This window comes from Rhinolophus sinicus, linkage group LG04, assembly GCF_036562045.2.
Source record: "Rhinolophus sinicus isolate RSC01 linkage group LG04, ASM3656204v1, whole genome shotgun sequence".
Lineage (NCBI taxonomy): Eukaryota > Metazoa > Chordata > Mammalia > Chiroptera > Rhinolophidae > Rhinolophus > Rhinolophus sinicus.
In genome coordinates, this window is record NC_133754.1 from 98654783 (window position 1) to 98771783 (window position 117001).

Sequence of the window (117001 nt, forward strand, 5' to 3'; positions counted from 1 at the left end):
ATCTGAAATGTGGGCCAGTGACCCCAAGCACAGAGGGTTATTGTGGTTTCACTGAAACACTGCACGTGAGCATGTTCAGTAAATATTTGCTGCTGTGCCCTGTAATTATCACTATCAATTATGAAGTCTACTCCCGAGGACTTCCTTTTTCTTTTTTAGAAACAAAAAGGCACGTAAAATCTTTTCCTGTTGCCATTCCCTAGGCCTGGCGGGTCAGGTGGCACCCATTCTTCTCCATAGCCACACCCTTTCCTGCAGGCATTTCTCTTCCCAAAGAGAACACTGAATCTCACATCGGGACTGCTTCGGGCAGGTTTATTAGTTCAGTGGAGAGCCGAGCAGAGCGGAAGGCTTTCACGTTGAAGTGTACTCACATGGTCTATCTCATGGCTTTCAGGCAACACAAGGCAGACATCAGCAAGGGGGGCGGTGGGGTCATAGTCCTGCTTTGGCTTTGGTGCCCACTGTGACACCCGCACACACACGGAAGCTGTGACATGCTGGGCTGTGCCAGCTCCATTCCAGCCCTGCAATTCAGTCCAAGTGCCAGAGTCCACTGCTGCCACTCTGGTCTACCTAGGAGCCTTGGCTGAAGGGCTCACAGTAACCTGTCGTGCCCCCCCGCCCCAAGTCCCACACAGGAATGCCAGCCCATGCTCAGCTCCAGAGCACACACAGCCAGTGACAGCTCTGTCACTCCACTGTCATAAATGCCTTCTCATTTTCAAATATCGTCTTCTAAAAATACTGTCAATAACCACATAATGGCATGGAAACAAGACAGTAGCCTTAGAAACTGAATCTCAGAGCTTGGAACGTCCCCTAAATCATATTTTGGCAAAACAGCTACGAAGTGCAGACACATTCTTGACCTTCTAGGAAAGTGGCCGTGTGGACAGGTCTCTGTTTTGACCCCATTGACTAAAAAGGAACATCCTCCCTCCTTCCTGTATGTCTTCAAACAATCGTTAAGATTCCACCCTGGGAGCTAGTTCCTCCTGGGAGCTTTGCACACACCTCTTCAATGTCCTTCTTTGCCCCGAGGTCCAGAGTGCTTTATAAAGTGGCCCCGACCCAGCAGTGTTTCAGGATGTTCTCCTCGTTATATGTTCTAGAAGGAGGGGCAGGCGTGTCTGGGAAATATTCCTGTTGGTCAGCGTGAGTTCTGGGTCACGTCCCGAGAAGGCAGAAGGGGACCATTTTTCATGGCAGATTATTTCTGGAAAGCTCCACTCTAGAGAGGGTGGCCATACCTCTCGGGGTGCCCCAGGCCGGCTTGCTTTAGGGCTATTGTTCCTACTTGTGTATTAGCAGCACCCCCTTCATGCTAAAAAGCGGCCACAGTCCTCTTCGGCCCATATGATGGAGGCCACACCTTTTGGCTTCTAGATCTTCCCTGGTGATTGTCTGCTGGGGGCATCCGGGTGTGGGGGGAGCCTACTGAAGATATTTGTCAGTTTGGGGAGAAAGAATATGGGACACTTGACAGCACACTCCTCATGCATGTCACCCTTGAACTGGAGACCCCGGCCAGTTTCAAGGGCACTTCCCTGTCCCCAGCCTTTCGGTTCTCAGGACCAGAGAACTGCTCCAGAGTGGGAAATGTGCCTATAAGAGGTTTCTGACTGATGAGGTCAGGAGTCAAGGGACAGGACAGCCAAAGCCTTCCGGGCGGTCACAGGACCCCCAGAGAGTGGCTCAGGCCTTTCAAGGACTGTGCCCATAAAACAGTGACCAGGAAGCTCAGAGAGAAGAGGCTGAATGGGCCCAGTGCCTACACATGGTGGGTGCTCACTGAGTATTTGTTGACTGAGCTCAGTGTTTGTTGACTGAGCTCAGTGTTTGTTGATGGACTAAACACATATGCAAAGAACGGAAGGACAAAGGAACAAATACCCGGAGCTCTACTCCGAGCTGAGAGAAAATGCAGCATCCTCACATAGCACCTGAGAACATTAACCCTGCCCTCCCACTCTCCAGACAGCAATGCAGGACAGGGGGTCACCGGCTGCCGTCCCCCTGCAGCCAGGGGTGAGCACGTGGAGAAGACACGCGTGCACACAGCTGAGTCTCCCACGCCTGAGCCCAGATCCAGCAGGTGTCCTGAGAGGAAGCGGCTGCCCCTCAGGCTCTGCTCCACCTCCCCTACCTCATCCCAGGCCCCCAGGGGGTGTGAACGGAAACCCCTCTACTTCCTTGAGTGCAGACAGGCCAGCTTCTCCCTTTCCCACCCTCTTTGGCCCACTCTTAGCAACTTCACTCTCTCTTGGGCTCTTTCCCCAGGGATCCTGGAGGAAACAAGGTCAGAAATACAAAATAGACTAAAGCAAAAAGCATGAGCAGAAGTAATGAAGGGTCACTTCACAGTGATAAAATGATAACATTTGGACAGTTTCTCACTTGGGGCTGCTGTTCGGCGGTGTCGGCAGTGCATCCTGCTCTCATAAACAGTTTTGAATATGAGTCAAAATTGTTTTGGATATGATCAATTCCCCAATAAGATATAATAATTTTATATATTTTATAACATAGCCTCAGATATATAAAGAAAAAAAATGACAGAACTGAAATCCACAAACATAACAGGAGATTTTGACATACTTCTGTCTGTAATTAACAAAGAGATGAAAACCAGCAAGGATATAGATTTGGACACCACAGTTCATATCCTTGGAAAACAGTTTGGCATAACCTGTAAAATGATAGCTGTGCAAACCCAGAACCTCCAATTCTGGGCACAGACAGCAAAGATGCTTCAGCACGTGTGCGCCGTGACTCAGATTCAAAACCATGTATCACAGCGCTGCCGTTGCCAACGGCACTGAACAACGGCCAATTTCCCAGCTACAGTGAGAGGAGTGAGTGACTGTGGTACATTCATAGGAGAGAATCCCGCAGCGCAGTGAAAGTCAGAGAGTGAAGTCTGCACGTAACGTAACAGCGTGGGGACTCAAGTCTTGAGGGAAAGGAGCGACATAAAACACATGCACTGTGATTCCACTCCTATAGTTTAAAAACAATCGAAGCTGAAGTTGATTGTTGAAGACACATGTATAAGTGATCACACTCTAAAGGAAAGAGATCGTTATCACAAAAGTGAGCTTGGTGGTCCCCGGGGTGGGGGTCACCAGGGAGGCACACACAGGTAAGGAAGGATCTATTCTACTTTCTGTCTAAACAGTGATGACGCAGGTATTCCCTGTATCGTGTTTTACTTAAAACTGTACATATAGTTTTATGCAAGTTTATGTATATTGGTTGTATTTACCAATGAAACGAATTATTTTCAAAAACGTAATAAAGGCTGGCCTAGCGCCCCCCAGGAGCTGTCCTGCCCAGAGAAGCTCTGTCTTCCCTCTTGGCTCCCTCCACACCTGTCTTCCTCCCACCTCTCCACCCGCCCCCACCCCTACCCCCAGCTGGCCTACAGGCTACAGGTCCTGGGGTGAAGGCCCCTGGCTCTGGCCTCCCCCTAGTGCAGTGTCAGGCGCCTCCTACACAGGAAGGCCTGTTTCCTCAAGGGGAAGATCCCGGTTGGGTTCGGAGGACAGATGCACTCGGCCTGCTTGGGTTCTGGGCCCCGGGCCTGCCCCCAGACCTGCAGGAAGGAGGGCCTCTCCACAGGGCCCTCACTAGTTTGTTAGGATCGCATGGGGCTTTGTTGTCGTGAAAAGCATACGTTCGCCTCCTTCACCTTCCTGTCTTGGGCACATCCAAGAGGCGGGAGCACTGCGTTGGGACAGAATTCAAAGATTTAGGGTCTTCTACCCTTTGGCATTGTCTGTTCCCAAAGGTCACTAGTGAGGGATGGAGGAGGAAATCGTGGAAACTTAAAGCTGGACCTTTGCGGTAGAATCTCTGAATAATGCTCCTTCCATTCCTCAGCCAGAAATACCTCATGCCCCCAAGTGACCCGATGCCAGGACACGTCCTATCCACGCTAGGGTCCCAGCCAGGTCCCTAGGCTTCCAGGAACCAGTTTTTTCTCTGGTTAGATGGCTAACACCTATATATAAAATAGATTCCCATAAACAGACATTTTTCAAAAGCTTTTAACCACAAAGAGTCGACCTGAAGCCTGAGACATTTAAGCCTTGAGCTCAGTTTTCCTCCAATGTGGGAACCCTGCCAACAGCATTTCCCCACAGCAACTGCCCCCAAACAGGCAGGAACCGCCCCAACGGGCACCGGGCCACCTCCCCTGACACTCTGCAGGCCAGGCCCCACCACAGCCGCCAGGGCCCCCCAGGAGGTCTGCTGCAAAGACAAACAAAACGCAGGCTTTCTATCCTCTCCTTGCTCTTTCCTCCTCGCTGGAAGGAAAGAAAGCAGGAGAGCAGAAGACAATATGGATAGCTCCCAAGTTGGGAGCCTCCACTGGCCAAGGAAATCAAGTTCTGCCTGTTCTCTCATACACAAGGCCACCTCCTCTCTAAGCCACAGGAAACTCCACATCCCTGCAAAAGGCACGGTGGGCCATGGGGCGCCTTTGTCTCTCCTGCCCATTCCATTCCAGCTATTTGAAAGGGGGGCAGACCCGTCTCTGCTTCCCCTGCTCCCATGTTCTCCCACCCTGTTCCTCTGAGGTATCGTCCCAGGGGCCTGGCCAGTCCTCCAAGGTACCTTCGTCCCTCCATGGCACTGGATGCTTTTCTTGCTTGGCTTTCTGGGAGCTCCTCTCGCTGGTCCACCTCAGACATCTCTGCCTGTTCCCTGCCTGTCCCATTTGTGACTTTTTGCTTCCACTCTTGCCCCCTTATAGTCACTTCTCCACACAGCAGCCAGAGAAACAGAAATCAGACCTGGCCAGTGTCCTCCTCAAAACCCCCCAGTGGCCACCCCTCGCTTAGAGGGTAAGATGCAAAGTCCGTCGCAGGGTCGCCATGTCCTTGATGAGCTGGCCCTGTGTCTCCCCTCACCCCTGAGCTCTGGCCTTCCAACTCGCTCCTCTGGCTGACCAGCCTTCTCCCTCCTTACGCACCTCCAGCTCAGGCCCTGCGTGGGGACTTGCCTCGGTCCCCCTGCCCCAGATCCTGCTCCCGCAGGTCTTCACGTGGCTGCCCACTCCCCACGTGATTTCCGTGTCTGTTCTAGCCTTTCCCACCTCTGCCTCTCCACCCGTCACTCCATCTGCTCACCCCACAGAGTTCACATATGAGCATGACGTATAATTACACGCTTGTTTACTGTGGTCTCCTTCACTATGTCCATTCCAAGCGCAGGGACTTTGTTGTCTTATCATATCTACATTCCCCAAATCAAGCAGACTGACACACCGTAGGCATTCAGTAAAGAAGTGCGAATGGACGAACCAATGATCAAAAATTATATAAATACTTTAGACACTCTAGCTTAACTTAAAACATATACATGGTCACTCATTTGCCAAGATGTTGACAAAGGGCCAAAGCCTTTTCTTTATCAATATGGTGCCCTCATTGGGGATCCTTGCTGTCTTTTTCTTCTCTCTCTCTCTCTCTCTCTCTCTCTCTCTCCTTTCTTTCTTTCTTGCATAAATCACATCTATATTATCCACAATTTCAAATTTCAATTTCTTTAAAGCAGCATGAGATCTTAAAAACGCTTGAAAAGCAGTTTCACTACAGAATCCTTCCATAATTTTATTATTTTCCCCATCTCCCCTACACTTAATTTAAAGCAAATCTTTAAGTCACCTTGCCAGTTTTGAGTCTTTCCAAATCATTCAACTTCGTTTTCAAAGAAGTAACTCTTCCTTTTTACATTCATTATTAGTTTACATAATATTTCATTGGTCTACACAGTATGCAATAAAATTACTTATGTACAATGGCAGGTACTGTGGGTATAAACTGGTTTAGGAACCAACACCAACCAACTCAAGGGTGTGAAGGTGACTGGAGAGCCACCCACATTCACTGCCCCTTGCCAGCAAGTTTGCTCTGGTCAGTCAGCTTAGAGGAAGGCAGAAAATAGAGCTTCTGCAGTACAGTAATTCCCCTTATCTGAGAGGGATATGGGCTAACATCTCCAGTGGATATTACCGAATGCTCTATATACTATGTTTTTTCCTATGCACACATACCTCCTTACTTATACGAAGCACTTTATGGCTTCTCTTGTCACATCCGAATTGCCAGCATCTCTACTTTTGTCCCTGGGGCCATCATTAAGTAAAATAAGGGTGACCTGAACACAAGCACTGCAATACCCAACAGCTGCTCTGACAAGCCGGGGGGCTACCAAGTGACGAACGGGCAGAGAGCGGCTGCAGTGTGGAGACGTTGGACAAAGGGAGGTTTCACATTCCAGGCAGGATGAAGCGGCCTGCACAAAATTTCATCAGGCTACTCAGAATGGTGCACAAATTAAAACTTAGGAATGTTTATTTCTGGAATTTTCCATTTAGTATTTTCAAACTGTGTCGACTGCCAGTAACTGACACTGTGGAAAGTGCGCCCATAGATAAGCAGGGACCACTATGATATACACATCCCTGACACAAACACACGCCCCTTCTGGTGGCAACCATACAGACCCCACAGCAGATAACAGAAAAGGCCCAATTAGGTCAGCTAAATGCAACAAGGATCCAAACAGAATCTAGGCCAAAAATGTGCTTCTGCTCCTCCTGGCCAAGGAAATATCCTCCATAAGAAGGGACTGAAGTTAGTATAAGAGCCATAATAAATGTTTGGTTTCGGTAAACAGAATTATCCTGTCGTTAGTTAGTAAACTGGACTTAGTTCTCATTCTCTAGTAAGAATGACTGAACAGTCATTCTCAATTCTTTCGTGGTCCTTTACATCCTAAGTAAATTAATTCCTTCAGATATTTTTAAAGACAGATATCTGAACCCGGAGCGAAACTTTTAACTCTTGCATTCCTCACTTGGTAACATTTGATACCACCCAGATGTCTCAACCACCCTTGTCTTCTGTTCATTTGTCATCTGTGTGCTGATGGAGGGAGACGTTTGGCCTCGGCTATGGGTCTTGTCCCAACAATGCTCTCCATCCTGTCACTTGCTGAAACCCTCTTCCGAATGGCCCCACTGCTGGGTCCTGGCATGTGGGGTGACTCACACACTCTGGTCACGGTATATTATCATCCTCCCTCCTTCTCAGGCGTACGGGCTTCAGAAGCCCAGCCACTTCTCTCTGCTGAGCTCTGGTCTGCCATGCTGCACCTCAGTCTGGACAGGCTAGGCAACTGAGGGATGGGTGATGAGCTCTAAAAGCAAAATTAAATGCTTATGGTCTTGCAGGGAAGTATTCATGGCCTTACAACTTCAAGGCAGCTTTCAAATCCTCCTTTAGAATGAGAAGGATGAAGGTCAAGACCGAGATCCTTTCCTTCTGGGCATCCACAAGAATGTTTGTAACACTTGCTTTCATCCAACCAGAGCTAAGGTTCAGACCCTCCCTGTCCTATGCACTGGCAAGTCATTTTGTTAGATGCAGATGTGAGCTAGTTCTACTGTTTTGACTCACATTATGGAGTCCATTTCTGAATTATCTGATCATGGTGACATGCAAGGGAAACCCTGATACACACGGGAAGGGTTGCTCTAGTGAGAACCCTAAACGTGCCATGGAGACTCTGTTCACAGGTGACCAGGGACTCAGGTAGGAGGATGGGTGCATCCCAGCTGCCTGAGGGCCCATGTCCTTCATGAGCTCAGACCAGATTTCAAGCGACATTCAAACCATGTAACCATGTCCTCTGTTCTGAGCCGTCGCTCATTATTTGGCTTCCTTTGGACTTTGCTTAACAGGAGACTGTGCCATTCAGGCCAATGCCCATACTCGGTTGATTCATCAGGTACGTTTTTCATTATAAATTAATGAGATGACACTCAGGCCTCTCCATTCCTCTCTCAGCATGTGACCATCTCTCTGAGATCATTCATGTCGAGGTTTCTGACGAGATAGTTTTTGAACTTGTGAGGCTAAAGGCCAGATTCCAGAGTAAACAGTCTGCAAGGCTTCCCGACATCTGTTCTCCCGTCGCAGCTGGGGACACAGAGCAGCGGTTCCCAGCCTGAGCACTGCATGGCATCTGTGTCCAAAAGAACATGGACACCAGCTGAAGCCCAGGTCAGTTAAAAGCAGAACCTTTGGAAGCGAGGCTGGGACGGTGGTTGTTCTAAAAAGTTTGCCAGGAGATTCTAATGAGCCACTGGGGCTGAGAACCACTGGCGTTGTGTATCTCTCTTTCCAAGATGAAGACGCAGCCCTCGGATTCTGGAACCCATGTGAATAGTCTTCTGATTTGTACTGAACTCAGCATTTGTAACAGTACTGGTTACCATATACTGAGGGCCAAATATGCGTCAAGCACTAGATTATATAATTTTACATAGAGTCTGAAAACCTAAAAACAACCCCTGTAACGTAGATATTGCTATTCCCATTTTAAAATGTTTTATTTCATAGCTAAGAAAAAGACTCAGAAAGCTTCAGTAACTAGACCCAAACCCACAGAACTGGTTACGTAAAGAAGCCACATCTCGCTCCACATCTATCTGGTTCCAAAGTGCAAGCTTTCCCCATGGCGCCGCGTTGTCTCTGAGCCATAAATGAATGTAGGAACTAGGATTCGAATGTTCGAGTTAATAACGCTTTTTTCCAAATTTCCATCCATAGAAAATCCGGGCTGGGAAGACTGCTCCTTCAGACGCTGCTGAAACGAGGGTAACTGTCTGTGTTCAGGAGGCTCAACTCATTTATTACCATAATCTAATTTTGCAAAACAACAAACTAGAGGGTTATTTTGAGCTAAACTACATTTGTGTGCTTAATCAAGAGGCCAACATTATTGATTATGTAATAACCGTCTTCTGTTTATTTTAATTCTTGAGAAAACAATCACTTCCCCCATTAAACTCACTCCGACCCTGATTCTGGAGACTGACTGCAGTACCTGAATCTGACAAGATTCATGCGTGGCATGGTGGAATTAGGTGCATAAAATATCCAAGTGGACATTTCCTCTAATTGTAGAAGTCAGTCCTGGAGTATAAAGACCCCATGGCATTACCCTAAAAGCGCACACCCCAGACGGATGACCCTCTTACTGAGTCATCAGAGGGTCGGCCCACCATCCCCCAGCTCCATGACAGCTGCTGGGAAACCACAGAGCTGGGCTGAGTTATGCAGACACCACCTTACATGGGCCTCTGATGAACTCACATGCGGCCTGTGAAGGTAATGCCGTTTTATAAACTGGAGCATGAAGGTCAACACTGAACCTGCGCTGGGGGATGATATCCGGTGTGGGTGCAGGGAGGATCCTCGTACATCACAGACATTTCATTCAGCTCGACACGTTTGTGACAACCTCTCCATCTTGGTGCTCTTGGGGTACTCCCAGCCTGAACCCTGAAATACCATTCCATAGAAACCACTGATACAATGTTTAGCACAGTGCCTCAAGTTTCGTGGGAGGTTCTAACTATTTGCTGAGTAAATGAGGGAGGTGGGAACAGGGGTGGCATGTCCTCAGGACTTTTTATATATTTATTGCATTATAGCAATCTCACAACAGTTCCCAAGGGAAGACACTGAGCTCCAGAGAGCATACAGCTAACAAGTGGTGGAACCAATTTTCATGCCCGTTCTATTTGTTCTGAAGCCTCATACTCTGTACCACTTACTAAGGGTCGCTCAAAAGAGGTCCCCCTGTCTGCCCAGAATGGGGGCTGTTGTCTTTGCCTGACTGTTCTCCCCGCATAAGGTCTTGGGTTTGGCCCCTAGAGAGTCAGCTCAATACATTCAATAAATACCCCCGCTGTCTGCAGGGCACAGGCCCTGTGGGGGCAGAGCCCCAGAAAGTAGTTTTCAGGCTCTCGGCCTCACATAGACAGGTGCTGGCTCAGGTAGTAAATGGCCATCAACTGTGATTGCATGGCTGTCAGCTGTGGCTAGTTGGCCGTCAGCTATAACCAGTGAGCCATTGGCAACTAATATAACTGCTGTGGCTAGGCTAGCAGAAAAATGGGGGCTGAGCCAAGAGAGATGGTTGCTGGGCTGGCAAGCGCGGATTGCAGTTACGATGGCGGGTTGCGGACAGTGTGGATCCAGCCTCCAGTGAGAATATACTAGTATGACTCCCCTATCTATGGCTCTGCGGGTGTTCCTTTTTGGCCTCACCATATCCTGCGTTCTCTTGTGGGGAGCAGGAGCAGAGACCCCGCCGGACTCCCTGCACGACAAATGGCACTGTGAGCAGGATCTCCCGCACTATAGGCCCTGAGCTGCCAGGGAGGTGCCAGCTGTGGCCCCGGCCCTGAGGGAGGTTGAAATCTGGTAGCCTGGCTAGGTCAAGTGCACAGCTACCAAGCACGGAAGGCCGGGGGAGATGAAAGCAAGCGACAGTACACCAACTGAGCAATCTGTAGGACTTCCTGCATTTCAGATGGCCGGCGTTTCAGATGGCCGGCGTTTCAGGTGGGCCTTGAAGGAGGCTCGAGAAATGAGGGCAGAGGAAAGGCAGAAAATCTCAACACCCAGGGTGTGGTCTGCTGTGCCAGCTATGACCTTCCAGCCCAGCTTCTCCAGGGTCCAAATTCCAGGCTCGCCACATTGTTAGCAGTGCAACTTTGCCAGCGAGTGAGTTAACTAACCCTCCCCCTCTCCATTTCCTCCCCTATAAAGTGAGATGCGATCTGTCCAACTTCAAGCTTCCTGCACTTTCTCCCACAGCACTGAGGAACAAGCTAGAGTTCCCATAGGAGGAACTGCCCAGTGACAGGAGGGTAGAATGAGACCATGCGTGCTAAGTGCTAAGCCTGGCTACTGCACAAAGAAGTGCTCCATAAATATTAGCTGTGCTTTTATTATCTGGGACATGTCAAGCAATCCAATTTGAGTGGAGGAGAGGATTATGGGCAGAAGTATCTTCTCCTCCTCGGCACAGAGCACGTCACTTGGTACATTTTAGATACTCATTATAACAGTCCCTGAACCTCTCGGACCCAGGAAAACAGAGATCATAATACCTACTCCAAGAGTAGAGGTAAGGATTGATGAGATGATGTATCTAAAAGCATGGGCACACTGCCTGGCACATGGTACGTGCTCAGTAAACGAGATGTGGGTCTCAGTTCCTCCAGGGTCAACAGACCTTCTAGTGCTGCTCGAAGCAACATGGTACAAGTTTACTATTTCTCAAGCTGAAATCTTGGGGCCGCGAGGGTTCCACAGGATGCTAATACTGTTCTGAGAGGGAAAAATCAATGCCTATACACTCCTTTCTGACGTGCATTATAACAGTCAGACAAGAAAAACTGTAAACACTCCTATATGGTTGTATTATTTTTCACTTAAGGTGAGGCTACTGCATGGGCCACAGTGATTAAAACGATACGGTCCTGGGCAGGCCGATCAATGAAACCAGAGGTCCCCCAAGAGCGACAAGTTCATGTGGGGGATCAGCACATGGGAGAGACGGCACCTTGAGCTCAACAAGTTCAAAATCAAACATTATCACTCCCCCAAATTAATTCCTCCTCCGTCTTCTAAGTGGGGGTGCCATTAGCCACCTAACTAGCCACCCAAGCCATTCAGGAAGGCCATTCATCCACTTAGTCACTCATTCGCTATTCATTAGGCACCTGTGAAAAAGATGGGACACATCTCCCAGGCGAGGAGGGTGGTGGCGTGCGGGGGGGGGCCGTCGGCTGGTAGACAGGTAAACAAGCAGTTACCTTCTAGTGTGGACATGTTGTAATGCAGGAAGTTCCGGGGGCTATGGAAACACGGGAGGGGAAGGAAACCTGACTTTGGAAGGGCAGGAACGACTTCCTTGAGGTGGTGACGTAAATTGAGACCTGACGGACGGTTATGAGTTTTCAAGATAAAGTTGGGGAGCGGGGTGGGAGTCTTACAGGCAGGAGAAACAGCATGTGCAAATGTTTGGAGTAGAAAGGGACTCAAATGGTATGTTCTAGGGAGTAATTTAGATGGGAGGAGCCTAAATTGTGGAGGGGTGTGTGTGTGTGTGTGTGTGTGTGTGTGTGTGTGTGTGTGTGGATGGAAGGTGGTGGCAAGAATAAGATAAAGGTGTGGTAAGAGCCAAATTATCAGAGACCTTGTTAAAAACACGATTTTATCCTGAGGAACACGGACTCATTGAAGTGTTTTAAGCAGGTGAGTTCTTTGGCATTTATTCAATAAATGTGTGCACTTTAGAAAGAGTCCTCAGATTTCATTGTGGAGAATGGACTTCCGCAGGCTAAGACTGGAGGCCGAAAGGCTGACAGGAAGTACCAGGTGATGGCAGCTGACCAGGGCCATGGACTAGATATCAAAAAGGAGACAGGCTCAGGAGAACGTTAGAAGTGAGTCCTAGGACCTGGCGTCTGAACGCAGGTGCAGGATGAGGATAAAGGAATGGAGCACCACTGGCAGCTTCCCACTGTGCACAGGGGTCAAGGATGGCGTCATGACGGAGTCAGGGAGCCCTGCAGGAAGGGTGGGCAGGTGTGGGAGCAGGAAAGGGGTCAGCAATTTGGTTTGAGGTGTCTGTGTAACCTCTGGGTGGAGCTGCGCAGGAGACACACTGGCTATAAGGGACAGGCACTCGAGGCCTCTGGGCTAGAGGTAAAGCCCTGGCAGTCACTGGCATTGGAAGACTGAAGCTGTGGGTGTGGACGTGGTGGTCCCCTAAGAGTGGAGAGGAGAGTGCACGTGGCCTGGAAGACAACCCTGAAGAACACCAACATCTGGGGGCAGAGTGGAGTCCTTCCTCCTGCTGACTTCGGTAGCTAATTCTTACATCAAGTCCCGTAGAATCAACCTCAGCATCTTGTATCCCAATCCCTCCTCCCTCCATCACCTTGTCTGGGCTCTTACACCTTCTCCACTGGATTACTACAATCTTCTCATTGGTCTTCCTCTTCCAGGCAGGAGGAATATACTTCCATACTGCTACCAAGCATCATTCTGAGAAATTAGTCATCTGCTTAAAACCCATCAAAAATTCCCTATGTTCATTCCAGGAAAATCCAAGCTCCTTAGTTTGATCAATTAGGCCTCTTGGAATTAGCACCTTACCTACCTTTCTTGCCTCATGTTGCAAATGTACTCTTTGCTCTAGCCATAAACCTGTACACTTCCAAATTTGTAATGCTCTTCTGTGTCACTGTGCCTTCTCACATACCCCTTTTATACCTGGAACCCCCATCTCATCCCTTTCCTTGATCTAAGCAACCCTAACCTCTCCTTGAAAGCTCTGCTCAAATGGTATTTCCTCTGAGGGGCCTTCCCCACACAGCAACGATTTAGATGCTCTTCCTCTGTTCCCACATTATCCTATTTGTTCCCGTCATGGCTCTCAACATTCTGTATCATTGCAACTGAGTATTGATTTGTCTGCTTCCTTCACTGAACTGCACATATGAGGTCTTATTCATTCTTGTGTTCTTGGTAACTAGTGCACAGGTGGCACTCATTCCCTATGAACTCAATATACAATGGCTAACATTACCTGGGATGGGAAGGTGGTCTGCCTCTAGAGCCTGCACTCCTAACATGGGCTCCTCCAAGAACTCCTTCCGAACCCAAAGAACATTATTCATACTTTGCCTTGTTTTTTTTGGTTTTTTTTTAAATGAGCATTTCTACATTGTAAGCTCCATGAGAACAGCAATCTTCTTAGTCATCTTTACATCCCCTGCAACAACTGCTATGATGCTTTTCACTATAATGGAATGCTATCCAATAGGTATCAAATAATACCTATCCAATGAATATCTGAGAAATTAGCGTTGGGTTTAAGCCTGTTTCTGGACACTATTTGAGGAACTGTTGCCATCAACTGACTGTACTAGGCGTATCTTACATGCACCTCAATTCAGCTTCACAACATTCCTACAAGATGGTGCCACTTTTGCCATTTTATAAATGAGGAACGTGGGCTTACAGGGACTTACGGGGGCCACGCAACTTGCTCAAGGTCCCAAGGCTGTGAAGGGCCGGCTCACTGTCTACTTAAAGTGTGTATGATTAGCTTGACAAAGGAGAAAGCAATAAGCATTATGGTCACCAAGTGATCCCGTCCTGATCTAGAACAGTGCTGGGAGAGCCGCCTAAAGACCTCTATCAGAAATGTGACATTGCCGAAGAGATCTCCGACAAGGCAACCCCGCTGGAGAGTAACTGATACCCATGAGCCATCACCCACCCGCTGGGACTGAAAGGCTGCACTGGAGTGATCGTACCTCCTCTGTGACTGTAACTTCTGCATCTAACAGAAGAGCAGCCTCCAGATTTGGGAATTTTCATCAGATTTCGTCCAACTGGGCTTTAATCTCTCTAGCAATAAATTTACTTCACAAAACTTCTCTCCAAAAACTTTCAAGTTGCCAGTCAACTGCAATTTTTTTTAAATCCTAAAGCCTCCCCAGGGTCCTTAAAAGTCATCACCTTTCCATAGATGAAAGGACATTTTACTTCAAAGCAAATGATGCTGATACAATTCATTTCCAGTAGAAACTTCCAAAAGGTACCCAACATTCTTCAACATAAGGCTGCTGATTTTATCAGTTTGTCCTCAGCTATTAAATGCCTCCAAGCCACTGCAGACTTCTTAACACATCTGTGAGTTTGCCACAGTAATTCTCTCAGAAGCACAATAGCCATTTCAACTCTACACAAGCACAAGTACTAATGTCAAAGTTTTGCACTTGGGGCATGTGGGGGAGGCTGATGGCTATACCCCAAGCATGTGAATTCCAATTATTCACGTGCCGTCATGGCTAGACCGCCCCAAAAGGCCAGGCAATGTCTGTTTAAATGCAAACACTTGTAAACCATCTCTGGTACATCAAACCATGGAAGACTATGATCAAACCCCCAAACCTGAATCTCTTCCTGGGTTCTCAGCAAAAGGCTTCTCTGCCCCTAACTGTGCAAGCCAGAGAAACCCAGGGACCCTCCTGCACAGCCCTTCCCTCGTCCCACGCAGACAGTCCACTACCAAGTCTTGTGATCCTGAGGTCTCATCACACCCACTCTGGCCCCTCTAAAACCCACTCCACACCACAGCCCAGGATTAGCTTCTAAAAGTACAAATCTCCACAGCCCTGCCTGCTTCGGCACAGGATCATAAAGCTTATTTCAGTTTGTAACTATATTCAGTAGGATAAATTCATGTAATTCCAAACCAGTTGTAATCAATAGTTTAATATACAGTAAAAAATAGACTATATATCATGTGCAGAAATCCTGACACTACATTGACTTTGTGTCCACGAGAAATTTTTAAAATGCATCTGCTGAACAGAGAGCAACAATTGATATGACTTTTGGAATGACAAATATATGTACTACTGGAGAGATGGGTAAAATGCTTACCTGTAGTTGTATTTTCCAAAGCTTCCATTATTACATCTAATAATCCAATCCACTGACATGCAATTTTCTACGTCCACCTTCCTCATCATTCTATCACTTTTTTTCCCCTTAAAATAAGTGCAAAATTCTGGCAGGTTATGAAAAACTAGCCAGTAAGTACAACCAAGAAAACACTCGTTTTTGTAGCCTAAAATGTGTAAAATGGTTTCTACCTGAAGGTACTAGCAAACAAGTTTCAACAAATAGATTAGTTTTGAAAACAAAACGAATCACTGCCTTTATCATCCCCAAAATGACAGACCGTATGGCACAACTGTCTTGCTCTGGGCCTTGCAGGGAATGGACAGGCTTCGTAATGACATGGCATGGCTGAGCACCGTAAAATCAGAATTGTTTTAATCTTCGCAATCTTACTCATAAATGACCCAACATGCACTTCCCAGGACCCACTGGGAGCGTTACAAACAGCACAAACATGCCAGGTTAAGTGGGTTATCTCCTACTTACTTTTTAATGTTTCCTGTTAAGTTGGCCACAGTTCAGAGATTCCTAAGTTGAAAGAACCTGAATGTTCTTCAAAGCAAAGTGTTTCTGAACAATGGTGGAAAGTGCTTTATTTACATAGGGTATATTCACCCAAGGCCATCTCGCCTACTCAAACTCAAGGCAATAGAAACTCAATTTCTGCCACTTTTGGGATCTTGAGACTGGTGTGTTTTGTTCAACTCACCTCCAAAGTCAGGGACTGGTGATGACCTCATGACAATTTCAAACCTTCGCATAGTAAACGACAACACTTTATGCTCAACTATTTTAAAGGACGAAGGGCAGTGGGATGTAGAAGTATGGGTCCTGGAATAGAAAATATGGGTCCTGGAATAGAAAATATGGCTTGACAGATACCAGTTTTGCCGTCTACAGTCTTCACTGCCTCATCTGGGAAAAAGCTTAGGCTTGTCTAGCACACCCTCCTAGCTGGTCTATGAACTCCACCTACAAATGGTCAAATGGCATCGGCTTGACAGTTCATCCTTAGCATGTCAGCCTCTCTCACTGCTGAACAACCAGAAGGCTTTTCCTTGCACTTACCATGGCCGCTGTGCCCTTTCCCCATCTCCATCCCAATTCAACCCTAGAAGCAAAACATGCTCCAGATGGCAACCCTTCCAATGCTCTATGTAAAGACAAGTTTTCTATCCCCCACTCCCCGCCCTAAGTTTCCCAGGACCATTCCTTAAATAACTTGGTTTTGGGACCACGCTCACATCAGGTCAACGCCACATTAGCAGGGACCTTATAGAAAAACAATACTATAGAACTTCAGGTAAACTTTAACCCAGGAAGTCTGTAACCTGGACGATTAGCATCCCCTGGGAGCTACTGAAAGCTCGATTTCTCATCTCCAGTGAATCAAAATCTTTGGGGATGAATCTCAGGAATCTGAACATTTGTAGAATTTCCCCTGTGATACTGCTAATCATCCAGATTGGGGAATGACTCAGCCAATTATTACAGTGGGACTATATGTCTTGATCGTAAGAGTTTTGCTTCTTTGAAAACAATTAAGAGGTATGAAGTTTTAATTGTTACATCAGACTTTAATTATAGGGCAACGTATTGGCAACAGGTGAGGACATTTAAGAAAGGAACCAATTATTAAGGTGAATTATAAGTCGTATCTGATGCAGAACGGAGTGAGCTCATTTCCTCAGGAATCAGGGGTTCACAGTGGCTGCTTCAGTGAGAATTCCTGAAAGTAATATAGAGCCTTTCCTTAGGGACACAAGGGGGAAAAATAAATACTTTGAAGCCAATTTAGAAATTCTATTATCAAACACTATCGTAAGTGAATGTTCTTAAATTCCTATTCTCCTTAGCATTCCCAGTCCCTTTGACTGTTTTTGACTTCTTTGGGCCTAGTAATCTGACTGCATATCTGTGGACGTCAACAACACGTTTCTCTACCTAATCTGTAGAGTTATGAGTATGTATGTGTTTAAGTATACAGCTGCTTTTCCTAGCACCCTGTTTCCTGTAACTCCTCTTAGAAGATAAATCCCTCCAGAACAAAGACTATGCCTTCAACTTCCTTAATAATGACTTACAGTGAGCATGTAAGTATTGATTATTTGTAAAAATCTTTTGATAATCTCAAACTCCTCCAAAAAGTTGCAAAGGAGGGAACACCTCCTAACTCATTCTATAAGGCCAAAGACACTACAAGAAAACTACAAATCAGTATCTCTTATTAATATTCATGTAAAAATCAACAAAATACTAACAAATCAAATTCAGCAGCATATTAAAAGGATTATACACCATAACCAAATGGGATTGCCAAAATGCAAGGATGGTTCAATATATGAAAAGCAATCATAATATACCTCATTAATAAAATGAAGCAAAAAACTGATTATTTCAAATATACGGAAAAAACATTTGACAAAATCTAGCACCTTTTCTTGACAAAAACACTCTAACTAGAGGGAAACTTCTACAACATAATAAAGGTCAAACACAAAAACCCCAGAGCTCCCTGGTGAAAAATTGAAAGCTTTCCCTCTCAGATAAGAAACAAGGCAAGGATACCTGATTTCACCACTTTTATTCAGTGCGGTATTGGAAGTTCTAGCCAGAGCAATGAAGCACGAAAAAGAAATAAAAATCATCCAAATTTGGAAAAGGTAGTAGTAAAATTAGCTCTCTTTGTAAATGACATACTCTTATGTGTACAAAAATCCTAAGGATTCCACCAAAAACTGCTAGAATAAACAACTTCGGCAAAGATGCGGGATGCAAAATCAATATACAAAAATCAGTTCTGCTTCTATACACTAACAAAGAACAAGCCAAAAAAGAAAATGAAGAAAACAATCCCATTTACAATAGCATTAAAAAAATAAAATATTTAGGAATAAACCAAGAAGGAGAAAGATTTGTGTACTGAAAAGTATTAGAACATTGCTGAAAGAAATGAAAGATAATACAAACATATGAAAAGACATCCTGTGGTTATGGATCGGAAGACTTAATATTGTTAAAATGATAATATAACCCAAAGTCATCTACAGATTCAATGCAAACCCTATCATAATTCCAACAGTAACTTTTGCATAAACTAAAAAACCAATTCTAAAATTCGTATGAAATCTCAAGGGACCATCAATAGCCAAAATAATCTTGAAATAGAACAAAAATTTGGAGGCTTCACACTTCCTGATTTCAAAATTTATTACAAAGATACAGTAATAAAAGCACTGTGGTACTAGCATAAGGACAGACATATAAACCAATGGAACAGAATACAGCCCAGAAATAAACCCTCGTACATACGGCCAATTGATTTTTGATAAGGATGCCAAGAATATTGAATGAGGAAAGAACAGTCTTACAAACGATGCTGGGAAAACTGGATACCCACATACAAAATAATGATGTTGGACTCCTACCTACACCACAGACAAAAATTAACTCAAAATGGATCAAAGACCTAAATGTAAGAGCTAAAACTATAAAATTTAGAACATAGAAGGAAAGCTTCATGATATTGGATTTGATGATTTCTTGGATATGACACCAAAAGCATAGACAACAAAATGAAAAATAGGTAAACTGGACTGTACCAAAATTAAAAACTTTTGTGCATCAAAGGATAATATCCATAAAACAGTAAAAAGACAACTCCCAGAACGGGAGAAAGTATTTGCAAATCATTTACCTTTCGAAACGGGATGTATAAAGAACCCCCATAATTCAACAACAAATAACCCAATTTTTAAAAATGGACGAAGGACTTAAGACAGTTCTTCAAAGAATATATACAAATGGCCAATAAGCACATGAAAGGATGCTCGACAAACTAATCATCAGGAAATGCAAACCAGAACCACAGTGAAATACCCTCTTACCAGTTAGGATAGCCACTACCCCCTCCCCCTGCCCACCACCAAAAATCCCCCACCAACAACAAAAAACCCGCAGAAAATAACAAGTGTTGACAAGGACACGCAGAAACTGGAACCCTGGTGCATGGCTGGTGCAAATGTAAAATGGTGCAGCTTTAGTGGAAAACAGTATGGCAGTTCCTCAAAGAGTTAAACAGAATTACCATATGATCTAGCAATTCCTAGTATATACCTAAAAGAATTGAAATCAGGGACTCAAACCCATACTTGCACACCCAAGTTCACCGCAGCATTACTCACAATAGCCAAAAGGTGGAAGCAACCCAAGTGTCCATCAAGAGAGGAATGGACAAAATGTGGTCTATACACACAATGGGACATTATCTGTCTTAAAAAGGAAATTCTAACACAGGCTATAACATAGATCCACCTTGAAAACATTAAGTGAAAAGCCAGACACAAGAGGACACATATTGTATAATTCCGTGTATATGAGGTCAAATTCATAAAGATAGCAAGTAGAGGGGCCAACCTGGTGGCTCAGGTGGTTAGAGCTCCGTGCTCCTAACTCCGAAGGCTGCCGGTTCGATTTCCACATTGGCCAGTGGGCTCTCAACCATAAGGTTGCAGGTTTGACTCCTTGACTCCCGCAAGGGATGGTGGGCTGCACCCCTTGTAACTAAGAATGGCAACTGGACCTGGAGCTGAGCTGCGCCCTCCACAACTAAGATTGAAAGGACAACAACTAGACTTGGAAAAAGACCTGGAACTACACACTGTTCCCCAATAAAGTCCTGTTCCCCTTCCCCCCACACAAAATAAAAGATAGCAAGTAGAAAGGGGGGAACTAAAGGCTGGGGGAGGGGGAACAGGGAGGAATGGGATTTATTGTTTAATGGGTATAGTTTGGGAAGATAATTCAGCATCACTGAATTATACGTTTAAAAATGGTTAAAATGGTACATTTTATGTTGTTATTTTTCACAATAAAAAGAATCTTTTGATAACGACAGCCATGGTTAGGAACTTGGCAATGAGGTCATACCTATTTTGAAACCTGATCTGCTACTTTCCAGCTGAGTGACTTTGGGGAAATTACTTAACCTCTGAAGAGCTTTAGTTTCCTCGTTTGTAAAATGAGGGTATCACTACCTCATAGAGGTTGCTGTCAAAATTAACATTTTTTAAAAAAGTGAAATGCTAAGTATAGGGCCTATTGCACTGTCAACTCAAGAATGATGGGTTGTTATTTTAGCAGCTCTGAGATAAAGGTAGTAGGTTACCTTAAAAACAAACAAACATAAATGACGAGCGGTGGAAACATTTTAAAATACATACACAGGTATCAGATAACAAGGGAACTTGAAAAAACAAGAGGCCAGCTTTTCAACAGTTCATGAAAAACTCTCTTGAACATATAAAATTCCGTTCATAAAAGTTCAGTATGAAGTGCGTAATACAGATGCTTAGAAAAGAAAATGCAATCTTACGTCCCCACTGACGAGTCCAGTTCACCTGCTATTATGTTGATTCTAAGAACACTCTTACAAACATGGATAACCGAGTGCTTCCAGAAGAGGTTCCCAAGAGATGAAGGATGGATTACATATAATGGTGACACAGATAACCATTCAAGTTCCTCGATAATGGGACAGGCGACAAGTACTCAAGCACAGGTTGAAATAATCATGTTACAGATTTTATAGGAGCAATTACTACACTGGAAAGAAGGGGTGCCAGGAATAGTGACTTTTAAGGTATCTTCTACTTCTATGATTCTAAATTTAAATGTTTAAACTTGGGATTTTTGGACAGACGAGTCTACTCCATAAAAACAAATGCCAGGCATGTCCTGATTAAATACAAGTACATATAAGTGCTGTCTTACAGTCATGGAATGCTGTTCTGGGGAGATCTCTCTGGATAACAAAAGTAGTGACTTTGGAGCAAAAGCAGTTAGACAATTTCCAAAGTGTGTACTCCTAATTGGCAAATACATTTTAGGCAAAACAGAAAAAAACACACTTAAAACCCACAGGCACAAATAAACCAACTTTAATAGATATTATTTTGTATTTAGATAGCGCCTTCTTCAAGAATCTTAGATGCTTTACAGACATTATATCTAATTAATCCCCACAACAACCCTGTGAGGTAGGTATTACTCCCATTTTACAAGATAGGGAGACTGAAGCACAGAGAGGTTAAGTGACTTGCCCAAGGTCACACAGTTAAATTCACTGAAGAGCCAGGACCTGAGCGCCTTAGCCTCCCAGCTCCCAGTTAAATACCTCATGAAAGAATCTTTAATGAAAAGTATCTCTAAAGAAAGTATCAAGAGTAGTATGTTATGAAAATGAGGTCTTTCTACTGCCATCAAGGAAAGAAAAAACCCTATACTGATGGTTAGAGGCAACAAGACCCATATATTACACATGTCCTTTTTTCCCTTTTCTTGAAGTCACACGGCTCCTGTCTTAAGAATTCTTCTAAAGGTAAAGTTTCTAAGACAGAAGTCATATGACTCAGAAGTGAGACTTAATTTAGAATATTTACTTTTAGTTAATGATAATTTATAGAAATTTTTATTCCAATATACAAAATATGGGACAGCCATCCCAACAAACATGTACATAGATAGCAATCAGCCACCATTTACAACTTAAACCCGCCCCTCATTTCAATCCCAGCCAAACAACAGACAGCCTCACAATGCTTTCTGCATGGGTCCCTCTTCATACTATGTCCACATTCTCCTGCCAACCCTAACCCAGCATGTTTTTAAAGTAGACTGAGTTGCTGATAAGCTTCCAAACATTTTACTTAGATGCAGCTGCACTCAGTACATATAAATTGAGAACTATCACCCCAGAGTCCCTCCCCTGACCAACCGTACTACTAAATATGGTGTAGATGTGAACAGTGTGTGACTACCATGGAACTCAATAAAAATGCTATAGCTTGTTCTACTATGAAATGTATCCTTGGCTTTTACTGTGGTTTTAAAATGCACAATGTAATAACAAACACAACATAGTATTCCAACGCTGTACCTTTATGCAAATGACTTCATCTATCTTTCTTATACATGCTGTGGCCTGACTCATGTAAAAACTGACTCAGCTTCACTTTCCTCTCCTCTGTACTGAAAGCTACAGAAATACAGCTTTAAATTCCAAGACAATTTGGTTTAAGCCCTCAAAATAAAAAATGTATCCAGGTCCACTGCTATGACCTTCCCACATTCTTGGTTGTGATTCTCTGTGCAATGTTGGTAGATCAGGCAGGCCATGTAATTTGTACACAACAATTCCAACCAGGTTACCCTGATTTTAGAAACTATACCTCAAAAAGCAATTTGTCAAAATACATCATGATTTCCTTCCAGCACATCTGTTAAACACCCCAATTAGCTAAATGACCCTGTTAAAGATATGGTCATGGAACGAATAGGTGAAGTCATTTCCTGAGCTAAAAGATACAAATAATAAATGTTAAGAATAGCAGCAGACAAAAACATTCTTTTTTGTTGTTTTTCATCTTCAACAGTATTAGTAAAATAAGTTTAGAAAATTACAGCAATTAAAAAAAAGACTACTGCCTGAAAAGACTTTGATAAAGAATATCCACAGCCTGATTGCTATTATTCTGAATATATATTCAATTATTTTCTGCAAGTGACTTTCGGCCACTGTCAGAGAACTTACTGATACATGGAAAAGTGTCAACTGTGATAATTTACACACATTACATGACATATATTACTTCTTAAAACTCCCAACAGGAGTCTTAACAAACAAAGTTTAATTTCCAAACACTCTTCCAGCAAGATTTGTAAAGGTGGGGGAGGGAGGGAAAAGGACCTGCTTGTACATTCCTGGTCTGCTTCATTAAAATTTGATCTTCAAAGGGCTTGTTAGCGAGCTACCCAGGCTGCTGGGGTTACGATGAACGATGACTTCTTTCCAAGGTAAAGAATGACACTTGAAAATAACATAATCGCTATGACATAAATTTTCCAAATATGGCCTCAACTTGAAATATTAGAGTACTTAAGAATTCTAAAGACTGGTATACCAGCACCACACCAGAATTTCTTTGATCATTCCAACAACCATAGGGAATTTTTAATAGTTTATTTTACTGAAATTAAAGCTGAATGAAATAACTGATTTATGAGCTATAACAAAAGGACAAATATTTAGCCAGAGATATCAGTTCCTCCTGAAAAAGAATATTTACCTCCTCTCATTGCAATTTTTCTTAAGGTATCTTACTGATTTAAAATAGTTTAAAATTCACCTTAAAAATAGAAACAAACAAAAGGACTAGTTAAACTGACAAAAAGTAGTAAAAATATGCTCCAATTTACTGACAGAATCATGGGCACTTCATACAATACTTAGACTCGAAAAGTTTTAAGTAAAATAAATAAGGAAAAAAATTATAATTACAAAGCCAGTCTTTCCCCTCGGGGAAACAAAAAGCCACCTTTGACCAATTGTTCCCTACATATACATATACTGTATATTATTATAAGCTTCTTCAGAGAAGCAAAACATATTTGTCTTCCTGGCACTGGATTCTAGCATCTGTTAGTTTTTATTCATCAGGAAGGCAACTGCAAGTGTTGGGCCCAAAAGTATTTCTGGTTTATGCTTGAAAAGACCACCAAACATTCTTTCTATACATAATTCAACCCAGGCAAATTGACGCAGTGTGTTCACTATCATCTCCTTAAATTATCAATACCACCCAGCACAGATTCCTCTTCTTTCTGCTGCACCCCCAGGAGTTCAAATCATTATTGGTGCCATTAATAAAGAGCAAATGCATGTCAATTACTGGAAGGCTGTTTTACAAGAGGAGCTGCTATCTCTGATTTCACTTCCTTGTTGTATGGAACTGCACAGACAGCATGATACCTGAGCAAATAAATCAACTACCATGATAGGAAGAGCTTGTTAATCCACAGTCTTTGCTTTATTGTGTGCAAAGTGTGCTACTGCCCCCTGAGCTTCCTGCATTTCTCTTTTCTTGCAAAATCAGTGCTTGATCCTTTCCAAAATAACCAGAGAAGAAATGAGGCAGAAATCTCTTCATCACGGTTCCCCTCAGTCCCGAGACTGATAGAAAAGGATGTAACCAGACTCAGAGTTCTTTGAGATGTCTGATGTCAACCCGTAGAATTCTTCGATAGCTTGTGCATCTATTTTCTGTGAGGCAAAATGTAAACATTAGTACATAAATGAGTTCCTTGAACTGCTTAAATCCAGTAAAATCTTCAACATTTCTTAGAAACATGCCCTTCATTTTCTCATTTATAAAACAGCTCTGGCACAACCAGAATGATTTAAATTAAAAAACTGATAGTACCAAGTGCTGCTGAGAATATGGAGCTCTCATACGTAGCTGGGAGAATGTAAAAGGGTACAGACACGTTGGGAAAACGTTTAGCATTATCTTCTAAAGCTGAGCATACAACTACCCTTTGATCCAGCAATTCTATTCCTAGGTATCGGCTGAAATGTATGAAACCACTAATTGGCAACTACTTGGGATCTACGGTGTTTCCCCAAAAATAAGACCTAGCCAGACAATCAGCTCTAATGCGTCTTTTGGAGCAAAAATTAATATAAGACGCGGTCTTGTATTATATTATAGTAAAATAAGACCGGGTCTTATGTTAATTTTTGCTCCAAAAGATGCATTACAGCTGCGTCTAATGATTATCCGGCTAGGTCTTATTTTCAGGGAAATCCAGTATGAAAATGGCAACTTCATATAGTCCAACCTAATATACACCCAAGAAATTGAGTGCGTATGTCCAGCAAGACTTGTACAAGGATTATCAAGACAGCTTTATTCATAATAGTCAACAAGAGACAAAGAAAGAGCCAAGTTTCTAACTTGATATATTCATGCAATGGAAAATTACACCACAAGAAAAAACTACTACTACTACAGGCCACAGGAACGAATCTCACAGATACAGTGATGAGTGAAAAAGGCAGACACAAAAGAAGTCATACTTGATGAGTCCATTTATACTCAAACATAGGCAATATTAATCATAAGGATAAATAAAAGTCAACAGAGTGGGGTCCAGGGGATGGTGGGCAGAGGGGAGCAAAGCTGTGGGTCCTGACCAAGGAGCGGAATAAGGAGCTTGCCAGGGTGCTGAAAATGTACTGTATCTGGATCTGAGTGTGGGTGCGCGTGCGTGCCTGTGCGCGTGCGTGCCTGTGCGCGTGCCCATGTAAAGTTCGAATGCCTGCTTAAGATTCGTGTAATTTACTATAGGCATGTTGTAGCTTGACAAATTACTTCTTCATTAATGAAATATTACTTAAAAACTAGCTGTCATTGGAAGCGTTCTCGTTTTATTCTATACATTGTAAATGTTAGTTGACAATTCAAGCATTGGGGCTGGATGTTAGGGAGTATGAAGTGGGAATTAGATTCCAATCTGAAGACCTAGACATTTGTGTAATATTCATCGCCTGTCATCTATGAATGAGAAGCTGGGAGGAAAAAGTGAAGAGTAAAACACACACACACAACTTTGAAGAAAAATAAGAAATGAAGAAACTACTTACTTCTACAATATCGTCATCAAACAACAACCAAAAATCATGACTCTTAACTATTGCAATATAATGGCCTCGATTGGGACCACTGAAACAAAAAGAAAGAAAAGTTAATTTTATAAACTGTTTATTGGTATTACTCTTCTATGCCCTAAATTTCATGTGCTATAAAGTAGAAAAACCAAAACAGATAAAAATACTCCTTATTCTTTATCCCCCAAAATCAAGCTGCATTGATTTCAACTGGCATTCAATTTTAAAATCAAACAATTAGTACTCTACTTTGAGATACAACCAGTATTCTATTTATATATAAAGGTAAGCTATTAAAATTGTCTTTGTAATAATTTTTAATTATTATTTTAAAAAATAATTTTCAAATTTGCTTCTATGAAAGATTTAAATAAAAATTTCTAGCATTTTTGGTAGGGGGAGGGACCACGTATTTTGAAATAAACGGACTTAAGCACTGGATTCCACCCTCTGAGATCTACATTAGATTGCGCAGGAACACTCATCACTAACCCGACTCTCACTACCAGGCCCCCGGCCCCCGGCAGCCAGTACCTTCCACAGTGAACCACGACAGCAACAAGGTCGTACATTCTATCAGGATTGGTTGCATCGCCTGAAGTGTTAAAGAGACGAAGTTCTAAAGGAAAGACTACCCGGTAAGAAAGTTTTGTGTATCGATGAAGTTGATCCATATATTTAAATCTCTTCAGATGTAGAGCTAGAATCATGGGCAGTTTTTTAACTTTCATCCTATTAAAACAAACATGAAAACAAAATTTCATAAAAGACATTCACCGAGTCTTTAAAAAAATGATCAAACTTTATGATTCAATTACCAAGTGGTTAATGGTCAGTTTTAATAGCCCAGCACTACCCACTTTTGCATATTTCTACCAATTATTTTTATACTGGCAAAGCAATATTCTGAATGTCTTAAGACTACCCCAGCCCACCCATCATTACCAAACCACATAATTTGACTCAGCATTTGACACGGCTCCAAGACTAACGGAATGGCATTAGTCTTGGTTAAGAAATCTTTATTTTTGAAATATGATAAGGCTAAATGTCTGTGATGCCTATGACTGGTGGAGGAAAAACCAGTTCCTTAAAGATGCCAGTTCCTTTGGATGTGAGTGGAGACTGAAATCATTGGTTCTATCAATCTATGTAATTAATAACAGATTGAGAACAGGAGACAATGAGAAGAGCATAGAAGACCATTCTTCTACTAATGGTGTTTGCCAGAGAAGAAATCACTCCATATGAATAACTACATGTATCCTAGAAGGCGAACAAAATAATTGGGAAATTTAGGAGTTAAGTTTTTAATAATGAAACACAGGCTACGCTTAACATTCTAAATAATGTTTATTATGCCCTTACATGCTATTTCTCCCTGAGGTTACCTCTGCTCTCCTACTTCACGTAACAACTGTCTACTCTGTTAAAGGCTCAGCTCAAATGTTACACCCACTGGTACAAATAACTGCTCTCTTCAATTCTCCATCAGCGCTCTACAGATTCCCCTTATACATGTACAGTTTATTACACTGTAAAGTATTCAGATAATTATGGGTCTTTCTCTTCTTCTAGGATCTGAACTCTTGGCAGGTCGTAATCATTTTTTCCATTTTGTGATATTTCTCCTCTAGCTAGCAAAATGCTTGGCACACGATAGATATTTGACAAATGTTGCAGAACTGAACTCTGTGTGTGCAGTGAAGCAAAACACTTTTCATAATTAAAAAATGAAATTTATTATGCCACTGCCTCTAATGAAGTTAAGAAAATCATTTTATAGCATTATACTAAATCTGCATTTTACAGATCTTAAATGTGGTGTGAATATTCTGGAAATATTTACTATTCTACTAACCTGGCCTTTGGAAAACATTTGTGAAAATAAATATAAACAATCATTCCTGGAAAGCAATCTAGCAATATGAATTAAGAGCCTTTATGGACTTTACCTCAGTAATCTCATTTCTAGAAATTAAATATATCTCAAATACAAGACTTACGAGAAAAATTTCCTTCTCAAGTTATTTTATATCGTGAAAAATTGGGAAAATCCCCACTATTCAACAATAGGAAATGCTGAAATAAATTACAGTGCAAATGTAACAGTATATTAAACAACTTCAAACAATGGTGATGGTGAAAGTTTCTAAATGGCATGGGAAAATACTTGTGGAAAGTAAAAAAGTAAAGATATAAAATTATATAACCAATAATCCAATTTTATATACACCAGATAGTTGATTAAACCCAGGTAGTTTCCAAAACAAATTCTTTCAAAATAACAAAAACAAAGTATCCTTTGAAAATTTTCAGTGGAGTATAGATCCAAAAGAATACTCTCAGCATTAAATGAGTATTAGTGAAATAGATGGCCGTCAGTTCAGATTAGGAAGAGGAGATAGACATGGCCTGGTGGTTAGGAAAAATGTGCTTTTAGAAATGAAGCAAGAGCAGAGGGGAAAAAAGTCCAAATGGAGAAAAAACATCTAAAGGCTAGCTTATAAAATATGTTCGATCAGACAACACATGAAAAATCAGTCCTACTGGCAGAGTTTAATCCCAGAGGAATGTCAGCTACCACAAAGAAACCAAATGCTTGTGGGGAAAAACATGACAAAGTCAAACAAAAACATTGTGGAGCCGTATTTTAAAGATGATGATGAGACTACCTTACAAAATTTTCCTCATATTAAAATGGTTCAGGAAGAAGAAAATTGCTTGGACACCCATGTAAGGAGTAAGAAACTCATTGTGTAGATTTTACAGCAGCAGCAAAAAAAAAAAAAAAAGTTGATTTCCTACTCAAAACACCAATTCCATCAATATACCAAAGAATGTGTAGGATTCTGATTTTCCTTCCATTCAAAATTGTGTGGAGAGGTTACATTAGGGAGCTCTTGATGTCTGTCGTGTTTTTTTTAAAGTTGTCTTAAGATGTAATGTTTTTACAAAAACAAATTATGTTGGAAAAAAAAAGAGTAGAGAATATTTTTTCCTTATAAAGTTTGATCTAAACACTGATTTTATCTTCTGTAATCTAACTTATAAATCAATTTTCTATTAAAATTTTTAAATGGCACTACACAGTGATCAAAATCTGGATGAATTTGTTATACATACATTTTCTTGCTTTTACATCTTTAAAACAATAAGGTGTGTTCATTTTGCACTCTAACTTAAGAAGTGTTTAGCTTTCTTGATAATATCTATTGTAATTTAAAGCTATTTTAAAAAGTAGGAGGATGGAAATAGACAAACAGTAAGTCAGCTGGCTTTGGCTGATACTAATTTCAGATGAAACAGATTTCAAGATAAGGAATGTTACTAGAGATAAAGAGGGATAGTTAACACGTTGTGGCGGGGCTTAAATCCCTCATGAAGATTCTCATGATCCGTATGCAACGTGTTAATCAAGAGGACATAATCTTAAAAGTATATGCTCCAAATATCAAAGCTTCAAAATTTGACAGAATTAAATAAACAGATGAATGTATAATCAGAGTTGCAGTCTTCTCTCACTAACAAGAAATGAGTAAGCATAAGGAGGATATGAACAACCAAATTATGGATCTAAATGACATTTATGGAACACTCCATCTCAAACTACAGAATATATATACATTCTTTTCAAGTACAACTGGGACATTCACCAACGTACTAGACAATGGAAGAAGTGTCAATAAATTCCAAAAGACTGAAATCATAAAATATGCTCTCTGACAAAAAGAAAAATACCTAGAAAATTCCCAGAGTATGCAAACTAAGCAACAAACTTCTAAATATCCATGGGACAAAGAGAAAATTATAAGGGAAATTAGAATAGATTTTTGAAATGGATGACAATGCAAATACAACATGTCAAAATTTGTGAGAATACAGCCGAAGCAGCATTTAGAGGGAAATTTATAGCTTTAAATATTTACATTAGAAAAGAAAAAGAGTTTAAAACCGAAAATCTAAGTTTCCACCTAAAGGAGCTAGAAAAAATGGCGAATGAAACCCAAAGCAAGCGCAAATAGAAAAGAACAGAAATCAATGAAATAGGAAAAAAAACAATAGAGATTCAAATAAGTGGTAAAATTCCAGCAAGGTTAATCAAGGGGAAAAAAAGAAAACAAAATGGCCAATACCAGAAATCACAGGCAGGCTATCACTATAGATTCTACAGACACTGACAGCATAAGAAAGTACCATGGAAGACTATTCAGCAATAAAAAGGAATGAACCACAGATACATGTAACCACTTGAGTAAATCTCAGGGAATTATGCTGAGTGAAGAAAGCCAATCTCAAAAGGTCATATACTGCCTGATTCTATTTATATAACATTCTCAAAATGACAAAATTACAGAGATGGAGGAGAGACTAGCGGTCCCAGGAGTTAGGAGTGGGGCCAGTGGGGATGGGGTGGCGGTGTGGTGTGCGACCACAGGTGAGATCAAGCACAGAAGAGATGGAGCAGTTCTGTATCTTGACTGTTGTGATTACATGAATCCACACGTGATACAAGTGCACGGAACTGCACACACACACAAACAAATGAGCACGTGTAAAGCTAGTCAAATCTCACTAAGGTCAATGCTGACTGTACTACAGTTATGAAACAGGTTCCCCTTACGGGATGCTGAATGGAGGTGGTGCGTGGGGCCTCTCCTTACTATCTCTGTGCTGTGTTTACAATTTCCTGTGAACCTATAATCATTTCAAAATACGAAGTTAAAAAAAAAGAGAATAATATTATGGATAACATTATGATATTAGGTAACTTCAATGAAAAGGACACATTTCTTAAAAAAACATAATTTACTAAAACTGAAAATAAGAAATAATAGGAAATCTAAAGGGTCCTGTGTTTGGAATCAAAGACTTTCCCCCTTCTTCAAAAGAAACAATAGGACCAATGAGCAGCACTGGTGAATTCTATCCAACATTTAAGGAAGAAATAAAACCTATCTTATACAAACTGTTCCATAAAAGAGGAGGAGGGAATGATGTCCAACTCATTTCCGAGGCCAGCATAAACCCAATGCCAAACCCTGACAAAGGTACTACAAGAAAATAGAATTACACAGATGTGAAGTATTTCACAGATGTGAAAGTCATCAACAAAACACTGCCAACTGAATCTAGCAACAAACACATAAACCCCACTTGGTGATGATATAATAGACTAACTGAATTGATGATTTTTTCCTTAAGTTCTTTCTAAAAATCAGTAATTGTAAAAATAAAATACAGAGACTCCTTTATATTCCTAAATTAACAAAGTAATAAATATGTAAGGAGTGTTTAAAAATTAACATAGCATATTTCTCCTCCAAAAGAGAAACATCCTCACCCCAGCCTAAATTTTCCAGAAATTTTATATCTCTACAGAAAACATGTGCTGATCAATAATGTGAATTCTAAAAACAAGCACGTCCTCTTCCAACCTAATCAAAGTACTTTCCTGTGAGACTGGGAATGAATATACTACAGTATTACTTTCTTAGCAAAAAAGTTACTGCACTTATTACTATCAGGTAACAAACTCAAATAACGGCAGCAGCCACTGTAACAGGAGGTGGTGGGGCTGTGGTGACGAGAGAGCACGGCCTCCCTATTTGGGGCGCTGTTCCCCAGAAGCAGACCCTGTGACAAGAAGTCATATGCCCAGATTTGTCCAGGCGGTGCTCCTGGGTGGAGTGAGGGAAGCAGGGAGGGAAGGAAGCCGGGTAAGGGGTCCACCGGAGGCCAAAACCCAGGGGCCAGTGCCCCCCCCCGAGTCCCCCAGGGAACCCCTGGGCTGTGAATGTCACTGCAGACTGCTCTTGACCCCAGCAAGGGCAGCTGGGCTTTCAGACTCTTGTCCACCTGTCAGTCAGAGGCAAAAGAAATTCCTGGAAGTGTCCTTCTGCAGTGGTCCAAGGGGAGCCCTCCAAAGAAGGGCCAAGTGAAAGCATTTCACAGGAGTGGGGGCGGGGGGAGGCTGAACTGTCTGCACCTGCGTCCTAACGGGAGCACCCATGACTCCGCTGCAGGACACCATGGAGAGCAGGCCTTCCTGCTGGTCGCTGGTTTTTTCCCCCAAGAATGGCCAAAAATCATTTTTCAAACGAAAAATTCCCATTTGTAAAAACTGTGTGAGCCAAGCAAAGAGGTCTATAGATTGAATTTGGTCCAGGGGCACTAGTTTGCAAACCGAGAGAAACTGAATACCCGAGCACAAGCACATACGAACTTACTAAAGTCTGTGAGAAGTCTTGGCTACACAGAAAAGCTTAATAATTGTACAGACATAAAATTCCACACTCTCATATATCGTAACGTCAATGAGGACTGAGGCAAACCACACGGAGGGATGAGAAGGGAACAGAATGCTATGACTAGACGTGAGAAGGGCACTAGGAGACGGAGACGGAGCACTGAGGACAGCTCCACAAGATGACAGAACCTGACTCTGGCACGTGTTACAAACGCAGGCCAGGCCAGTGGATGGGTGAGGCCAGGAGTGCCCCAACCACAGATGGAACAGGGCACCGAGCGCCATCAGGAGATGCTGCCAGGTATGTAGCACCCACCTGTCAAAAGACAGAAGGACCCAGAAAACCAGAAACATAGGTGGATTCCAGAGGATTCTAATAGGTGTGTGTGTGTCGGGGGGAGGTTGCTATGGTTTGTACCTGCCCCCCAAATTCATGTCGAAATCCAAATGCCCAATGTGATGGTATTAGTAAGTGGGGCTTCTGGGAGGTGCTAGGTCATGATGGTGGAGCCCTTAGGAAGGGGGTTCATATTAAAAGAAACACTGGAGCTTGCAAGCGCCCTCCCACCACGTGAGGACATAGTGAGAAGGCACTGGCTACGAGCCAGGAAGAGGGTCCTCATCAGAACACGACCATGCAGGCCCTTGGCCTTGGACTTCCCAGCCTCCCGAACTGTGAGAAACATGTCTGTTGTTTATAATGCACCAGTCTCAGGTGGTTTGGTATAGCAGCCTGAGCGGACTGAGATGGGGGTGTGAGCCAGGGTGGTTGGCACGTTGGCTACAGTAAGGCAAATTCCTATTGCTGGAAAGATGCTGACGTGGTATGTACCATACAGGCAACCATGACCAGCAGCTGGGTACAGAGGAATAAGATATGGACCCAGTTATGAAAATGGAGCAAAAGGGAAGGACTTGATCTCAGGAAGACGATGGATCTCAACTGCGAGATCGAGAGCAGACAAATGGACGTGTGGCCATGACAACTCGATGCTGAGTAGCCTGGGCACCACAGGAGTCTCCTTCAATGCCTCATAAGGACAGGTCTGGGCCTAGAAGTGGGCCAAGCCGAATATGGAACACAGGGAGAGTACAGCAAACAGAGAGGAAGGATGTGTAGGCGAGGAGCCAGTCAGGCTGGCTTGGCTCCCAGTCCACGGTCACTCAGCATCAGATCCCACTCTAAGTGAGAGAGGAGTGACAGAAATATTGCTCCTTAAAATCTCGGCACCATTCCCACCTGAAGGCCCAGAGGACAGGGGAACACTGCCTGAAAGAAAGCTACCAAGTCCTTTCTCATTCCAGTTCCCCAGGGACCTCCCTCCACTTCACCCATTTGCTCTGTCCTCCCGCTGCGTACAAGTCTATGGCTGGTATTTTGCCGGGACTGTGCTATACACAGTTTAGTAGCTATGCTGTATAAAAGGAGTCTGTGCAAATACTGGGAAAAGCTAGATAAAAGATCAATTTCTTTTATTCCGTAGCTCCTCTCAGAGTCTACAATATGAAGCATAAATAAGTAACTATGAATGAGGAAATGTTATTATACAGCAAACCCATTTCATCACGGACCCCTTATCTTATGGCATATTAATAACATTTCCAGAAATCGTTCATCAGTTTTCCAGACTGCAACTTTTTAAAGACACTGTCTTATAGTAATTCAAACAGATATATCATGAATGAAAGTCAAACTTCACATGTGGTTTTTTTATTATTGTGGTAAAAAAAAAACCCGTAACAAACGTGACCACCTTACTCCTTGTAAGCGTAGTGTCAGCTCCATACACGCTGCACAACACATCTCCACACCTTTTTCTTCTTGCAAACTAAGTGAACAATTCCCCCTTTCCTCTCCCCCAGACCCTGGCAACCACCATTTCACTTTCTGTTTCTAAGAACTTGACTACTTTAGATTCCTCGTAAAACTGAAATTATACAGAATTTGTCTTTTTGTGACTTGGCTTATTTCATTTAGCATAATGCCCTCGAGGTCCATCCTTTGCCTATTTTTGCTTTGTTGCTTATGCTTTTGGTATCACATTCAAGAAATCACTGTCAAATTCAATATCATGAAGCTTTTCCCATTTTTTTTTTATTTTTCCCCCTAGGAGTTTTATAGTTTCAGGTCTTATGCTTAGGTCTGTAATTCATTTTGACTTAACTTTTGTATATAGTATTAGATAAGGGTCCAACTTCATTCTTTGCATGTGGATATCCAGTTTTCCCAGCACCATTTGCTGAAGAGACTATCCATTCCCTACTGTGATGCTTTGGCACATTTGTTGAAGATCATCTGACAAGATAAGTGAGGATGTATTTCGAGGCTCTTCTGTTCCATTGGCCTGTATGTCTTGATGTTAGTACCACACTGCTTTGATTACTGTAGCTTTGTAACATGTTTTGAAGTCAGGAGGTATGAGGCCTCCAGCCTTTTTTCTTTCTTAAGATTGTTTGGCTATTCAGAGTCCTTTAATATTCCTCACACGAATTCTGAGGGGTTTTTTTTCTGTCTCTCAGAAAAACGTCATTGCGATTTTGATAGGGATGGCACTGAATCTGTTAGATTTGCTTTGGGCAGTATGGCCATTTTAATAATATTACGTCTTTATATGATTCAGTCTTCCAATCCATGAATACAGGATACCTTTCCGTTTATTTGTATGTATCTTCTTTAATTTCTTGCAACAATATTTTATAGTTCTTAGTGTACAAGTCTTTCGTCTGTTTAAATTTATTCCTAAGTATTTTATTTTTTTGATGCTTTTGTAAATGGGGTTATTTTCTTGATTTCCCTTCAGAGTGTTCACTGCTAATGTACAGAACTGCAACTGATTTTTGTGTGTGGATTTTGTATCCTGCATCTTTGCTGAATTTGTTTATTAGTTCTAATAAGGTTTTTCTTTTTTTTGGTTTAATCTTAGTGTTTAAGATCATGCCATGGTAAACAGAGATAACTTTACTTCTTTTCTGATTTGGAAGCCTTTAATTTCTTTTTCTTGCCTAACTGCTCTGGCTAGGACTTCCAATACTATGCTGAATAAAGATGGCAAGAGTAGGCACCCCTACCTCGTTATTGATCTTGGAGGAAAAGCTTTCAGTTTTTCATTGTTGAGTATGATGTTGGTTGTAGGCTTTTCATATATGGCCTTCATGATGTAGAGGTATGTTCCTTCTACTCCTAGTTTATAGAGTGTTTTTGTCATGAAAGGGTGTTGAATTTTGTCAAATGCTTTTTCTGTATCCACTAAGATGATTATATGGTTTTGATCCTTCATCCAGATTGAAACCTTAAGTCAAACTGACTATTATTTCTTTAATAAAAACTATGATCCGTATATTCAACACAATCCTATTCTGAGACCAGAAACTACAGACTTTTAGCGATGACAGGGACCTTAGAAGTCGACTAGTCCAAGTGAGACCCCAACATATTAAATGGCCCAGTATCACACTGCAAGTTAACAAGAGGGTTGATGCTACATCCTAGTGGAAAATATGTAATTTCTGTATTGGTGTCTTTCCATGAACTTACATAGTTCATCCTACAATAATACTGCAAAGTCTGAAAATATGTGGGTGGGGGGTGTGCATACATACAAAATATGTTCATCAAAGCACCATAACAGTGAAAAAATGGGAACAATCTAAATTGTTGGATTTATAGAATTGGTAGATTTAGATTGGTATGTCCATACAAAAACAAAAAACAAAAAACAAAACACTATGTAGCACCTCTTAAGACTGATGTAAAAGTGTATTTTCATTGACATGGTTGTAATTCAGTAAGTGGAAAAAGTTACAAAACTGTATATAAAGTTTGATTCCATTTCAAGAATTATGTGTGTATATACACATGTACTTAAAACATCTAGGATTTATACGAAAATGTTAACAGTGCTTTCTTAAGTGATTTATACTTAACATGTATTTTCTAATTTCTGTACAGAGAACATACATTCCTCATGTAATTTAATAAAAGGTCTAATATTAATTAATATATAAAATCTCATGTATATCTTCAAAACAAACAGCTTGACTTTGTAGATAATTCCTAATTACTTATGTATGGTCACCTGTCATCCTATGTGACCAGCTTATGCTCACAGATGGGCCTTCCTCCATCTAACCAATAAAGTTTCTGAGTTACATTCCTCTTGGCTACATTTAGTTCTTGACTCTATCTTCCTTAACCAACAGCGTTAGGCACTTTCTACAGCATTTTCAGGATTAATCTGGTACATCGGCCCCCATGCCTCTAATCAAACTTATTAGAGGTGCTCCAATCATATGTACTAATGGAAGGGAACCTGGAGTAACCTGTTTTGATTACCTTGTCCATTACCAAAATACCTCCCTTCCCAGTAGATGTGCATGTGGCCAAAACAAAAACAAAAAAACATAATCATTTAAAAATCTAAGTTCTTTCCCTTCCCTTCATGCACATTTCAGTTCAACCATGGGGCCATACAAAGTAGACATCTGTGTAGGCAGGCGAGAGGGGAAGCCCAAGCAGAGTAAGCAACACGTCTATATGAGAGAATTGTGTGTGTGTATATACATGAGGATACGACTGCTCACCTACCAGGGCACTGACCAAGTAAGTAAATACATCAGGATAATGGGAGCCAACTTTTATCATCAGAGAAGGGAATCACATTAAAAAGAAGAAAGCTAGGGTGAACCCTATGGCGTTGGTGGACATTGGAGGTAATCATTGTGAATTCATGGTTTTTCCATATAGACAGACAGACAATAGATAAGTACAGTGCAGGTGTGTATGTGTGTTTGAGCAGATGTAAGTATAAACGTACGCATAGCCACACCCGTTCTCTAGCTCTGTTCACTAAGGGGACTCATGAACAGTGACAGCCTAACAGCAACGAGAATACCTGTCCAAGGTCCTGGTTTCTCATCACCACTCCCCTCCCCAGAAGGAATCAGGGCTCCTTGGAGCAATGGCTGGTGTCAGGGTCGGGGAAAGGAAAGTGTACGATGAGCCTGGAAAATCTTACGGTGCCAGAAAGTAAAGAAGTGCTCAAGAATGATGGGTCGTGCCCAAAAGACACCGGGGCCAGCTCAAGCGGCTCCTGCTAGCCAAACCGGGGATAATTTCAACACAAAAATAAATTAGAATGGTAATGGATCATAACCCACTGAATGAAAACAGGAATCTCTGAATCCACACTGAGATTTTTTAAAATGAAAAAAAGTCTGATGAGGAATGGGGATATTTAGAATCTCAAAATACCTCCACACAAAATCCTTATGAATTACAAATGGAGAAAAGCACAGCTTACAGTGGAGAACTCTGGAGACATCCCCTTAATCAAGTGTTCAAAGATGAACAGCATCAGTGATGGGATGTGAAGAAAACAGTTAATGTAGCGCGCCTCGCACAATCCTTAGAAAGGCCTGCTTGCAAGGGTGGTCCCCGGATGACTACTGGGAATCGGATTTAGAGAGCAGTGCCACCATTCCCTGAATGAGAAGGGTGTCTCAAGGTGCCTCACTGTTTGACACACAGTATGGTATGCGGAACACCTTTCCTCTGGAAGTCAGGGGTCTGGGTATGTGCCAGGGAGAGGGGGCCTACGTGACCAGCCCCCAGTAAAACCCTTGGGAACTGAGTCTCCAGGGAGCTTCCGGGGCAGACCACATTTCTCCCCCAGGCTGTCACATTCGATGCGGGCGGAATGAAGTGTGTCCTGTGCGACTCCACTGGGCCAGCACTCCTGGAAGCTTGCCTGGCTTTCCCTTTGCTGACTGTGCCTTCTCCCCGTCCCCAGTAACGAGTCTTAGCTGCGCACATGACTAGCTCACTGAATCCTGCCAGTCCTTCTAGCCAATCACCAAACCTAGCAGCTGCCTTGGGGAACCCCGACACGAGACAAACCACAACCACGTGCCACTGAAGAGGCTACAATAAGATCACTGCACCACTTCTGTGAGATTCCCATCCAAAATATATAACCTGAATCTAATATGAGAAAACATGAGATGAACCCAAAGAGGGACATTCTACAAAATAACAAATGTAATTTTGAAAGTGTCAAGATCATTAAAGTCAAGAAAAGACTGAGGAACTGTTCCAAATGTAAAAGACTAAACATAATGTGTGATTTTGGACGGGACCCTCTTTTCTAAAAAGGACATCATTGGGACATCTGGTGACAGATACTAAAGTCAGGTCTGCGATAACAAGCACACGTCAGCGTTACTTTCCTGACTGGGATGGACATGGCACGTAGGAAAACTCCCCTGTGGGGAGGACATAGCTACTAAAGTGCCCAGATCATGGGACGTCATACTGGGACCGCACTTTCAAATGGTTTAGGGTAAAGCAGCATTACTGGTGCTGTGCCTGCAACTCTTCTCTGAGTCTGAGATTATTTCAAAATACAAAGTAAGATAACAAGGATGATGATAACGAATGCATTCCTTGGTACCAAACTCGCATCTTTATCTACTAAGAGAAGGTACAAAATCCTGTGTAAGAACAGAAGAAACTCGGGTGGACTGAGAAAAGTCCCTTTTCCCTCACCAAGGGAAAAGTTTACATAATCAAGAAAGCTTCAAAACCAAATATTTTACCTGTACTGATTTATGATTATTAAACAATCACTAAATGCAGAAACTCACCCGCGGGTGCAGAGTTGAATATAGTTTATCCAGTAATTACTTAATAAGCCTTAACTTGTTGGTGATAAAATTAAGAATTTTTACTCAGTGTAAATTTTCACAGATCACTTTCAGCTAGAAAAGCCCATCTACAACATCCATTGCCAAAGAATCACTAAAAAATTCCCAAGACACTAAATTACCGTTTGTGTGCTTCCTGTTTGCTGCGACATTCTTCACAGTAGTATTTGTATTCACTGCACAGAGTTTCTGTGTTGCTAAAACCCCTGTGTAAAATTCAAAATAAATTAATTTTGTCCACACCAGAAAATCATGTCCTCATTTAGAAATATTCTAAACCAAAGATATTCATTAACTTTCACAATAAATAACTCTACACTTACCTTAAGCAGTGAGTAATTGATGTGTTTTGTTCCACGTCAACAGAAAGGTCTAAAAAATCTTCATCTTTGCTGCTTATCTGTAAAAATAGGGAATTACTTTTGAAATCTTCAAATATCAGAAAACCACTGTACAAAAATGACAGAATTAAATACACTCTAATATTAGTACAAAGTGTACGAAGAATTCTTTTTCCCCAAGTTCAAAAGAAAATGACTTGATGTGGATTATTCAAAAGAACACTGAATAAGTAACTCTCATAATACGTACAGGCAAAACCCCAAGTACACCTGTGGCAGATTCTCTTACTGGCAAAGGCCAGTACAATGTGAAACTCCATTACTTTGCAAAATCTTGGTGTTACTGAAAAGCAGGAAATAAATGGTACCATATATACCAATTCTTAAAAACCATAGGCCAAGATTAAATGACAATGCTTGGCAAAGGACATGACACCTGTATTGTTTTATCTTTTAAGAAAATAATTTAGACCAAAATGCCAAATCACAACCTTTATTTATGACCTTTTATTTCTCAAGAAAAATCTAATATGAAATTCTGTTTGACTTACGGGCAAATCACCTTATAAAAAATGGTTATTACTTATTCATTTGAATTGGATTAGAACAGAACTTTAGACACCAATTTTCCTTGCTATTCCCTTCAATGACTGTATTCCCAAGGTGAGCAAGCAATAGAACACAAGTCTGACTCAGCTCCCCTCTCACCCACAGTGACAACACACCCAACACAGTGAGTGCTTTCCTGTTTCAATACTGCATCAGTGTTATACATCCGTTTCACCAGCCTACGATAGATTATGTGGCTAGATGTACAGTAGATACTTATGCAAATCTGGGTAAACAGGAGAACATGCATACAAGGTATAGTGACACTACAAGACAACTCCTCTGGGTCTCCGAACATTCAGTAAGAAACAAGGGCAGAAGACAAGGAAGAGGGGAAGGGAACACAATGTGCTTAAGGAAAAACAATTAGGCCGGTGCTTTAAGGAAGTGTGGGGAGTGTGACAAGAGGCAGTGTGGGAGAGGTAGGCTAATGCCAGCTCAGGCAGTCTTCATATCAGATCAGACAGGATCTGATGTTCCTCGGCATGAGGTTTGAGATTCTCAGACACTGCCTTGGAGCTCTGCGTTTTCAAATTTCCTTTTTACGGGAACATAAAAAGCTTGACGTAAGGATGTTCTGGATCTTCTGGATGTATCTGAGTTACTATGTTTATGTTCACAACTGTGTTGGTGCCAGGTGATCACCAAGTGGGGCAATATTTAACTTTTAGAAGTATTTGTAAACATGTCTGATTGTTGTTGGACTGCTATGTCCCAATGTGAGGTCACACCCAGCATCTGGGAGATAACAGGTCTAAAATTCACGCTGGAGAGCTGGACTGGGGAATCAGCAGCCCAGGTGGTAATGAAAATGGCACATGACCCCCCGCTTCCCGCAATGCAGAGTGAGAGGCAGCCCAAAATGAAACCCTAGAGGGTACCTACCTTTAAAGGACAAATGGAAGAAGAAAAGCCAAGGAAAGAGACCAAGAAGGAAGCATCACAGAGCAGAGAAGAACACCAGAAGGGGGTGCTGTTACAGACACCAGCCTCCTACCAAAAGGGGTATTAACAACTGCATTACTAAATCTGCCATACAAAAGCACTGTCTCCTCCAGGAAGCCCATCCGGAACCTTTGCAAACGCCCATCCCACCAGGGCTGGTCCTCCGTCCTCAGGCTCCCTGGCATCTCGTGCTTGCCCGGGCCGTACACACTGTACTGGAACTGCCCGACTAGTTGTGGATGGGTCTTTACCACCCCCGTGAGCATCTTGAGATGAGAAATGATATCTTATTCATCTATCAACCTCTACTCATCTTCTGCCTGACATAACTGGTAAACAAATATTTGTACAAAACTAAATGAAGAAATGATACCTACTTACCCTTGTGAAATTCTGAATTTCATCTCTCAAGCTTAGTTTGATAAAGCTAGATCATTAGGTTGGTACTAATAATCATCTCCTAAATAAATGGCAGCTTAGGTTTTGAGAAAATAGCCTCAATTCACACCCTTACTTCTAGGGAGACGACCTGCGAATATACACTGCAGGCCACAGGAGGACCTGGTGAAGAACGGGGGACAGATCCCTATTGGTAGGGTTACTACAAATCAAATTAATAAATATTTGAACACTAACAAGGATGGCTGACAGAACTCTCGCCTTCAAAAACATTTAGTCCCCAATGCTCACACCCCCAGTCTACAAAGTAAACTCCATCAGCACAGCACCCCAAAGACCTCCACACAGGGTCCCAAATCTACCCTGCCAGCTTCACCTATTACTGCATTTCTCACCATGCTCATAAGCAAATCCAACTATTTTCTGTTTCATTGAAAGCTGACTTATAGACATCTTCTAACACAGACCAAATTTAATTACCCTAAACAATAAGCAACTGCCAAATTCTCTGATTTACACCTACTATTCCAATAGAAATACTGCTTCAATAATTGGGTAGCGTTTCCTAAAGCTTAGAATTCAGTTATGATAAAAAAAAGTTTTTTTATAAGACATATCAAAAAACTCGTGTTAAAATGACTGAAGCTGATTAGACTGAATAAAGATGAGTAGTGAGCCCAATTCCCAATATCAAACATTGACCAGTCAAAGCCATGACGGCAATTAACTGGCGGTTGCAGCAGTGAACAAAGCCCACACCAAAGATACCCTCCTTAACCTAACCCCAAACATCTTCACAGGCGGTTAGTATACTTAAGCTTACACCTCTCACTTGATCTGAAAGAGGCTCACCAATAAAAATTTATTTAGAAAAGAGAATTTTATTTATTTACTACTATTGTGTCCATTAGTTAAAATTACACTATTGACAATGACCGCTCTGCAAATACCAGGTAATAGTTAAAAAGATCAAGCCCTAATCAATAGTCAATAAATCATTCATTGTTGTGGGTTATGGTTTCTATTTAAAGACCCTACTTTTTTTGGGGGGAGGGGGGAATGAACCAAAAGGATCACCATTTGCTTTAAAAAAAAAACACCCAAGAACAATGCTATTTACATGAACACACACATAAAAAAGAAATACTTAAGTGTAAATCTAACAAAATATGTACAACATTGATATGAGGAAAACCACAAAACTCTAATAAAAGAAATAAAAGATGTAAATAAATATACAGTCCATGTTATGTGGATACAAAGACTCAATACTATCAAGATGTCAGTTCTTCCCAACTTAATCTATAGATTCAATTCAATCCCTATCAAAATCTCAGCACATTATTTTGTGGATAATAAATCAGTTTCTAAAGTTTACATGAGAGGCAAAAACCCAGAACACCCAACACAATATTAAAGAAGAACAAAGTCAAAGGACTGATACCCAACTTCAAGACTTACTATAAAACTATGGCAATCAAAACAGTGTGGTATTGGTGAAAGAACAGACAAATAGATCAATGGAATAGAACAGACAGCCTAGAAATACACCCACACAATTATAGTTATCTTTGACAAAGGAGCAAAGACAATTCAGTGAAGAAAGGAATCTTTTCAACAAACGGTGTTGGAACAACTGGACATTCACATAGGGAAAAAAGAAAAAGAATCTAGACATAGACCTTACACCTTTCAAAAAATTAACTCAAAATGAATTACAGTCCTAAATATAAAATGCAAACTATAAAACTCCAAGATGATTAACATAGGAGAAAATCTAGATGACCTTGGGTTTGGCGATGACTTTTTAGACACAACACCAAAAGTATTTAAAGAACACCAACAGCATTTCCATGAAGCAAAACTGGACTTTACTAAAATTAAATCTCAAAATGAAAACGTTAAAAACTTCTGATCTTTCAAAGACACTATTAAGAAAATGAGAAGTCAGACCACAGACTGGGAGGAAATATTTGCAAAAGACATGTCTAATAAAGGAGTAGTATCCAAAATATACAAAGAACTCTTAATAAAACTCAACAACAGGAAAACAACCTGTACAGACACCTCACCAAAGATACACAGATGGCAAATAAGCACATGAAAAGATGCTCCACATACATGTGACTGGGGAACTGCGAGTTAAAACAACGAAATATACTACACCCCTGACGGAATGGCGAAAATCCAAAACACTGACAAAAGCAAATGCTGACAAAGACATGGAGCAACAGGAACTTGCATTCATGGCTGGTGGGAATGCAAAGTGATACAGCCACTTTGGCGGGTTTCTTACAAAAATAAACATACTCTTACCATATGATCCAGCAATTGCTTTCTTGCGTATTTATTACCCAAAGGAGTTGAAAGGTTATGTTTACACAAAAACTTGCACATGGATGTTTATAGCAGCGTTATTCATAATTATCAAAATTTGGAAGCAACCTAGATGTCATTCAACAAGTCAATGGAAAAACTGTGGTGTATCCATACAATGGAATATAATTCAGTCACAAAAAGAAATGAGCTATCACACTATGAAAAGACATTAAATACCTTAAGTGCAAATTGCTAAGTGCAAGACACCAATCTGACAAGGCTGAGTATTCTATGACTCCACCTACATGACATTCTGGGAAAGGCAAAACTATGGAGACAGCAAAAAGGCCAGTCAGTGGTTGCCAGAGGGAGGGAGGGATGAGTACTTTTAGGACAGTTAACTACTCTGTATGCTATTATACATTTGTCAAAACAAATAGAACCATAGAACAGACAGCACCAAGAGTGAACCTTAATGTAAACTATGGATTTGTTAATAATATATCAATATTGGCTCATCAATTGCAACAAATGTACCCCACTAATGCAGTACATTAATAATAAGAGAAAGCAAAGGGGGGGGAGATGTTTGGGAACTTTCTGTGCATTCCACTCAATTTTTCTGATGTCCATTTATTAAGAAAAAAAGAAAGTAAGTAAAGACAGTTGCTTATTAGTCTCCGGCAGTGTAAGTTTGTCTGATTTAGTCAACCAAGTGGAGTGTTATTCTTCCAAACAGCCATAAAACATTTCTTTTGCTTTTCTTGCTTCTGGATTCTCTTTCCCAATGAACCATGGTACTTTCTTTCCTACGCTATTAAAAACTAGCAGTACAACCATCATAGTAAAGATTGGATCGGGCAAAAATCACCAATGGATGCTAAATGTTGGGGAGATTTTGATAAGGAACAAGATATTTGTGTAACCCTAGACTGTCTACTATTTACAAGGGCATAAAAAGCAATCATTATAAAGTGGTGAGAATGAACAACATCTTGAATGTAGATGAAAATTAATATCAGCAGTAAGGGGGACGCGAATGCACGTGCCTAGATGTGACATCCTGAGGACACATTACTTATGAATTATTCCAGACTAAAATGCATAACCTGCATCTAATTAGAAGGAAACACAAGACAAACTAAATATGAGGAAAACTTGATTAAAATGGGTGTGGGGGGGACACTTTCTTTAAAAATGTAAATGTCACAAAAGACAAAAAGACTACAAAAATGTTCCAAATTAAAGAAGGCTAAAGAAAAAACTGTAAGTATATGCAATGCCCAACTCTAAAATGGATTCTGCACTGAAGGGGAGGAAATGCTACAAAGGACATTATTGGCTCAACTGGCAAAATTGGAAAACGGATGCTTAAGTAAGAGTCTGAGCTTTCATTCACGTGAGACATTAGGTAACAAGGTAAGACTGTAACCAGGAGCGCTGGTTTATCTGATCCTATGTGTAACCAATTTCCAAGCTTCTTCCCTATTTCCCTCATCTTTACAAAGTACAGTAGTCCCCCCTTATCCATGGTTTTCCTTTCCATGGTTTCAGTTACCCATAGTCAGTCACGGTCCAAAAACATTAAATGGAAAATTCCCAAAACAAACAATTCATAACTTTAAAATTGTGCACCATTCTGAGTAGTGTGATGAAATCTTGCTCTGTCCTGCTCAGGACGTGAAGCCTCCCTTTGTCCGGCGTTTCCACTGCATACACTCCCTGTCCCTCAGTCACTTAGTGGCCGTCTCAGTTATCGGCTCGGCTGTCACGGATCACAGTGCTTGTGTTCAAGGGACCCTTATTTTACTTAGTAAAGGGCCCGAGCACAGGAGTAGTGATGCTGGCAATCCAATAGAAGCCGTAAAGTGCTTCCTTTAAGTGAGAAGGTGAGTACAGTAGAATTAAGATATTTGAGAAACCACACTGATATAATTCTTATTACAGTATAGTTATAGTTGTTCTAGTTGATTATTAGTTGTTGTTAATCTCTTACTTTGCTTAATTTAGAAATTGAAGTTCATCATATGTCTGTACAGGAAAAAACATAGAATATATAGGGTCTGGTACTTACTATCTGAGGTTTCGGGCATCTACTGGGCACCAGGGACCGTATGCCCCACAGAGAAGGGAGGACACTGCATCCAGTAAGTGGGCATCTCCCCCCTTTGAGTATACACAGTATGCTTTAGTTTTTATTCTAACCATAAACAATAAACGTAATTGTAGGAAAGTAAAAACAAATTAATGTACCTCCCTGACCTATAAGTTTCTTAGGAGCTTAACTAAGACATACTTTCTAGAACAGGGCTCTATAGGCTCCTAGGTTGGAACAAAATCAAATAGGTCAAACTGCAGTAAGTATGTCTGTCACCTCAGGCAGTCACATCAGCATCATGAAAGTGTAGAGAGACTTTCAACAGACGAGTACATCTGTAACATTTATCCTACACCTAAGAATTACAACTTTCAAGTTTATCTCATACTTATCCTCAAAGAACTTTTACAATAATGAATTAAGTTTTTTACATACAAAATGTTATGATATACTTACAGTTTCACAAGTAAGACATCTGGTTTCATTAGTTAATGTTCCCTGAAAAATCTCATGAACCCAAGTTGGGTCTGGTGTGCTGTTGTTATTTTCACTGTCAATGTTACCATTAGGTAAACGGCCATTTTGTTTTTCCTGCTTTCTCTCTTCTTGTAAAATATCAGCAATTGTATTTAGTAGGTAATTTAAGAATTCATGGGCATCTTGCTGCATGTAGTTGTCAAAAAGCTCTAAAAATAAAAAGAGATTTCAGAATTAATAACTTCATTTAAAAACTTAATTAAAAAAAGAGTATCTCCTATTCCATCAGAACTAAGTACGAATGTTTGGCGGTGTTAGTAATATACAAGAAATAAATACCTTTCACATCTAAAAATTATAATACTAACTGATCAATGACGAATGGGCAAAACCTATCCTCATATACAATATATGTCTATATACTGTACTGGGAAGACAAGAAGCAATTACTTTTTATTAGCTCATCTAATCTATTATTCCACAAATATTACAACATGGCTACTTTTTAAGCAGAAGCTGGACAACCCCCTGTGAAACCAAATGCTTAAGAATCACACAGAAAGTCTGTCAAAATTACAAATGACGAGGCCACACAGCTCAGGGATTCTGATTTAGTAAGTCAGCGGTGAGGTCTGCAACCTTGGGCTTTTCAAAGCTCCTCCAGGGGACTGATGTGTAGTCAGGTCTAAGAAATAATACTATCAGAAATTATCTGCTGAATCCAGATAATCTCTAAAGCCCCCTCCAAATGTGAGATTAGGAAATAGCCCTGTAGTTATTATACAAATGAATAATTACATGGAAATACTGACAGTTGTTAACAGTAAGCATTTCACTCTGTGCTTGGCATTAGAAACCCTAAAATTAAAGAACAAGGACTTCAGAGGCAGACTCTCATTGGTACTACCAACGCTTTGCTACTGTTTTTTAACGTTATTTCACAAACAGGGAAATGGGATCAGAGGGGGTAAAGTGACATTGCCGGAAATGGCAGAGCCAGGACCCAGACCAGGCGGTCTGACTCCACCAAGCAGGCAGGCACTGTGGCCGGCACACGCCACCACCTACGGCGCGGGTGCTTCACAAAGCACCGAGAAGTTTCCTAGTTAGGAAATTCCTCCATTGGATCTCGATGCACATTTAATAAATTCCAGAAAGATTACAGTTTACATTTTTTAAGTGAAAGAATACAAATTTGGAAGAAAATTTATGGAAAGTCTAAGATGAAAGGAATAAAAAATGACATTTCAGAACAGCTACACATAGATATGACTGCATAAAATTAAGTTCTATGCATTAGAAATCATTTAAAAGTTAAAAAAAAAAACCAGTGAAACCTAAAAATTATTAACATTTTCAACATATAAAGAGCTTATACAAAAGAAAAGTCAAAGTGGGCAAAGGACTTGAAATCAACAATTTATAGAAACAAAATTCAAAGGATTTAAAAACATGAGAAAACGTTGAATCCCACAGTAATCAAAAGTCTTGATTTTCCTATCTGTAAAATGAAATACCATCTTCCTTTCACAAGGTTATTGTAAAATAAAAATGGAAACAAGTGAAAATATTTCTTCAGGAAGTATATTAAGAGAAAATAAAGCATGAGTTTAATTTGAGTTGGTATCAAAAAGACCTTTAACAAGTATCACATTTAAGGTGCAGCTGCTAGAGCAAGACTGTCTGGATTCGTATTATGGGTCTACCTCTAATCCTACACATCACAGGCAATTTACTTATTAAACTCTCTGTTAGATTGCAAATCAAACACAGTAATATCAAGAATGCAGTTGCAGCCATACTTGATTTCTCTGCTATAAATTTGTCCTGAGGGATTTGATTAGCCTTAAACAAACTCCCTATGTTATTTTTAAGAACAATAAAAGCCCCGAGTTGTATGAGTTACTGCTTGAGCTTCCATGGACTTAACACCTATCTGACCTTTAAGTCGGCATAACATGTGTCCACTGGTTCTGCCCATGAACCACAGTAACCCAAAAGCACTATGGCACCATGCCCACCCCCTGCTCACCACAGAAGTCACTGCACTACCCCCGACACGGAGACAGCCTGCACCTCTGCAAACATCCTGGCCACCCACTCCCTCTCTCTGAGACCCAGCCAAGTCGTGCCTGGAACCCTCCAATGGTTCCGCCACTGGATCAGCCCAGGCCAAGGCTGAGATAACAGATGCAGTCACCTGTAACCTTGCCTCTCAATCTCCACCCCTGACATCCTACCCCACCCCTCAAGCCCAGTCTCCTGGCCTCTACTCCTCTCGCTCGGTCACTGAACCTCCTCTCTCCTCATCCTGGGGACTTTCTTCTTGCCTCACCCTTTCTGTTTTCCTTCTAGGAACCGCCTCTGTTCAAAACTGCCTTATCTCTTCAACCTTTGCCATTTCCTAGCTCCCTCCTGCCACTTCTAAACCATTACACTTCCATTCACATATAAAAACTTGCCCTCAATCAAAACTGCTCTGAAGATCTGGCCATGCTACCCTTCAGCCTCCTATCTTTGCAGTCACCCGCCATCCTACCCCACTCACCCACTCGTAGTTCCTCTGTCCACCCCAACTCCTGCAGCTTCCTTATGTAAACACGAACCCCTTAAAAATCAAGAGCTTTCCTCTGTCACTCATTTTTCCACCCCAGGTCACATATCTGGAACCACCCACCTCAAGAGGTCCATTAAGACAAGGACGGGAAGGAAGTCATGGCAGAGCTGATTAGGGAGTTCAAGAAAAGTGGGAACCAAAGAAAAGTCACAGAGAATCTAAAAAGAAGGATTATGGAAGCGGACCAGTAAAAGATGTTTATAAACACTGCCTAGCTAAGGTGGGAGATGACTAATTCACTATGCTGGATATTTCTCTACCTACATGAGGGCTCAATGCCACAGTCTAAAGTGTCTCATTTTACCTTGGTAAAATCATATTTTAGCATAGATGTGTGTTTTTCAAAATAATTACTTTTTATGTAAAGCAAAACTGTGCAAATGTTTTCGTTTCTTAAAAACTTGAATCATCTTTTTTTGGATGTTCTCTTAATAGAGAACAATGACTTCATATTCACAGAAATACCTCAACTGACTTGAAAGTACCAGAAATGAGATGCAAAGGAAACCAGAAAATACTCTAAGTATTTTGTTGAAATATTTAAAATAATATATAGTGTATTTTCTATAAATATAGTACCATGTTTCCTGGAAAATAAGACCTAGCCGGACAATCAGCTCTACTGCAAAAATTAATATAATTATTAATTTTGGGGTGCGTTTGAGTTGTGTTGTACTGTATTATATTATACCCGGTCTTACTGGGTCTTATATTAATTGTTGCTCCAAAAGACACACTAGAGCTGACTGTCCGGCTAGGTCTTATTTTCGGGGAAACATGGTATACTGAATGTGCCAGAATCTTGCACTGCCAGAGAACAGCCACTACAGCTTTAAAAACAGCAACCAGGACTGCATAAACACCAAAACTACATAAACTAAATGGCCTTAGGACAATCCCTGTAAACTGTATTATATTTAGTTTTTAAAATCTTTGTTTTCTTATGGTTTGCTTTCTCCGCTATAAGTAGCATTATGGAAAAGGTGGACTTCAAACTTGCTTTGGAAAATTAAATAAAGAAATAAAGAAATAAAGACAGAAAGACAGAAAGACAGAAAGACAGAAAGACAGAAAGACAGAAAGAAAGAAAGAAAGAAAGAAAGAAAGAAAGAAAGAAAGAAAGAAAGAAAGAAATTCACTCATTCAACAAATATTTAGTAAGCACCTACTATGTGCCAGGAACTGGATTATGTGCTGGAAATACAATGGTGAGCAAAAACAAATGGGTTCCCTCCATCATGGAACCAACAGTCTAATGGGAGAGACAGACAATTTCATTGTTAAATAAATGTATATGAAATGTAGAAACTATTATAGTCCTGACATAGATGCAACATTAATGCAAAAAAATATGAAAACCAAATCACTGTGTAAAAATAGGTTATATTTTCTTCATAATTTGGAAACAGCTATAGCTTTCAGGACACACAATATCTCTCAGGGCTCTTCTGGAGGAAAAAGACTGAAATAAATATGGGAAATTACTCAAATCTGTTTAATAAATATTATTTGTGAACAACTAACATTTCCTCACTTGAGGAAGAGCAACACCTACATATATATTTATATTTACATTTATTTCTCTCCACTGCCCCTGAAACACTGCTATGTACATACAGGCTCCTTCAGAACAAGGACCCTTTCTATGTCATTCACGGCTGTTTCCCCGCACTCAGAACAGTGCCTGCCACACAGTAGATGGACTTGACATATTTTGAATGAATGAACAAACAAACTAACAAACAGGAAAATAGAGGTTGAAACAGCGAAGATCACATGAAAAGAGTAAATATGGCCCAAAACAACAATTTGAATTATGTATCACCCATTGCTAAGATTCCAGGAGTTGGAGCACAGAGCTCGGAGGCCAGCTGATCTGATGCTCCAGCCCACCTTCAATGATCCCAAGCTCTGCAGCTGAGTGAACTCTAGCTAACATAAGTAGATCACCAAGCAACCTGTGCACTTCTTCCAAAGGAACAGAGAGCCTAGAGGAAGTTAGTCATTGTAAGCACATGACTTCATTTCTTCTTACCTAGCTCGCTGCAACAGTCTCGTGGCTGGCCTCCCTGCTTCTATTCTCGCTGCCCATCCTACCCACCCATGGCCCGCCACCCAGCAGCCAACGGGGTCTTTCCTTACTGCAGATCAGAACACCTCACCGGCCTATCCGCTCACAGCCCTGCAATGGCTTCCGAGAGCTTTCACAATAAAATCCAAGCTCCAAACCCTGCCTTTCTCCTTTTTATCTTCCTCGGACTCCTCTCGCCACACTAACTTTCTTGCTGCCTTCAAACACTCAGGGCAACTGCAATTTCTGCTCCCTCCTTCTCTAGCCACCTTTTCCTGATTTACTTTTCATCATAGCTATGACACATTATATTACATAATTGTTTGTTTGTTTTCCTCCCTAGAATGTCAGCTCCCTGAAGGCAGAGGCTTTGTCTTATTTCTATACCCCTATTTCTGCACAGTGCCTGGCACACAGGAGGAACTAAATATACACTAATTAACTCATTCAAACATTCAGCTAGTGGCCCACCATCCCAGGTAACATGTATGGAGCATGTGATCACTGCATGTAGGGGCACTTTACCACAGCCCTCTTACACTGTGACTGGTAACACAAGTTAAAAATTGAAGAACAATAACTCATTACTGAAATTAAAATAGATTCTTTCCAAGGGATACCAAAGTGATTAGTTATATAAAGCAACAGTAGTTAAAAATATGGAGCTGATATCTACTAAGAATATAAAACATGAAGATTTTAACATAACATGGAAGGAAAATGATTTAAGAACAGTCCAACAGCGCAAGTTAGTGAAATACTGCAACGGGCAAAATATTTTCCAGAGATTTAAAAGAAACCAACAAACAAAATTTCAGGAGAGTTATGCAATAGATAACCTCATAAATCCTCCTTGATTTGTATGCTTTTCTAATTATTGGGGAGAAATTCAAAAGCCAAAAATGTATTTCAAAACATACTCAAAATGCCAACAACATCAAAATAATTAAAATGCCTTTCTATTAAATACTGTTTCTGAAGTATAGAAAAATGAAACAAAACTTAGGCGAAGATGGATCTGGAACATTCATTCTGGACTCAGTTAATCAGTTTCACTCAACAAAATATTTGTCTATTATGCATCAGTTTGCTCTGCCTACACACACACACACACACACACAGAGAAAATACTAAACAATTAAAAATTATAAACACTGTTATTTATCCGTTTTTGACAAGCAAACATACAAAGTCATATAGGTATTTAACCACACAGAACTTTCAAAACACAGTAACTTGAACTCTGTGTCCCAAGTGAGGGTCCATCTACATTTTAAAAACGTCACTGTCCATGGGTAGGGCTTGTACTGGAGCAGGCACGGGCCACGCCCCATTCGTATACTGAAATCCTAATCCCCGGCACGATACTATTTGGAAATGGGGCTTCTGGGAGGTCATTTGGTCTTGAGAGTTGAGATTAGAGCCTTTAGAAGGAGAGACACGAGAGCTTGCTTCTCTTTCTCTACCATGTGACAATACAGCAAGGTGACCAGTTAGTTGTCTGCAAACCAGGAAGAGAGGGCCCTCATCAGACATTGAATCTGCCGGCACCTTAATCCTGGACTCCCCAGCCTCTAGAACTGTGAGAAGTAACTGTTTTCTTGTTTAAGCCACCTAGAGTGTTTTTGTTACAGCAGCTCAAACTAAGACAGAGCACATGCAATATATTACACAATAAGGTCAAGAAAAATGTACTATTAAATGAAAGGGAAAATAATGTGTGCTCTGTGTGAGTTTCACGTTTCTGATGTTGAACCTCTCTAAAATACTAACAAAATTTTTGGATGGCATGTTCAATTATCATGTGCATGAATTTTCTACCAGGACGAAACTCTTCAAGTTGTACCCTGATCCAGACAAAAGCCTGCGAAGACTGGACTCTCTCAGTCCACATTCTAACAGTTATATTTGGCTTTTTAAAAACAGAAGACACTCTACTGATCTGTAATCTAAGAAAGTAACCATGTTTAGCTTTCAGCAGGGAAACACAAAAGATAGGTAACAAATCAAACTAAAAATACCACTCAATTTTATTTCTACAATGATGGAAATGCCTAGAATCCTACATGCTATTTAAATCCCAGTTGAATTCTTTGAGGCAGCATACCACACTACATAGAACACTGGGCTTCAATGTCAGGGAGAAGTGTGGGACCCGGACAAGTTACCTTAATTTCGCTGAGGTTCAGTTCTCTCACGAAAAATAAAATAATGTCTAACTTATGGGCTTGCTGTAAAAAATTAAAAATACTTTAAGAGAGAAAAGCGAAGTAGGCTTTAATCAGTAACATTTTTAAAAGGGGTGGGGAAACTAAAACTACCTACCCTAAGGCAGAAAGTTTGATTTATTGTTCTGGCTCTTTCTTTTCCCTGGCATGTGACTCCTGGTAAGGCTTTTTAGCCTGTTTCTTTCATGGTTAAAATAGGAAAATAACATGCTCTCAACATCAGGTTATTGTAAGGCTCAAATGAGTTAAATACATAAAAACATTATGAAAACAACAAATGAACGATCATGAAAAAAACTTCATTCTGGATAGAACAGCTAAGCATGCAAAAAAAAGAAATTATGATTTCTCGTTTCCTCGCATGGAATTTGATTTTGTGTGACACATTTCAAACATCAACCACTGCTCATGTTAATTACTGTGTGACTACCTCCTCACTCAACTAGCCCTTCCTTCACGATGGGAACATCATCTTTGGTTTGGCGATGGCGAACCTATCACCAGGCATAAGGAAGACGCTCAGGCAATGCTTGCTGAACTGTAGTATGCTATATTTAACCTTCCTGATAGGTAAGCAATACATTAAAAAGCAGAAGGATTACCATTTTCTTTCCGTAATCTTGTTATGAACTTCTTGGGAGGTATTACTCCAACCTTTTTCTTCTGAGTGGCTATGCTATGGAACAGATCTGCTAAGCATGTAAGAAGGTTCTCCTTCTTCCTAGGTTGACTCTTGTATGCTAGAACTTTTTCCCGAAACGGACGACAAAAATAAAGTGCTTGAAGAACTGAATTGCAGTAGCAGGTATTCCCAAACTAGAATAGAAAAAAAAAAAAAATTGGGGGTTAAATTTAGGGCAACACATTTTCAAAACAGAATTTCCATGTGTATAGTTGAGAAAACAGAAAGAAAAGACAGGGAATTTATGATCGTCATAATTGAATGGTACATGCGAGTAGAAATAATTATTCTGACTGCAAATTAGCTATTTTAACATTAAATGGATGCTCTAGGAATCTGTTTCAAGTTAAAATTGAAGGAAAACATATGCAATAAATTTGGCCTTTCTGAAAACTGATTTAAAGAACTATACAGTTTGATAGCAAGATTAGTTAAGGTTTCAGATGCTGGATAATTTTTTTCTTTTTAAATTCCCCTCGTTATTATAGTATTGGTTGTATACTAAGCATTTTATATATTGTACGTTTAAAAATATAACTCAAAAATTCTTTAAAAAAAAACACAAAAGTGAGGTTATCTACCAGGTTCTTCAGTGCCATCCAAAAAGAAACAAAAAACAAGGAAAAACAAGATCCTCTGAAATGTTAGATTAAAAATCACCAATGTGACAGCCTAACAACCACTAAAATGCTAGGTCAGTTATTCTTGCTCATCAAAGAGACATGAACTTGAGCTCCAGAGTTATAACCTAAACTATGGACCCTTCTCTTCCTGGCCACGTGATCTGGAGCACGTCACCACACCTCAGTGAACTCCAATTTCCTCCTCTTTAATAATGGGGAATCATAGTCCTGCCCTACAGAGAAAATGAGACATAGTTGACAAATATTTATTGCCTTCCTTTTCCCTTCCCACTAATAGACACTGGCTCCCGAAGTCAGCTGATAAAACACCCAAAAGTGAATGAACGAGGATTTGGGGAGTACTCCGTCTGCAAAAAAGGAATGAGGCCAATTCTCATAGTAGTGCTCGGGGTGACATCACACGTATGTTAACTTAAAAGGCGAGGCAAAGAAGAGTGTTTCAGAACAGACAATTTCAAATGTATGTCCACAGACGCATACGTTTCCTTATATTTAAAAACTAAGGGGGATAAATGAAAAGCTAATCAAAATATTTATAGAAAAAGATGGAAGAGTGGAGAGAAATGAAAGTGAGATTCCTGTGAATGTACGTTGTTATAAAAAGTTTGTACCCAATTTTTAAAAACTAAAGATAAAAAGAAATTCCTAAAATTGAAAACAAATAGAAATAAATGAAACCTAAACGTAAATCCAGTTGGTGGTAAAACTACAAACACAAAAGAATTACTTCAAGCGACTTTGAAACACAGAATTCTCACTATACATGCCTACTGAAATACAGTCTAAGAATAAAAAGGACAACAACAAAAAATCTTAAACAGCATTTTGGTATTGTTATTTTGAAACTAGTACAGATATAGTATAGGACAAGCAAGCAAGGAATTATGTTAATATCCTAAGAAATCAATTTTTTTAATGTAAAGGAAAAAAGACAATAATACAAACTGAAGAGTAAAAGCCCTGTAAACTTAAATTAGAATAAGAAATATCAGCATAAACTTAGGCCTTTTTGTAAATGTATGTGTGTGTGTTCAAGTTCTGTCTACAGAAAAGGTCTAGCAGCAAATAAGCTTCCCAGGCACCGACTGTGCCCTCTAAAAACCTTTTTCCCACAGAGGAACTAGACACCTTGCAGACAGGCTATACGAGGTCTGGGACAGGAAATGTGCAATGTACAAGGTTAGCCTTGAGTATCTTTTAGTGGGGATACAAAGCCAACTTTCATCGAAAAGAATTACTACAATGAATAAAAAGCACATCAGCTACATAAAAAGCTATGAATTAATAATAACATTAAAAAAACACCTTCATTAGTCTCCAGTGGAGGTTATAAACTATTATAAAAGGAAAGCAAGTTCTATCTTGCCTTTCTTATGAGAACCTTATTTCATGGGACACCAAACAGCTGATGAAGGAGTTCCTGTTTACAGAGTAACTCCAGCTAATAAATTCAGAGGAAATGGCTGTAAATATTGGATTGGGCACAAATTATCAATGGATGTTAAAAGTTGATAAGGAACGTTACAGTGGAGGGCTCAGCCCTGAACCCCCAATGCATTCCAGCATCATTAAAATTGAACCACCACACTTTTATATCTCATGATGTCACGCACCAAGAAATACACAGCACTTCCTGTGAAGTATTCTTGTCTGAAAAAACAAAACAAAACCACTAAGCTTTTCTCAAGTGTCTAGATCTAATTACCAATTTACAAGATATTCAGGAAACAGAGGAATAAATTAAACAATACCACAAAAAGGGGTGGGCAGGAGGCCCAGGATGTATGACCAAGAACTGATTTCATAAAGAAAGATGCTTTAAAGGCTTTCCAGAGAAATGCTGAAAGAAGTACACTGTAATGATGCATTAATATTATTGACCATAAATATACAACTATGGATATACTTCAATAAAGCCTATCCAGGGGCTAAGGGATCCTGTAGTAGACTCTACACTGTTACTAAAATTAGCTTACCAATTATTCAGTATTAATTAGTCTGAAAATACTAGTATTTGTACCAGTCTAGTGACTCTAATGACCAACAAACTACGGCTCTGTCAATTGAAGAGAAGGTGTGAGCTCCACAATTTGGACATTTTTATTAAAGAATAAGCAACAGGGGACTCGAACAACTTCCACACAGTAGGTAGACAATAACAAAAGGCAGCATCTCACAGTATATCAGAAACATTTATGATAATTATAAAAAATACAAGTAGCAAATGGGACAGGCCAAGGAACTAGAGGGAATCTACATTTTGTACAGAGTGCTGGAAGTCGGCCTCTTGCTCATCTTCCGAGTATAAAGCAACAGGTAACACATAATCAATTCTTTGAGGTCTTCTGTTATAGTCTTCTTTCACTTACGTTCATTAACCCCATTAAAGAAACCCTGAAGGTTGAAACTATTACTATTTCTCCAGAATAAGCTAATTTTCAATCTCATTCATAAGTTTGAAACTTTTCCTTCGTTTTTATTGATTTTTAATAGTAACTTTCATTAGGTTTTTTGCTAAAACCTAAAATCATATCCTTCAAGCATATAGCTTTCCTGCAAAAAAGTATCTGGGATGATTTCCTTCGTACTCTTGTATGCTCATTTTCTTAAAAAGACATTCTTTAGGATAGAAACCTATCCTGTGTTTTTTCAGCTGGTTCTCAAGATCAAAGGTATAACTAGGTTTAAAATTAGGGGAAACCAATTTTCACAGCTGCCATGCTCCTGAAGCCGGACCATTGATTTTTCAACTGCTAACTGAACACAATGACCTATCCTTGCTTTCTCTAATGGCTTTTACTCTGTATCTTAAAAAAATGTCCCCTCCACAAATATTTATCATATCCCTATCAATAAGATCATTTAGGCTTACGCATATATCCCTAATATATGCGTATTTTAAAATTATATGTATTACATCATGTACATTAAAAATACAACAAATGTGACTAAGATAAAGTAAACGTTTAAAATTTGTCTTAAATAACCAAGGTGACAGAAACCTGAGAGATATGTAAACTCAGTATGAAATAAAACAATTTGATCAATTAGTGATTTATTATAATAAGATTTACAGTTAACTTTTATCTAGTTCATGGTAAATTCTTCCTGAATCCCTAATAAACGTTTTTGGCATTTCTCAAAAAAAAAAAAAAAAAAAAAAAGTCTTAAATACTAATTTTTTTGTTTTCCCCAAAAATTCTAATATTTCAATGAGACTTGAGCATGCTTTTTTTGGTAAACTGTGGGTTATAGATCTTAATACAGTGAACTGGTAGTCTGGGCTTATGTGTCATTATTTGTATATGCAGTCTGAATGGCTATCAAAGTTGAAAAAGGTATCTTCATAAAGATAGGACCCAGTGGAAAAAGAGTCTCCCTGATGGCCTTCACTTTCTAAATTATGGTATTAGATTTCCAACCCTTATCTACCAAATTTATTTGAGTTCATTCAGTAACTATCTGCCTGGAGAGCAGCACAGCCTGGTGGTAACTAAGCACACAGGATCCGAAGCCAAACTGTAGAGATTTGAGTCGGGTTCTGCTACCTGACCTTGGGAAATTACTGAACCGCTCGGTTCTTCGGTTTCCTCATCTGTAAAATGGGGCTTATGACAGCATCTATCTCTTAGAATCTTGTAAAGAATTCAATGAACAGTCTGCACAAAGCACTCAGAACAATTCCTGGCACCTCATCACTACATAGTTATTTTTGAAACAACCTTTTAAAGCCATTTGTCCATTCTAAAGAATTAGGTGAACTGAAATTAAATCACATAATCGCTAAATCTACATTTAAATTATAATAGATTGCAACTGAATAAATGAGTAAGAAAGGATGATACTGTCATCTCCTTGGTACTATGGGACTTAAAGTAACACAGGGCTATTTCACACAGGGATAGAGAATGGCTGTTAGTATCATCCATTTACTAAGAATTAGTAAAGCTTAATCTACCTTTCATTTTTAGATAAAAATAAACATTAGAAATCCTGATATTTCCTTCCCATACCCCAATGGATCATCGTACATATTACATTGGGAAACTACTGGTTTTCACCACCATTACGTCAAGAGTATTACCTTTAAAAAAAGTTTTCGAATGTTTAAATGCTCCACTGTCCCTCATGCTGGAGGTTGGCGATGGTGTCTGGCTTGCGAACATCCCCTGTAAGAAAAGGCCCTCTGCCCTCAGCTACAGTTTCCGTTTAGGTGGCCCTGTCTAAACACTGTACCTCTCGTTCCCCCAACCCATCACCCTCACTACAGCCAAGTGTGAACAGCTGCTCCGTACCCCACACGTTCTTAGTACCCTTCCTTCTAGGACTGACTGCTCTGTGCGATTTCTGTAGGGTTCTCAATCACAAGTCCTTCCATAGGTGGGCACTTAGCAGGCGTGGGCAGTTGACCAATCTAGCCAGAGTCCCACAGTTTTTTGTCAGGTTTGAAATGGACGTTCCACGTAAACCTCAAGCAGCCTATGGCCAAGAGGTGGACAAAAACTAAAGGAGAACGAAACGGATGTAAAAGAAAACAGAACAAAGAGACATCTGCTTTATCAACTTTATAACCCACAGATGGAAAGAAAGTTTCATTTTATTTCTCTCTCTCCTCCATAATGGCCCCTGTTCCTTGGACCCAGAATTCCACCTAATGACTACTAGCAATTAGCCTTTTATAAGATGGTCTAGGAACATACTTATAAATTTATAACAAAGATTCTGGGGAAAAGCACATTCCACGGTAGCATCACAAATAGATTTATTGAGCCCAACCTACTTGTGTGTTAGGGCCTACTGTATTAGAAAATTAATATAGAACCGTACAAAACAATGAAAACAGGCTATTAAAAATGTATCAGGGGCGGCTGGATGGCTCAGTTGGCTGGATGGCTCAGTTGGTTAGAGCGCGAAGTCTGAACAACAGGGTTGCCGGTTGGATTCCCACATGGACGGGTGAGCGGCACCCTCCACAACTAGATTGAAGGACAACGACTTGGAGCTGATGGGCCGTGGAGAAACACACTGTGCACCAGTAAAATTTTAAAAATATTAAAAAAATAAAATAAAAAATGAATCAATTGCACAAAAAGTGGGAAAGAGACACTACTAGTTTAAATCACTCTCTACTGCTATCAACTTTACCAAAACAAGTACTCATCAGCCATAAGATATAAAGGGAGAAAAGCCAATCTGGTTTATCAGAGTAAAACAATTTGTTTTCAAAGAATTTAGCTGGCTATATAAAGAGCTGACACATAAGTGGGATATTTTACAGCAAGAGAAAGCTTCCGAGGGCTGCTCTGCCTTCTCAGGATGGTTTCTGACCTCTAAGCCACACCAGTATTTCTCCTCTCTGACTTCTAATAGTCAGGAATATTAATGTATCCACAGGAGATAAAGCAATAGAAAACCCCAATTCTATGAATCACGCAAATAAATTATAGTGACAGACATCAGAATTATCATTAAGAGTAAACAGACATAAAAGCTATCATTTGTAAAAACAGTTCTCCAAAATAAAAGTATGTGTAACTAAAAATAATGGAAAAACAGGTTGGCATGAACTATGCTAAAGTAACCACACTGTTCAATTTTCTGCTAGGTTAAACTATGGTTATTTTTCTGCTCTCCATTAAAAAAAAAAAAAGTCTAGTTTTCTAACTGCCCAAATACATGTATACTATTTCCCAAAGGCAAGTACGTCCTAATGGGTGATTCTACTATTCACTGGCCGCAAAAACGGCTCCAGTCAGGCATATCAAACAGGAACTCTTTTCAGTATATGCTTTTTGTAAAAGCAATTAAAACAAACCTGTAAATACACATTTAACTGAGAACAGACTGCTGAAATTCTATGTGTGGCTCTTTTTAACAAAATCCAACTGTTAGAAAAGAGTAACTACAAAGTTTCTGAAAGCAACTACATTCCACTGTTGTTTGCAACACTAACTACTTGGCAGACAAATTGAGGGGCAGGAAAAAACAAAGTTGAAATGCTGAACTCTGAATTAACTAAGCCACCCTTCCCTACCCCCCAAAACCCTAACCTTAATTTTTAAGGGACTCCTATAATGTGATAACTCTACAAATAAAAAAGGGGGCAGGGGAACAAGAGAGAAACAGAAGTGATGATAATTTCAGGCCTGAAAAACAGGACTTATACAAGTGCCAAAGAGCCTGGAAAAGTTATCCCTGTACTAGCTCTGCTGCGTCTACTCTGACCACCAATTTATTTCTGAGTCTAATTCAAGGTGCTCATCCATCTTTCATATTTGGAGCCCTAGCGACCTAGAGAGTTCAATTCTTCATCAGCGTCACCAGGCACAGAGATCAGGAACTGTATTTCTCCTCATGAATGAATCTCTAGAGGGAGTAAGACAAAACTTCTCTGATGGTCTCTTACTAACTTCATTCCCCTCTGCTTCTCTCAATTTCATTGAACCGCAGTTACTCAGCTTTAGGAAAAAGCACCTTTTGAATTCAGACTGATCCACAGGGAGTGATAAAAATGACACCCTCTTAGAGACCCCTTTTTACACAATCAAAACTGGAATTTTGATACTGATATATTAAATTAAAAACAACCTAACAGAAGAAATAGTATTATAGAGCTTCAGAATTAATTTTGTGATTTTTATCTAGAATATTGTTTCACTTGCTCAGAGGCTATCTGCAAAAAAAAGTTAGACACAAGGTGGAGAGGTTGAAATACATACACTGGTGAAGGCTAAAGGTAAAACAACTTACAATATATAAAATACTAGTGTTCTAAAGCAAATGGGTTGTTCTAGGACACTGTCAATGTGACAACTTCATTACAATTCAAGACACACACAAGCATTGGAGTCTGAACCAAGTAAGGGTGATAGTCACAGGAAAGTAGGAATGAGATTGAAGAAACTGGGGTTTTGCCATCCCCGGATTTAAATACTGAGGCTTTTGGTTACTAGACAACTCAGTAGGTAAGCAGGATTTGGGTACTAGAAGCGGAGGCCAGAATTCTCGTGAAACAAGGGAAATTAAATATTTTCCTTTAACTCTACTCCCCATGAAACCCTAATAAAATGACAATAAAATAGATTAGGGAAAAACTCAAAAGGCCCAAGAAGACAACCATAGAGTAGAGATGTCAGCAAATTTATAGAAGAGAGAAGGCGGATGGAGAAAAAGTCGGAGCCCAAGTGCCTGTAAGGGACAGAGAAATGAAAAACAAACTGATTCAAACTTCCAGGCTCAGGGATTTTTATTTTTATTTTTTTGGAGGGGGGGGGTGTGTGTCTAAAAACACAAGTCTGGTTATAAGTCCGTTAAAAGGGCCATTTTGACTGCCAGGTACATAACCTTTCTTTCAACTGCAGGTTTAGGCTCCAAAGAACTAGGCCAGGAGACTCGGGGTTCGAGAACCTTGACGGATATCAGTGAGGCACTGAACAGAAGACCGTTTTAAATAAAGGCCTGAACTGAGCCACTCCTGGGCAGAGACTGGCGTCCTCCAGCGGAAAATAAATGGCCTGAGAGAAAAGGCTCTAGCCACTGATGGGGTAGGGGTGGGAAGCAGAAGGCAGGACAGGGAGCTAGTTTTTTAAAAGCCTGCTTGACAGGGGTCACTCATCAGTGAGACCCAGGGTAGACAAGCTCCACCCATGATACACAAAGCCCCAAACAGCTTTTTGGAATTTCACTTTTGTATATTAATGAAATTTAAGGAAAGCTTTTAATAGGAAAAACAGAGTTTAAAACGGGAGAGGGTGGGCGATGAATTCAGGTCTTAGAAACAACCTGGTAAGCATAAGAAAACCTCAACAACAAATACTATAAATACCATCCTGAGAAAAATAGAAAGTATTGCCTCCATGAAACAAGATCAAAAAATGAAAGTAACATTCTAAGAAATAAAAAGTGTAATGAACTAGACAAAAAAAAGTAAAAGAAATAGTCTAAAATGTAGAATAAAAAATGATCAAAAATGGGAGAAAAAAAGAAATATAGTCAGTCTAAGAGTTTCAATATGCAACTAACAGTGTATCAAAAAAGGCAGAACAGAGGAATTACACTGATAGCAAAGGAATTATCCAAATAACAGTATCAAAACTGATGGAATGTTCTAGAACTGAGGAAAATGAGTCAGCAGTCTGCACAGGTGCAGAAATACCCGACACCGTGAAGGGGGAGGAGATCAGACACACGAAACTACAGAACGCTGTGGACAGTGGATAGAGAACATCCTAAAAGCCACCCCCTCATTTGTTTTCAAATGAAAGAAAAGCCACATACAGAAGCGGTCAAGAATCAGAATGGCATCAGCCCTCTTCACAGCATCAACAGAAGCTACAACAGAATAATCCCTTAAATATCCTGAAGGAAGGTTATAACCTAGGAGATGGATGTAGCTATTACAACAACCAAACCTTTTAAAATACTCAAGATCTCCAAGTTTATCTCCCATGCATGCTTCCTAAAGAGCTACGACAGAATGTGTTCCACAAAGCAAGGGAGAAAACCAGGAAAGAAGCTAGGATCTAGAAAAGGCGAGCCAAGAACGCAACGTCCAGGTGACAAGGTGATGGGAAAGGAAAGGAAAGGCTGGCAAAGGCCAGCAGCAGGGCAGACGGCTCCAGGGGGCCCTCACCGGGCTGAGTTTACCTGAAGGGGAGGACTCAGTGGAAACCCATACTGAGAAGTTCTTTTTGTTTATTTTTAGTTCCGATAAAGACTTTTGGAAGAATAAATGGAAATTAAGGACATGGAAAAATAAAGCAATGGTTAATTGCATGTTGGGAGCTTGGGAAAAAGTGACAACAGTGACAACGGGCAAGGATGGTGACAGAAGTAGAGAGCTAAATTTCTTATCTACCATACAGGAAGTCAATAGATTTTTTAAAATAGGATTTTAAAAATAGCAGGATAAGACCTTTATTTAGAATCTAAGCATAAATTCCAGAAATAGCAGTAGGAGTAATAAGCAGCTTCCTCTGGGGAGGAGCAGGGGGCTGGGGACTTCTGGTTTTTTGTTATAAGCTTTACACTTACGGAGATGATTCCCAAAGCAGGTGAAACACATGTCACCAACTGCTTTCCACAAATCACACAAGAAATCTATCTCATACATCATAATTGCATACTAGTATTTAGTGACATACCAATTTGTTCGATTTAATTTACTTTGTTACCTGTATTATCATACATACACACATACCCCTGGGGTGGGGGTGGGGGGGAGCCAAAAAAATGTATACAAATGGACACTTTGGTCAACGTTGCTCAAGCAGAAGTTCACCGTAATCAGAAGTGTCTGGATGCTGATGGGAACCACTTTGAGTACCTCTTGTCATTGTAGAAGTCAAATGTGACTTGCATTTATCTTTTGTTATCAGTATACATTGAGTATTACAATTTTAAGACAGTTTTTTGCTTTCTTAAAATGTGTATACATTTTTTGGCACCTCTGTATATATATTAGCACTCACCATGGATCCACCCAGCAGTATAATAAAACAGCATAAACTACCACAACAACTACATAACACAGATTTGTGGTGTTTTCTGATGATTCAGAAAAGAGTTAAAAATTCTAAAGAAGGTTCTTCCCAAGTTTTAATAATGCATAATTACTAGAAGTACCTGTGCAAGGACTGGGATGCATGTTTTCCCATACCGCATACCTTTGTAGCTACATTACTAGAAAAATGCCAGAAGCACGTTGCCCAAGACCCTATAGATACATGGATGCATTTACAAAACTATATTAATGTCTGTATAATTGAACCACTGATATGTAGATATTTAAATAATTCTCAAAGAATCAAGAGATCACTTGGTCTAAGCCACATGAAATTTTGGTTATGAGAAAAATTTTGACACAAAATAGGAAAAATCAGGCTGACCAGTTAGAAACTATTCTACTCTGAGACTATGAAGACATCAAGCAACTTTGTTGCTTTCATTAAAGATAATTTTAAAATTCCAAATCAAGTTTCTTGGCATTAAGTATACGCATACAAACGAACAAGTTTTCTTTAATAAAGTATGAAATGCATTCATCCTTTGTAAAACTACTTCCTGCCGTAAGCGTGCAGGCTAAGTACCAATGGATACTTACGTTGACTAATCCAAAATAGTGCTCATTGACTGGAAACTGTTCTGGACCAATCTCTTTCTCTAATGCCGAGGCATTGGCGCCCTGAAAAATGGAAAACACAAATCTCAGTAGAGTATTTCATAACATTCTCACAATCATTTAGGCATTATGGAGACAGCCTTTAAAAAACTATGTTCCCTATAACTACCTGACATTATTGAAAGAAAATAAAGGAGGATAGTGAAGAATAAAGGCTTTCAATAATATGACTAAAAACTAGTTTGCAGAAACTTTGTCATGGAACCAACAACTGGATTAAGGAATTATATTCCTCATTTGTTCCTTTTTTCTAAATAATGAACCCCCGTAGTATCATGTATTCTACCAGGAGTGTAAACTGACAGCAGTCAACTGACTGAGATCAGAGAGCTGAAATTTTGTGAAATTAAATATGCATTTTTCAGGGGTCTAACAATTCTTCAGAGGTGTGTACACCTGAGCAGGTCTCACACAGAACTGAAGGTGACAAGAATGTTTACTAAAGCATCACTGATGATTGCACAGCAGACAGCAATCTAGATGGTCTATAAAATATGATAGCATATTATGTAGTAGAGTCAGAATAAACTACATTTACAAACAAAAACACGATACTTCTCAAAACCATAATGTTAAATTTAAAAAACAGCAAAACTGGGCCGGCCAGTGGCTCAGGCGGTTGGAGCTCCATGCTCCTTACGCCAAAGGCTGCCGGTTTAATTCCCACATGGGCCAGTGGGCTCTCAACCACATGGTTGCCGGTTCAACTCCCACAAGGGATGGTGGGCTGCGACCCCTGCAACTAACAACGGCAACTGGACCTGGAGCTGAGCTGCGCCCTCCACAACTAACACAGATGGGACAACAACTTGACTTGGAAAAAATCCTGGAAGTACACACTGTTCTCCAATAAAGTCCTGTTCCCCTTCCCCAATAAAATTTAAAAAAACAAACAAAAAAACAACACACAGCAAAACTGAGATGAACACGTAACAAAAACACAATACTTCTCAAAACCATAATGTTAAAGAAAATCAAAACAGAGATTAACACACAACTCCATGATACACACATATCCACACAACAGCACACACACTGTCTCATCAAGGACAAAGGCACGTGGTTACCAGCACATCAGTGAGCAAAGCCCACCACTCCTGTCCGGACAGGTTGTTTCCTGAACCTGGGGAGCCCAGGCCTTTGTGAAACCACACGTCCTCAACTCCCTGATGGGTCACGCGTGAAAGTAAGTACGGACAACTTACAGGGACCTACTGAGTCAGTGGTTAGTTCTCCCAAAACAAGATTACTACTTCCTCTAGTATCTTCCAGCCATCCAGGGTGTGTGTGTGTTACTTTTAGGCTTCATATAAAATTGTGACACAATCACTTGTTTAGACCACTTATTTCTGAATTTGACTATCAATTAACTGTTTATAACAACATCAAATTCAATTATTACAGCAACATCAAGGCCCAATGACAAAAATGGTCTTGGTGGGAATGCTGCAAGCCCCACTCTCCTTCCCTGCCAGCTCAAGTCATCTTGTCACAAAATTTCCTCACCTCTGTTAAAAACTATCATTAAGCCCAGATGTTTACCACCTACTGTAAAAATTCAAACAGAAATTGTTTTTGTTTTTTGTTTTCAAATGAGTATAACCTCTTCCCCACAAAAAAAGAAGGCAAGGTGCTATTATCCAAAATACAACCTCATCATCTATCTATGGGGAATGACAAATGTCCGTACGCACTTTTTGATAATTATGATGTTAATGTAGGTTCGTCAACTGTCGTAAATGTACCACCCTGGTTCGGGATGTTGATAATGGGGGAGGCTGTGCCTTCTCTCAATTTTGATGTGAACTTAAAACTGCTCTAAAAATAGAAAAGCCTTGATAAAATAAATAAAATCAGGGAGGATACAGAGAAACACAATGGTTGTGATTAAGTAACAAGGTTAATATTGGGTAATATCTTTTAGCCAATATTCCTGACAGTATAATGCTACTAATTGAAACTGAAGTTTTATTAAAAATAGGAAACGTTGTGGGTTTCTAATTTTATTGAGATATAATTCACATACATGTATAACGTTACATTAGTTTCAGCTGTACAACATGAAGATTTGATATATGTATATTGCAAAATGATCACCACAATAAATCTGGTTAATATTCATTACCACACAGTTACACATTTTTTCCTTGAGATGAGAACTTCTAAGATATACTCTCTTAGCAACTTCCAACCATACAGTACAGTATGATTAACTATTGTCAGTATGCTGTACATTATATCACCTGGGCCTACTATTTTTATAACTGGAAGTTTGCACACCTTTCGGCCAACATGAAATGTTTAAAGCTGTAAACAGACCACAGTGTACTAAAAAACAGCACTGACCTAGCAAAGCTCAGACTTGCGTCTAGTCCTGGCCATGCTAGTAACTATTTGTATAACTTGAGACAAAATGCTTCCCAAATTTGATGAAAGACCTGAACCTACACATTCAAGAAGTTCAATAACAACCAAACAGGAAAACCTAAATGTGATCCACACATTACAGTCATATTGTCAAAGACAAAGAGAGAATTGAAATCTTAAAAGAAGCAACTCATCACATGTAAGGCATCTGCAGAAAGATTAAGGGCTGATTTTTCATCAGAAACCACAGATGCCAGAAGGCAAAGGATGACATATTTAAAGTGCTGGGAGAAAAAAATTGTCAGCCAATTCTATAAATGGCAAAACTATCCTTCAGGAGTGAAAGAGAAATTAAGATATTCTAAGCTAAACCTAAAGGGATTCATTACTGTATCTGCCCTACAAGAAATACTAAAGGGAGTATTTCCAGCTAAAATGAAAAGACACTGGGCAGTAACTAAAAGCCACGTAAAGAAATAACACAGGTAAATATAACAGCCAGTATGGTTGTACTTTTGGGGATTTTTTCCCCCATTTTCTTCAGAAATAATTGCTAGTATCACTGTATAAGTTTAAGGTGTACAGCAAGACCTTATTTACATACATTGTGAAATGATGACCATAGTAGGTTCACCTAACATCCATCTTCTCATTGCATCCCTGGTACTTATTTATCTTATAACTGTACTTCTGCTTTATAACACCCCTTTCTTCATATATGATTTAAGAGGAAAACACATTAAACAATAATTATAAATCTGTGTTAATGGGTACACAATGTATATATCAGGGGTGCCAAAAAATGTATACATGCGGACACTGTGGTCAACGTTGCTCAAGCAGTAGTTCTCCATAATCAGAAGTGTCTGGACGCTGATGGGAACCACTTTGGCACCTCTTGTAATTGCAGAAGTCAAACGTGACTTGTATTAATCTTTTGTTATCGCTGTATATTGAGTATTACAATTTTAATAGTTTTCCTTTCCTAAAATGTGTATATATATATTTTTTGGCACCCTCTGTATATAATCAGTGACAATATACAAAGTGCAAGGATTCAGATGTATAGGAGCAGTGTGTTTGTATACTACTAGAACTGAGTTGGTAATTAATTCAAAATAGGTTATAATTTAAGATGGTAATTGTAATCCCCAAGAAAACCACTAAGAAAACTAAAAAATATACAGAAAAGGAAAAAGGACAATCAAAGTGGTACATTACAAAAAATCAAGTAAATACAAAAACGGTACTAATGGAGGAATTAAGAAACAAAAAATATATAAGACACACAGAAAACAGCTAGATACAGAAGTCTTTCCTTAGAAATTACTTGAAAGTAAATGGATTCAGCGCTCCAATTAAAAGGTAGAGATTGGCAGAATGGGTAAAAAAACATGACCCAACTACATAATGTCTACAATAGATTCATTTTCGATAGAGAGGCACAAAGAGGTTTAAAGTAAAAGGATGTAAAAAGATATTCCAAGCAAAGAGTGACTAAAAGAGAGCTGGAGAGTAAGGAGCTATACTATCAGACAAGATATATTATTAAGTCAAAAAAGTTGTACCAATACAGTATTACATACTTGAAAGTTGTTGAGAGTAGATTTTAAATGTTAACACACACACGTAATATTGTGAGGAGATGGAGGTATTAACAACCTTATGGTGGAAATCATTTTGCAACGGATACGTGTATTAAATCATGACATTGTATACCCTAAACTTGCATATGTCATATGTCAATAATACCTCAATAAGTTATGAGACAAAGAAGAATATCTTATACTAATAAAAGGTTTACTCCATCAAGATGACACAACAATTATAAACATACATGCACCAACCAACAGAACCTCAAAATGTATCAATCAAAAACTGACAAAACTGAAGAGACAAAGGGACACTTCTACGACAGTTGGGAACTACAATCTCCACTTTCAATAATGGGCAAATCAACCAGACAGAAGCTCAAAAAGGAAAGAGAGGTCTGAACAACACTGTAAACCAGACAGATGTAACAGACCAACAGAACACTCTTCCCAACAACAGAATACATATTCTTCCCAAATGCAAGTGGAACATTCTCCGGGGTAGATCACGTTAGACCACAAAACAAGTCTGAATGAATGTTAAAAGGATGAAACAAGCTATCTTTTGTGATCACACTGTAATGAAACTACAAACTAATTTTTTTTAAAAAAAGGAAAACTGGAAAACATTAACAACCAATAAAACTACAAGGAAAATTAGAAAATACAGTACCTTAAGATACATGCAAACAAAACCGTAACATATCAAAATATATGGGACACAGTGAAGGCGATGGTCAGAGGGAACTTTATAACTGCAGACACCTACATTAAAAATGAAGATCTCAAATCAATAATCTAACTGTACACCTTAAGGAATCAGAAAAAGAACAATCTAATCCAAAGCTAGCAGAAAAAACAAAATAATAAAGATTCAAGTGGAGGTAAATGTAACAGAGGTTAGGGAAATAGAGGAAATTAAAAAAAAAAACCCAAAATGTTTCTTTGGAAAGACAACAAATTTGACAACTCTTTAGCTAGATTAATGAAAAACAAGAGAGAGAAAAAAGATTCAAATAAAATCAGAAAAGGAGGTGACATTACTACCAACTTTACAGAAGTAAAAAGGATTATAAGAGAATACTATAAACAACTATATGTCAACAAGCTGGAAATCTACATAAAATGGACAAATTCTTATAAACACAAACCACAAACTGACTCACGAAGAAAAAGAAAATCTGTAGACGTGAAATAAGTAAGGAGATTAAATTAATAATTGAAAACCTCCCACCAAAGAAAAAGCCTAGGACCAGATGACTTCACTGGTGAATTCTATCAAACATTTAAAGAATTAACACCAATCTGTCTCAAACTCTTCCAAAAAACTGGAGAGGATTGAACACTTCTTAACCCATTTTATGAGGCCAGCGTTAGCCTGACACTGAAGCCAGATTATGACATCTCCATAAGAAACCTGTAGACCAGGGGTGTCCAAACTGTGGCCCGAGGGCCAACTGCAGCCCACAATCCGTTTTCAATTCGCCCGCAGCAAATTCCAAAAATATATTTAGTTTACTTAAATAAACCAGGTGATGCAATCCGTACTTCACCTCGAGTGAGTGGCCCGGCTGCTTGTGTATTTTACTGCATACGGCCCTTGGTAAAAAACGTTGAAAAAAGTTTGGATACCCCTGCTGTTGACTGATGTTCCTATGACTATAGATGCAAAAATTCCCAACAAAATACTAGCAAACCAAATTCAGAAGCATATTAAAAGGATTATTGACCAGGACCAATATTCTGGATGAACATCCAGAATATATAAAGAACTTCTACAACTCAAGAACAAAAAGACAATCCAATTAAAAAAAAAAAAAAAACTGGGAAAAATGACTTGAATAGACATTACTCCAAAGAAGATATACATATGGAAAATTACATGAAAAAATAATCAGTATCTTTACTCATTAGGGAAATACAGATCAAAATTGCAAGGTAACACTTCACAACCATCAGGATGGCTTGAATCAAAAAAAAGGGGGGTAAGGATAACAAGTGCTGGTAAGGACGCGAAGAAATTTAGTGGTTCCTCAAAAAGTTAAACATGGAGTTACCATATAGCTCAACAATTTCACTCCTAGGAATATATCCAAAAGACTTAAGAACAGGAAGTCCATCAGATACTTGTATGTCAATGTTCATAGCAGCATTATTCATCAGAGCCAAAAGGTGGAAACAAGTCCAAATTTCTATCAAGAGATGAATGGATAAGCAAAATGTGGAGTAACATTCATCCATAAAAAGGAATGAAGTGCTTATCCATGCTACAACACTGATAAATCTTGAAAACACTATTAGAAGCATCAGTCACTTAAATATATCTAAGTGACCATTTTACCAAACTGAGTGACAATGGAAAATTCCAGAAGACAGTCAAAGTACTTTAAGTGTACTTTGTTTTGAAAGATACTGTGTAGGCAGAAGAAAAATATGTCAATCTTTAATCTATTCAAAAGTCTGAAGTTACCTCCTTACGTACAGCTGTTGGAAATACTAGAGAAAGCATCAAATCCTTTTGTATGCCTCTGTATAAAACTTTAATATCGAATATCCATAATCTAAAAATAATGCAAACAGTAAAAGTATTTAGCACTCCCTTCCTTTAGGTGCCTTTCCCTGGAGGCAACCACTGCTAACAGCTTGGTTTGGGTCATTATTATCATACCTTTAAATACTATAAGCCTCAGTCAACAGCTTTTAAATCTGTGCTATGCAAGATGAGAAACTGGCACACACACTACCCCCCAAGTCTCCTTCCCCAGGTCACCTCCTAGCTTTCATCATGTATTGTTGGATATAATATTGTTTCAGGGCTTCTAACGGTTCTACACTTCAATCTCTCGCTAGGTTTACTCTTTAATAAATTATCTGCTATGAAACAAAAGGAAACCAGCATTTTCCTTTCCTTCCACCTCTCCTCCACCTCCCAATTCCTCCTTTATATATTTAGGAATCATACACTTACTTTTGCTTCTAAATCTGCCAGGCTTTAGTCAAAAAATAACTGGAAGGAAAGGTTATCAAGGGTAGCTAATTCCGAAGGAGCTTGACTTATGCAGGAGAGAGGGGAGGACTGAGAAAATGGTAACCTCAGATGTAAGAAAATTTTAGCTATATTTGCTACAAAGTTTATAGGCAACTAGTAAAAAATAAAAAAATTTAAAAATCACTCCAACAAAAAGTAATACAGGAAAGCAGAAAAAGAAAGAAGCAAAGGAACAGAAATGGGGGCTTTCATCACTAGTAAACTACTGCCACTCAAAGGAGAAACTTCCAAGTTTCTGGTTCTCATTCCCGCTCTTGGTTTTCCTCACATGACTGGAAACTCCTGGTTGCTTGTTCAGATTTGTGATGCAAGACCATGAGCATGGGCTTCCCCTGGTTTGTCCCGAAAGGGTCCCAAGTTCCACAGAAGGGGCGTGTGAGGAACAGGCAGGCAGGTCAATCAGGGGAGCAGTGCTGCAGGGTGGGGCTGCAGCCCGTGCCAGCTCTGCGGGAAACCAGCTACCACAGCCCGCTCAACGCTCCAGCCCTAATGGCCTGCCAGCCTTCCTTGGGCAAAAGCTCATTCACTTTCCGCAAAGACCCGTCTCTGGCTTTCTCCAGAAGGTAAAACCCAGGCAGGCCTGCGGCTCTGTTTAAACAGGACAAGAAAGAAGGCTCCACTGAGCCAGCTACTCCAAAGGAACTTCTCTAATTAATTACCATGGTAACTCGCACAGCCACACTCCAGCTACCAAGGGCAGAATCCAAACGCAAGCTTCCATGGCCAGTTGTTCTGTTTAGTGGTTCTTCTTCCTGCGGCAACTTTTCCTACTCGCTGCTGTCTCGTTAATCCTACCTCCTTCCAATCCCTAGGAATTCCTCAAAACAACCTGGTCCGTTGGTAGCACCATGTACACTGAACACCACACACTCACCACACTCACGCAGACACATCTTTCTATTATTTCCATAGAAACTTTAGAAGTAGATGGGCATGCATTCAGACTGGCCTGAGGTTCCTTTACAACATATTTCTTATAAAATAAGAGTTTTTATTTTAACAAGTATATTGCTTCCAAGTAGTCTATTCTCCCCAGAATATAAGTCTAAATCACACAAAAAAACTTTGCTAATAAACATCTACAATATTGGAAGGACTATCTCTGATGCTAAATCATTCTCATCAGCAACTCTCAGCCCAAACCAAAGCCGGCTTCATTCAGACCATTGTCCTACCGTGTTTCCCCCAAAATAAGACCTAGCCAGACAATCAGCTCTAATGCGTCTTTTGGAGCAAAAATTAATATAATACCCAGTCTTGACTGGGTATAATATAATACAATACAATATAATATAATACAATACAATACAATACCGGGTCTTACATTAATTTTTGCTCCAAAAGACGCATTAGAGCTGATGGTCTGGCTAGGTCTTATTTTCGGGGAAACAGGGTCAGCAATAATCTCCAACCATGTTTTCTTCAACAGTACATGTAGAAATGTGAACACAATTTATAGATCAATTACCTATTTCGGAAAATAGATATCTTTTTCAAATTTTATTCTAATTATAAAAATCATGTATTAGTCATACGTTAAGACTGAAAGGTGTCACTGCACTCTCTTCAGGATTACTAACGGCCACGGGACACGGCGGAGAGCAGCACTCAGGGAAGTGCTTCCAGCAAAAGCAAATCCATTTCTAAAATGCATCACATCTGGCTTGCCATCTAGGCTCATCCGGTTCTATTCTGAAAACTGACAAAAACAAGGGGGGAGGCTAAGTCCCGCCCAGTCAATGGGGGGGGAGTAAGAGTTCGATGAGTTCAAGGTGAGAATACATATAACGCACAAATAGGGCGAAATCTCTTCCACAGCTCTCAGAAAAGAGGGAGTTACTTTCTATCTAGGTCCCCCAAAGGCTCTCAGATTACAAAAACATACTCTCCCCATTACCTCATTTTGCACAACAAAGGGTTATCTGAGGAAGTATCTAGACCTGAAACAACCTCAATAATGGTAGTTGTAGGTGCCTGTAGAAAAGAACTTCAGCGCGTTTATTAATTCTGCCTGGAGATATGATCTCATTATCTGTACACTATGAATGTGAAATAAAAGGCCTTTTAAACCACTTTTACAAAGGACAGAATAGGTCAGCAATTAGTGATATATTATGTGGGGATATCAGCAAGCAAGTGAACAAAAATCCAACTGTCAATATTATATAAATAGAACTGCTATTATTCCAAGCCACAATATCCACTGATGCCATCAAAACTGAATGTACACGTGCTGTATACATGAAAATAAAAGATGGTATGCTCTGACAAACTAGCCAGATGTCACAAAAAACAACTCGAGATGAACGCTGATGTTAATGAAATCTATAAACAATCAGAATATGAATAAAATAGTATCATAAAATGAATGAAAAGATTTTCAATTTTTAAATTTCCAATCTCTGTATCATGTGAATCCCTAAACATTTAGAATTCAAACACTTAAATATTAAGGTCTATGAAATATATAAATCATTAGATACTGCTGTTTTATATACAGGCATATAACCATATGTAAACATTTCCTGCCAGAAGCAAACATGAGAAGGGATGGGGTGTGACAAAGGAAAACATGCTTTGCTCTACTTCCCAAGCTGGGTAAGAATATCCCATTTGAACACATATGAACTTTGCTTTCGTAAGGCTCATTTAGTCTAGAATTTAGGCAGCAACAGCCCCTTTCACCGCCCACTCTTCCCGCTAGCACCTGAGTTACTGCCAAGTTAGGTTATCCAAGGACTACTTCCCCAACACAGGTCAACTGTGAAAAGCAACTAGGAAGAGGGGTCAAGCCCCCACTGCTGCAGGGTTCTGAAATGACTCCTGCCCTGAGATGAGAATATTATTCATGCAGAACCTTAATTTTCTGTTGTACTGCCGAGGGTGGGAGAGTTAGGGTGGCTATAATAAAACAAATTGTTTTCCATGTTCTAGCTGACCTACTGCCTTCATTTGAAGAAACTATGATTTGTTTGAGAAGCATCAAAAAGTTCAAGGTTCCAAAGTCCAAGTCTTAGGAATAATTGGAACAAAACAGACTTAATAAAGACCCTTTGGGTAGTTTTATAAGGTGAAATTCTTCTTCAAGGAAGAGAATAAAGTAGGTAACTTATCCTAGGTTACTTCATAGTATATTTAAATGAATTAGAGAACACAGAACTTTCTGATTTCTCTCTCTCTCTCTCTCTCTCTCTCTCTGTGTGTGTGTGTGTATGCGTAGCTTTTCAAATATGTACTGACTACCCACTATGCACTACTACGACAAAAATATATGGAATATATGGTCCATATCCTCAGGGAACATAAATATAAAAAAGGAGAACCTAGATCAAACATATAAAAACTTGTATCACACAATATTTACGTAATAAAATGGGATTTGCTTCAAAACAATTCGGGAAGGTTTAAAGTAGGTGGGAACAAAAAAGACACAAGGCAGGCTGGTCAGGAGATGCTTTTGCTGTAGCTGGTGGACAGGTAAGTGGTGGTACATAATACTACTTTGTCTATCTTAATAAGCATTTACATTTTTCTATAATAAAAAAGATTAGGCTTGGTTAAAGTGAAATGCAATACATGATTAATAAGTGACACAGAGAGTACCTGCATGAGTTCGGAAAGACATTCCCTCACATAAAATAATCACAAGTATGGTATTTACCACCCAAGGTGGGAATTAAACCTCAGTCAGACTGGGACTTCTCACTGACAAGCTACTGTGAACACATCAGTGGGGTGGAAATGAAAGTGCTCTCCTTGCATGTGGGTGGGACCTGAGACGTGCTTCTAACCAATGGAAATGACAGAGGGGATGGGCCTTCACTTCTGTGATTGTGACATTACAGAAGACTCCGTCCTGCTCCAAGGCGGCTCTGACTGACTGGCTTTGAGGAAGCAAACTGCCGTGCTGTGAAGAGCCTGCTTTCAACACTGGGGAGATTCAAAACACTGCTGTGTGAATAAATACCATGGCAGGCCTCTGTGCAGTAGATAATAATAATTTCCTAATAATTTATAATAAACTACTTATTTATTTTATGGTCCTAAAATAGAAGATACAGCTTATGGAGAGGGCCACATGGCCACAAGCAGCAGTCCCTCCGAGCTGAGGGCGGGGCCTCCAACCCTCACTCAGTCTGACAAGTTCTACAACGCGCTGAAGGAGCTTGGAAACAGCTCCATGGCTAGTCAAACCTCCAGATGAGAGCTGAGCTCTGGCTAACACATGGGCTACAGCTTGCAGAGGGCACAGCTAACACACAGACGTTATTATGTAATAAATGTGTTGGCTTAAGCTGCTCAATATGTGACAATCTGCTGTATGGCATAGAAAATACTACTACTTTTCCCTCCCATTTTCAAAATTCGAAAGCTTCACATTTGCCACGTTTTGTATAGTGTTTGCCCCTTTAGTTATGCTATTACTTCTTTTTGAGTTTAAAGAAATATTAATTCTAGAACTGTAGGGTACGACAGAGAATCCATGTTCACCCTGTAACAGGAGACCCAATGCCCCAATTTGCCTAGTAAGTGTGCCAGCTGTCATGACACAATTAACAGCGGCACACCTTTTCACGTCCAACGTGCCCCACTTTAGACAATAAGCGACCATTCAGCTTATAATCACCTTCTATATATTAATCATTATGTTTCCAGGCAAGATAGCTTATTCTTTTCAATTTGCTCCAACTGTATACATTTCATCTCTAATCGTTACAATGAACATTTTTGTTGGACTTTTCCTGGATTGATGGTTTCTATGGCAAAGACATTCAGCAAACAGATCAAAATACAATACTTAAGATGCAGACACTTCCTAGAGCTTGCTTCACCCTACACCTGAAGGGAGCGTTAGTAGTTCCTACAATGTAGACATACCCTATATTCCTACAACTATGGTAACTTTCCTACAGCTTATGCTACATCCGTGTATAAAATTACTTCAAAAAGTCACTCACATAAACTGGCAATACCTGAAATTTCTCTAGAAAGAGAGCTCTCCTACAGCAATCTCATACATGTAAATCCCACCTTAAGTATTTTATGTAGGCAGAATACAAATAAACATAGGGGAAGCCATATGTAAGTTCTAACCTATATTAATTCATATGTTTATTTTAAAGACATTTTCTTCTGCGGCTTATGTGTACTAGGTACCATGCTAGGATAGAGGGTACAAAGTCAGCTTACCTCTCCAGAAAAGGAAACTGAGGCTCCCCCTTTGTTGTTCACAGGCTATCAATAAACAAGTGATAGTGAGAAACACATTCTAACATTCCTGTCCCTCAAAAAAGTTCTACTGCTTACCCTGTAATAAGGTAAAAAAAAATTTAAAAGCTTACTTCCTACTTGCAAATTACTAGTGTGCATGCATTAAAAATTGCAATATGCAATATAAAATGCTATTTACAAAGCCCGCTTAAAGTTTCTCATTTAATACAATTCTAATCTCAAAAACTGAGTTCTTTTAATACATACATTGTTTTGGGTGGGGCAGAACAAAGAAAAAAGAGCAAAATTCACGAACTGCCCCTTAAGAGAAGATGGTGGGTTGTGACTGAGAAGGAACACGATGGTGGCTTCAGAAGCGCTGACAGTCTTGTTTCTCAATTGAAGCTGGTTTTGTAGGCGTATTTAGTCTGAAAATTTACTGACGTTTACACTTACGTGTTCAGCAAGACAGTATAGTTGTAAAAACACACAGAAAGTAAAAAGTTTTGTAGTATGAAATCTTAGATCTACATAAACAAGCACTATTAATCAAATAATTTTTAATGCTTATTATGTCCCTATAGGTAAAACAGGGCACAATAACATTGATATCATAATAATAGGTACCACTTAGTATCATTTAGAATAGATACCATTTTATAAATAGGTACCATTTAGAATAGATACATTCAGTACCAATACAGGCCCAGGACAAGACTAGGTACTTTACATACATGATCTATTTTATCTTCAGAACAACCCTTTTAGATATTATCCTACTTTTACAGATAACAAAATTAGCACTTTGAATCCTTAAAAGACTGGAAATTTGATTAATGCTATTCTTTCTTCACATGTAAATAAAGCAATATCTATATCTAATAAAGTCATTTTAAAAGATCTTAACTTGAAATTAAAATTTTTTTAATTGCACAATGTTCATTTGTTCTAACAAGGTACCAGTAGATGTCACAATCATTTCCAAGTCAGCTGATGGTGAATATTCAGCCAAAACAATGCACTAAAACTGCAGATTACTACAGAACTTCAGAAACACCACACAAGATTTTCTCTAAAGCCTTCTATAGCTATTTGAATTAAAAAAGAACTTAAGGTTCAAAGAAGAAAAGAAAACTGTTACATTTGATTTGAAAATACCAATGTGAAGCCATTTTTTAACAATTTCCTTGCTATGTTCACTAGAACGGCCTCCAACCCTGACACCCCAGTAGCAATGAGCACACCTAGAGCCCGGATGGTGGTTTTTAAATACCATTCTTCAATAAAAGCAACCAAAACACTTTAGAGAAATGGCTGGTTGCAGGGTTGTGGAAAGGAAAGTACAACATGAATCGAGAATATCTTATGCCAAAAAGTTAGAAAGTGTTCAAAGAATGATGAAGCCATGACAAGGGAAAGCGGAGCCAGCTTGAAATCCACTGGCCAAGTAAGGGACAATTTGAGCATCAAAATCAATGATAATGGGTCATAATCTTAAAGTCCATACTGCTATAAACAAACAGAAGGGAGGGAAACCTCTTTGTTGCAGCAGAATGCCATCAAATACATATACTAGGATCGACAGTCCTAAAACTAATACAATTTCGTGCGGAGCACTGTATTTACTCAGTACGAAAAGTACCTCCCCAAAATTAATTACAAAGTAAAGCACAGTAAGTTGACAGTGGAGAAACTTGGTGGAAAACCATAACCAAATAATCAAAGCTAACATCACCAATATTTGACTGAACAAGCAATATCATCATATGCCTCCTGAATAGGACACATCACTTCTGTGATATTCCTGCTAAAAAATGTGTAACTTAAATCCAATCATGAAGAAATATCAGCCAAACCCAAACTGAGGGACAGTATACAAAATAATTGGCTAGTACTCCTCAAAAATATCAACTTCAATAAAGACAAAGAAAGGCTGAGGAACCATTATTAAACAATGAAAAATGACAAATACACCACATGATAATTTTAATTTTATTTTGGACATTATTGGGACAGTTGACTAAATTTTAAAAATGGACTATGGATTAGAAATAGCACTGATTTTTTTAAATTATGCTGTGTTTATAAAAGAAAATATCGTTGTTCTTGGAAAATGCATGTTGAAGTATTCCAGAGTAAAGTTGAAGTATTCCAGAGTAAAGTGGCCCAATTCTCTGACTTATCCTCAGATGGTTCAGATGAAATCGTGTGTGTGTGTGTGTGTGTGTGAGTGTGTGTGTGTACATACACACACACACTGAACATTTTCCTAGCAAATTTAACAACATGTAAATAATCAGTGAACTTGAGTAAAGGATATTCGGGAGTTCTTTGTACTACCCTTGCAACTTTTCTGTAAATTCAAAATTATATCAAGGAGTCATAATAGAAGCCAGTGAGGGGCTCTCACTGGCAAAATCTAGAATAATTTGAGCATTAAAAAGAATGACTATCGCTTCTCGGCCTTTTGGCTAAGATCAAGTGGAAAAAGAATGACTATAATTATCAAGCCAACTGTAACGGATTATAAAATACTCAATAAATAAAAATCCACCGTGATATTCAAAAAAGAGGAAAGGAATGATAAAGGAGGGAAAACTCATTCACAGCATTGGTGGAGCGTGTCAGGCTGAATCCCTATTCAAAAAACGGATTATGGGAGACTTTAGTATTTACTCTGCCCTTTTCTTCACCTACTGAGAGAAACTCTTCATAGAGGAATGCCTGCTAATAAATAAACATGGAAGGAATAACAGAATTAGAAAAATACTATTTTGTAAAACCCCAAGCAGTAATTCAAACCGCCCTCATCACCGATGGGTGGACTGGGGAAGAGGATATGGCAAGGCACCCTTACCTCAGATTGCCTGGTGACTGCACAGGAAAACGTTTCACTTAAAATAAAGTGGCCTCCACTTTATTGGGTCATCAAATTCAGTGTTACCAACAGTGGCACAACTGCCACCATGTTTCACGGACACACTGCAGTATGAAATACATGACATCACTTATGAGTACTCTTGTCAAAAAATGTGGAACCTCGCTCTAATCAAGCCTTAAGACCTAATTTCTGCTTTTTAGGAAACACAAGGGATAGAGAAGCAAATTAAGAGATACCACAAAGAAATGGTCAGGCAAATCCAGAAAGGGTCATTATATGAGACAACCTGTCTTGTCTGTTCAAAACGTCAGTGTCATAGAGAAAAAAAAAGAACCTGGGAGACTGTTCTAGATTTTAAGAGACTATACAGACATAACATCAACGTAAAGCATGAACCTTGATTGGACTGTTGTTCAAAAAAAACAAAAGATCAGAGAAGACGTTTTTAAAACAACTAGGGAACTGGAATATGGTCTAAACATTAGAAAATATTAGAAAATTACCAACACTTTTCTCAGGTGAGAAAATGGAGTTGTTAGGTAGAAGTACGCCCTTATTTTTCAATGATCCATCAGGGTCTGCCTACTTAATCATTCCTTGAAATTCAATTCCTTCCTCAAGTATGTCTACAACTTTTAACCTAAAGGTTAAATTTTCATTAGAACCTAAATCGAGAAAGAGATAAGTATAATTCAGGACAAAGACAAGACTCTCGGTCCCCAGGGGGAGAAGCGCTCCGACGTGTGGGGGTTTCCCGTCCGATTACCCAGACACCGAGTGACCTCACCACTGTGCTGCCCAGACCTTTCCCAGTGAGTGTTCCCCCCCCTCCACTCACCCTGAAACAGCCCTCAAGTGTGACTGGGGATTTTCACCTGCAGTAAGGAGGGAATGAGTAGACAAGGCAGAGAGGAGCCAGGTTACTGAAACTTACTTTGCTGACACAGGGAATTCACACTTTGTGATTATGAGTCCACTCCAGGAAAACACAGGGCTCCTAGCAGACACTTAAAGAGCTGAAGAGGGGAACTAACATTTACTGAACTGGACACCTGACTCTTTTCTTTACACCTCCCAATAACCCTTAAAGCAGTATTTTTGGACAAGCAGTTGAGTATGACACACTCTGAACAAACACTCAGAATCCAGATTTCAGGGACCTGAATCCCAGCTCTACCCATATAATTACCATGAGACATGAGGAAAATTCCTTCAGCTATTAATATTTGTGCCTCAATTTTCTTATCCATAAAAGATAACAACAGCTCCAACCTCACAGAGTTGTTACAGAAACTAAGTCATCGAGTTAATAGTGTATAGAGCTTACAATGTCAGGCACACAGCTAAGTATTACCGATTGTGACACGTATTATTTTTGGCCTGTATTATAGACAGAAGGAACTCAAGAGTTTAAAGTAATTTGCCTACAGTTGTAACTAATAAATGGAAGTGGGGAAACCTGAACACAGGTCTGTGTCACATGCAGAACTTCCCCTCTTCACTTCTCCCTTCCTCCCCAAATGTCAAGTTCTCCTCAAATAACTGTAAAAGGGTAAGATATTCCCAGTGAGTTTCCTTCTTGAAGAATGAAATTCCGAGCCTTGCTTTTCTCCATGTAGCAACAGGAGCCCCTTTAAATGAACTAATTGCCATAATGTTGCTGAATTACAATCAGTGCTAAAATACACCTTGTCCACTTGGCTAAGGAACGAATTTATGGGAAAATGAACAAGGAGCTCCAATCAACTGGCTTAAAAAAAAAAAATCTTTGGAAATTAATCTGTCAGTTGATGTCTTCCTGCACAACCATTTTCTTCCAATGCTTGTTATTCCAGTTTGGTAGGTTTTCAGAAGGAAAGACAAATTAATAATGACGTAAACTAGCTCCCACATAACTTCAATCTAAATTACTATGTTGAAGGAGTTCATTTAGAATCCGCCCATCACTGTGAAATATCACAATTTCAGATGAGTTCCCCTGCGGCACGAGTCACTATAAAGGGCAGTTATCTTAAGGTCCCTTGTAACTCCCTAACGGTACATCTGTAACACCACACTGTGGTTGCCAACAGAGAAAATGAGAAACAATGAAAATAAATGTCTTGGCCTCTAAGAGGTTACAGAATAGCAGATAAGAGGGGAAAAAAATCTGATATGAGAGCCCTAACACTAATAATTATTTCTATTACTCATAGGACAGTTAAAAAGATATTTAATAATCCAAATTTTGTTTTAAAAATCAAGCTTGCATGTATTTTAAAGACCAGGATAACACACGCATAATGTAATTGATTGCTGCATTATAAGTGACTTTTAGCTTCTTCTGTATACATTTCTGTCCATCACATTTATTCCTTTTATAATCAGTAAACCAACAAAATTTCTTAAGCATTCATGTACTAAGAAAAATTTTGCACAGCTGTGAAAGGCTGGAGGATGGAAAGGAGGGGACAGAGCAGTTACAAGGGGCGGGGTGGGGGGTGGGGGGGAAGAGCAATTAGTTAACTACATCAGCTTCCAGAAAATGTCAGCCATTTGCAGACCAATGCAAAATTAAGCATAAATTCCACAACTGTGGAGCCCCAATGCTGGCCTATAAGTGAGGTTAGAGGTATTTAAACTCATTAGTTTAAAACATACCTAAACTAACCAATTGCTACTCCTCTTAAAAAAATACAGTACCCACGAGTCACACAGACATAGCAATCCGTATGTTTTAGTAGGAAAGTATCACTGCGTGCCCCCAAGAACAGACTGACCCTGCATCCACGCCTATGAGGGGACCAGTGCTTCCCTTCCAAAAAACCCTCCAAAAGTACAGTAGTACCTTAAGTCCCTAGTAAAGTAAGACCGGGTCTTATATTAATTTCTGCTCCAAAAGACACATTAGAGCTGATGTTCGGGCAAGGTCTTATTTTCAGGGAAACACGGTTATTTAGACCCAGAGGGAAATGTGAACAGACAGACACAGCCAGCCATCTACAAGCCAGGAATGCCTGAGGCTATCAGAGCTAGGAGAGGCCTGGGGCAGATCTTTCTCTAGCACCTTCCGAGGAGGCATAACCCTACCAACACCTTGAATTAGGACTTCTGGCCTCCAGAACTGCAGGACAATAAATTTCCCTTGTTCGAAGCCACATAGTTTGTAGTACTTCTTCCAGGTGCCTTAGGAAATGAATACACTAGCCTATAACCTCCATGCAGCTAAACACCCTCATCCACTGCTGTTTTCAAGAGCTACCTAGCAGTGAACAATTCTGTTTGTAGAATAAATATACAGTTGACCCCTGAATAACGTGGGGGTTAGGGGCACTGAATGTCCCCCTCACACAGTCAAAAATCCACTATATCTTCTGAGTCCCCAAAAACTTAACCTACAGTCATCGCTCAATGTCTGCGGGGCATCGATTCCAGGATACGCCTCGGATACCAACATACACGGCTACTCAAGTCCCCTATAAAATACAGAAAGCATACAGTTGGCCATCCACATCTGCAGATTCCCAATCACGAACTGAGAAGACTGTTTTTGATCCGCAGTTGGTTGAATTTGCAGATGCCAAACCCAGGGATACAGAGGGTTGCCGGTTTATTTACTGAAAAAAATCTGCATCTCAGTCGGACCACAAACCCGTTGTTCAGGGTGACGTGTACAGTGACACTCATCTACGGGCACAATAGTACACAACTCAGGAAAGGAATTCAGGCTGTTATTTCATTTTAGTTTGCTTCCAATTTTCTTAGGAATGTCTTCTATGAGAATGTTTGTAATATTTAACTATAGTAATATATTCTCAGTTGAAACAAATCTGAATTCATGTAATCATTCTAACAAAGTTGATATATTATACTATAACTGCAGTATCAAAATAAAATAAAATAAACAGTACTTCCAACTGAAAGGTATAGGCATTTAACATAAACCAGAATTTAAGTATATGTGAAAAACAAAGAGACCCACAAAGAGACACATGATAATAAAAACGTTGAAAGTCAAAAACATAGATAAAACCTTGAAAGTAACAGGAGAAAAGGGACGAGTCACACTTACTTACAGTAAGACAATTGACTTCTCAGCAGAGACAACGGCAGTGAGAGGCAGTGGAGTAACATATTCAAAGTGCTCAAAGAAAAAACTGTCAACCAAGAATCCTAAATCTGTCAAAGCTTTCAAACTGTATGAAACACTTTTCCACACCAATCTCCCTCCCCACCACCACCCCCGCAAAGGAAAAAAAAACCCACAATTTTTTGCTAGCAGACATACCTTACAAGAAATACTAAAGGAGGTTGTTCAGGCTGCAAGCAAGTGACCTCAGACAGTAATTCAAGTCCACAGGAACCAAAAAGAGGACCTTATTATTTCACTACAAAGAACACTATCAATACTTTTTTTCCCCTCCTTTCTTAACCGATTTAAAAGGCAACTGTATAACATAATAGGGATGTATATATAAAGTATTGCTTTATATACAAATGTAACATACATGTAATATATTTACCAGTAACAGGACAAAAGAGGTGGGTGGGAGCAAAGCTGTAAGGGGCTTATTATAAAAAACAGATGGTCAAGTACTAATTATAATAATGTATTGCTGAGTTTATAACATGAACAGATGTAATGTGTATAAAATGCCACAAAAAGGAGAAAACGCTTATAGCATTCAAAACTCATATTCACTTATACAGTCTCCAATATAAATGTACAGTTGTTTAGCTAAAATGGATATATATGCATGTAAATATGTATAAAGTGATAAAATATAAATATCTTCTCGTTTCAAATAGTAAGTTCTATAAAATCTAGTAACAATAAACTACTCCAAAAATGGAAAGGGCAAGAATGAATATCTCACTTCTGTAACAACAAAAAGGGGTGCTACAATCTTTTCATTGGTACATGAGACTTACAGATTTTCTTAATGTTTGAGAATCCAAAGTTCAACACATCCCCTTCCAGACCACTCGTAGATTTCATATGCTCGCTTTTCTGGTATTTTTCTCTACTATGTGAATTTAAGTCTCATCTCCCCAAGAAGACCATATCTCTCTCAAGAAACTACTCGTGTCCCCACCCATTCACCTAGCACAGCACTGGACGTATTTACTGGTTCTTCGTTTTTCTCATCTTTAACACGTCTCTTCTTAATCTTTCCCACTCTCTTGATTTTCCTCTAGACTCATGAGCAAAACGTGAAAAGTAAAGTCCCTAAATGTTCAGGTTTTCTGTTTCAATCTATTTCTCTTAAGTTTACTGAGATATCGAATCTAATCATGACAGTTGTTTAATAACTGCAAAACAAAAATCTTTTGAGATCTGGCAATTTTCAACTTAAGAGTTTAGTCTAATGTTATTTTTAAGTGTGAAAAATCTATCTCACATATCACAAGAATCTCCATATTTTTCCAGTTTACATGAGAAAAATTCCCAAATACCCTTTCCCATCCTTTCTTCCTGAGGAGGCACACAGCCTGTTCTAAAAGTCTTCTCTCTAAACCCCAAAGATTATCTTTTAATCAAACCTGACCATCATTTGAATTATTATAAATATAAAAGGTTTTGATCTGTTTTTAAAGTCTACACACCCCGTGTTGAGCAATGCCACACAGTACACAGGTTTCATCCACTGTATCCATTTTCGTGATCTCTCATGCTACAAGGCTGTATTTACTAACATCAAAAGTTGTAAAAGTATTGCTAGTTAATTTTCCTTGATGCCCTGTTGTGTCTTTAAGTGTCTCCTGCAGAGACTGCTGGTGTGCTGTGCTAACAGCTCTTGAAGTAAAAAAAGCACGTTTTGGGCCAGCCCGGTGGCTTGGGCGATTAGAGCTCCGTGTTCCTAACTCCGAAGGCTGCCGGTTCGATTCCCACATGGGCCAGTGGGCTCTCAACCACAAGGTTGCCAGTTCAACTCCTAGAGTCCCGCAAGGGATGGTGGGCAGCGCCCCCTGCAACTGAGATTGAACACGGCACCTTGAGCTGAGCTGCCGCTGAGCTCCCGCTGAGCTCCCGGATGGCTCAGTTGGTTGGAGCGCGTCCTCTCAACCACAAGGTTGCCGGTTGGACTCCTGCAAGGGACGGTGGGCTGTGCCCCCGGCAACTAGCAACAGCAACTGGACCTGGAGCTGAGCTGCGCCCTCCACAACTAAGACTGAAAGGACAACTTGACTTGGAAAAAAGTCCTGGAAGTACACACTGTTCCCCAATAAAGTCCTGTTCCCCTTTCCCAATAAAATCTTGGGAGAAAAAAAAAAAAAAAGCACATTTTGCTACTCCTACGCTTAAAAAAGACAATAACCACCTCTTAACATCCACTTAGCACAAAAGGCGTGCTTACCAATCCACTCAAACTTCTTTCCAATACTTCACCCAGCCCAAAATTCATTACAAGCCTATTAGGAACCAATTTTCTGCATTTAATAGAATGCTGGCTGATTTTTTGTTAAAAATGTCTACATACTGTGGTAGCAGACTACTACTAGCCTTTCACCCAAAAATGTCTACATCCTAATCCTGGGAACCTGAGAAAATGTTAGGTTCCACGACGGACAGGGAGTTAAGGTTGTTCATCAACGGCCCTTGAGCAGGGAGCTTGTCCTGGATTGTTGGGAGGGGCAAGGTGTAATCACAGGGTGTTTGTAAGTGAAAGACGAGGCAGGACAAGCAGTGTCAGAGGGATCGACGGGAGGAAGACTGACAGCCCCCTTCCCCTCCCTCCCATGGTGTAAAACAGAGGCGGGGCCACCGGCAGCGTCCAGGAGCAGGAACCAGCTCGGAAACAGACTCGCTCCTAGAGCTTCCAGAAAGGAACGCAGCTCTACAGACACCTTGATCTTGGCCCACTTCAAACTTCTCACCTCCAGGATAATAAACTTAGGTCGCTTAAAGCCACTGCATTTGTGGTAACTTGTTATTAACATCCACAGGAAATTAATACACACACATAAATTTTCAGGTGATTTTAAACACTACAAATAGAAATAAATGCACTCTAACAGTCCTAAACTTTGCAAGTTAAAGTCACTCTGACAACTTCATGTCGTTTTCCGAATCATATGCTTAAGAATTGGAAGTCGCTTTAATGGTAAGAGTAGTAAGTACGTAACTTCAAAGCGGAAAAGGAAAGCGCAGCTGCCTTGTGGCGCCTCAGCGCACTCACCGCCAGCCAAGCCTCACTCCGCAGAGGCCAGAGAGCTCCCTGGGGCCCCGTGCTTCCTCACTTGTAACGCCACAGAACTACGTGTAGGCAGAAAAAGTTAAACTTTATGTTAAAGCTTAGCCTGACTAAATTTCTTATTTTTGGAATACGCTTATGAAAATATTCTGCATATTCCATCTATATAGCCTTAAATACGCTCTAAAGACTAGATCTACATTCTAAATGTTTTTTGGAGTATTTCTTTAAAATAAAATAAAAAACTTATAGAAGCAGTTACAACTATTCTGCAACCCTAACCCAATGTTGGATCTAGGCAATGATTATCAACAGTTGCTCAAAATCATTAGGTGAAAAGCTTCAGGGGAACTGCAGCATGGAAGACTCACTGACAACTGGGTACCAGCACCTTATGTCACAGAGACAAGGCCCGGGGCCTCCTCACGTGTCGAGACAGGAAACACGCATCACCTAGGGCACCTTTCCTTCCCCACCACCCACTGCCCACCGTTCTGGGCCTGCAAAAACAAAAGAAAAGAAGGAATGTGGATCGAGCCTCTCCATTACCAGCGCACAAGTGCACAGGAGGGATATGTGCTAACACCACGAAGGTGCGCAATCAGCAAACGCAGAAAAAGGGAAAAGCTAAGGGGTAACATGACTTCAACAAGACATGCACAGGGTACGAGACCCTTACTTCAAAGACAGAACAACCAAACGCACTGTATAAACCCAACTGTATAAAACCATGAGACAATTGAGCAACTCAACAATGATTAGATTGAGGGTATTAAGAAACGGGGGGTAGGGGGTGGTGCACAGAGTAAAGGCTATTGTGCTTGTATGGCAGGCGGTGGGGTTTTGGGGAGACGAGGACACTACACATACAGCGGCAGTACCAGCCGGTGGCAAAGCGCTAGATGGAACACAGCGAGATCTTAGGCAGAATCCTCACCTCAAATCACTGACTACACAACTGTAGACGGAAGCAATCTATTTATCCATTTGTCCATTTCCTAATCAGTGAAACAATACTACTGCCTGGTGGCCCATTTCATAGATTTTACAGCTGTTCAGGAAAAAATCAATAATAAAGTGGTCTGAAATGTAAATAATATTGGTGAGGTTTCTTTACAGCAGGAATTGCCACAAAAATGTGTTCTGCATAACTTATTTTTACTACTGACCCACAGTAATCATGTTTTGTTGACTTTTTTCCAAGAAATTGTCTATGAAACCTCTTCCTCTGATCCCTTGTCATTTGATAAGTTCACACACAATAAGCTAAAAAACAGTAAGAGTGCCACAGTTGAAATGGGCCTAAGATTTTACAGACTTTTTCTCTGTCACTACTCTGGGAACAAAAGAAGTGCGTTCTATTTCTGATCTGCCTCACCCCCTTCACCTACTGGATCCAAAGCACTTCTTTTCATTAACTGGAGCTCACAAATGAGATCGATAGGCTACAATGTGATCATGAACACACACTCCGTTTTTCAAACTACCAGACCACCTTTACAGATGTTCGCCTAACCCAGTACAAACCACAATCCCTTTAACAAGTTTGAGGACAAGATTACCGAAACATTAAACTACTTAAGCAATTTTAACCACTAAACTCTGTTAGCTGTTTCATTCACACTCTCATCTTCTCTCTAAGCCCTTTCCCCTTCCTCATTTTTCTTCAAATTCCCATTCAGATCTCACGCGCTCCCCTCTCCAGCGCTCCCCGCTCCCCAAACCTCCCCCAGGGGCCCAGGCGGCCTTCCACTGAAGCATCACTACCACTTGGCTATCAAGTCCGGGCCACCAGTCAGTCACCCTGTGTCAGGCCTTCCCAACTACAGAGGCTGCAAGTCCTTGGAGCACAAACACTGAAACCATTTGCGTACCTTGTGCCTAGTACATAACTCTACTTACTGAGCATCCATTGAGATTGATTGTAAACATGGACCTGATTTGATTGCTCCAATGGTGTTATGGGATGAATTGTGGCCCCTAATGAAGACATCTGAAGTCCTAAACCCCAGAACCTCAGAATGTGACCTATGTGGAAAGTCTTTACAGAGATAATTGCAGAGGTTAAAAGGCCATGGTTGGCCCTAAACCAATGTGACTGGTGCCCCTATAATAAGGGGAAAATTGGGCACGGAGACAGACATGCACAGAGGAAGACAGTGTGAACAGAAGCAAAGGCTGGAGTGACACAGCTAAACGCCTCAGATGGCCAGCAAACCGCCAGAAGCCAGGAGAAAGGCAGAGAACAGACTCTCCTCACAACCCTCCAAAGGGACGAACTCTGCGGACTCCTTGATTTTGGACTTTCAGCCTCTCAAACTGTGAGACAATAAACTTCTGTTATTTTAAACCACAGTTTTTGGTGCTTTGTTTTGGCAGCCCTAGAAAACTAATACAATTGATGTTTAAGAAAATGAAAACATGCAAACAGTATTATATAACCAAACCTTTCTAATACAACAGGACATTGAAGATAATGGAGAATTAAAACAAGCATAGTTTTGACCGAGAATGAAGAAACATAAGGGCAAAGGAAAATGTCCATTACACATTAGGCGAAAAGAGTAAGTTGCAAATAAATCTCCAGATTTGTTTGGCGGGAGGGAAATGACACAAAAACACAATATCATGTTTGTATATGCACAGAAGATGGCTAATCACACAAATGCACACACACAAACCTTACATGCAATTCATTCTTGAAAATTCTTTGTAGGAGGATTTTTTTTTTAAACTTCACACAATTTTGTACTTTTCAAAGTAATAAATGTTTTTTTTTAACTTTTTTACAATGTAAAAAAGAAACTACTGTTTCTAAAAGGTCATATTGTTCTTTAACCATGCAGTTAAACTTGAGTAATTCAATTTCACTTTTAAATTTCTCATTTTGATAGGTCAAAACAATTCATTAATAATTGGACTACAAAGGCATATCTACCACTCCATTTCTAACAGTGACCAAGTCATTATATTTCAGAGGCAGTATTAAACATAGATTGTTTGCAAAAATGACAGAAGGAAGAGAAGATAACATTTACTCCTGACTATTTCATGTCTAGCAGGCATCTACGTCTGGAGGTTTTACAAATGTTCTATCATCAAATTCCATTTCTCCACTGGGCCACGCCTATTCAGTCCCGCCTCCCCCGTTACAGAACCATGTAACGCACTACAGAACACCTTGTTAGCATCCACGTCAACCAAAAATATACTCGAATATCCTAACTCTTTTTAAAAATCCACTTCAGATTTAGCACCTATAAATTTACCTAAATCCAAACCCTTCTCCACCTTTGAGATTTCAATGTGTGAAATACCTACTAGCAACAGCACCACAAAGCAGCCACTCAATAAACATCAGATCTCTAAGTTCCTCGGGAAAGGTGAAAAGTTACAGAAGTCATATTCAACTGTGCAAAGTCTGCTAAGACGGCCGGAGTCATCCTTAACAGAAAAGGGCAAGAACATGACAAGAAAGCCAGGCTCTTAGCCCTGAAATGGTATAACCTACCACCCAGCTAGTTCCAGGAGTGGTGGGGAATTCAAGCAACTAACGTCAGGGGTGAAAAACTACAACACAAGAAGACTTTAAGGACGCAAGGAAGTGAACAGCACTCAGACGGCAGGGCCACGCAGAGCTTGGAAGGAGCGTAACCTGAGCAAAGGCAACCAGCAGTCTTCAAAGAAGCAAAGCAATAAACTACAGCCAACAAAAAAGGTGACAGATCACACTCGTGTCATTTTAATTAAAAAGAGCAATCCATGATGTCTTCAAATAAGAAAACAATGGTGCAAACATGCAAGTGTGGTTATCGGCTAAGGCTTGATTTTCATAGAAAAAAAAAATCAGAAGTTGAAAGTTAGTTCCTCTCAGCTTTCTATTTACAAAGCCGATTGTCAAAGTCAAAGCACCTGCTTGAGTCAGGCGCGGGAACACATCAGGTCTTTGTTAAGCTGGGTTCACTAGGAGGCAGACGTAAACCTCCTCAAATTAAAAATATGAACAAATGAAACAAGTTGCCAAAGAAACTAATAAAAAAAAGTGAACTGTCTTTTTAAAGAAACATGCAAATAATGACAACAAAAGTAACTAACAAACCTGCCAAGCAGAATCAAAGCACAGCATATTTGGGGGTTTGTTTTTGATCAATTATATCTAGTTCTGAGGCTCAGACATTTCAAAATTGTTCCAACTTTGGTTCACTTTTAAATAAGTAACTCTGATTCCCATCAGCCTGAGGAAACCATCAGTGTTACACCCTTAAGTCCATAAATAATGAATGATGAAAACACTTGATTTCCGTTCCTCATCTATTCCTAGATGAACCAACGCTCCCTCATTCAAAGTCTGAAACCTTCTAAACATTATATCCTGTTTTGTATAAAGAACGCCCTTCCTCTGTTATTTCAAAACACATCTTCCTCACACAATCTTCAAAGGACCAATTGCTACCCCCAAGGTACCACCTTAATCATCCAGTATATGAGTATCTTTATAAAGCAAATTAAACACCAGGGAAATCTTTCTGACATCAGGGGGAAAAAAATGGAACAAAATTCTAGAGAAAAAAAATTTTCTTCAAAGATATAATGACTAGATTTTTTAGACACAAATAATCACAAAGCAGAATAAATGTTTTTGTCTACAGGATTTCACATTATAAACATATTTTGCATTCCAAAGAACAGATGCCTTTTATTTATTCTCTCCTTGCCCCTAGGACTGACTCAATGAGAACTTGTGGCCAGATGAGCTCTTTCTATGATCCTGTTTTGAAAGATTGCAAAGGTTCTCTTTTCAGGGATCCCTGGAAAACCAGATAGACCAATACTGTAGAAATGAACACAATTTATTCACTATAATTTTAAACCGTTAAAAAACACATTACTGAAAGGGAATTACAGGAAGTTTGCTGACATCAGAAGTCAACTGCTGCCTCATGGCCAAATAATTTGGCCAAGAATTGTATGTCAGTAAGAGAACCAAACCCACAGATACATTAGAAAAAAAGAAACAAGTTCGATGAACCATAAATTCCTAACACATTCGAGTAAGCCAAACCTTGGCTTCGTCAATTTCCTGAGCATCCTAAGACCAGGATCATTAAAATACTCCTTTTCAAACTTTGAAATGATTCCACTCTGTCAAAAGTGATTTGTGAGCCCTGTTTGTAGTCCCCACAGTCTGGGGTGTCTCAAGGCGCTGTCTGTCCTTCCCAATGAGGACAGGAGTCCTACCAATAGTGACCATGTAAGAATGATTACAATTTATATTTACAGTACAAAGGACGTCACATGTATCCTCTCATTTTATCGAATGGGGAAATTATTATTCCATTTCACAGTAGAAATCAGGGACATGACCTATCGAAGCACAAATAATTCAGTAAGTAAAGTGGGACTCAAGGCCACACACAGAGAGAAAGCTTAGAAGTTAGGGACAAAACATCCAAAATTCTTGTTTAAAAACAAAGGGAAAACAATTCTGTCTCAACCATAAAATCTGCTACATATTGGCTTGTAGATACGGTCATGGATTGGGGAGCCAGGCAATCTGTACCTCATCCCTAATGGATGTGGGGTGACTTGGAGTTTGTTTTTCCGATCTGTGGAAGTGGGGCTAACATCACCTGAGTTCTCCTAGCTCTAAATGGATCTTCAAGATAACAGAAAGGAGAAAAAAGAGTATGAGACTAACAAAAACAGGACTGCATGAGTTTGAAACACCTCAAAAATCTCTATGTGTACAGTACTGTTCGTTTTCTTGGTGTGAAAACAGTATTGTGCTGTTGTTACATACTGTGTCCTTCTGTTTTTGGCAGGTGTCTCATGAAGGAATATTTTTTTAATGCAATCTCATAGTTCCACAAATATAACACAGATAAGTTTGATCTATTTAGATTTATTGCAATTAATGAAACAGAGTTTATTTCTTCCATTTTATTTTGGTTTTCTATTTATCATTCTTTTTTTTATCTTGTTTCTCCTATTTTCCTGCCCTCAGAGTTTGAATGATAACGTTTAAGTTTCTGCGGGTTTGCCAGCAAGGAAATTCATTTCTTGTGTGGTTGTGTACTTAGCCTCAGTTTTTAACATGCATGTATAACTTTAAATTTTCTCAACTGGGGTTTCTTGGGAACAAGACCTTTAACAGGTTTCAAACACTCTATGAATAGTCCCCTACCCCAGCCCATCTCATATTGTCATCATTTTAGCTTCAAAAACCAAATACAAGTAACTCTGACAATCAATATAATGAAATTTACCAACATATTTTTACCAAGTCCATTATTTCTTTATCCCACAACTTTCCTCTGAACTTAAATTTCCTACAGCTAAATACATATTTTATTGATATTTTTATGACAGTTAATAGTTGGTAAATTTTTTTGGTACTTCTTGATCTGGCCCCTTCTTCCTCTCCAGCCTTATTTCTCCCAAGCCCCCTTCCATGCCAAACCTACAGAACCTAAAAGTAGCACCTTCTCCCATGACTACACCTTCGCTCACATCTGGAATTCCACCTCTGCCTATCTATACAATAGATGACTTCATTTCACAAAGTTTAAATCTCATCTACGAAGTTTCTTCCCTGGAAGCCCTCTTCGCTCTCCCAGAGAGAAATAACCACTTTCTGTTCCACGTACACTTACTACGTACACTAATAGGAAAAGTATCTCATCATACTCACTTGTTTTATATGTCTATCCTTTCCCCACCTTTTTTCTCATCATGGCACACACAGAAAACAGTATGTGTAGAGCCCACAAAAATATACAGATAAGATTCTTCTCACCTAGATGTGACCGGTCAAGGGTGTCTGGTCAATCCAGACAGCTCCTGGCTGCCCAGGGGCCAAAAGGCTGCATTCTCAGCACAACTGTAACCCACGGGGGACACACTACATAGGAAGCTCTATAAGACCAGAGCTGACCATAGTGGCCTCTGTATTCTCAGAACCCACACACACCCTAATATAAAGCAGGGCTCCATTAACACTTCCTGAAAGTACTTAACTGAAGAAAAGGCATTCTTTACTGTCCCCATCCCCCCACCCCCAAAAGCATCAGTATTAGCTCAAGAAAAAATCCTCCCCTCCTCCAACAAAAAACACTTATTCACTATCAGGCAGAAGGTTCACTAGGTCACTAAAATAAAAAGCACAAAAAATAAAATCAAAGGCTACAATACTCAGACAGACTTCACTAAAAAACACTGTAACTTAAACCACTATTCACAGGTAGGAAATGCATGGATGGTTCCTGCACCTATGAAACATTTCTGTAAGAACATCTGTCAGTTATCACTGAAATAAACATAACTTCTTGTTTTAAGCTGGAAATAAATTTTTATCACCATGAAGCTTTAGACATGTGGTTACTACAGATGGAGATCCCAAGCAAGCTTATACATCACTCTGTAGACATTACACAACTTTTAGAAAAAGCTAATGGTCTTTCTTACAGAGAAGCAACAGAAAAGCATAAGCAGTGAACACATAGGATTATGAAGCGTCACAGAACTCACTCAATCACGTTCTACATTAAATATCTTGTACTTCACACTATCACAGAATTCTTCATTGAGTACTTCTGTGAAAGCAGTCAAAGACTCAATCGTTTTTTTTTCCAAAATAAATAAATGATGTATACAAATTGTCTCTCATCTCCTTCTGATACAAATTTTGTGCATAAGATTTTAAATGATCAAGATTATATATAGGTATTTCCAACAATACTGGGTCTAACTGAGTTTTCAACTCAGCAATCCATAACTCTTCATAATATCTAGCATTTACCCTTTTCTTCCAACACCTTGAAGTACTTCAGATGGGGAGAGCACAGGTTTTAGACATGATGTCTCGGTTAGGGAACCGCCCTGCAGGCCAACAAGAGTAACAGGACAGAGGCAAAAGGGAATGAAGTGCATTAATAGGGCCCCAATAAACAACAGGAAATTCTGAAAGGAAATAAGCTTAAAGCTCACTTTAACACACACACCTCGTCCTAACGACAAAAAGTTGTCATGCGTTTTTTTGCTTAGTATAAAAAATACGGTAAGATTTTCTTCTAAAAGTAGCACTCCCAAGTTATCTAAACTTGTAAAACATGTTTGAGAATGTCACAAATTAGACCATTTTTATTCCTAGACAAAAGGAATGACATCTCTTCCTACAAACTATTCAAAACAGAGAGAGAAGACAATCTACATTCTTAGTTGGTAATATCAATCTAATTCGCTTAACTTCAAAATCAATGTGTGTTTCCTCTGAGGCATATACTAATAAAACCAATGTTTCTTATGATGAAAATGAACTGAAATAACTGCATTTCATAAAACAAACTTCAGTTTTGTTACAGTGGTTGTTGAGCTAACATTAATTAGAACAGGTGAGTCCTTCTTACACCGTGGGTAGCAAATCACTTCAGAAGGGTAATAATAACCATAACAGCCCCTGTTACACAGTGATTCCCACGCGCCAGGCAGGGATCACTCTACAACCCTACGAACGAGATATTATTTTATCCCCATTTTACAGATAAGAAATCGTGGCACAGAGAAGTTGTCCAAGGGCACACTCACAGCTAGAGAAATTCAAATCTTTTTTAAATGGCATTGGAAAAGCAAAAAAAAATGTCAACAATAAGTCAACAGCTATGTGAATTAGCTTATTAATGAATAAAACGGTGCTATCACTAACCTTCACTAAATGCTTTTAAAGGAAAAAACATATATTCACTTTGGACTGTAACTTTCCATAAATTCAGTAACACTAAAAAGAAAAACTGGGAAATTGAGCATGATTCGTATTTAACTATGTCTAATTCTGTGCTCTTCATATTATCTAAAACATGATTAGCGCTCCCAAAATGATATCAATAATCATTTATAAACTCTCAGAGGATCAGAGAGTATTGAGTTTTAGATCTAGATGGAAACACATAAGGAATAATTATCCAATCTCTTTATTTTTTTACATATGAAAAAAATCAACTCAAAGTGTTACGAGACTTCCTCATATAGATCTAAATGTCAAAATCTGCACTAGAATTTACTTTCTGATCCAACTGTCCTTTTTAGTGTATCATGCTGGAGAATACATAACAGCATACTATATAAAATTTCTGAAATTGAGCTACTGAAAGAGAAACCAAAACAAAATTGGATTATTTAAATCTGAAAAATGAAGGTTTCTGGAAAGGAATTAATGCTAAGTAAACAAATGCTTAAATAGTCTGAGATAGTAAAAGTTTCAGGAGAGCCACAATAAATATGAATTTTATGGAAGAAAGAACTTGTGACAAAAAGGGGGTGGACTCAATGCCTGTGGGGCTTGGTCAAAAGCCTAGAATCGAACAAGACAAGACAACGTGATCAAGTCTGGCTGACACTGGCCGCCTCGCATGGCGGTTCATGGTAGGGTAGATAATTAACCTATTTTGAGATCTATTATAAAACGATTAGCCAGAGGTAGAAGGAGAAAACCACCAGAAGGTAAGCAAAGCCATATGATATAAAATAAGACCAGAGTACTTATACACATTGCAGCACATAAGTGAATATGGTATTTAAAACTAAGCTTTTTAAGCACATTTAAGTTTCAAATCCCAATGGTTTTACCTTTATTTGCAATAACTAATAAGTTCCTACGATTAGAATAAATCCATCGTCCCTTATAACTGTTTACCTTTATCCTCTAATAATCATTATAACCTGTCAAGGACGCAGTAGCTTATCACTGTGACTTGCTGGGTTAAAGTCTTGCTATTATCATCATTTTAAAGCATTCAACTCTCCATGCTTCTCTGAAATTGTACAAATTTTAAACCTAACAAAACAATCCATCATTCATGGGGCAAATTAAATGTAAAATTTTATCTAGGGTATAAGCTCAATTAAGTTTTTTTTAAAAAGACAAAATATGCTCTGGAAGGTCAAAATATTTTCTTTTTGCTTTCTTAAGAGGTTCCAAACTCTGTTTTATACAGTATTTTCCAAATTTTCTACAATAAGAACGTGTCATTTTTAATGTCCAAAACGTATTCTAACCAAATTCCAAAGATCAGCAGACTTAAACAAAACTTTGTAACACGCTAAACGTTCTCTACTAAGCTCCTCAAATACATGCTACACATTCCTTGTCAGCATTTAGCCAACATTTATCCCTGAGAGAAGACTCCTCATTTTTGAAGTTTTCATCCCTCTTAAATTAACACTCTCAGTAAAAACAGCAAAAATTAATAAAACAATGGCAACTCACTTTGAATGCACCTATCATAGAGACACTATTTGACTAATAAAATATCAGTAAGAATCAATTACATATTTTACTTATACAAAAATTTCATCCCCCCTATTTCTTGATAGAACCAGGAATTTTATTACTTAATACAATATTCTGACTACTTGAAGAGGAGGCTATCAAACCACCCCCCTCAACAAGGCCAGGGCTTTGAGGTGTTTGCTCCCTTATCTTTCTGGAGTGCTTTAACAGACCCACATCTAACTGGTAGTGAGTGATTGATGCCAGTGAAAAAGAAGACAAATAGCCAGCTTCGCCTGTGACTTTCCTCCCATAAGTAGATGAAAGTTTACCAGGCGCAGGGTGCTGTGCTAGGTACAGGCTTGTTCAGGCAAACCTGTCAGACCCCCTGGCAGCTAACTTGTGGCCTTGGCCGCACTGACACCTTGTTCTATCTCACCCTGTGACTGGGGATGGGCAAGTAGCAGCCAGGCCAGTGCCACCTATCCCTGCAACAACCTCTCCTCTGTCCTATCCCCTCCCCAAGCCACACAGTAAGAGAGTGTAATCATCTCAGCGGGAGCTAGCTGACAATTATGGAGCCCTCCTGCCGGATTACCGGCCTCCAAGCAACAGCCATGACCCATGTCACTGTCCAGTCCCAGACCACCAAAAACTGCTCCATAACTTCCACCTCAGTTTCAAAACATAGGCCTTGCTATACAAGTATGGTTTCGGCCACTTTTCCCATTATTTCACAATTATTAAGCATAATATTAAATATTAGGTAACTACTCTGTGCTAGGCCCTGAAGTCCTAAGCCACTTCAGAGGCAAAACAAACACTGTGCAATACTGACAATGTATTTTTTCACAGACAAATAAGAGGCATTTCTAGAGATACCTTTGCAAATGTATTCATTGCAATCTAAACAATCACTCATTTCGGTCAGGCTAATTTAGGAAAAACAAACTTTACTAATATTCACATGTAGCAGAACAAAAGTGATCTAGGATACCACATATCTGAAGATTTGCTGTTAACAGGAAAAGTTACCTAACCCAGGTGTTGCCAATTTGTCCAGGTACCTTACGTTGCCTAATGAAAAAATTATGTACACTTTATTATTTACGGAATAAAATCTCAATTCCTCATAAATGTTTTCACAGCTACCGATTCTGAGAACTATCTTTAGGTGCAGCCCCTCCACCACTCCACACACATCCCAATTTCATCCTCGCTTAACCAAACTCACTTCCCCCAGATACTGGTAGGAAATGAGGGACTCGGGGAAACTGTTTTATTGTATACAGAAGTTAGTGCTCCACCGAAGAGCAGAAATAAATGGTAGTCCTTCCCCTTGAGGCTTTCACAATCCAAAAAGCAAACGAGAGAAAAATTTACAACACAGTACAGATGAGGCTACTGCGATTACAAAAAGCAGTGAAATTACAGAAGGAAGACAGAGGACAGGGATTGCCAGGGGAAGGATTATTCAAGTAAAGTCAACTGCTTGACAGACAGGTATGAACTCACTGACAAAGTGAAGGGGGAAGTGTTCAAAGACTAGCAAAATAGCATCTACAAAGGCAGAGAGCCAAAAATCTTTGCTTTTCTTGATTGTCAATTTTGTAATTCTCAGGAGGTGGGTTACAGTTTTCTTTAAAGAATAACATTGCAGGTTACTTTCAGATATTTGCATTACTTTAGAAACACATCAGAATTTATTCAAATATAAATATAGGTGCAATTTTAACACTACTTTTGGAACAATCTCATTTGGCCAGGCACTGGTTGGCGTTTCTGTATTTGGCAACCATACACACCCACCACATGCAATGCCCCAGAGCGGAAGCGCTAAAAAGAGCTTTGGAGTCTGACATTGAGATCAGAATCCCACTTATTCATGTTTGACTTGACAAATCTCTGTGCCTCATTTTCCTAATCTGATTATAGCACGTATTATTACTATGTTCATTTGAATACTGTCCACCTCAACTGGAATGTAAACACCATGAAAGCAGGGGCTGTCTTGATCACCGCTGCATCCCCAGCACTCAGCACTTAGTCTCTATCACTTAGTAGGTGCCAAATGTGTACCTGATATACTGTGTGAATGAATGGTTAGTAAAGAGTAGTAACACATCATTCCAGAAGTACTAGACTTTGACAATGAACTATGACCTGACAATCCCTGTAGCTCAGCAATCTGGCAAGATTATCACTTTTAGAGACTTAATTATCACATTCCTTTTGAAATAGGATAAGATAATAACCAGCATATCTAAAAATAATTAATCCAAATGACCCTCAGAAATGCTTTCACTACAGTTCCTTTAATGTCAATGCTTCCTAAAATATAAATTGTGAGGGGGAAAACAATCTATTTCAGAAAACGCATTCTCCAATGATTCATTCAATGTGATTTCTTTAATCCTGCAGATTTTAATCCCACCTGATTTTGGCGATTTTTCACACTGTTCATCACATCCAGAAGCAGTGTAGAATCTGCTTCTAGAGTACCTTTTGGATCTGACTCACCACTCCTTTAAAAAAAGATACATAAAAATGCCTCCCCCTTAAATGGAAGTTTGGGGACCCCCTATAGACAGAAGGAATGATTTCAGAAGACTTCAGTAACATGATCACTAGGCCCACGTTGCAAAGAATAACTTTTTCTGCGATGGCTCCTAATTATGATCCCTAGATGTAGACTCATAGAACTAATGAAACGAATTTGCCCCATCGTGTGGAAAATTGTGGTTCTGCCTAAGCACAAAAACACCAAGATTTACACGTACCCACGTTTTGCTTCATTGGGACTTTTCCACTGGCATTAGCACTTTGCCATCAGAGTCTATTTAAACACTCCGATAAAACACATACAATAACGCTCGCAGTCAGTCCCTGCACAGAACTACTTCAAGCCACACACAGATGTGCCTGGTGTATCAAGTAAACAAATGACAGGAAAGCTTAAGCTGTTTTCAGTATTAACGTGGATTCCCAAAGACAAGACTGCCACCTGGACACACGGTTGGAAAAAGGAGAGCTCGTTGCTCTCAGAGTAGAAATGGGGAAATTTTCCACAGCACTTATTTAAAGTTTCCACCTTCATACACACCCCCTTCTCCAGAGCACCGGGTGGGGGACTCGGCCTCGCCCGCGCCGCGGGAAGGAAATCTGCACTTGACTTCCGTCCTCTCTCCCGCAGGAACGAGACCCTGCCTTCCTGCCGGCGGACCCCCACCCGCGCCCAGGGCCACCTCCCCGCTCCGCGCACCGCCAGACGGAAACGGCGCGCGCCGCTCCGCGTCCTTCCACCTCCGACCCCGGCCGGGACCGCGCTCCAGCTCGCGCGCCCACAGCCCGGGTGCTCCCCGCCTCTCGGCCCCGGCGCCGCGGGAAGACTTCAGCAGTTGAGCGCCGGGGCGCTGGAGACCAGTGCCCGCAACCCGCCACGTCCAGCACCGGTGTCCCCTCGCTGGTCACCCTCGAGCCGCCCAGGCTCGCCCGCCGCCTCCCCCTCCCGGGGGGCCGCTAATACCCGCGCTCCCTGCCCGCCGGAGTCCAACCGCCCCCGCCCGCCTGCCGCCCCACGACCCGGCTCCGCGGACCACCGGGGTGAGTGGCGGGAACCAGGGCCGCACCGCCCGCCCGCCCCAGGGATCCCGGGTCGCTCCGGCTGCCCTCCCGCCGCACCTACCATGGTACAGATGGAGGCGAATTTGGAGACTGTCATTAGGATTTCCATCCGCCCAGCGCCATCTTCCACCCAATCACGGCGGCGGCAGCGGGCGGGGGAGGAAGGGAGCCCGGCCGCCCGCCCACACTACGGCCCGCGGGCGGACCCCGAGCCGCCGCGGACCCACGCACGGAGCCTGCTCTGCCGCCGCTGCCGTCGTCGCCGCGGGCGCTCCGGCACTCCCCGCCTCGGGCCCCAGCCCCCGCCTGCCGGCCGCCCGCCCCCGGCTCCTCCCCGGCGCAGGGCGCAGCCGCTGCCTCCGGGCCCGCGCCTGCCAGCGAAGCCACCCGCCGCACACCCCGCCCAGCGCTCTGAGGAGCGGGCTCCGCTGAGGCCCTAATGCCCGATCTGCCCCACAGCTGCGCTGCCCAGCGGCGCGCCCCGCCCACCCGCCGCGTACCGGGCCCGCCCCACGCGGAGCCCCGCCCACTCTGCGCGCCAGGACCGCCCTGCGCGCGGCCCCGCCCACTCTCCGCGCACGACTCTCCCGCCTGAGGTGCGCCTGCGGGAGAACTCTGGCGCCGGCCCCGCCCGGCTCTCGGCCAGGCCCCTCCTCCTGCCCGCGTCCGTCGCGGTCCTAGAGCCTGCGCGTCAGCCCTAACCCTAGCTGCGAGTTGCTACCCGGGGAGGTGCGGGTCGCCTCGGAGGCAACCTGTGTAAATCCTGGAAGGGGCGGACCCGCAGCAAGGGCGACCGGACAGGTATTCCGCACTGCTGAAACACATAACGGGGGCGGTGATCTGGTAATTCTGAGTGGGATGGGAGGAAACTTGCTTCTGTACAGTTACAATAACCCAGGTAACCCAACGTCCCAAGCACTTACCAGTGGTTTGTTTCTTTCTATATTAATACATAGCAGGTGAATCACCTGGGTCAAAACTCCCTAACTTAGCGAAAGACTAAATAAAAAATGAAAGAGGCAAACAAAGAAGAAACTATGTTTAGCTCTTTGAATGAAGAAGAAAGGTAAGTAATGGGAGCGGGGGTGGGGGGTGGAGGGCAAAGCTGCCTTCCTGCCTGCCTGTTGGCCATAAATTTAGAGTATGTTTATAAATACAGTTTCTAAATATATTCGTTCAGAAAATTGAGTTGCAAAATAGGGAAGATCTCAACCCAGCAGTGATAATGACAAGAAGTCTCGCAAGTGAGAAAAATGCCCGGTGAGAAATATTTAAGTAGCGTTAGCTAGTGGTATAGTTCCTCTTTTCTACTTTTATAAAATTGATCATTGCACCCTTTTCTTCGTGTTAAGCAACTCAGCTTTATTTCTTCCTATTTGAGAAAGTAGTTCAAGTTTGTAGAATAACTTTATAAATTAGAAAGCTTGTGATATTTTTCGATTGGTGAAATACAGTGATGGGGTGCTTTTCTGGGTTCCCCCATTTCAGTGGAGCTGAGGACCTGAATTAAGACAAACTTCTAAAATCAGATATGCTTTACCTCATTCAAAAAAGCATTCAAAAAACAAAACAAAACATTCGAACAAAAAAATCTAGGTGAAAAATAGATTTCTGATGCATGAATAGTGTTTCCATAGTGATTTCCATTATAAGCTTGCTTGGGGGGAAAATGCAAATAGAACATAGCTCAGTCCCATAGTAGCTGGCCTGGTTCTCCAGGCACCTGCCTCCATGGAAGCTGGGGCACTCCCGCTTTGCCTGATACCCAAAGCCAGGGGCGAGGACCTTGTTTGTCACTCCAGGCATTCAGGTATGCAGCTGTTTCCTGCCTAGACTTGGAAGTCTATCTTGTTGTGTTCCATCCTGCTTAGACCTCCAGGACCTGCCTGGGCTTCCCCCCAGTGTCACCATGCCCCGGGACCCTGTCTCACCTATTTGGATAAATGTCTATTGTCATCCTGTCCTCCCTACTTGTTCCAGCAAACAGGTCTAAAGTGCCAGAATTTGAGCCCCAGCCTCCCTCTACGCTGCCCACCACCATGCCTCCATGTTCGTGAATCCTGAAATGTCACAGGAACAGAGGCCACCAGCTTTATACATAAGCTTCTATAAGAACAAGGCCTTTTTAAAATGAACTTCTGATAGAATTATCTGGAGTGGTGCTTAGTTGATGTTATAGCCGTCTATATTTGCAGGAGATACCATAACACCTAACTGCAGGACCTCACAGTGCCTTGTCTCTCCAGCCTAATGTTAATGGGAGAGGCACAAACAGAGAGAGTCTTTTGTGTGCTGGGCTTTCCTTGGGTGTTCTTACCATTACATTACCATATGTAATGCAGCTGAAGGTAAGATTTGGCTGAAACGCCACACTTTGGCACCCAGAGCTTAGAGACGGTCATCTGGGCTTAGCATACAGGTTTTACCTGCAGCTATATAAGTTTTACAGAGAGCTTCATTGTGTCTAGAGAAAGAGGAGCTTGTATACAAATGACTTCTTTTGGTCCTTCCTGAGAGTGTAAGCTACAAAATAGACCCAGATAACCTCAGGGATCAAGCAAGTAAAAGAACTAGAGACAAGCTTAATCCATTTGGTCAGCATATTTTTAAAAATTGTTTCATTTGAATACTTTTACACAATCCTCTGCTGTCCAGTTCCTTGCAAGCCACCAAATACTTCTGTTACTCATCCTGTCTCCCCGCTAACCACATGTCGCTTCATATATTTCTGCCACCTCTCTTCTGCCTGAAGGCATTTGGGTTTGCACCAGCTAACATAAATGAGTGAAATGCTGCCTGTGATGGAGTGGGGAAGGAAGTGGTGGGAGAGGGTAGAGAGTGTGTGTAAGGCACCCATAATGACAGGTAGTGCTTATCTTTACACCTACCGTTTTATCAAATCATAACACAGGGAAGTAGATGCTATTATTATCATCCCCATTTTCTAGATAAGGAAACAGGCACAGAGATACCTTTCCCAAGTGAGTGGGAGCACAATATGCCATCCCCAAATATACCACTTTGGCATATTGATTATTTTGAATTAAAGTTACTTACAGCCATTCCAAGAAAGATACTCTGAGCCCCCTGAGTCCTCCCTGAAAGCAGGAGATAAATCTCCCATGTGCAAGGTCTCCCCATACCAGGACGTAGAGAGACATCCTTATCAGCAGACATGGGAACTAAAGGACAGAATGCTAGATAAACAAAACTTGTTACTTCTCCACTCAACAGGTCCCCCAAGCCCAAACCCGTTTTTGTCAATTCTTTTTTTTTTTTTTGGTCAATTCTTCACACGTATTTTTCTTTGTCTAAAAAAGGTGTATAAACTGCCTGCTTTGGTCACTTCTTTGAGTCTCATATTTCTATGAGCTCCTGTACGTACAAATTAAATTGTTTTTCCTCCTGTTAATCTGGCTTATGTCAATTTATTAGACCAGCCAAAGAACCTAGAAGGGAAGAAGGGAAAAGTTTTCTTCTCCTGCACAAGATTACACAACTCGTAAGTGAGGGAACTGGGATCTGAACCTGGCTCCAGAGGCCACACTTGTATCAACTCTGCTGCACCAGCTCATGTGATTCTAGTAGGAGGAACGTGAGAGATACTGACTCCTTTGGGACCCTGAAGGTTTTAGCTACAAAATATACTCAAATAGGTATTTCTTTGTCTTGCTTTCCTCATCTAGAAAATAAGTGTAACGATTATGGCCACCTCAGGATAAAACACGGAGCATGTTTAGAATAGGGCCTGGCCTGCAGCACAAACTGGAGAGCTCTGAATAGCCATTCAGAGGCAACATTTTAAAAGTCAAGGGGGGCAAATACAGCCCCTCAGGCTGCCAGTTTACTCCCTCAGATGTAATGAGCCTCTGCTATGTGCCAGGCACCTAATTAGTACTTTAGATGCATTTTCTAATGTAACCCTTCCAATGCCCTTGAGCTCAATCACTTCGTGCTCCTTATAGCACAGTCACCACGGTGCAGCCCAGCCAGGGCAGAATGGGGGTCCACACCCAGACACTCTGGAAAAACCCTGATCTCTCCCCCTGTTCTACCCTCCATTCACAGTTGAATGAATCAACTTTCTTGGTGACATAAATGAACATCATCCAGCTGTCCAAAGGTAGATATTAATCAAAACAGTGATGTTCTTTTGTTGGTTTGAATCAACAAACCAGCCACTTACTTTTCAAAGCTGACTTCTAATTCAGATGAGCAAAGCTGAGTCATCTGCATAATGGATATGTGACCGATTTGCTGGGCAGGATGGCATATAGCGGATATACCCCCGAACTGTCATTACTGAAATCTAGGTTTAAAAGAAGAGGGCCAAAGGCACAGCCCTGTTAAACTCTATTTAAAACTGAAATGTGAATTCATTCATTAAAACAAATACCTGTTGATCATCTACTGATGAATAAGAGAAATTTTCACCCTCAAGAAGCACACAGTCCATTGGGGTGAACAGTTGATTTTTATGGAAAAGGAACTGAGAAAATGAACCAAGTGCTGTCCGCTCCCAGGGGGGTGGGATTAGCTCTGCCTACAGGAGGGATAAACTGAGGACAACTTCAAATCAAGAAGAATGGGATGAACAGTGCGTGGGGGTTGGGTGAGGGCTGGGGGGGGGGGGGTAGGCAGTGGTCTTCCAAGCAGAGGACAAGTTGTGTGCAGGGACCTTGAAAAAGTGTGGGATGTGTCTCAGGCTGCGGTATGGGGCGTGTTGCAGGGGGTTTGTAGACATGGGTGGAATGTTAAGGGGACGAGCTAACCCACAGTGCCACCAGCAAAGCTCATGGTCTCTGGGATCTGTACTGTCATATCCATCGACAATAACTGGTAGAACCAGCCTACTTTAAAACCTCTTCCTGGTTCATAATATCAGTTTGGATTCCCAGTCCTGAAATTTGTTGCAACTAAACATGGCAGAGAATTTCAAGAAGACATCAAACTAACAGGTCTGTAACTGGGGAGAAAACCTTGACTTCTGGTGAGTACAGAAGTAAACCAGAGTATCTTCTTTGTGTACTTAGCTCCTCATTAAGCAGGGCCTGACTGGGGGGGGGGGGGGGGGAGGAGGACTACGCAGACCAGATGCTGGGAAGGATGATGCAAGCATTCCAGCTGTTTAAAGAAAGTTCAGAAGTTGCTGAGCTTAATTCGAGGAGACACCGTTCCCAATGCTTTCATGATCCACCACTTTTTTCTGTGAAGAGAGGACAGAGAGATAGAGCCACAAAGTGTAGAACACACGCTGACAACCTCGCATACAAACGTGATCCATTCTGGTCACGCAGTCATTCAGAAATGTGTATGTGGCTTGCATGTTTTGAGTCAGTACATACCTGTTGAGTACCTCCTACTTGTGAAGGATTATGGTAGACGTGTAAGGAGCAAGAGTCCCACCTTCAGAAAGTCTGCCCTCTGATTGAGAAGATGGGTACACAGACAACTTTAAATTAGACAAGTGCCCATTGTGTGATTTACACTATTATAAGGGTTCAGAGGAAAGAGTGATTGTTTCTTCGTTGGGTTTCAAATATGCTACCACATAATGGAATCAGGTCACCTGACCCAAAGGGAAAGCTGGAAAATCTTAAAGAGTAACAGACTTATATCTTTTAAGAACAGATATATCTGTTGTTGTTGTTGTCCCCTCTCCCTCCTCTTCCTCCTTCCTGTCTTTCTAGCTTCATCACATCCTCTTCCCCCTTCATCGACTATGTTCCTATCACACTTGCCTCCACTTTGTTTCTTAAACACCAACAAGCTCCATACCCCCTCTGAGCGTTTGCACTGGCCATTCCTTCTCCCTGGAACAAATGGTAAGCCTCAGGTACACGTCACCGCCCCAGGGAGGCCTGCCCTGACTTCCGAGCCCCTCTGCTCAGTGTAAGCTCTGTGAGAACTGGAACCCTGTCTGTTTGTAGAGCTCCATCCCCAACACCTGGGAGAGAATAGTAAGTGCTCAATAAATACTTGTTACTGAATAAAGTCAAACTGATAAACATCAACACTTTAAGTATGTCCAACTCCAGAGCAAATAAAAAGAGTTCTGATACATAGAAGTGTTTTACCTTGACTACATCAACACAATACATTTGAAGGTCCCTAAAGCACTAACAGATACTCTGTTGCTTCTCAGACCATTTTCACCTCAGCGTTTGATCAGCTCTTGAGAAAGTTCATCAGGGGAAAAAAAAAAAAGTATTACAACATCCTCTGGAGTCCAGAAAGTCTCCAGCACCTATGCCTAACTTCCCCAAAGATAACTCCGATTTTCTTTATTGTGTTTTTAGGTTTTTTCCCCTGTAGAGATAACTTCTTCCTTCATCCTTCCCTCTCCCTATTACCTACTCCTAAAATGTTTCAGGATGGGTTTTCTATATGTGTCACAAGAATTGAACCATATGTTTGTGTTAAATTTGACTCTCACCTGTGATTTTACTGTCAAATTTGCATCTTAGCACCCACCAGGCTTCCCAGCCACTTGACCTTAATTTGCCTACCTTGGGTACACAGTGATGGGCAGCGTACCACCTGGGGCTTTCCTGAAACATTCAAGTGTGTCTTCAGTTAAGGGGAAAGGGCATGGCTTCCACTTCTTCATTTAAAACAATACTCTATTAAAATAGCCAAGCACAGTGATGTTAAACAAAAGCAAAAATTCCAAACTATATTTCGCATATACTCCTGTCAGATATACAAGTGTGAATGGTGATTTCCTGGGGTTAAGGAAATGGGAATGAGTAAATTGGGGAAAAGATGAAAGAGAAATTTTTACTGTATACTTTTTGAGTTTTGAACCATGCAAATGTTTAACTATTTGAAAAATTAAGTAAATTGAATATTTTTAAACCTGAAGTAAAAATCATTTATGTGACAATACTTTTAAATTCCTAGGCACATTCTAAAGTGTTTTCTTTTTAAAAGTAACTTCTCAGTGTGAGCCTAGTTTAATTCTGGTCTCTCTCCCTAAGTAGAACATGCACTTGAACTCTGACACTTCCTGAGGACTCTATTAGAGCTCTTATCTTCTGCCTTCATTGGCTCAGGCTCTCCTGGTAAAGAAAGCCAACAGTCTCTTTACACATGAATTAAAGGGCAAGCTTTTATTTGCCTGCTTCAAGAGGGCTCTCCATGGGTTGTTTTACCTGCTTAGTCAAAAGGAAGAAGCTGTGGAGGAAGTGAGAAATAAGAAGGGAAATAAGAACAAGAAATTCCTGTCTGTCCTCACCTTCCTGGCTTGTCCCTGGCACTCCATCCACAAGGCCCAAACAAAAGAGGTGCGGTGCTCACAGTCCGTCACGTGGTCAGATGATCACATGATCAGATGCTCAACACCTGTTCACAGAGCTGCCCTGTCGCTGGCTTTTCCCCAGCATAGAAGAGCCCTCATCTTCCTAGGCATTTCTGCATCTTAACCTTTCTGGGGTTTTTGGTGGAGTTTGTGTTTTGTTTTACGGGGTTTTTGTTTTTTGTCTTTGCTTTGCCTGTCCCAATTCCCTCTAGTCAATTCTACCAGGCATGGTGTGCAATGAAATTTACTTTTTTTTTTTTTTTTTTTTAACAATTATGCACAGGAGTGGATATGTCTGCTTTCTGGCACAAACCTTGAGGATACACAAATGACAGATTATACCAGAATTTCTTTTAAAGGTCTTCCAAATAACAGGGAAATGCACACCTGTCTCTCCATAGCTCAAGCCCTGGGCTGCTTCCCCTGACAAGCTGGCACACAACGTCCCCGAAGCCCCTTTCCCCTCTCCTTCACTGCCTGTAAGCAGCAGAGTTGTTTTATTTTATTTTAAGGAGTTGTTAATCATTGCACGGCAAATAGAAAATAGACAACAAAAATAATTAATATGGGAAAGTCAAATTTTATAAAGCTCTATAGTAGTGTTTGGCCCCTGAAATATTTGAGGGTCTCAAGTGAAGAATTAGGGCATCAGAAGGTTTGTGTCATGCAGGGTGTCATGCAGGGTCTCTGGTCCCGCTCTCCACATAAGAATGCACGACATGGTGAGGCCAAAAAGGAACACCCACAGAGCCATAGATAGGGGAGTCATACCACTATATTCTCACTGGCGGCTGGGTTGGGGACACAGGAAGCAAATATCCACCAGTACCCCAACAAGGGGTCTTCCTGCACCCCAGTCTCTCTGGTGGCCGGGCGAGACGCACAAAGTAGGATCCACACGATCCGCAATCCGCCGTCCACTTTTCTGCCTGCCAACCAACCTTACTTGCTAACTGCAATCCGCGCTTGCTAGCTCAGCCATGACAGTTATGGCTAATGGCTCACTGGTGACAGCTGATGGCCAACTAGCCACAGCTGATGGCCATCTATTACCCTAGTCAGCACCTTTTCACAGGAGGCCAGGAGCCTGGAAACTGCTTTCTGGGACTCTGTCCCCACAGCTTGGTTGAATGTCCCCTCCTACACCCCCCCCCCCCCCCAGATGTCCAGTGTGTGATCCTGAACAGCTCTTAACCCTCTAAGGTTCAGTTTCTTCATTATACAAAGGCAAACACCCGGGCTGTTGTGGGGAGGATGAAATGAGAAGAGACTGTGCGTAAGTACTCAGAACCTCAGCGGGCCCACAGGATGAATGAGTAAGAGGGATGCAGGGTTTTTCACCTGGAATCTTTCATCTCAACAGGATAATCCAGTCCAAACAGTGTGTGCTTGCCTGATTCAAAAAGTAATGAGTTCACAGTAGTCAAATGTGGAAGCAACCCAAGTGTCCATCAACAGATGAATGGACAGACAAAATAAGGTAAACACACACCGTGGAATATTATTCAGCCTGAAAAAGGAAGGAAATTCTGACACGGGCCACAGCATGGATGAACCTTGAACACATTACGCTCAGTGACACAAGATAGTCACAAAGGGGCAAATACTGTATGATTTCATTTATATGAGGTACTTAGAGCAGTGAAATTCATAGAGACATGAACTAGAATAGTGATTGCCAGGGGCTGGGGGGAGAGGAAGGGGGAGTTAGTTTAACGGGGACAGAGTTTCTGTTGAGGGTCATCAAAAAGTCTGGGGTACACATGGAGATGATGGTTGTACAACAATGTGAATGTACTTAATGCCATTGAACTGTACCTTTAAACGTGGTGCAAATGGTCAATTTTGTTATGTCTATGTTACCACAATGAAAAAAATGTTTTAAAAAACTTACCATGGACTTGTAGGCAAAACGGACTGCCAGTTTATTCATTGATGCTGAGCTTCTCCGTCCTCTGGGGTCCCAGAGCCCCAATCACTTCCGTTACATTGACTCCTACAGAGTCACCTCTTCTGTCATCCAGTCTACTCCATCCTTAGGGGACGTGTCCTACTTGGGCTCCCATGGGTCGGCCCAGGGGTCCCTGCTGCAGTCTAACCGTGACCAGGAGGGGCAGAGGATACACACGCATGGGGCACGCCTGTGGCACAACCAAACCCAGGCTTCAGGTCCCTGCTTCGATACTTTTGCTTCATGGGTGTCCCTGATCCCCAAGAGACACCCCGACTCCTTCTTTACCATCTTCCTCAGCCCCTTTGGATTTAATGACTCAGCTTTTGGACTGGCCCCTTGGCTCGGCACTTGACAAGAGTCAGCTTCTTGTATCTGCTCCCTGTCAGCTCTCAGAGTCTGCCAAGCAGCTGAGGTCATTCTCTGCTTGTCGCCACCGTATGGGAAAAGAGAGCAGAAGCCACCATCATCCATTTTCTGGAATCTTTAGCATCATCCATTTCTCGTTTTCCCTCATTGCCTGCCCCCCTCTGCAGCCCAGTAAATTCCACATCAAGCTACCTGGTGTATGTATTGCCTTCTGAACCCGCCCTTCCATACTGCTTAAGGCCCATCATCCCCTAAGGAGCTGCGGCACCAGCCTCCTGTCTGGTCTCTCTCCTCTAGTCTCTGCCCCTTCAGTCCTTTCTCTACGTGCCAGGCCAAAGCTATTGCCCCCAATGCAAAGCCTGCTGAGAAAGCTCCACAGGTGCCCGATGCTGGGGGACCAAGTTGAAGTTCTTTGCTTGCTCACACTCTGACCCCCACGCACTCCACCCCAGCAGCTCCTCCAGCTGTGCCTCACGCCTTACTCCCACACACACAGGTCCTGGCCTTTGCCCAGGTGCTGCCACCATCCTCTGCCCTCGCCCACACTGCTCCTTTTGACAAGAGTGACCATGTGGCCTGCTTTGCCCAAACAGTCTCTGTTTACACCTGTTGTTCGGTGTGAGTATTAACAACCTCCCTTTCACTCTCCAGAGTGTCCTGGTTTGAGCAATGAGCTGTGGTCACATCAGATTTGCCCTAAGGCTGTACCTGGCCAATCTGCTCATCTTCCACGAACTGCTCAGTGTCAGTGCTGGGGAGCCCGACCCCAGTCCTGCAGGGGAAATCGGTGGCTCCGCCAGTGCCCCCTGCACCTTTTATGTGTAGCTCCAGGACAGTGTTTACCACGGTGTATTGTTAGGAAATTATTGACATGTCTGTCTTCCCTGCCAGACTTCTTGTGTCTTCTTGCATCTTCATCCCTCACATGTAGTAGGTGTTCAATTAAAGTTTGCTAAAGAGGAATGAAAAACAGAATTCATTCAATATCTACTAAGTAAGAACTATGTGCCAGGCACTGTTTTAGGCTCTTGGCAAACAGATGATCATCCACATTCTGATGGAGTTTACATTTAAGTGGAGAAAACATACACAAGTGAATTTCTGAACAAATCACTGGTGAAAGTATAGGTATGGTGTAGTGTGGGAGACCCTGCTCACTGCGCCATTTATCGTGCGCGGAGGCCTGCTTGCCGCGCCATTTTTCAGGCTGGGCAGCCTGCGGGGTCTCTGCTCCTGCTCCCCACATAAGAACGCAGGATATGGTGAAGCCAAAAAGGAACACCCACGGAGCCATAGATAGGGGAGTCATACCACTATGGTCTCACTGGAGGCTGGGCCCACTGGACGCGCGACCTGCCGTCCGCCTTTCCACCAACCGACCGACCAATGACTCTCCTCCACTCTCTCGACTCTGTTCCTCTCCTCTCTTCCGCTCTGCTCGGCTCTGCTCGGCTCCTCGGCAATCCTTGGCTCTCCTCCGTAGCCGCAGCAGTTATACCAGCGGCCAATCGGCTAACCGGCCACAGCCGACGGCCAATCAGCCACAGCCAACAGCCATCCACCACCCGAGCCAGCACCCCTCCACGTGAGGCCGAGAGCCTGTAAACTACTTTCTGGGGCTCTGTCCCCACATATGGGATTTCCCTTGGCAAGGCAGGCTCACTGCTGGAGCTGGGGCTGGGGGTCAGCTCCCCTGCGGCATGAGGCTGTCTGAGGGATGAGGGCCAGCCACCCTGGCCAAACAAGCATTCTGTCAGAAGGGAAGACGCAAAATGGGATGAAAGCATGGTCAGAGAAATGCTGCAATGCTGGCTTTGCAGATGGAGGAGGGGGCCACAGCCAGGGAGTGTGGGTGGCCTCTCGGAGCTGGAAAAGGCCGGGAAATGACTCTCTGCCTAGAGTCTCCAGGAAGGAATGCAGCCCTGTCACTACCTTGATTTCAGCCTAGCTAATCACTAGGGAATTGGTAGTGAATGAGGTAAACATGGCTCCTGCCCTCAGGGAGATTCTGGCATCCTCCCTTCTATACCTGTTAGGACCCCATGTGCTTCAAATCCAAACATCATTTCTCCTCTGTGAAGTCTGTCCTGATCTCTTCAGGCAGAGATATTCTCTTAATCCTTAAAACTACTGCTTTGCCTCATTTGCACTGCTCCTAGAGTATATACCAGATAAAGAATGTGAACGTAAGACGTGTGGAGATAGTACTTTCAACACCTAATGGGAACACAATGAATGAATGAATGAATGAATGAATGAATGAATGAATGAATATGTTAAGAGCAGTTATCAAAAAAAAGAGAAAGAAAGAAAATCACTCACCAATTGCCAAACCTGAATCAACTGTTTAAGAAAACATATATTTGAGACATTGTCAACTCCGTGGAAGTGATTTCAATGCCTTGAGAAAGAACACTTGGGATTGGGGTTGGGGCAGGGGGAGTTCATTTATAAAGCAACTGGGAATTGGCCTAGAGATTAAAAGGATAGATCTTGAAGTCTTTTCCATGTTTGAGTTATCTTGTTCTATTATGGTATGTTTCTGAACTTGGCACATGGAATGAAAGCGCTGCTTTTCTACAGTCCCGAATCCTTAAAAGCACTCCTCTGCCATTATAAACATTTGAAAACATACAAAGGCATAAAGATGGAGATTAGATTCGCCCATAATCTGCCACTCAGACAAAAATCACTGTTAACAGTTTGGCATGTTTCCTTCCCGTCCTTTTTTTTTTTTTTTCCCTCTGCAAATACAGCCTGCTCTGGAGTTCAGGGTTTTACTATGGTGCTGAGGATGGATGGACTTACAGAAAGAGAGCATTTTGCTTTCCATATTAAAGGAATGTAATCGTTTGTCTTCCCTCTGTTCTGCCTGGTCCTCACTGATGACTCTCCCTTTTTCCTTTTTTCTTGTATTTTGTCCTCACCCTTCTCCCACTGAAGCTTGAGTTCTGGACTTGTGCCCCTAATTTGAGTCTTCACTCTAATCTTTGGTCCCCACATCATGTCCCTAATCAGGATCTCCGAGCACTATCACTTAGAATCCATTCACCGCACCTCCTAGACTCTGTAACCAACTTTCTGGACCAGAGATCTGATTTCTACTCTGCTTTTTATAAAAAATAAGCATTTCCCCATGACAGTAAAAAAGGCTTTGTGAATTGAAACTGAACGGTTGTATATTATTCTCTTTTATATTTGAGCATAATTATCTTAACCATTCTCCTAATATTGACCTTGTGTTAGTTTCAATTGGTCACTATTATCAATAACATTTTGACGAATATCTTTCTAAATCAATCTTTAACCATATATCAGATTAATTTCTTAAGTCAGATACATAGAAATAAACGTATTGGTATAAAATGGTTGACACATATTGCAAACTTGACTTCTAGAGAGTGTGCAAATTTACACTATAGTGTCTGTCTTGTTGCATTGTTGCCGACATTGTGCATTATTGTTAAAATAAAGACAAAAGGGAAGAAAAAAAAAGACAAAAGGGAATGTAGGAATAGAAAGGAGCTTTCTCAATGTGATCGAGGGCATCTATGAAAAATGTACACCTAACATCATACTTAATGGCGACAGACTGAATGCTTCCCCCTAAGATCAAGAACAAAGCAAGGATGTCCATTCCCACTGCTTCTTTTCTACAGTGTATTACTTTTAAATATCTGTTAATATGAGATATTTTAAACCACGGTACATTTTAATTTGCATATCTTTGTATTCTTTTCTTATGTTTGTTAGCAATTTACATTTCCTCTTTTGTGAATTATATATCTGTAGTCTTTGCCCATGCTTCTGTTGGTGGCCTGGCGCTTTTTAAGTTATTGCTATGAGTCTTCTATATTTATTCCTACAAATTTGTAGTTTGCTGTTTCTTTTTGAATGCCATATTTTTGCCATAGAGTAGTTGACGCTGTTGTATTTTTTTGATCAAAACGATTGAGTTTGTTTCTTTTAAATTGCTTTTATGCCAAACCATTTCTTCTTATAGTTCTGCATGGTACGATAGAAACTATTAATATGTTGCTTCCATATTTAAGAACTACTTGAGTAGTTCATGGTCCTATTATTTCCATAACCAATTTCCTATGAAGAGTAGTTCTTATATCCTGCAACTGATATTATTTGTCATTACAGTGCATCAGCAGGGAAAAATGGCTCAGAGAATTAATTTGCAATATTGGTCCAAAGTTATGTGTTGAATTGACGCTCAGTTCTGAATTTTCATCTATTAAACTCAATTAAAAGGATAGTGAAGTTGATAGTTAAGAATCATACGAGCATAGAAATTCATAACAGAATTTCACAAAGAAGGGTAGTTTACTTTGGACTGAAAGTTCACCTTACTAATTGTTCAAAATGGAAATGGAGAAGTTTCTTCTCAGTTCAAGAGTAGCTGAAGAGTAAGGAGAACAAATGAGAAGGACAGTTATTTTCATGGGCCATTTAACCAATAGTGCTCATTGAATATTAAATTTTCCATAGGTTGTATAAAAGGGGATGATTTTTTAATGTTAGTCTGTTAGTTTACAAAAGTGACACAAAAGAAACTTTTATTTGACTTTATTTGTAGCTTAATCCATGTGTAAGTATCTGTAAGTTAACGGCTTTGATAAGTTACTACATTTTTATTATACCTAATATTTTTTTGTCTCATAATGAGTTTGGGTGAGAGTCAATAAGACAAGATGTACCTCAGAGTAACTATTTTCCAGAATTATTATAAGCATACGATGAGTCAGATTTTTATGATACCAAAAATTCTCAACATAAAACAAAGCGAAAGTCCGGATGAAGCAATTTAAGAGAATTTAGACAAAAGTACAGAAAAAGAGTCCTGGATTACTGAACTTCAAAAAGAATTCATCCATCAATCACAATTTCAAAATACATCAGTGGAAACAGAAGAAAATTACACTAAACAGCATCACTGAAAAGTGCTCAGAACATGTGAGGGCCACAGTACAATTTGGGCCCCCAGACCTGGCTTACTCCGCTTCTCCTACGCCCAGTTCAGTCCTTTCTAGAATTTGCTTTCCGAACCAGCACAGTGCCTGCACATAGTAGGGACTCAGTAAATGGTAGCTACTAGAAACACCTTTCTGATAGGTCCTGGGGAAATAGAATCAACATTCAAAAAGTATCAAGAGGGTGGGCTCTGGGGCCAGGCTGTCCGGATGCAAATCCTGCATCCACTATTGACCTAATGCGTGTCCTTGAACGTGGGTACTTAACCTCTGTCGTTTATTCTCATTTAAAAATGGAAATAATAGTAACATCATAAATTTCTATCTGGATTAAATGAGACCAGGCATAAAAACATCGGGTAAATAGTAAGCATTTGGTATCCGTGAGCTACCCATGCACACAGGAAAGCACAACCAGCTGGGTATTTCCTCTCTATATCATCCCATGCAAGTAAAACAACATACATATAAGCACATCCTGAGGGCCACTGAATCTGTTAGCATTAGGTTTAGATGCATGAAATAAATAAATAACACCCCCCCACACACACACACACACAAAGCAGCACTTGAGAAAAATAGAAACTGATTTTCCTAACACACAAATGAGCCAGAAGGTGGGCAGCCCAGGCTGCTCTAATGGCTACACGATTATCTGGATCGGGTTGGCACTGCTCCACCCTCTTACCGAGCTGTCTCCCGGTCCGGGAAGGCTGCCTGACCCCTACCACCTGATCTCCTCTTCCAGGCAGTGGGGAGGAGAAACGGGGGAAGTGGGCATGCCCTTAGCCTTTAGAAGTATTTACCGGTTGTATCCAACACTTCCATTAACATTCCAATGGCCAGAACTTGGTCTCAGAGTCACACAGAGCCACAGGGGAGCCTCGGAAATACATTCTGAGTGGTCCTGTGCCAAGCCAATAATTGGGGGTTCTAGTATGGGCATTAGGGAGGAAAACAGGGTTCCCTACCACAGCCTACTGGAAAACAAAGTGGCTCTGAGCGAGAAACTGATAATATTCAAGGGAAATGAGGGCAACCCCCAGGTTTATGTATTGGTTTTTCTGTCAGGGTACAGCTGTCAGTGGTTTACTTTATGCTTCAATTCTAAAAATCATAAAAAGGATTATATTCTCAGCACCTCTGGAAATGCTTCCCAGAGTATCCTTCCTATTCTGACATTCCAGGCTTAAAGGAGAAAGCATTTGGGGAGGATTTCAAAGAAAAGCCACCAGGAGGACTAACAGCTCAAAACAACAAGACCTACCAGGACCTTTAAGGAATGTGCATGAGTCAGCCAGGGAAAGAAATGGCGAGAGGGTGACTAAATAATGGTCCTGCTGACACGGAGGAGGAGGAGGAGGAGGAGGATCAGGAACATGGCCAGCTGTTCATCTCCACAAAGGGCTGGAGAGGAGGGAAAAGGGAAGCAGAAGTGACTTAAGATGACCAGTAAGGACGAATGTGCTGACAGGGGATGGCTATTAAAATAACTGCATGTGGAGATGACACATTGACATCTCCCATCGCTGAGATATTTGAATTTGCTCCTCCTGAGGGCAGTGCGTGGGGACAGAAGGGGCAGGTGAAGGACTTGAACATTTACAGTTTCCTGTCCCGTGCCTCAGTTTCCCTCATGGAATAACTATGTTTTGGAGTTCAGAAAAAGGATGCTATGTTGATGTGAAAGCCTGCATGTGTATAAAAAATAGTGACTACACAATATCAGTATATTGCAGACCAGATCCTACAAGGAGAGAGGAATGAATTTTCTGTTTTACGATTTCAGGTTTTAAATTGTGAACGTGGTA

At 40.7% G+C, this 117001-nt stretch overlaps 1 protein-coding gene across 2 annotated transcripts; it reads right to left on the bottom strand.

Annotated features, from left to right (window-relative positions):
* Positions 1-21282: 21282 nt before the first annotated feature.
* USP12 (ubiquitin specific peptidase 12) lies at positions 21283-100910 on the bottom strand. 2 transcript variants are annotated; one of them, XM_019736579.2, is made up of 9 exons: positions 100653-100910; positions 64351-64431; positions 53525-53738; positions 45986-46215; positions 39142-39218; positions 38941-39024; positions 26401-26598; positions 25843-25921; positions 21283-24459 (listed from the first exon to the last, which is right to left on the bottom strand). In XM_019736579.2, exons 1-9 carry the CDS (start codon positions 100698-100700, stop codon positions 24358-24360), a joined length of 1113 nt encoding a protein of 370 aa, XP_019592138.1. In that variant the 5' UTR covers positions 100701-100910; the 3' UTR covers positions 21283-24357. The 2 variants fall into 2 exon arrangements, with proteins under 2 accessions (XP_019592138.1, XP_074186157.1); XM_074330056.1 differs by lacking the exon at positions 53525-53738 and having other exon boundaries at positions 24194-24459; positions 100653-100696.
* Positions 100911-117001: the final 16091 nt, after the last annotated feature.

Excerpts from the sequence above, each read along its gene's own strand:
- USP12 (XM_019736579.2), bottom strand. The coding sequence starts at position 100,700 with ATGGAAATCCTAATGACAGTCTCCAAATTCGCCTCCATCTGTACCATG. Across the intron at positions 53,739-64,350 it reads ACTATTTTGGATTAGTCAAC|TTTGGGAATACCTGCTACTG; the intron begins GTAAGTATCCAT and ends TTTCTATTCTAG. Across the intron at positions 24,460-25,842 it reads TTGATGACGATATTGTAGAA|AAAATAGATGCACAAGCTAT; the intron begins GTAAGTAGTTTC and ends TTTGCCTCACAG.